The sequence below is a fragment of the Liolophura sinensis genome, chromosome 1 (genome assembly GCF_032854445.1).
Source record: "Liolophura sinensis isolate JHLJ2023 chromosome 1, CUHK_Ljap_v2, whole genome shotgun sequence".
In the NCBI taxonomy this organism is placed as follows: Eukaryota; Metazoa; Mollusca; class Polyplacophora; order Chitonida; family Chitonidae; genus Liolophura; species Liolophura sinensis.
In genome coordinates this window covers 21,032,082-21,135,234 of record NC_088295.1, presented here as the reverse complement: position 1 = coordinate 21,135,234, position 103,153 = coordinate 21,032,082, and the positions used below count along the sequence as shown (strand labels likewise).

The 103,153-nt window shown below is 38.7% G+C and overlaps 5 protein-coding genes across 11 annotated transcripts; 3 read left to right on the top strand and 2 right to left on the bottom strand.

Annotated features, from left to right (window-relative positions):
- The first annotated feature begins 6,626 nt into the window (after positions 1-6,626).
- Positions 6,627-29,408, top strand: LOC135462209 (protein transport protein Sec24A-like). 2 transcript variants are annotated; one of them, XM_064739617.1, is made up of 23 exons: positions 6,627-6,940; positions 8,418-9,098; positions 12,542-12,646; positions 14,375-14,467; positions 14,895-15,031; positions 15,295-15,954; positions 17,276-17,391; positions 17,720-17,822; positions 18,036-18,162; positions 18,524-18,633; positions 19,571-19,637; positions 21,093-21,257; positions 21,720-21,877; positions 23,085-23,186; positions 23,418-23,541; positions 23,968-24,126; positions 24,446-24,619; positions 24,873-24,983; positions 25,386-25,564; positions 25,803-25,940; positions 26,353-26,550; positions 26,757-26,860; positions 27,533-29,408. In XM_064739617.1, the coding sequence occupies exons 1-23, from the start codon at positions 6,841-6,843 to the stop codon at positions 27,645-27,647; spliced, it is 4,026 nt and encodes a 1,341-aa protein (XP_064595687.1). In that variant the 5' UTR covers positions 6,627-6,840; the 3' UTR covers positions 27,648-29,408. The 2 variants fall into 2 exon arrangements, with proteins under 2 accessions (XP_064595687.1, XP_064595688.1); XM_064739618.1 differs by lacking the exon at positions 12,542-12,646.
- A 464-nt stretch (positions 29,409-29,872) lies between these two features.
- On the bottom strand, positions 29,873-33,744 carry LOC135467681 (small ribosomal subunit protein uS3m-like). The gene is made up of 3 exons (XM_064745488.1): positions 33,687-33,744; positions 32,527-32,740; positions 29,873-30,424 (listed from the first exon to the last, which is right to left on the bottom strand). Exons 1-3 carry the CDS (start codon positions 33,732-33,734, stop codon positions 30,135-30,137), a joined length of 552 nt encoding a protein of 183 aa, XP_064601558.1. The 5' UTR covers positions 33,735-33,744; the 3' UTR covers positions 29,873-30,134.
- A 74-nt stretch (positions 33,745-33,818) lies between these two features.
- LOC135467667 (GTP-binding protein SAR1b-like) lies at positions 33,819-45,530 on the top strand. 2 transcript variants are annotated; one of them, XM_064745467.1, is made up of 7 exons: positions 33,819-33,908; positions 36,441-36,512; positions 38,258-38,377; positions 40,784-40,849; positions 41,040-41,143; positions 41,919-42,050; positions 42,673-45,530. In XM_064745467.1, the coding sequence occupies exons 2-7, from the start codon at positions 36,470-36,472 to the stop codon at positions 42,787-42,789; spliced, it is 582 nt and encodes a 193-aa protein (XP_064601537.1). In that variant the 5' UTR covers positions 33,819-33,908; positions 36,441-36,469; the 3' UTR covers positions 42,790-45,530. The 2 variants fall into 2 exon arrangements, with proteins under 2 accessions (XP_064601537.1, XP_064601545.1); XM_064745475.1 differs by lacking the exon at positions 38,258-38,377 and adding an exon at positions 39,728-39,847 and having other exon boundaries at positions 33,825-33,908.
- A 2,005-nt stretch (positions 45,531-47,535) lies between these two features.
- On the top strand, positions 47,536-51,808 carry LOC135461617 (GTP-binding protein SAR1-like). The gene is made up of 5 exons (XM_064738794.1): positions 47,536-47,636; positions 48,710-48,775; positions 49,399-49,502; positions 50,825-50,956; positions 51,681-51,808. The coding sequence occupies exons 1-5, from the start codon at positions 47,582-47,584 to the stop codon at positions 51,792-51,794; spliced, it is 471 nt and encodes a 156-aa protein (XP_064594864.1). The 5' UTR covers positions 47,536-47,581; the 3' UTR covers positions 51,795-51,808.
- A 3,998-nt stretch (positions 51,809-55,806) lies between these two features.
- Positions 55,807-91,544, bottom strand: LOC135481817 (GTP-binding protein Rhes-like). Of its 5 annotated transcripts, XM_064761541.1 has the most exons (4): positions 90,841-91,544; positions 73,995-74,075; positions 62,814-63,190; positions 55,807-57,612 (listed from the first exon to the last, which is right to left on the bottom strand). In XM_064761541.1, exons 3-4 carry the CDS (start codon positions 63,076-63,078, stop codon positions 57,065-57,067), a joined length of 813 nt encoding a protein of 270 aa, XP_064617611.1. In that variant the 5' UTR covers positions 63,079-63,190; positions 73,995-74,075; positions 90,841-91,544; the 3' UTR covers positions 55,807-57,064. The 5 variants fall into 5 exon arrangements, with proteins under 5 accessions (XP_064617611.1, XP_064617609.1, XP_064617610.1 ...); XM_064761539.1 differs by lacking the exon at positions 73,995-74,075 and having other exon boundaries at positions 62,814-64,072; XM_064761540.1 differs by lacking the exon at positions 73,995-74,075.
- Positions 91,545-103,153: the final 11,609 nt, after the last annotated feature.

Below are 103,153 nucleotides of genomic sequence, written 5' to 3'. Positions count from 1 at the left end.
GGACTTGGCAGGAACTTTACTCTTAATGTGACTGCCTAGGGTTCAACTCCCATTGTCCTCAGAGCATTGATTGGTTGGCAGGAACTTTACTGTCAATGTGACTGCCTATGTTGCCTTGCTCATTGTCCTCGAGACATTGACTGGTTGGCAGGAACTTCACTGTGAATGTGACTGTCTAGAATTCAACCCCCATTGTCATCAGGGTATTGGGTGATTGGGAGGAAGTTTACTGTGGTGGGAAGGCAACTGCCTATGGTTCATTTCCCATTGTCATTAGGGCATTGTCTGATTGGCGGGAAGTTTACTGTGACGTGAATGTGACTGCCTAGGGTTTCAACGACCATTGTTTTCAAGGTATTTGGCTGGTTGGGAGGAAGTTTACTGTGGTGTGTATGTGACTGCCTAGTGTTCAACTCCTATTGTCTACAAGGTATTGACTGGTTGGCCGGAACTTTACTGTGAATGTAACTACCTATGTTGCCACGCTCATTGTCCTCGGGACATTGTCTGATTTGCAGGAACTTTTCTGTGAATGTAACTGCCTAGGGTTCAACTCCCAACCTGATTGTCTTAGGGCAATGACTGGTCGTCAAGAAGTTTTATGTGAATGTAACTGCCTAGGGTTCAACTCCCATTGTCTTCAGGACATTACTGGTTGGCAGGATCTTTGCTGTGAATATGACAGCCTGGGGTTCATTGTCTTCAGGGCATTCACTGGTTGGCAGGATCTTTACTGTGAATATGACAACCTGAGGTTCATTGTTTTCAGTGGATTCATTGGTCGTCAGGAAGTTTACTGTGTAACTTCCAGGGTTCAACTCCCATTGTCTTCAGGACATTACTGGTTGACAAAAACTTTACTGTGAGTGTGACTGCCTGGTGTTCACTGTCTTGAGGGCATTGACTGGTTGTCAGGAAATTTACTGTGAATGTGACTGCCTAGAATTCAACCCGCATTGTCTTCAGGGTACTGGGTGATCGGGAGGAAGTTTACTGTGGTGGGAAGGCAACTGCCTATGGTTCATTTCCCATTGTCGTTAGGGCATCGACTGACTGGCGGGAAGTTTACTGTGACGTGAATGTGACTGCCTAGGATTTCAACGCCTATTTTCTTCAAGGTATTTGGCTGGTTGGGAGGAAGTTTACTGTGGTGTGAATGTGACTGCCTTGGGTTTCAAAGCCCATTGTCTTCAAGGTAGTGGCTGGTTGGGAGGAAGTTTGTGACTATGTGACTGCCTATGTTGCCACGCTCATTGTCCTCGAGACATTTACTGGTTGGCCGGAACTTTACTGTGAATGTGACTGCCTATGTTGCCACGCTCATTGTCCTCGAGACATTTACTGGTTGGCAGGAACTTTACTGTGAATGTGACTGCCTATGTTGCCACGCTCATTGTCCTCGAGACATTGACTGGTTGGCAGGAACTTTACTGTGAATGTGACTGCCTGTGTTGCCACGCTCATTGTCCTCGAGACATTTACTGGTTGGCAGGAACTTTACTGTGAATGTGACTACCTATGTTGCCACGCTCATTGTCCTCGAGACATTTACTGATTGGCAGGAACTTTACTGTGAATGTGACAGCGTTCCACATTTTTTGCCTTCAGGGCATTGGATAGTTGGTAGGAAGTTTGATGTGGATGTGTCTGCCTAGGGTACCACGCCCCTTGTCTTCAGCATTATATTTACGTGGTCGTATAAATATGATAGCACAGAAACAATTCTGATACATGAAAACAACCTTGTGATAGGATTTTAGTTGATGGAGACTCAAGTGATGTGAAACGTACATTAAAACGAGTGTAAAGGAGGATTGTGCAATATCATACGTATTATAACTCAACAAAGTCTTATATAAAAGTTAGGTGATACCACTGAATATTGTGTACAATATTTCATATTAACTGCAGGAAATTAGTCATTCGGTATTTCAAGCATAAAGTTGTGATATGAATTCAAAGAAAATGTGCATGCATGCTTCAATATGTGCTTGCATATGTTCCTTTGAAAGCTTTTTACAGCGCTAGCTGTAAGGATGAAAGGCCTACGTTCCCCGCACTTCTACGGCGCATGCAATATAACACTTGGGATCTCGGAGAACAGTTTCCGAGTGTTTCTTATTGTCTCTATTTGGCGCACATTTCACATGTACCGTGAATCCAGTGCATTCGGTGAATTCACGACAGGGTCTGTCAGCAGTCTGTGGATGGTCGTGGGTTTCCCCCGGATTGTGCCCGGTTTCATTCCACCATAATGCTGGCCGAATGAGTGAAATAGTCTTGAGTACGGCGAAAACACCAGTCAAATAAATAAATATTCAAGATCTTAATCAATCATTGGATAGGTCCATATCATGCTTTTTTTTTACTGTCTTGAGGTCAAGAAAAATGTTCCCCATAACCATGGTTATTGCGCATCTTATAATGACCTACGCAGGAGGAACACCGCGAAGTGACTTTTATGCACTTGACAACTTGACAATCGATCATTAACTTCTTTATGGAAGACAAACTAATTCTGTATTAATTCGACTGATCACAAGTGAATCGTTCATTGTTACTCAAGTCATGAACAGCAGACAAAAATTATGATCTGACAACAGTTGGCCGAATCAGAATAGAACTTTGAAAGAAAGTCAAAAAAGTGGATGCATAAACACTAAAAATAAGGTAAACATGGGAAGAGAGATTGCTAACAGCTGTAAGTGAAAAAAACTTTACATATTTTTTAGATTTTTTTTCACTGAATGAAATGCAGTCAGGGTTGAAAGATGGCTTTTATGGACCATATAAACCGGTAATTCATGCTAGCTACCGCTCCGGCCGTATGTGGGAAGACCTGGCAGCAACCTGGGTATGATCGTGGGTTACCCCTGGGCTCTGCCGGTTTCCTCCCACCATAATGCTGGCCACCGTCGTATAAGTGAAATATTCTTGAGTACGGCGTAAAACACCAATCAGTTAAATAAATAAGCAAATAAACCGGTAATAAAATGTATATTGTCTCATAACTATTTGTACACGTGTATATGTTCAGGAATAAATAAAAATCTTGTGGACCTTTCTCCTGTATAATGTAGACGAAGAGGCGAATCTAGCATTAAATTCTTGATTTTGCCATAGACAAAAGTTGACGTGACACTACATCACGGGATTCCCCTTGTTCATTGAGCTGTTTGAAATTCTCATCAGTATAACATGTATGTGTAATTCAGGGAAGTCACGTTTGGAATGTGAAGAGTCAGTATCGGATGGGTAAAGATCGTATTCACCATTGACAGACCTGAGCCAGTTCTCGTGTGAATGTGACCATATTAAAAAAGTTAATGAATTTAAATTTATTAAACTCCTTCTCGTTTACCATGCGGGCGGTAGATATTAATTACAGCTTTTTGAATAATGTATATGCAAAGGGTATGAAAGAAATATATTCTTCACTACATTTAAAAGTAACAGCATGACTGCCCAGATGGTACACTTATGTTTGTATTGGCCGCGGAATGGGTTTTGACCTGGCAGATCAAAGACGAAGGGACCACCTAGGCCCCCGAAACCCAGTATGCTCCTCAATCTCCGGAGGCACATTTGGCTAACTTTAGGCCAATGCGGCGAACAACCCAAAAGATCTTGTATCCAACTTTGGCCATGCATTAGTTATATGTTATCCATAAAAGACTTCTAACAAGGAAATCAACTCTGATTTTATCGATGAAGCTTTCAACTATATTTTCTGCATGGGACGGTTTTGAACTTCATTCTTCCTTTGCGCAGTGCATGTCTTAAAATTGGCCATCACTTGTAGTGTTTGTTGGCAGCGGACAATTGACCACCACTGGTAGCATTTGTTGGCAGCGGACAATTGACCATCACTTGTAGCATTTGTTGGCAGCGGACAATTGACCATCACTGGTAGCATTTGTTGGCAGCGGACAATAGACCATCACTTGTAGCACTTGTTGGCAGGGGACAATTGACCATCACTGGTAGCATTTGTTGGCAGCGGACAATTGACCATCACTGGTAGCATTTGTTGGCAGCGGACAATTGACCATCACTTGTAGCATTTGTTGGCAGGGGACAATTGACCATCACTGGTAGCATTTGTTGGTAGGGGACAATTGACCATCACTTGTAGCATTTGTTGGCAGCAGACAATTACCGAGCTCTGTGTTTCACATAAAGTTTGGCATTTTTCAAATGACACATTTTGCTCGATTGAATGATTCATCCGCCTTATATACGGTTATTTAAGAGTTGTTTTTGGTTCTTTTCTTATCAGAAAAACTTAAATGTTGACATTCAAAGTAATATTTTAAGGCCCTTATATGCCTTTATATTTTTTAAGATATCAAATTTCGGGTGAAATACTATAAAGGACATGACCAACGAATTTTAATTGGATTTAGGTTGGTTCTAGATCCTTATTCATAAACATAAGACTCGTGCACACTCAACTCAGTTTTAGTGTGATTTGGTCATAGATTCATCTGTTCTCACTGTTCATGCATAAGGCTGTTTGAGCAGACTGGATGAACATATATTACACGTGGAAAATTTGGTCAGTAACTTGACACAATAAACTAGGCACTAATAGACCGTATCCACGCACGTCGGAATTCTCAACTTTCTATAATACAATCCCTCACCAAGATTTAATCTAGCGCCGTAGTAAGTTGATTGTTCAGTTGTTTCAGGCCATCATTTCATATATATCAGACCTTACAAGGCATTTTTTCATTTCAGGTTGCATTGTTTATAGGGCTACTCGAACTTATGATTAATAACATCTATATGAAATTCGACAGAGCAATACATCAATAACATAAGGGTATCCCAATGAGTACTACTTTTGCTCGCATATTAGTAGACATTTATCTATTCACATATGAATACGATTACAAACAGAAGATGCTGCAAATAATTAAGAAAGCCTGCTCCTTTACATTCAGTAAACCTGGCGACCGTCCGGCAGTACATAATCCCGAAATAAACGAAACAGTGAAGGAAATATATGATAATTCTTATTATAAGGACACTACTGTTTACCAAGATGGAACATATTTACAAAATCATATTGTCGATTGTACCACAATTTCTAGGCCCTTTTCGTTTTTTTTTTTTTTTTTGGTAAATATAAAAATTTAGATGACTTAAATTTCCATATTGTTAAACTCCTATTTATGGGTGATATTATGACAAAAAGCCTTATGATGTATAGGCCTACATATTTGCCTAGCTGCATATGCTAGATTGCATTTGAACAGTGCGATTTCAACCTACGCCATAAAACACTGCTGACGAAACCATTCAAAGTTTGCTCAGTTTTGCAAGAGATATACAAGCTATTAATTACAACTTATAATCACATAACCTTACGGATATATTAACCCAATTTCAAGTTTAGGCGATAGACTATATACACATGCTTGTGTCCACACCTGTCATAATCGGACGTTACCATAGCAACCACATTGCTATTCACCTTTCAGTTTCTCCAGTGTTCGTAGTAGTTTGGTATGCAACTCCGGTGATTAAACATTTTGTAGATATATACACACAGGCACGACTCTGCAAGAGATACACGCCCACCTGTCCAAACTGTCATGGTGATCAGGTTGTCATTTTATTTTAGTAAAATCTAATGCAGATACATGCTTAATTCTGTGCTATATACTTTCGTAACTTAACTCAAGTTTGAGGTTTGGAGCTACAGGGTTAATATTTGATGAATGGGTACACATTTGTGAATTGATCTGTAACGATTTATTGGCTACAACGGTTATTTCCTTCAACTTAAACACTGGTTTTCCAAGGCCCGCATTGAGTTTACTATACAATTGATTTAATTACCGCTACTGAAATGTCTGTGCATAATTTGCCCTCGATTAGTGAAGATGTATCCAATTTAAAAAATCGCTATGAATATAAATAATTAGGCCTCCACGCTGAAAGTTCGATGACCTGTTTTAGTCACTTACACTGTGCTTGTGGTATAATTGGACCGTGCATGATCCCAGGTCTCCCGACTTTGAGGTGGAGGCTCGTATTATATGCCACCGAAGTCCATCTATTATAATTTGTCTCAGATGTCACAATATTGGACGTCTGCTTCGACACATGTATTTCCAGAATCATTTACTGAGAGCATATCTTAATGTAGGCCGAACACGATCGTATTTAAAAAAAAAAAAAGGAAACCCTCGAGTTGTAACAATATACATTCATTCATTCAATAATTTCGATCAAAGTCTTGTTTTCATTCAATTATGATAAAAAAAAACTGCATTGAATTTATTTCATCAATGAATGAAAACGATTAATAAATGTTGAAACCCTATAAAATCATGATGTTTTGATCGTTCACAAATACGTCAGGTAGGCGTACCTCTATCATTTAACCGTAAAGATGATAACGGTAACATTTTCGACGTGTCACAAAGGTCTTTTAGTTTTATATTAGCTTTGTGGTGTATTGGATTTTTTTTTTTTTTTTCATAGTTCAGCGTCAGAATGAACCACGCCAGTCACACTGCTGTTAAAAAGTAGGCCTTCTTTCACGTCTCACTGAGGGCTGATGGGAAATGCCACGTCGGAAGTTACTGCGCATGCATAAACGTGGACGACTTCCGGTGATGTTGTGCGCTTCCACGACGAAATCTTGAAATAATGTAGAGTAATCAGAGATGTACTTTATGTTTTCACATAGTTTATAGTAAATACAGGCTAGTTTGTCTGGGCGACGACAAAGCCGGACTGTATTTTGGTACGGTCGTTTTAATTTCGACCCTTCAGCATCTTGACACAACCATACGCGTTTGCTGTCATATCCAATACAAAAAGATGGCGTATCCGTCAGCTCAAAATAATTACCCCGGTTTCCAACCCCAAGGACCTCCAGTTCCCGGACAAAATATTTCCTCGGCAAACTCTGGAAGTCAAGGTAACAGCATACGTGAAATGATGAGGCATTTTGAAATCTGGATTACTGCTATAGATCGTTAATACATCATTCACATTTGTAAAAAGTCTTCGTAATTTTACACTACAGTGAGTTCTCTTTTGACAATATTCTTCATGTAGCAGCTACTGATAAAAGCAGATATGAAGCCATCTTTTTAAGTTCCTTTATGTCAATTTTGTGTTAACATACTATGTGATCTGTATTTAAAGTACAGTCTGACATTTTGTTGCATTGCTAACACAGCTCTAGTCAAAACTAGACTGGGTACCATAGGATGTATTACCGATATTGATAATTAGTGATATGTCTTCATTGTTATCTACTTTTTGACTGAAAAATCTACTGAGAACTGAGGAGTGCAGGGAAAGTCAACGCTTGCACATAGGAATATGTTTCTATAGGGCCTATGAGAGATACGAGTTCTTGAGAGTTCCACGTTGTGCGATTGCTCATATACCAGTAGATGGGGGCCATGTACCTCCATTGTTCTAATCCCAACTTCAGGTATATGCATGAGCACACCACGCGTAAGTCTCCAGAACTCGTATCTCATAGGCCCTATATAAACATTGTTCCATAGCAGGGTTCAAAATTACCATCGACACGTTGGACATATCTTGCAAACAAATGGTATTGTCCGGCAAATTTTATGTGCAACACAGACACGTCTCTGGTTGAATATTTGGTGATGAAAATTTGCACTAATGCACAATCTTGCTACTCTGATCAGTTTCTTAGACTGGTGTTCCTTTGGATTCATAGCAGTGCATTTTAGTCATAGGTCATCAGATTACTTCAAAACATCACTTTGTTGGAAAATCGTGTTTCCATAATCTGTACGACACTTCATGTACATGACTTTCTTTGTTACAAAAATACATTACTCTTCTCCTGTGGCTTTTGACTAAGTAAGGAGACAAGGCACATGTGGACATGAAGTCTAGGAATATTGTAGTCGTTGGCAGCGGAAGATTGATCACTCAGAATGGCCAGCCTTGTTCAAAAATATTCAATACAAAAAACATTCGAAACAAAACAAAACTCAATTTCAGTTGAAACAAAAACTCAGTTTCGCCTAGGAAATGTCGGTCGGTACGTGGAATAATGACTTCTATGAACCCCTGCATTGTCACCCCATTTCAGGGAAGATTAGAAATTGAACAGACCTTGAGTCGTTTACAGGCAGTCCAACAAAGAGATTATTGCACCACATGTGAGAATTACGACCGCAGTAATTGATTTACTCTTCATGCTTGTCAGTGGCTCCAAAAACTTCAGATACAAGTAACAGCTATGCAGCAGCATGGGTCAAGGCAATGATATACATGTAGCTGTTAAGATACCTAAATAGCTTAAATACTGAACCTTACAATCATTGTTTCTTCAGCTTTTGCCAAGCTTTTGATTAATAGCTTATTTTTTTTTGTTGAAAATCAAATTCTTTTCTTGATTGCAGGAAATGTGGGAATGATGGGTATTCCTCCTAAACCTGGTCCTGGTGTTAATCCACAGACTATGTATGCTCCCCCAAATGGCCAGGTAGGAGGGACATCAGTTATAGGCAGTGGTCCCCCTCTACGCACACAACATAACCACGGACATGGTCAAAATATGATGCAACCAGGGTCTTTACCACTGAACCATAATGGCTTTCCCCAACAGCAATATCCTTCAGGTGGGCAAAGTAATGTTAATAGCGCAAATGACAATCGTTTCAGCGGCCCACCAACATCTGCCCAAACTTTTCATGGTCCTAGAGCTGATGTTGGCCCACCTGTCGCAGGGCAAAACACTGGCCTACCAAATGGCCCTGCTTCAGTTAGGCCAGGACCTCCAGTGACATCACAGTATCCTGGGGTTCCTCCTCCCAGGCAAGGCCCACCTGCCCAAAGACCGATGTATCCACCCCCACCTTCACAAGCCTCTTTGCTTCATTCGGTCCAGGGTTTTCCTCAGCAACGTATGTCAGGTTCCCCTGCAACCAGTGTAGGAGGTCAATCACTTAGATTCCCTGGTCATCAACCAACGCCTGGTATTCAGCTTCCTCAAGCAGGGGAACCCCCTCCACAGATGGCCCCAGGCCCCAGACCAACATATACACCTTCAAGTACAGCAACATCCTCACTTCAAGATTCTGGTAAGGATGTGTTGTTCTCTAACTAATACATTAATTTGTTGCATGCAGCTCTATTGGCATGCTGTTGTATAGCTGACTGCTGTCTTTTGCAGACTTTGCTTTTACTCCACTAACTTTAAAGGAGAAGAAAATTTAAATGTCAATCAAATACCATTGAAAAGAGTATGCATTTCCTCGCAGGAACATGCCATGAAAAAATTCTAATATGTACCGCCAGGTGATAAATTATAAATAAAGTCTGCGTCAACATCTGCTGTGATGTTGATGATAAATTATGAAAAATGTCAGCGCCAAAATCTGTGGGCGACTCCATTTTGCCTAAGAACTAGTCCTGAAGTCTTTTGTGTTAGGAGGAGAATTGCCGTTGCAAACCGTTGAAGTGCATTTCATACATGTTCGGTGGAACTTTTCTTCCCATAAGGTAGCGAACAGTACAGTTCGTTTTCCGCTTGACGATAGGGAAGCTGGAATGTTGGACGTAGGTTCCGAGTTTACATAAACAATCCGACAGTTTTAACAACTCTCATTGGCTGAGAGGCAACACACCCCCAGCATAAATTACAGGGTGTTAAAGATGGAGGATGCGATGGACTCGGCGATTTATGCCAGCTTTGCTGTATTCAGGCTTTACGCGTATGGTGAGGAAAAATGGCAAAATTATGCAGCAGGCACCACCAGATAGAAGAAAATGTGCTCTTTTCAGCCAACAGCGTCATGTTTTTAAGTTTTCTTCTCCTTTAAAGTGTCTTTACCAGAGATCTTTGGCAAAAAATCCATATTTGGAAATCAAATCAAACTTTCTGTATTTAGCAAGAATAGCTAAAACCATTGCCTTTCAGTACATATCAAACTTACATCCGTACTGTTTATAGTGTTAAAATGTTTTTAAAGTTTGAAAAAGTTATAATGGGATACACATTACAAATTTTAGGAACTTTATCATTGATTTTGGATGGTAACATGAGCACAGATGAGGCTTTTATTTTGTGAAAGGTAATTATTTGGGCTATCTAAAATAATAGCAAAAATTTGATTGAATGTGCACTGGTGGATTTTTTTGTTGAAAATCTCTGGTATAGCCTCATAGTTTTTGAAAGCATGTAATATGCATTGATTGGTTGAAAGAAAAGGTGGAGGAATAGGGAGGGTCATAGATGTCCTCATAAAAGAGCTACATGTAAATTAATAGATATTGTAAATGACTAGTTTTCAGTTGATAGATTATTAATTTCAAACATACACGTACATATGTAAGCATATACACTTAGGCAAAATGTGTTACTGATATGCACTTTACAGGTACACAAATGCATTAGTCCATCTACATTAAGATGGACTTGGTTGTTATTTGAAAGTTCTGACATTCATTGCAAGTCCATTCCTATCTCTTGGAAAATATGGCATGGATTTCGATCTCTCACTTCCTTCTCAATAATGGCAGTGAAACCAAGTGTGGTTCTTAAATTTTCTGGCAACATCCTGAAAACTGTGATATTTACATTTCTGTATATAGACATAAATTATACAGTTATAAATTTAGTAATACTCAATAATACTCAGAAAAAAAGAACAAAAAAACCCATCAAAAAAGTAACAAGTTTTTTTTCAGTGCAGGCATTTGGATTCCTCACAGACCTTGCTGAGACCAGTTCAATCAAGTGGGCATTCGGAACTATGTAGCAAGCTTTTTGTTTGAGAGACTGATTGCAATAAATATCAGCATTTTCAGTTAACGCACAGACTCTATCTGAGTTAACTAACTAACACATCAACTGTACACATTAGTTGTCTGGAAACTCTCCTTACTCATGTACATACCTGCACACATTCATTTTTCATATCCATGTATGCATCTCTATGCATTCTTTGAATAGAGGGACTACTTTCAGTGTTTACATTCAAAGCACCCTCTAACGGAGAAAGCCCTGGACTAACATTGGTATTTGGTGAGACATAACTACAACAACAACATAAAATTGTAAAGAAAACACATTGAATCGAATGGTTTTCGTTGTAGCACACAAAGAAACGACAAGCATGTTTGGAAACGTGCAAATTATGTAACTTTCAGGACCAAAACTGCCCAAACTCTATGCATTAAGCACCGTTATCACCGCCACAGCATCGTGGCGGTATTTAAAAGCTGAGTGAAAATATGACTGACCTTCTTTGTGAAAATCCTTAACTTCATCCCCTGAGCAACCTTAACACAAGATTGTGCAGATAAATATTCACATGTTGATCAATCCTATACAGTCGATGAAATTTGCCGTTTCAATGAACGTGCCGTCTTTCGTTTTCCCATCTGTTGAATGTAATCAGGAAAAATAGCAAATATATCAGGTGCTGACACACAACTGTCGTACATCACTGTTCTAGAGCTAAAGTTTCAGTCCTGTCATCATCATGTACTTTAATCGCTCCTTTCAAACATGTTATTTTAAACCGTACTGTAGGTTGAAACTTTGCTAGGATAACCCACATCTCTCTCAGCTGGCGATAGAGCGTTAGGGGATTCACATGGTGTAGGGATTTGACCACATTTTGTGGTGGCCTTGTAATAGTCTAAGATCATAAATGTTCACTATATTCATCTGTTTGAAATAGTTTACAGTTAAAACCAATGAAATAGAATTCATTTTGTCGGCACAGGTTCTCTATATTTGTAATACATTGGTCTACTGATTGATGAAAAGCCGTGTGTGTTTTGACCACTTATTACTCAAAAATAAATGTGTATGATAAATAGTCTGATCACATCAAATTCGAGCTTGGCTGACATGACAGACCGATCTCAGATAACTCTAGCTGATACATCATCGTGGATCACGCTGTTCTGATAATCTGTGGATTAACTATAAATGACAGCATGATATATATGTAAATCATACAGCTCTTGCCTTATTATTGGACATTTATATTTGCTGGAATTTTTACTGGTAATGTTAAAATCTTAGAGCTTTTATCATTAGTAAAAAGAAGTATTGCAGTGTTATGAATTGTTAAACTGATGTGATGACTAATAAAATGGAGTGCAACGATTTAATTAGATTGGAGAGTAAGTTAGGAGCTGATGGGAGGTGGGTTCTGACAAAGTTGATTTGGAATTTATGAAAAGAACTCAGATTTCATGCAATTATTGTATCTATTATTGTATCTTGGTGGTGGTAACAAGCGATGGGATTAACTCAGTAAAAAAGTTTTTTTGTGTTTATAAACATATGTCATTATTCTTTGCTTTTTTGAGTAAATTTTCCCCTCCTGTTAACACCTATATATGTATACGTTCTTTTTTTCTGCATCGTGTGCATCATTCTGCATTTGCTATGGAACATTTGTGGCTGTCTTGATATCCATTTTAATGTACATGTATGGAGATATTTGTGGTTGCCAGCTGTGTTTGAGTAGTTTTGGTGTTCATTTGGCTGTTCCTTACACTATAGGTCGCCCCAATGAGCTGCCTGTGCCATTCCATGGCCAGGGTCAGTACTCACATCAGATAGGACAGACCATGAGGTTGATTGCACCACTGACCCCTAGCAACTCAGGTTTGACCAATGTTCCTTCTTATCTGGTACTCACCTCTAACCTCCATCTGCAACTGTCCCTTGTGTAGGAATAGTGGTGTCACGTTACGTGACCGCATTGATGCATGAAGTCTGCATATAGTTTTAACAGCTTTGTGAAATTTGTCATTTACATGTGTAATTTTATAATTTAGCATAGCTAACACCAAAATTTGGACAAGTTGTTGCATGTCTGTTAATGTACGATATTTAACATGTGGCTGCATTTGTTAAGTTTCACAGATTTCTTGTATATGGATAACTGATACATTGGCCATATATTTTCAGATATAAATGTACAAGCTGTCATCTTTGGTATAGTGCAAGTCATTCATAGAGTAAAGAAAAGTAGTAGATATGTATGAACGCTGTAGATCTATAATTATTATGGAGATTACTTGCCTTTCAGTTTCCACCATTGTGTACATGTCACATAGGAAATATGGCTGGTTAATTGGTCATTGCAGGTGGTTTACACCAAGCACACAGTTTCCTTCCATTCAAGAATCTCAGCAAAGTGTTAAATGCAGTCAAATAAATAAATAATACATATAATAAAACACTGTTTATTTTGACTGATACTAGATACATGTAGGTGTACTGTAACAAAATGATCTGTAGAAGACTTTGTCGCTAGCAAACAAAGTAAATGTTAGCAGTGTGAATACTAACATGGATACCGTGATATCATTGGTAATGTATAGTGTATTTTCTTTTGTCTTCATTTTGTTCTGTTAGCTGGCATTTAGTTGCAACACTTTTAGTGCATTGGCATGCCACTTTTAGTTCTGCTTGGTGTGTAGTAGCACCATGGTGCTGTACCGTCATGTCTGTATATGTAAGTCTGTACTCAGGTAAACTGCACACTGCTTCATTCATCTCTTTAAATATTTATGTATTGATCTGAAAAAAAAAAAAACCCTAAGATATCAAATATTCGTTGGACCTTATTTCATTGGCCATGTTAATCTCAGACTATGATCAGAATATTAAAAATGGAGAGATTGCATTTGATTTTGAATGAAGTTATCGTGTAAAATCTTGTTGACCACAGTCTGTCGTTTTACAGTACATAATCACATTCATTATGCAGTTGTAGTTCTAGTATTACGCTGCAGAAATCAAAAAGCATGTGCTGCTAGTTACAGTGAGAGGACCACCTAATAATGTCCATACACAACAACACCATGCAATTATAATAAAAATATTGCACTAGAAGATATGGTCATAGAAACGTAGACCTTTTCTCCGCGGTGAATGCAGGAGGGTGTACTGAGCCTTGGTAGAGATTGGTGTGTGTGTGTGCGCGTGCTTAAAAATGGATGCTTTTACCATGCTTTTGGTTAACTTGTAATCTATTAATCACCAATTAATAGTATTTTTTCATGTTTATTGATATGCATAGGGCATGTTTATCTCTGAATGCATACATGTAAGTTGAGTGAGTATGGATATATCTTGTTTATTAAAGTGGAATTATATTTAGTGCTGATGTAGTATAAACTTGGTCTGTTCCATCATCTTCTGGATTGTCTCAGTAGTGGACACCCTTCATTGTTTGTAGCCTTGCCTCTACCTTGATTATTAGCGTATGTAGACATGGCTGAAGTAAACCTAGCAAATAAATTTACTTACATTTGGAACTTTGTATTTAACCTGAAGTGTACATGTACGTTTAGTTTATTAAGATTATGGAACTTTCTCTATTAGAACCCACTTCACGGAAGTCGTCAAGAGCCCCTTCTCCAGTTACATCTCCTATATATGATGCTTTGGAAGGACAGTTTACACCCATTTCCCAAGGTATACCATGTATTATATGTATATCTTTGCATTCTGCTATATAGTTATTACAGGCCTCTATTTATTAAAACCATTTATTGAAAAGAGCAATGTTTCAGTGTACCTTGTAGATCAAAGAGCAGATTATTGGAGAGATTTTAACCGTATTGCTTGCATTTGGGTGCTGTGGAAAAGCACATTTTGAGAGGTTTGGTTGCGTTTAATTTGGTATGACTTCAGATATCATTTTGCTGGATATTTCTATTTATAAGGATGGTTTTAAACATTTTGTGTACCAGTTTATAAAGGGAATGTTTTAGTTTTTGGTGATTTTCTGGACTTTACCATGATGAATCTTTGAAATCAAATTTTGAAAGCTTCTGCAACCAAAGTTGTTCATTTTATCCATGGGGAAATATCATGAGTATCCTTAATTTGTTTATGATAGGTTCCACTCCTGGATATGGCACTCCACCCCCGGCAGGGAATGGTCCAGCCTCCGGCAGCCCAGGACCTCCTGGTCCAGGAGCACCCTCACAGGATTCTAAGAGTGGTATCACAGGCAGACGGGTCTATCCTCAAGCAGTAGGTCATCTGTTTATCAGTAAATGTGCAATTCTTTAAGATTCAATTGAACTTCAGCATCTTGTAGCCTCTTGATTACTCTTGTAATCTTTAGAGGAAATGAATCTGCAGTACATGTAACAGCCTGAGGATACCTTTTCATGTTCAGAGCTGTGGAAAGTTCAATAGATGAATGATGATACCAGAGAGATATCCATTTGGTTTCCCTTTTTGTGTTATTTTAGTTATAGCCTGATCATCGTCTGTTCTTTATTATCCTCTAGTCAAACCAGATGAACTATGCAGGGCAACAGCAATCGGTTGGCGCTCAACAGTTTGGAGGGTCTTTGAGTCAGCAGTTCAGTGGGCCACCAGGGCAACAAACAACTGGCCTGTTTCAGCAAAATGTGAGTGGTCCACATAGACAGCAGTTTGCAGGCCCACCTGGTCCTGGGCAACAAGTTGGAGGACCGCCAGGTCCTGGGCAACAGTTTGGAGGACCGCCCGTTTCTGGGCAACAGTTTGGAGGACCAGGACCTGGACAACAATTTGGAAGCCTACCTGCTTCTGGGCAACAATATGGAGGCCCACCTGGTCCTGGCAAACAAATTGTGGGCCCCTCTGGTACTGGTCAACAATTTGGCGTCCCATCCGGTCCTGGGCAACAATTTGGAGGCCCACCTGGGGCTGGGCAACAGTTTGGAGCCACTGCTAGACCACAATTTGATGGGCCTCCAAGTCAGTTTGGCCGTCAGCCTGGAGAGCAAATGGGAAGACAGTCTCTGGTGGGTCCACCAAGTGGCACCCAAGCTAGACCCCCTCATACTGGGTTTCAAGGAGGATTTCAACAGCCAGGTTTTTCACTACCACAGGTCGGCCAGCAAAATATCCAGCGGAATTACCCAGCAGGTCTAACATCTGGGTTTGGGCAGATGTCATTAGAGGTAATTCACGTCATCTTTGCATCCTTACATGCATTATTGTAGAAAATAATGTTGTTGACTTGCTTTATTTCCTAGAATCTTGTTGTACTTTTTGGTACAGTTATAAATGAGGGTTAGCTCCATATCCAGTGCAAACCTCATCACTATCCACTGGTTCTGCAATTATGGGATGAGGGATATGTGATGTTGTATGAAAATGACCATATAGAGCTGTTGGTTTTTAGCTCACCTCTACGAAGTAAGGTGAGATATTGTGAGAAAGTGTCGGTGTTGGTGTCTGGTTAAGCCTTTTTTTATTAGCTCTTGCATTCATGGATTAAAGGTTAAGCTCTTTTCTTTTCAGCTCCTTAGTCTAAGGTATGGGGTGTAAATGTACATACTCGGATGGAGAGTTAAGATTATTTTTTAGCTTCTGTATAACAGGCACACACACATGGATTGCATTTTTTTTACTGGAATCACCCTGTCTGCCCTTCTGTCTGTGTGTACACAATATTTTGTCCATGCGTCCCCTCCCAAACTAGTGCCCTGATTTGGATGAAACTTACCAGGCCACTAGTCTATAATCATTTTAATAATTATTTCCACAATTGCCCCAATTTTAAACGACTTATGTGTAATGGTGCTTTTCTATATATTCAAATTTTATCCGTGCTTTCTTAAAGCGCTGAACCTATTTTCATGAAACTTAGCATATATACATCTTCCCTATCATCTAGACTTGCATGCTTAAGTTCAATTACGACTGGGTAATTATTTTCAAAATTACTCTCGTTTAGGTACTCAGTGCAATACTGGATTTTCTTGTACACAGACTTTGTCTAGAGAACTCCTGCTTAAGTATTGCACCAATTTCCCTGACACTTTGTGTATATCTTTTTTATCCTCTGAACCTCTACATGCTTAATAATAATAACAGTCTGATTATTATTTCTATATTCATATTTAGCCCCATTCCGGTACAGAGCGTAATAATCATTTTCATGCATACAGCTAAATGAGCAAGCTAAAACACATTTCATTTTTGTAATGTTGTACTCAAAGTTCTATATTTCACACGGTTAATATATATATGTGAATCTGTGAATGGCTGAAAATAATGTCCCTGTATGACGATGTCATTCCATTTTGAACGTATTACCTGACTTGACTAGTTTTACGAACTGCTCAATCAGGCGGGCTACCGGTGTTCTCTAAATGCCTTGTTTTTGTTAACCCTTGTCATAATTGTATGTATTTGATTATGTTTAATATTAAATTAAACATGTAATTAAATTAACATGTGTACGTAACATGTTTATTTTTGTTGTTTAATTCTTAGGATCCTTCAAGGGCAGTTAATTTGCTCCAAGAAAGACAACTAATACTGCCAACAGGTCCAGAGACGCCCAAAGCAAATCTTCAGCACGATTTTAAGAAAGTTAATTGTAGTCCAGAGTAAGTTATTTGTCATGAGTTTTGTGTGTCTAAAGTTGTTAGTCATCCTGTGCCAGACAGAACTATAGGTTTTATCCTTGTCTGTCATTGATGTGATAACTTCATACATGTAATTGTCCACTATATTGAAACACAGTACAATGTTGCACTATTTTATATACCATTTATACCAGATGTTCAGAAATTCAGTTTTCCTGTCGCTTAATTACCAGGCTGTTCACAAGCTAATCTGTGCCTTTGTTAAGCCCAAGTGAGCAGTTTAATATTTTATATATGTGGTGTGTTTATCAGTAAGAGTTTGATTATGGTAACCATGTTTATTATACAGGGTCTTCCGCTGTACATTGACCTCCATTCCTCAAACATCATCTTTGTTAAACAAGGCCAGATTACCCTTGGGTATATTAATACACCCATTTAAAGACCTTTCCGTAAGTATATTCATATTGTGATGATAAATTTTTCATCAGATGGTGAAGTTGAAGATTATTTTTGTCCTAGATGTATCCAGGATATGACAGTATATGACGTGCGGGGTGGGGCACTTTTTGGTAATAGCAACAGCAAGCAGAATATAAGAATGTTTCAAGCTGGGGATTTATTAATATTGCATTATAGGTGATATTGTTGTTTTTATCCCACAGCAATTACCTGTGATCCAGTCATGCGTCATCGTCCGCTGTCGCTCATGCAGAACCTATATCAATCCTTTTGTATATTTTGTGGATACAAGGCGGTGGAAATGCAACCTGTGTTACAGAGTCAATGATTGTAAGTCGTGATTTATTGCATGAACATGAAGCATAAATTTTAATTAAGACATGTAAGGTGGCAGAATACCAAAATGAAACTGGACATGGACTAAATCTGATGGCAATTGTATATGTGAAAAATTCTTGTGGGTCGGGTTAAGCAGCAATCAAGGAAATCAATATGAATATTAGCAATCAATCTTCTAAAACTGCCATGGTTGATGAGAAGTTACAATATAGGTTCTCTCTGATGGAGTCAACATTTTTATCAATAGAGAACAGAGATTCAAATGTACATATTTCAGAGGGGTTTGGAGTTTTTCTTCTTGCTCTTTGCGTGAGCAATGCATTGCAGTCAAGTGACAAATTTTGTTTTTTAGTGCCAGATGAATTTTCATATGACCCAATAAGTAAAACACATGGTGAACCCCAGAGGAGGCCTGAGGTGCGCTCATCAACGATAGAGTTTATTGCCCCCTCGGAATATATGGTAGGTGTGATCCATCTTCCGGATATTGCAACATTTAGTTCCAGCCTTAATATCATTTTAGTAGATATCAGTATCATAGTATAGACTAGTGTAATTTTTTTTTTTTTTTTTATGTGCCCTCTTCTTGAAAATGTGCACATTTGTCTTGCACAAAAGTGACTTTAGTTTACCAAATGGTCACCCTAGCCGTCTAGTTCATATTTTCTGATGATAACTGACAGGAAATATTGTGGTAAGCCTAATGGTATGCTGCTGTTCAAGTCAGAAGTCTCTCCATTTAGCATAATAAGAGTTTCCTTTTGTCAACAAGGTTGTTAACAGTGTTGTCAACATTATGTTGCACATCTTGTCTTCTTTATTCATACACCTCACACACTTCTCGTCCATGGTTAGCATTTTTGCTTTGGTTATCCATTCTGAAAGATATTTTGACAAACAACATCTTCGACCCCTCTTATGCATTCATGCTTTTACTTTTACTTGTATAAATACCATTGTGTCAACTCAAACTACATACTTCACACATGTCATACACACAGAAACTCCTTACGATTGTAAATGGACTGACTTCTGCATAGATCCGCAGCATGAATCTGCATAAAGTGAAACTTCGTCTAGTGGAGTATGCTGTATGTAGGTTATGTTGCAATGATGACAGATTAGAAAAACTATGTAAGTCTGTGAGAGTCATGGAAAGGTCAAGAGATCTTTAAAGAAGTTGATGTCTTTCTGCACTGGTAGAGTTAAGAATGTTTGTCTAAGCTGCCTGTTGTGTTTCATTAGGATTTAAATTTCAATTCACACGGCTAAAAAAACTAAAGCCATAAAAGCAGTGTATTGGTTTCATTTTTAGAAAGTGTCTCACATGCATAAGATTTTCACAGTGTGCATTCTCCAGGACAGACAGAAAATATGGGGAAAATGTTTTTTGTTTCAGTTGAGACCCCCACAACCTGCAGTGTATCTATTTGTTTTTGATGTGTCTTTCAATGCAGTGGAAACAGGTAAAGAGGTTTAATATTTGAATGTTTATTGATGTGGCAGGGTAAGTATTTAATACTGATTATGGCAAAAACAAGAACATATAATTTTACAGCCAATACTTCGTTGAGAATCATCATTTAAACGTTAACTTTCATTGATAGTTTTCAGTCAATAAATTATTTTATCCCATGATTTGCCCCTGTCAGTGATATAACAACAGTAATGCAAATTTTCAATATTCCACACATTGTTTAAATAACCTGAGCCTTTGATTGATCACTTGAACTTTCATTGACAAGTTTATCCAATGAAAAAGTACTACTGCATACTGGACTACTTCTATTGTTCGTTGCCATGGGAAAAAATGCCAGGCTAGCAACCACTTACTACACCAAGACAACAGCTTCTGGCTACCAAACGGTTAAGTTTTTTTAATACTGAAAAGGCATAAAATTTATCCTTGTGAAATGTGAAAAATACCAAAGTTTGGTGAAAGGAAATGAAGTGCTCAACGTTGTGAGCCTAAACAAGGTACACACAAACACTGAACTCAGATTTAACTGTCAGCAACAGCAGCCTCAGTATCAGATTTCCGCGGAATTGAAAACTTACAAACTTACTGTACTACTTTGTAGAGCACCAAAGCGTTTATGAACTGGTCTATAACTGATGTAGCTCAAGATTTTTCTTAGATGTAGTCCATTCTATTTGTCACATCAAACAATTGGTCTCACTGTGACCCTTTTGTTCACATCTACCATCAAACGGAAAGTCCACAACAGAACCAAAATCCTTTCTTCCTTTAAAACATTGTAGACGCTGTTTGGTTCCAATTTCCAAGTTCCATAATGGTTAGTGAGACCAGCAAATAAGTTTTGAGGCGAAATGTTCACATTAAAAGCCTAAATTTGAATATTTCGTTCAGCATGATTTTCGAAATCACTGCTCTTTTCACTCTGCAAGTAATCATGTGACGTTATAGAGATATAACGTAGATTTAGGTTACATTTTTGTAGCCAAATATTTGGATAACCTGAGCAGTTATAAATGTTGATATATTTGAAAAAAGATCAAAGCTCGTTTTCTCATAGCACACTAATGGTCTATGTTATGTTTTATGTTCACAGAAATAACATATTTCATTAGTGTTTTCTAGAACTATATTTAGTTAAACGTGTGGTTTGGCTCCAACCATTTCATGTATAATAAGATCAGTACGCATCTTATTTACAAACTTGTCAAAACCAACAGTAGAATGTGGGATGAATAGAATATGCAATTTGTGACTTATTACATCAAATTTATTAAGCTTGTGATGTTACTGCTCGGAGCAAATGAAAATTACACCACTCATTGAACAAAATGATATAATGGGTCTGTCATTGTATATTAACCTCTACGTATTGCGTATATGTATGTTCATGCCTGTTTTGCACTACCTTGCAGTGATACGCTATGAAATCCATGTTTTACAGGTTATTTGAATGTGTTTTGTGAAACCTTATTGGATGAGTTAGACAAACTGCCAGGGGATGCCAGAACTCATATAGGCTTCATAGCCTTTGATAGAGCAGTGCACTTCTTTAATTTGGCAGAAGGATTGTCACAGCCACAGTTACTGACAGTTTCTGATGTAGACGGTAAGTAAATGTTATTTTTTTTACTCACAAGTTGAGATTTATGTACAGGGAATATTGGATTCAATGTTATTCTCGGATAATACTATAAATAATACTGCTTCTGTACACTGTATTTGTGTAAGATGTTGATGGCCATGAAGTATTTGTGCATATTAAATGTTTGTAAGGCCAAACTTCTGTCTTTGAACTTAAAAAAAACTTAAAATTAAAAACCACCAAGGAGACTTACCTGGTTTAAATCTGAGTGCACACTCAAATAGATCAATGTTGGTTTTGTTTCACCACTGCTTTTTGTGTTGGTTAGGTAGATAGCCGTAACAGTAAAACATCTAGGACTTGTAGTATCCTACAGATACATGTTGCCACCCATACATAAGAAAGCTAGCACGAATTAAAGGTGGTTTAGAGTACATTTTGCCAGCCTGTATTTTAGCTATTTTGATCTCTTTTTGTTTTTTTCAGATATCTTTTTACCTAGCCCAGACAATTTGCTGGTGAATGTACATGAAAGTAAAGAGCTCGTTATAGATCTTCTCAACCAGTTACCCACCCTGTTTGAAGACAATCAGGAAACAGGGAATGCTTTGGGAGCTGCACTTCAGGCTGCATATAAAATGATGGTTAGTATTTGATAGTTATTTTTTTTTTTGTCCAGTCTTGTGATTGTCACAGGGCAATCTGTGGTACTGCAAGCATCAATTATATACATGTACTAAGAATTATTTTACCTCAGAGAGTTATTCCTAATTTTCATTTCAAAATGCTTTCATTTTGATATCCCGCAGAATATGACGTACAACGATAACCAGTTCAAGCAAAACGATCACACTCACAATTAGCCTAAAAAAAACGGCTTGAACCCTACCTTATTTTTACTATCCACCAATTCCCTAAAATGCCCAAAATGTAATATGCCAAAGCCAGCGTTGGTTTCGAATCGGACAACTCAAATCAACGTCTTCCATGTTGGGAATTTTTTTCAACTTCGGGCCATGAAAATTTTATCCTACCCAACATTCTCTGAAGAATTGCATGCCCAACAGAATGTCGGTGGGATAAACTTCCAAACCTGGCAGACATTGATTTGAGTTGTCTGATTCAAAACCAATGCTGGCTTTGACATATTACATTTCGGGCATTTTAGGGAATTGGAGGATAGCAAAAATAAAGTAGGGTTGAAGCTAGTTTTTTTAGTGAAACTATCGGCGTGGAAGTGTTCATGACCGAAGCTGGGCGTTAGGTAGGAACGTCCAGCTTAGCTACAAGAGCTTATTGTGAGTGTGATCCTTTTGCTTGAGCCAGTTATCATTGTACATCAAATTTTGCGGAATATCAAGATGTATCCAATGATGACTTTGACAGATTACATTTCAGGTGTTTTAGGGAATGGGTGGATAGCAAAAATACGGTAGGGTTCGAGTTGTTTTTTTATTGAAATTGTCTGTGTCGAAGTGTATATGACTGAAGCTGGGCGTAACGGTAAGAACATCCAACTTAGCTTTGGGCTAACTCACAATATAATATTCCGCGTTCATGAAGCAATAGCCAGCAATGTTGAAGCAACAGCCAACACTCTTGTGCATGCATTCAACTAGTCAGAAATTAAATTTTTTTATCATGGTTTTTGTTTGGTATAATAAATCTAGTAATAAAACTCAACATCTCATGTTAAACTCACATTTGTTGAACATCACTTGTCTCGAATTGACATTTGAAATGTCTTGCAGCATGCACTATATGAATACTTGTATTTTCCCAGCCAAATGCCAATAACTTTTAGAGCTACATTGAAGGCTAAGACTGAGAAATTGTAACCTGTGTTTGTAGAGTGCAACAGGTGGACGAGTGACTGTAGTACAGACTTGTTTGCCTACAGCAGGACCTGGGGCACTGAGTGCCAGGGAGGACCCAAATCTGCGGAAGTCAAAAGTAAGCCATGTGCCAGCCATAATATGCATGAATGATATTAATTGTGACTGAATGTAGGGAGATGCGTCATGACCTCGATTACTGTTGATCAAATAATTTATGCTTAATGTCCACGCCGAAAAATGTATGTTTTTACTCATGAAGTTTTGTCTTGGATTGCTATTTTTGATGATTGTGCTCAGATTTTTTAGTTTTATGCATTGCTCATTTTGTGATACATTTGTTTTCAAGGATGTCCAAAATCTTGGACCAGCAACAGATTTTTACAAGAAGCTGGCTTTAGACTGCTCAGCCCAGCAGATAGCGGTTGACCTGTTTCTCTTGAATGGCCAGTATGCTGATGCATCCACATTAGGTACACTTATGACTTGTGATGATCACATGATTACATAATCCTAAATCTCATTCATAATCTTCACATTTCAGTAAATCTTTTCATAATTGATATATAGATATATATGTACATGCAGGTTGGAAATTATTTGGGTCTGGTAGCAACCTGTGAATAGTCGTGGGTTTCCCCCCGGGCTCTGCCCGCTTTCTGCTGTCGTAAATATTCTTGAGTATGGCGTAAAACACCAATCAAATAAATAAATAATTTGTACTTTTTAACACATCTAAATGATAATCAGTAATTATTTTGCTTTGAATGGATTTATCAATATCATTTTAAGTACATGCATTCATATTTCTTTGAAATACTATTCTCGTAATGTGTAATTTGTGATTTTTTCCGTATAGCTATACCTAGTAAATTTGATCTTGGTTGATTTGATTGTAGCTTGTATATCCAAGTACTCATCAGGTTGTGTTTACTCATACCCATCGTTCCATGCAATGAGAAATCCTCCTCAACGTGACCGTTTAGAGGCAGATCTGCGTCGGTATCTCACCCGCAAGATTGGTTTTGAAGCGGTTATGAGGATTCGATGTACCAAAGGTAGGCCAGTCATTGTCTGTTGTATAGCAGTACCTGATGTTTAGAGCTCTTGAGTCATTTAAACATTAAATTGCATTAAATATTACGCTGGTACCTCAGAAATCATGACAAATGTCAAATCATTACATGTGAATTACTAGTTCTGACATAACCTTTAATTACATTTACTTTCCTTTCCCTGAAAGATTGCCTGTCAAAAATGTCATTTTAGAGCCAAATATAGGTTGTAAAATATTACTTTTTTGAGGTGAGTGACTTAGTCATGGATAGAATGTTATGTCAAATACAGTTCTTCAATATTCCATTTTCTGTGTTTTAGGTCTCAGTATTCACACCTTCCATGGTAACTTCTTTGTGAGGTCAACTGACTTACTGTCCCTCCCCAACATTAACCCTGATGCTGGCTTTGGTATGCAAATGTCTATTGAAGACTCCCTCACAGATTCACCTACAGTCTGTTTCCAGGCTGCTCTTCTCTACACATCAAGTAAAGGTCAGCATTTGAAGTCATTTTCTGAAAAGATGATATTCTGGAAATGATTTGTTGTATCTGACAGTCTCGTTTTCAACATTTTGTGTTTACTTAATATTTGGAGGGGTCAATTGTAATTCCTTTTGGAAACTGAAAGGCTGTGTTCAGAGATTTGCATAGAGGAACATATTCATGGATATTTGGGGTTTTTTTTGTATGATAGTGCAATATTTCATTCTAGCATCCTTTTTCATGTTTGTAATCCTATAACTAGGTGAGCGTCGGATACGAGTGCACACCATGTGTTTGCCTGTGACTAACCAGTTGAATGAGGTGTTTGGTGGAGCAGACCAACAGACAATTGTGGGGCTCCTGGCAAAAATGGGTAATTATATTTCATCTAATGGTTCATGATTAATTTTGCTCTGCATGAATGTCAGGTGAATGACACTGGAAAAAACACATTTGCTGTGTGAAAAAATGATAGTTGACAAGATTCATCTAAGCCACCTCGACTTACTAATTTGTTCTCATCGTTTGTTGGGCCTTAATGATACAGGACACTTATGGCCATTTGTGCTGTCTAACATTTGTGGAAGATCACTTGTCTTCCACCAATATCATGTGTATATCTGCGCGGCCATATATAGGAAAGAAACTTACCAAAGAACGGTGATTTATCTTGGCATTCTCAACCGTAAAACTGACAGGCATGGTATATGTAAAAAATGCTGGAGTGTGGCATTAAACAACAGCTAATTAAATACTAAATCTGTGCTTATTTCAGCTGCAGACAGAACAGTCACATCGTCTTTAAATGATGCCCGTGAGGCTATGATCAATGCTGCCATGGATGCGCTGTCAGCCTATGGCAGTTCTCTGACTTCCTCTCAGAGGGCTGGAAACCTCATGATATCCTATTCTCTCAGACTTATCCCGTTGTATGTTCTGGCCATGTTGAAATGTGTGAGTATGTCCAAGAAATGAACTTTCATAATTCCATTGTACTCTTCTGCTACCTTTTTGACTGATAAGCTTAAAGCCATGTATTTTGATTCTACATTCCCTGGGATGTTGGTTGGCTACAGTTTTGATTTTGTCCACCTCAGATTGTAAACCTCAAATTACTCTTGAATGAAGAGCATAACATCTGTCAAGTAAAGTTCGTGATTCTTGATATTCGTCTGTGTTTGTTGTTGATCAGTTGGCGTTTCGAGTGGGATCACTGACGAAGCTGGATGACCGTGTATTAGCCCTAGAGCGCTGTAAGACCCTGCCACTGTATCGCCTCATGCAGATGATCTATCCAGACCTCTACCCAGTCCATGCTCTTACTGATGAGGTACATCTTGTCGGTTACTGGTAGCTATGATTTTGGATGAATTGCAAAGGCTATCAGTTAAGAAGTATGATTTTGCAATGTGTTTGTAGCAATGGTTATATGATCTTTGAAGTTTCTAGCCATGAAAGATTAAAAATGAATCTTTGGCTACTTTATCTTCACTCTAACTGGTTTGTTTTGTGCACTGAATGTACCATGAATCATGGCCCGGGGAACTATTGATTTCAGCTGGAAGTCTCCAGAGGATTGCCAGACTTTATAAGTTTTGTTATGGATTTAAATCCAGCTGCTTGCGACTTTACTGACCGCCACCACAGAAGTGAAATATTCTTGTCTGAAGTTAATTGTTGTAGAGAAAGGTAGGTTAAATATGTCATTTTTACCAGTAACACACTGTACACTTTTATTGTAGAATGGATTGAACTTGAAGGAAGGGGTGATAGCCCAGCCTCCACACCTGCAGCTGTCCTCTGCTAACCTGGACAAACATGGGGCATTCCTTATGGACACAGGGGATGATATGTACCTGCTAGTGGGCAGTGCCATCAGTGATCAGTTTTGCCAGCAGGTCTTTGACAAGCCAAATTTCATGTCTTTAGAAAATGGACTGGTAAGATGCCATAAATGTAATTCTTCTCGGAGCTTCGTAGCATAACTTGGTAGTAGCCTGTTGTAGGTTAGATTTCATGACAGGTTTTACTTACTCTCTTTGTACTTGGAGGGAAAATTGTGCCTTGGCTTGTAGCATTTCGTGCTTTTGTTGAGGCTGTTAGCTAATGTTATCTGTTGATACAAGATGTACTCTCCTGTCTTCAGAACATGCTCCCTGAACTGGAGAACCCCACATCAGAGAGACTGAGAAACTTCATCAATTATCTGATGGATCAGAGGCCGAATGGTGTTAATTTCACAGTCATTAGGTAAGGTCATTCTTCAGCTGCTGATGAAGTAAAGTGTTGTAGCATTTACATGTACCTTGCAAGACATGTACGTATATCCCTGAAATTTAATCATAATCAGCATTGATACCCTCATGGAATTATGGCATAAAGTGGGACAATTTGTGTTGACTTTCTGCTCTTAATAAACCATTTGATTGTATTTAAGGAACTGTAAACCTTTGTGATAATTGATTTGTTTGAGTGATGATTCCAGTTGAGAACAGTTTATTTTATAACATTTCATTCCAATATTAAGTATATGTTTATAAAGCATATATACTTTTAGGTTAACATTTTTGTATTAGAGCTTAAAGTTCGTATAATTATTATCTGTCAAGGTCCATCTTCTGTTGTATATATTTATTTTAATTGAACTTAAAAAGTCATTTATTTATTTACTTTTTTTGATTGCTGTTTAATGCCATACTCAAGAATATTTCACTTACACAACGGCTGCCGGCATTATGGTGGGCGGAAACCGAGCAGAGCCCGGGGGAAAACCCACGACCATCCACAGGTTGCTGCAGACCTTCACTTATGGCCGGAGAGGAAGCCAGCATGAGCTGGACTTGAAGTGGCGCTAACCAACTGAGCCACGGAGGCCCCTAAAAAGTCATTTAAACCTAACAGTATGCTCGCCCTGTGTTACAGAGACGACAGTAAAGAAAGAGGGTTATTTTTCCAGCACATGGTGGAGGATCGTTCAGAATCAACAATGTCCTACTACGAGTTTCTACAGTATTTGCAGAAACAACTGAAGGGATAAGACAAATTGTAGTAGTATTTGTCTGTAATGTAATTCAGATCTCTAATTAATACATACATGTGCAGTGTCACTGTGTGTATTTTATTAGTTTGTAATTTAAACACTTACTGGGGTAGTATTACTTGTACCAGAGAATTAGTCATTCTTTGTTAGCGCTTGTATAAATTTGTGTATGATTTACTTGCTTATTAAAGTGGCTTGTCAGAGGGATCTGATATCAAACAATCCTTGGTACTTTTTGTGCCTTATTGCCCATGTGTGACCATTTATTATAATCTACATAAATATATATGTAAATAACATGAGAAAGGCTCAATGATAATTAGATAACATGCATGATAATTACATATAAGGCATAGATATTGGGCATATCATTTCACCACATTTGAATGAGGTTATTAACCATGTGATTGCCAAAAGGATAAACTCTTTATCTAGGTCATACAGCTTGATACAAGGATTACTGATTTGGAGTGTAAGTGTGCAGCTTAGCCATGCTGATCATATTTACACTGCACAACATCTGGTCAGTTGTAAATGGTGACAGTTTTACATACCAAGATTTTTGTTCTTTAGATCTGTTGTATTGAAAAAAAATGTTCATTTGATTCTTTTTCATGTGGTTCATGCCAGTGTAATTTTGTCACAACTGGCATACTGAGTTACTTCATGTGTGATTGTTATATAAGTGTAGACTCAGATGTTTTCATGTATTATGGATATGTTGTCTTTGATAAGCAATGGCGATTTAGTCGGTTGACTTCAATGGATAGATTTGTGATGAAAAGTGCTGACTAAAGATTTTTTTTCCATTCTAGGCTATATGCAAATAATTTGGTAAAATATGGCCGTTATAACATGCTGAATGTAGAAGCCCATTGAGATCCTGAAAATCAGGATTTAGTATGTATGTGTGTTAGTGTAGTGCAGTTTTATCCCCATTTGACACGTCTTGACGGGTTTGATATCGCTTCTGTAGTGGTTTCATATAGTGAAGAGAAATGTATAGAAAAAGCCATTTTGTTTTGTAGCCTGTGTTTGCGATAAGTTTCACTATTTTACCCAGAAGATATCTGGAATTATTTTATGTGTGTACACAGAAAGAGAAAGCCACTATGGATTGAGCACTTTCCCAAATCCAGTGGCTTTCTTAGATCGCCTTGGACAAATATGCAGCGCTCCAAACAAACATTACCACTGGTGTTGTAATGTTCCCTTGTTTTATGAGTGTTCAGTGTAAATTCTGTATGTTGTCCCTAATGTATTTAATCTTATAAATGAAGGTGCATAGGTGTTTTATCTGTAAATACATGTATTGATGTCCAGAAGCCATTCTGATATATAATACAGAGTTTTAATATCAAACAGTTGTCAGGTGTATGAAAATATGATTTGTAACAAGAGAAATGTTTGTGATAATGTTGATCTGCCTTTATTGGAATTTCCAGTGAAGGATCAGTGGTTCTCTTCCCCTACATTTATTTATGAGGGATCCTGACTAGACTAGAATAGGGTCTGGACGAGAATTGCATTGCTATTCATCCAGTGAAAAGGATGAATATTGATCTTACTAACACCCATTTCCACCAGTGCACAAGTGTTTTCTATATTTATCCTTAAGTACTGACTGGGAAATGTGTTGTTCATGTAGAATTGTACAGGATGTCATTGCTCCTTTGATTGGCTAAATATACATGTACAATGAAAAATTAAACTTATTTTAAAACCCACAAATCATGAAATAAAATACAAAATACTTAATGCATTTTTTGTGTTTTTTCTTCGTATACTTACAAATTCAGGAGCTATGGAACCCAGTTTAGGCTTATCGGCTAAGTCAGCTGATAGTTCTCTTAGAACAGGAAGCGAGTACTTTAGGGTTGCATCTCTTTTAGGGTGTGCGTTTTAGGAAAGATACTTCCAATTCTTACTACAAATCACAAGTTGTACCAGCATTTGTGCATTTGAGTCAGTACATTTACATCAATATTTCTATTATTGTATGTATTTATTTATTTTATTGGTGTTTTACGCCGTACTCAAGAATATTTCACGTATTCGATGGCAGCCAGCATTACAGTGGGAGGAAACAGGGCAGATAGGGCAGTATATAACCACTAACCCTCCCCCTCCTGTTCAAACTAGGAAATAATCTTCTGAAACTGTTTTACTTCAATTGGGATTACGTCATTGAAACCTGCAATTTCCAGTCGGTCGTCAAGGAGACCAGAACTTTGATTGAAACCCTAATTTAAATAGAATCCAGATCATCTGATGATGAACCTGTGTGTCAAATACAAAATCCTTATCTAAAGCAGTTCAACTTCTATTGAAATCACCAGTGTGATATAGGCTTATTAACTGCTATGAGTGATACATCTAACAGCAACAATGACATGGCATGAAGCTCTTTATTTCAAGATTAAAAATATGCACATACAACAAAAACTGGTACTTTCGGAAGGAAAATAGTAAGGCTACACACGGTTACCAATATTTAAATATCACATCCTCTTTGTTTTTCACAGTCTGTATTTCAAGCTTGACTGGACATTTTAGAAGCTGTGCTAGCATTTCTTCTGTGTAACCCCACAAGAAGTACATTTTCCTTGCAGCGATGCCTTGGTGCACAAGTCCAGCTAAAATCACTAGGTTATGCTGTCTTTTAATTATGACTTCAGACAGGAAAAGTTTATGCCATGTGCCTGTTACAAACTTCCTTATAAAAATGTCCTCCACCACTGTGTCCTTTTGTCTTCCCTCTTCATGTAGAGTAGCTGAGGAATAAGAGAAAAACAATTTGTCGTTTTCATAATTCATGAGAAAAATGTTTGCTTGTATATTTTTTAACATCACAGGTGTTAACTATCAGGGTTAAATGAACATAATTCACCTTAAATTTAAGTGACAAAGAAAGAAGTAGGCCCAAGCAGGTTTTATCTGGTCATCTTACACAAGGAGATATCAAAATTCAGAACGATGATCTGTGGAAATCTGACATCTGGCCTGGTGTGCAGAGGCATCTGGTCATCTTTCATAAGGAGATATCAAAATTCAGAACAATGATCTGTGGAAATCTGACATCTGGCCTGGTGTGCAGAGGCATCTGGTCATCTTACATAAGGAGATATCAAAATTCAGAACGATGATATGTGGAAATCTGACATCTGGCCTGGTGTGCAGAGGCATCTGGTCATCTTACATAAGGAGATATCAAAATTCAGAACGATGATATGTGGAAATCTGACATCTGGCCTGGTGTGCAGAGGCATCTGGTCATCTTACATAAGGAGATATCAAAATTCAGAACAATGATCTGTGGAAATCTGACATCTGGCCTGGTGTGCAGAGGCATCTGGTCATCTTACATAAGGAGATATCAAAATTGAGAACGATGATCTGTGGAAATCTGACATCTGGCCTGGTGTGCAGAGGCATCTGGTCATCTTACATAAGGAGATATCAAAATTGAGAACGATGATCTGTGGAAATCTGACATCTGGCCTGGTGTGCAGAGGCATCTGGTCATCTTACATAAGGAAATATCAAAATTCAGAACAATGATCTGTGGAAATCTGACATCTGGCCTGGTGTGCAGAGGCATCTGGTCATCTTACATAAGGAGATATCAAAATTCAGAACAATGATCAGTGGAAATCTGACATCTGGCCTGGTGTGCAGAGGCATCTGGTCATCTTACATAAGGAGATATCAAAATTCAGAACGATGATCTGTGGAAATCTGACATCTGGCCTGGTGTGCAGAGGCATCTGGTCATCTTACATAAGGAGATATCAAAATTCAGAACAATGATCTGTGGAAATCTGACATCTGGCCTGGTGTGCAGAGGCATCTGGTCATCTTACATAAGGAGATATCAAAATTCAGAACGATGATCTGTGGAAATCTGACATCTGGCCTGGTGTGCAGAGGCATCTGGTCATCTTACATAAGGAGATATCAAAATTCAGAACAATGATCAGTGGAAATCTGACATCTGGCCTGGTGTGCAGAGGCATCTGGTCATCTTACATAAGGAGATATCAAAATTGAGAACGATGATCTGTGGAAATCTGACATCTGGCCTGGTGTGCAGAGGCATCTGGTCTTCTTACATAAGGAGATATCAAAATTGAGAACGATGATCTGTGGAAATCTGACATCTGGCCTGGTGTGCAGAGGCATCTGGTCATCTTACATAAGGAGATATCAAAATTGAGAACGATGATCTGTGGAAATCTGACATCTGGCCTGGTGTGCAGAGGCCTTGGACGAGTCAATCGTCAATGTTTGACTGAGCAGACCAGCAAATTCCAAAAATCTAACTAGCTTGACCAAAATCAACTAATAATTGGGAAAGATATAGTGGGCTTTAACAAGCTAACCATTTTGAATGAATGACTTCATCACAATTGAGTGAGTGAGTGCTTGGGGTTTAACGTCGTACTCATCATCACAATTGAAAGCAACTGTGTGGGACATCTGTTTGACCTTTTTGCAACAATACTGATCATGATTGTTGATATGCATGTCCTTGAGTGACATTAAAAAAAATTGGTTGAATACAACGCCATTATGACATCACATTATCTTCATGCATATCTGACTTACATGTATATTTAAGCCTAGGTCTACAGCATGCAAATCTACTTTATTAATACAAAGTGACCATATGTAAGTTCTCTGGTATAGCCTGTTTAACAAGAAAAGTACCCAACTAGAGGTCAAAGGTCATCTACAAACATTACTTCCTGTAGTTGATATTAAAGCTAAGCAAATATAACCAATTTTGTCTTTCTCTGCTTATGAAAAGTTTAATTTTTGAATAGGGACAAAATTTAGCACTCAACACTAAGACGACTGATGCTTGGATCCTTACAGGTATTCCAGGAATTCCATGATTTGGTGACCCCTATCTTATATGGGGGTTGGGACTGTTCGTATGTCATGGGTAGGGTTTTGTTGATTGTTGTTTTTGGTTGACCTGCACGGCGATTTTTCATCAGAACTCCAGTGGTACTGAATTCCCGTATCCCAGCACAACCTTTTGTAAGTGCTATTGGTATGCGTGAAATTATCATCTTCTTGACTAGCTGAAGGTACAGAAAATCACATGACAGTTAAGAAAAAGCAAATCAAATGTAGAATCAATATGATATTTGACAGCCCTGCCACCCTCCACATACCACAGTATGTATTTATTTATTTCATTGTGTAACACTGCGCGCAAGCCTCAAGAATGTTTCTCTTAAACACTGATGGTCAGTGAGTTTCAAGAGAGACAGAAACTCGAGTGCCTGATATAAACCACCAATCTTTATCTGAATCTGAAGTTACAAACTTTCCCACACCATACTTGGGACAGGCAAGTCGTCTTCAATGAACTTCAGACTGCGCTAACAGCCTAACAGCATTAATTTAGTATTAGACATATTTATATATATATATATATATATATATATATACACACATGTTCATACATATGTGTTGTGTGATAAACACATCCTACAAATGATCCTTCAATAACGCTATTGCAACTAGGCACAAATCATAAGCAATCAACGGAAATGTACATTCAGGCACCGTGTTTTGACTATTTTGCATCCAGTTTTTATTTTTGAAAACCCATTCAGATATTTAAAAAATACACGCTTTTTTGCTGGGGTAATTGCAATCACTCACATATGTTCTTCATATGTGAATGGTATCTATTCGCTTCCTCCACTGGACTCTACAAGGATTCTAGTGAAAATTCTGGACATAACCCTGTCAGTAATAATCATAAGCACACCGACAGTCCTACAGTACAGACCGTACACAGTACATACGTACTTGTAAAAGGGCTATTTTTAGAGCAGCGGCATTTTTTGTCAGCTTTCTCTCAGTTGAGTTATTACATTTTTCTATTCTCTACGCATGTTTTCTAATTTACACAAATACATGTTAAAAATAAACATCAAGAATAACTGACAGCGATAACCCACGCCTCCTTAGTGTTATCTCTCCATAAACCACGCTCGAAGTTAAAGAGGAAAGTACCTGACAATGATTGCTGCACGTCATACCGCTTGTGAGCTTCCCGCTCATGTAACAGCTAATTCAATTGGTCAGTTTCGAGACGCCTGCGAATCAGAGTGTTTATACTAACCAGACTTCGGAACCACATCATCCGGTTACTCGAAGCTGCCATTTTGATTCGTACGACGTGGTTGTTCGAGGCAAGGAGGGCCCAAACACCATTCCTGTGGGACATTTTCAGAGGTATTCTCTAAAACCAAGCTATATTCCATTGTGGATTGTTGTTCTGTGCTATTTGTTTTCTTTGTGTGTTGTTATTTGTTCTCTTTGAGAGATGAAAGTCCTTATTTTTGAACCTTGCTACTGCTACGTCATTCTGTTTAGTGTAGACAAATCACTGTAAGCTGGCCCATATTCCAGATTTTTGGAATCTGTCACTGTCGTCATTTTCTGTGTTTCTTTGACTCTTATGTGTAAACATGAATGGGACGCTGGAAACATGGACTCCTAAGTTCATGCATTCGAAGGTGGCTTTTATGGGTTTTATGTAGGTTTTAGTGCTTCACCTTGCAACTGTCACATTATGATCAGTGATGCATTTCTACATTCATAGCCGGTGTAACGCTCTTTCATAAACCTGATTGTAAGCTTTACAACAAAATATTTAAATCCTTTCGGTACCTAGATTGAAGTCCTACCAATTCTTCCTTTGTTGGAACATGTAGTGTAGATGGTGTATGGTCCATACACTCAAAGGCTCATGCAGTAAACACAAAAGAAACACTAGCCTATACACACCTTGACTTCCATGGCTGAACTAGGGAACCATTCCTTAGAAAGTAAACTGTCAAAATGTAGTGTAAAGCAACAGCTGTTTGCAGAATTTTGCAGAAACAAAGGGGTATAATCTAAATAGAAAAATCAATTGAGGGTCCATGGCTTAAAGGAGAAGAAAATGTAAATATCAAACAAATACCATTGAAAAGAGTATGCAATTCCTCGCAGGTGCATGTCTTAAAAAAATTCTAACGTACCTCAAGCTGATAAATTATACATAAAGTCAGCGCCAAAATCTGTTGTGGGCGACTCCGTTTTGCCTAAGAACTAGACCTGAAGTCTTCTGTGTTAGGAGATGAATTGCCATTGGAAACCGCTGAAGTGCAGTTCGTACATTTCCGGTAGAACTCTTCTTCCCAGAAGGTAGCGAACAGTACAGTTCATTTTCCGGGAATGTTGGATGTAGGTTCTGAGATGTACACGAACAAGCCGGCAGTTTTAATGACTCTCATTGGCCGAGAGGCAATACACCCCCAGCATAAATTACAGGGTGTCAAAGATTGAGTATGCGATGCGATTTATGCCAGCTTGCCGTTTTCAGGCTTTACGTGTATGGCCAGGAAAAATTGCAAAATTATGCAGCAGGCACCACCAGATAGAAAGAAATGTGCTCTTTTCAGCCTATAGTGTCATTTTTTTTAAGTTTTCTTCTCCTTTAATTCAAAAAAAAAATACAATAATCTCCATTACACTTATAGTAAAATGAAGACTAACACCGGTAGGAATATTTGACCCCTAGAATAGACAAGATCGGGTAAGACAGCTCTTCTAAATGCCCAGTTTCATTCTACTTTTACATATCTCTATTACTGTAATAATGCATATGAAAGCGAGTCACATGAAATTCTGTATCTTGATGCACGGGTAAAGACTTTCAATTTGGGATTGGCCGGAAGTGTCATAAGCTTTGATTCTGACATTCGATGATGCGGGGAAAGGATCTGTAAGACCTACTGATAGTGAGGGGCAAGTAAGGTTAGGTTGACAGCTGGAGACGTCCACATGAAATGGCAGCCACATTTAAAAGATTCTTGGATCCCCATTATGTTCATTTAAATGCTCTTTGCATCTCCATGGATTGAAGTCCCACCTCTATTTTGCCAGTGTTGAAATTATCTATCATTAAGATAGATTTTGAGAGATTCTAATCGCAAATATTGAGTGGTATGGGCTCTCCAGTGTTTTCATAAAATGTTTGTTCTTCACCAGATATTTGTTTGAGGTTCTGATTTTATTTTCTTTCCTTTGTATTTGTGCTCATTCACACGCATATAAATATGTGTGCAGGTACCTGTATCACAACCTGCTCTTAATATGTGTATGTATCTCAACACCTAAAGCATGTTACAGGTAAAGACCTCTCTATGCATAAATATACTTCCATTCATTTTTTTGGATTTTTGTGAAGAGTTAAACACGTTCAAATGTTTGAATTCTAAGGTGGGCTTTATGGACTATACTATCAGAGTTTAGGAACTCTGACATCATAGGAAGTTTTTCCAACTTATGTCATGACACAGACAGTCTTTTTATTACTCTTTTTACCTATCAGTAAAGAATACTGAAATAGTGCTTCCAAAAACTCTTTCCTTCTGGTGAACATCAGGGGGAAAAAGGTGATGTGACGTCAGACTTCATAGATACTATCAATATGGCTCATAAAGCCCACCATAGTGTTCAAATATTTGAATGCCTTCCAACATGCTTAAAAAAATCTGGAAAAAAAAAGTATTTTTATGCATGGTTTTCAGTTGTCTATATAATGATCCTTACTTCTGAATATATGTATATATATATATTTTTTTTGGCTTTTCTTTACTTTAAACTCATTAATATTCATCCAGCAGAAACCCCATTTTTGGGAAGTGAATCTCACTGAAAGAAATAAACGTTTTTCATTTGAACACATCTTTGCATAATTATGTTTGTTTATTACAGGCACAATCAAGTTACAGGTAGCATACAGAATGTTTATTCTTGACTGGTTTGCAGGCATTTTAAATTACTTAGGTGAGTATATTTTAAAGTAACCATGCCGTTTTACATCTTGTTGCTTATGGTCAGTGAAAGATGTTTATTCAGAACCTTTATCAATAAAAGCTGAGGTAATTATGTACAAAAAGGATATAATTCAGGTGCTAATAAGGGGTTCATAGAAGACATTTTTCTACTTACTGACCACCACTGTCTGGGTGAAATTCAGTTTTTGTTTCAACTGAAATTGAATTTTTTTTTGTTTTTTTTTTTGTTTCGACTGACTGTTCGAGGTACTAAAATTGAATATGTATTTCAGGATACCAGCACGGTGAAGTGCGCAATACAGAAAGCTTACAACCAAGAGCATCAGTCTAGATTGACTGAAACTCACAAAATGAGCAATTAGTTTTGACATCACATTTAAAAGGTATTCAACAGTAATGAATCAGGACAGAATGGTTCTGCATTAATGGCTTATGGAATCTGTGGTTGTCACTCTCACTCTGTAAAAGGACATGTCAAAAATGATCTTTAAAAAAAAAAACATTTGAGAGAATCAAAAATTACGCAACACCTTACATGTATACTAGTCTGAATAGTGCATCCAGATGAATGTTCTGTGCATCACCTAAATTTTACTGAAATATTATCCTTGCTTGTTAAAATAAACAAAGATTTCAGTCAACGAAAGCAGTTCCAAACGAAGCCTGATTTGACTTATTGACCGTGTACTGATCACATGAAATTTACCATGAAAATCAGCCACCAGTAATAAGAAGATGAAGAAACCCACAGATACTGTCGTACCCCGTGCAGTATTAACTATGGTGATCTTTTGATAGAGAGTCTACATATTTAGAGAGATAAAGTAACTGCTACTTTATGTTACAATGAATTGTCACTTTTTCCACAACAAGTACCGTTTGATCTCAACGGCCTGAAGTGAAGCCTGTCTGGCACACATCTCCATGTTTAGTCTTTGAACAAAAACATGCTTTTATAGCGAATTGATGTCACTGGTAAATGTTCTTATCTGGCAAGAAAGGTTTTAATTTCTCTGCCACAAGCCATTTATCAAACTCCCGAAAACGAATCCTGGAGGTAAAGTGTATGTTTGCCTCGAAAGGAGCTGAAGATATCCTCAGTGGGCCAGGAAAACCAGTGCGCTCATATGCAGTCACTCACGCTGGGTTTATGTAACAGAACTATCGGAAGTCGAAGTAGGTCAGATAATTTGTGAAACCCATTTGGTAGAGACCAAAGAAGCGTACTCTGTCATGTTTGATTTCATATGCCCTTCCCCTTACAAAAATTGCTTTTTAAAATTTAATCAACGCAGAGGGTCATGAAGATTTCTGTTAAAAGGAGATAACTAGTAACGTAAATAGGTTACTTCGCAGTCTTTGGGTATGTTCAGATTGAATTTATGTAAAATTTTGAAAATTTTTTTGTAAAAACAACCTCAGACTGAATAAATATAACCAGTTACTGAGTTTTTTATTCAGTCGACGAACCAAATACAGGCTCATCCAGATGAACTCTATGGACCAAATGACCTTGCAACTTTCACTCTTCAACCACAGTGTACATGTAGTTAAAGTTCCATGTTCTAGGACTAAAGTCCTATTTAATCCAGCGAACATCACTGTGTACGACTGGCTCTTGAACCCCTATTTTAGATTTCTCTGTTAAAATTTGCCTAAAAGCAAAATAAAGAGATGTTCTTCATTAAAACTTTTAACAACTATTCAAACTTGTAACATGAATTAATTTGAAAGGTTTGTACAGAAAATCTGGAAAGCTAATATTTCTGGGTTTGGACAATGCGGGAAAAACTACCCTATTGAGCGTTCTTAAAGAAGGTCATATGGTCCAGCCAGTGCCAACATTACACCCCAGTAAGTTGTATGAATGGCTGCAGACCTCAACAGCATGGCTGCCTGGTACATGTACATCCATAATCTCATTTATGCATGGTCTGATTTGACTACATTACATTGGTTTATTCATAACCAACCCAGTGCATTGTTGTTCCTGGGTACACAGTGTAACAATGTTAATATGAGAGCACTAAAACAGTTACATGTACAGTTAAGTAAATCTGGTTAATGTGGAATTTATTTAATGCAAACCTACATGAGGTGTGAACAGTCACCTGTATACTTGCCTAAGTAACTGCAGAGTTATTCATAGCTGTAACATTACATTGAGCTTATCATTTGGTTAGTCTGTGTTAGACATCTGTACAGTTGTGTAAATCTGCTGAAATGGATAACCATCATGGATTCAGAGTGACTACACCTTCTTATTTGCGTGCCATTTTGAGTCCCCATAATTTGGGCTAAAATTATTAAATTGTTGAAATATATCTGATAATAGGCCGAATATGATGCTTAATAGCAAGGCTATTTATTTAACAATAATGAAGATCACACATTTTCATCCCATCTTAAATTGGGCATTTTTTGACCTGTGCCTTTATGTGGGCACCCGTTATTGGTAAGAAAAATTGCCTACATGTGACCCTAGGCTTATTCAGAAATTTTGTGGTTTGTAATCATGTTATTCATTATTTTATTTGAATCCTTGCGCTCATCAGTATGTGGAAATGGTTGGTAATACCATTCAAGTGCTATATGTATATATAGGCACTGCAATATCACAATTATTGTTGGATTATGGTTTGATCAAGAAACACATATACAAAAGGGTGAAATACAGTACTACAGTGTACATGTATATATAGTCTGATTCCTGCTGTGGTAAATCAAGAAATTTTGACAGTGCTGAAGTTTTGAGTTGTGATGTTACAACACTGTAGAGACATCCTTTTTTGCCATGAGGTCGCTTTACGAGACATTCTGTCAAGTGAATGGCGGATATGTACAAAATATAATATTAACTATAATGGATGAAGTTCATTACTTGAAATTGTTGTAGCGGATTTTCAAGGTAAGTCATGTCATTAAAGTCGGGTTTTGTGGATAATTTTCATTATTTGACATACCCACCCATGTTAAATTGCAGTGATTTGCCTGGCCATGCTAAAAGTGAAGGTGACATCTCAATGACACATAGCTATTAATATCCGAGTAAACAAGTAAATCTCAGAAAATGTGCATGTCACACATTATTAGCGAGGTGGTCTTACCCATGCTTGTATCACAGTGTATTATCAGACACTAATATATCTGCTTTGTGATGCTGCATGGTGTGATGCTGGTTGTCATGTGTTTTTGTCATTTTAGGTCTGTATAAAAAGTCTGGCAAACTGGTTTTCCTGGGATTAGATAATGCTGGGAAGACAACTCTTCTTCATATGCTCAAGGATGACAGAATGGCACAGCATGTTCCCACATTACATCCAAGTAAGCCCCTCACTTGTTAACAAGATTTTACCTCATTCCAGTAACAACAAACAGAACAGTGTCATTCCCAGTTGTTTCAGTTTTTAGCATAGTTATTTCTCTGACATTAGATCTATTTTACAGTACAGCCAGTGTCACAATTACAGTATTGGGTACTGATTTATTTTCTCATGCCTGAATTTACAGGAAATCCCCTGAATCATTTTGACTGCCATGGCAGTGGCATGTATCACTCAAGCCAGTATTAAGACCTGTTGATTGATAATACCAGAGTTGTCTGGGTACTGCACGGTTGTATATTGTTGCCATTAGGACAATGAATGCAAGTTCATCAACTAACACAGCATGCCCATGAAGCCAAGAATGATATCATAGGCTATACTGCTATTCTGTTGATCCATTTTGTAGTGTTCCATTGAGAATGTTCGCTAATGTAAGCATAAGAAATGCCTGTGAAGTATATGACTGGTATTGAAAAGTTCTGCTGTTACTTAGCTAATAAAGTGTTTTATATGTACTTGTACAGTTGTGAAAAGTTGAAGCTTTTCTTTACTGTTGATGATAGTGTTGGCTGTATAAGTATGAGCATCGTTTGTAGGGTTGTATTGAAAAAGTTTGGAAATTTATATTTGCTATAAAAATAGAAGACTTATCTAAATCATTTTCAGCAGAACTGAATTACCGATGTGTTCACTGTGAACTGGTTAATATGTGATAAGTTTGTGCAGATTTGATGGCTTCATATTTCCTGGTGCAAACTGCAGTTAGGTAGATGTACGTGTAAATGATTTCTGTATGGAGTAAAGTATTCAGCTTTGTATGGTTTACATAGGCTTTATGTTTACACACAGGCTGATCAAACCCAGTCCACCAGCTGACTCACACTGAACATATGTTACATTTTGTAAATATTTGATGTTTGTACTTGTGTTTTAGCCTCTGAGGATTTGTCAATGGGTGGTATGAGGTTTACAACCTTTGACTTGGGAGGTCATCAGCAAGGTAATGTTTCAAGGTCATGGCAGTTATCAATAACTTATAATAATAAGTTTCGGAGAATGGAGAAAGCATTGTACTAAAAGTGGCCGAAATACATTTTTTTAGTCAAACTGTGAATGCCAAGTAAATAGAACTTTAGTATGCATTAACATTTAAGTTTTTAATGAATGTGAATGTTGTTTTTATGTTTCAGCCCGAAGAGTTTGGAAAGATTACTTTCCCGCTGTAGATGGAATAGTTTTCCTGGTTGATGCTTTTGACAGAGAAAGATTTCAGGAGGCAAAGGCAGAATTAGATGTAAATCTCTTTATTATTGGAAAGCCCCGTGTTATTCTCCTATGTACATGTATTATGATGGGGCTAGTTGGTTGATTGGTTAACAGGGATCGGAATTATTCATGGTGGATTCAGTCTCGCTAAAGTCAGATGTAAAAGCCGCTGTTAGTCCATTCAAAATCCTGCTTCCTCAGGTTGGAAAGTGATTTATTTATTTATTTGATTGCTGATTCTACATCGTACTCAAGAGTATATCACTTGTATGAGGGTGCTCAGCATTATGGTGGCAAGTTGCTGGCAGATCTTCTCATGTTTGTTGGAAGGGAAGCCAGCGTGAACTGGAATTTAAATTACAGCGACCGCATCAGTCATAGGCTTCGGGTCATCCTGCTGCACTAGCACCCAAACCGCTGGACCCTGGAGGCCCAAGTTTGAAAGTTAAGTCAGTTCTATTGTTTATCTGTGTCTGCTGAAGTGTCATTGGACAAGCTGAAAGCAGATCTGGTTTTGTAACAAGTCAGATGTGACTGTCAGATGTTTAAGTGAGATGTTTGTGTGAAGAGTTTTCATCTTAGTCATATCCACCATGGTCCACAGTCTTTAGGTCATGCCATTGTTTGATATAGGCCAATATACATGATATATGTGAGCTGAGGTGGTCAGGCATAGAAAGAATGAGGGTTATTGTATACAGTTTTGGGGGATGAATTTATTAATTCCTTGATGCAGCTACTTGTAGCTATGATTGATGACCTTGTATTTAGTAACACTGTACATTTATCACTGTTTTTCACAGAGTTTACTGACAGATGAACAAGTAGCCAATGCCCCCATACTGGTTCTAGGAAATAAGATAGACAAACCAGGAGCAGCAAGTGAAGATGAAATTAGGTACACGTTTGGTTTACAAGGACAGACCACAGGAAAGGTAAGATAGGATATAAAGGGGCTTTTTCATAATGTATTTTTCGTGTGGGACATTTAGGCTACATTCCTTGAAAGGAGTCCAGCTAAAACAATAAAGATATGGTTATGAATCTGAAAAGTGTTGTTTTACAGTATGATAAGTATGATGATGTGACTGGGTTGAGTGTCAGGTGTGGTGCCTTTGGCATGATATTTTGTGGCGGCAGCACTTTGGAGGCATGGACTCTCCCTGGCTCAAGAATACACAATATATGTATACATAAGAATCCTCGTCCCACTAAGACTGAAAAATTGTGAAGTACATGTATGATGTAAAACTGAAGAGTAAAACTGGTAAGCTAGTTCATTATTACCCAAATCAATATTCCTCACTTTCTGTGTAAGTGTGGGCATATTAGTCAGGTTATTGGATATCCATATTATTTTGTTATTACACAAAACCCCTCCCCAGAGCAAAGCGACTTTCCCTTGTCCCAAAGATTGCACATTACAGATAGGCTACGCTCTCCTAGTCCACATTATAAACTTTGTTTTGAGATTCAGTTAACATGATCTTGGTTTAATGTTCCGTCTGCACAAAGGGAAGGTAAAGTTAAAAGTATTAATGTCGTTTGTTCTTACAGGGTACAGTGTCTCGGTCAGAGCTCCCCGGTAGACCTATGGAACTGTTCATGTGTAGTGTGTTAAAACGTCAGGGCTATGGTGAGGGGTTCCGCTGGATGGCTCAGTACATCAATTGAGGATGGTGACTCCTAGGAAGCAATGGAATGATGAGGTTGAAAATTATTTGCAAATTGTGCAGCGTGAACTTGCACAGGACAATATGTGACTCCATGACCTTCGTGAACTTCAAGTACAATAAATCAGAAAGGTCCAGATCACATCTTCGTAAAGTGAACTACTGGAGTCTTGCGTCTGTTCCATTGCCACAAAAAGGATATTTTTTGTACTATAACCATGAGATTTGTTGTGGTTCTCATAGTGTTCCTGGTATCACATCATAAGTAATAACCTCTGACCTTCATTTCACGTGATTATAGATTTCGATGTCAACTGATACACAATGCCTCTCTGCAGAGAACATTTAATTGGCCCTACTTTTGGACACTATAGGTTAAAGCATTTTTGTTTGTTATTCAGCATCATTCATGCAATTGTTTTATGGAATTCATATATATATTGTTTGAATCACCCATGAAGGAAGTTTGCATTTATGAAACACCATGTAGAGATAAATACACACTTTCCCTCCAAGAATCAGTTGAAAGTTCTTACATTATAGCTCCAAGCAGGTATATTTTTGTGAAGCGTATGGCACACAGATGGTTTTTTTTTGTTGTTGTTGTTGTCAATGTCAGTTATTTTAAATATGTAGGGCTTTTAAGGCAGATTTTCTATCCTTGTTAGAACAGGCCTTTAAAGTCTTTTCTGGATCAACACACTTGGGGCTGGAATGACCAACTACTGAAAACCAAATTGGTCTTCCTAAGTGTAGCTAAAAGGAATCATTTTTTCATGGGACAGCTACGGTTAAGAATGTGTGTTTCATATAGCTTTTCACCCAAAAGAATGTGAATGTGGTCAAACACAGTGATCAAAAATCAAACATTTATGTGTCACCTTACTGCTTGAAGCTAATAATGAGTTTTTGTTTTACCTACCACCAGCAAGGTATATAGCACAACACACTGGGTCATTGACTTAACAGTGTATAATTCTGTGGTGTCGGACAATACTGAGAGAAAATAAATGTCAAGGGAATAAGAAAACTTGCTTCTAGAAATGGGAAATTATTTGACAACTGTTCAATCTAGGTACAATGTGACTTGATCATATTACATGTATCAGTCTTATATCCATCCTGGGTCGTGGATGCTTTTGTGTTGCATTCATGTTTGAACAACAGTTCCATCTGTAAGGAATGCAAAATTGCGAATCCAATGTAATGTTCAAATGTTTTAATTGTCTTCTCTGATGGCCATTGAATTGTTGAGGTATACAAGTACTCTTCCTATTGCCTTGTGTTGTATGTAATTTTAAGTGTGAGGGGGCAGAATGGGCGTGGTTGTTTTATTATTGCGTATACTGGACATACTAGACAATTGGGTATGCAGTGTTGGTCTTGAGTTGAATGCCCCAAAAGTTATGTTGGGCTGTTTGTCTGGCTTCAGTGTTAAGGTGTGAAAAAGTTGCAACATTTTAGCTATAGCTTTGGTAACAGTAATATGCAATTTCATAATGTATAATACATTAAACTGGAAGAACTTTGGCAGGTGTCACGTGATGTGAGTTCAATCTGTGTCACACCTTTGTACAAATGAAGCTCATTGTGTGCTTACCATTTTGTGATCTTCTGTCTGAAAATCTTTCACATCCTGACTTCTAAGCTCATCTGGCAGTAGATAAAGGTTACCATTGATTATGTAAATGTTTATAAGTTAGGGTGAACTATTTCTCCATGGCCTTCCCTGTATCTGGACATGGGATAGACTATATATCTAATCCTCAATGAGAAATGTGTAGTAGTTGTAATAATGCAGAGAATGAATTTGTGTGTGGTGAGTAAATGGAAGTGATAACTGAGTATACAGTCTCCATTAAGCCAAGAGATAACCTTTGAATTTTTGTACTCCTCTTGCACTCTGCCCTTTGTAGGCTTGGAGAAAGCATTTCCCTACATAGCAGTACAGAGTTATAAATTTTATTTAATAGTATATTGTTTGCAGTTGTTACACAAGGAAGTACTCATAATAGTTCAGCCATATTTAGGACATGGAGCAGGTTAGCCACAGGTTCCACACAGGAACTTGACCTGAGCCAAAATTAAAGCCCTCATTAGTAGGCCTATGCTTAAGTTGTCGTCTAAAAGCCCAAATTGGGAAGAAGTAGCTCGGCATTAATTTGGTGTTTGGTGGGGCTAACTCCTGTCCAAAAGCAAACATTAAAATGGCACTTGTTTTTGGTAAAAATAAAATTCAAAAAGGTAATTTGGAAGCTGATCCAGGCAGCTGGTGAAAAATTGGTTTCAGGTAACCACCACAATAGCGACCAACCACAGCTTACACAAAGCCTATATTATGACTTTAGTGGTTGCTGTGGCATGAAAGTCCGAGAGAGGTTCTTGAAACTTTTAACAGTGATGGGTGCATAGCATCAGTTTGAAGGATGTGGTTTGTTAAACGGGATTAATTTAAACACACAAACCCTAGAAACGAAACTTCCAATACTCCACTTTGTACACACAATGTAAATGTAAGAACAGCTCTTTATTGTTATCGAGGCCCTGTTTCAGAATTAGGACAGGAGTATTTATTAATTGTACATACGTTCTAAGGAGTCCGTTCTCTGGAGGTAAAGGTTGTTGGCTGGTACAGACGTGTCCGTGGTGGTTGTGGTACCGTGCCCCTGCAATTCAGGAGCATGGGGGTATGAAATCAAACATTACCTCGCGTTAACATCAATAAACTTGCGTTTAAATCCTACCCTGTTTAGTTTTGTGTACTGTTTTACTTTAGGGAAAGCTGTATGTTGCTTTTATCATCCTGTAAGAATATTCGGTATGTATGAAAGGCTCTTACATCACATATGATGTTCGGGCAGTATATATACTGTGGAAAACAAAAGGCTTGACTTACCATTTCTGTCCACTCCGTTCACATTTTGAGAAGGATAAAGCCTACTGGCAACTAAGAACTGAAATGATGAATTAGCGTTAAATATACTAACTCCATATCTAATATTTCTGACATTCATTCGGTCGGTAGACCGACAAGGTAGAAGTCAGAAAGTTAAATAAGGAGGGGAAACCATTTAGCTCAATGAATTAACATTGTGGAGAGTTCAAGTCAGGCTCCCAACTTAACAGAATAAGTCTTTTAATAGGCCTACACTGTCATGACATTCCGGATTTGCACTTGTCAGCACTGACTGGCACATGTACCGATGTGATTGGCACGTCTGATAGAATGACGTGTATGAAAGGCGTCGCGAGAAAGACTAGTGCGCATACATTGTCGGAATGTTTTTGTTCCTTCTGTACGTACGCCTGTAAGTGTATGTCATTTGCCTATGCCAGTCTAAAATAGCCTTATAGCTTATTCCCATTTTGGAAGTTATTGTTCATCTTCAGCTGAAGGGGAACTGAAACCTATATCTGTATCATTCACTCAAAGGAGATGAATACCAACATATAAAGGGAAACAACTCATGTCAGACTTAGTTGTGAACACTGACGTGGAATTGAACACGTTCATGTTTGTTGTGCAGAGAAGAATGACATGAAGTTACAACTTGTTTCTCTGGTATATGTAATGCGGAATGGGTATAAAACTCACCGTCACGTTACATTGATACACACAAAACCCGTTAACATAAGCCGTCTGAAGATGCACGCAATGTTGGGGTTTCTTTTCGGATGGATTCAAGGTGTACTGGATTATTTTGGTAAGATACTAAAATAGCTCACGAATTCATTTAGTCGCATTAAGTCAATCCAACACTTGCTAAGGCAGTGTGTGTGGTTATGTGTTAAAAGTGATGCGTTAACCTTAAAACGTGTTCATGTAAAAAATGCGCTTGAGAGCGCCTTTGAATTATAGAACTGAACAGTAAGAGAGAGGAACTTAACTCCATGGAGTCGTGGTCACGTAGTCAGTATGATGCTGACTTGGTCGCTATGAACTAGCACAGCAGTAAATGTTCTTATATAATGGTGATTTGAAAGGATCACGCTATCGCTGACCCATTCGACTCCTTGTACTCTCGCCCAGTTTTATACGCTTCGCATCTGTAGGTTTATTATATGTAGGTCTACGTACCCAATTTCCTCAAGACTACCTGTCAAAATCAAAATATATTTCGGTGCAAAAAGGCTTTAAACAAAAAAGTAGCTTGTTCCACGAAATTAAAGGAAAATGTTTAATAATTTGTGCTTGTCAGAATCTCCCTATGCAATTCAGGTAGATGAATAAACGTTGGTCATAGTCCCATGATGGGGATAGTATATATTGTAGACTTAAGCACTATTTGTGCAGTATCTCCAGAACCGTTGATTTATTCAAATTTGGTGTGAATATCAATGACAAGAACCTTATAGAAAGAGCTAATCAGCTTAGTGGAATGCTTTTGTTAGTATTTTCACATTGTAGGAGACCTTGTTGTAAAACCTAGTCCGTGTTTTAAAAAAATTTCCAGATCTGCTGAACTGAATTTAATGAACTATTATAGTTTTAACATAGGTTTTAAGAACTGATCACTTTTTGGAAGATGCCTGTTCCTCTGCATTGGTGGGCTATATGACATGTTTTTATTGGTTCAAAAGCCTTTCCTATATGTATATGTATGTTTACCTCATTTAAAACTTTTAAATTAGAACCCCTAAAACCCTAATCATCATACATGCTATGAATCGTGGAATATGTCATCCGTCTATGTATTCTATAAACGTTTTATCTTTATACGTACACATTTTAGCCGGCAAGGAGAGCCAGGGTTGTATTTCTGGGTCTGGCGAATGCTGGAAAATCTACCTTGATGGACTTACTGCGATACGGAAAACTCAAGCAACACCAACCCACATTTCAAACAAGTAAGAGATGTTAATTGTAATATCAATCAGTATCTATATATTTTCGGTGTGCTCTAGAACTACAGATGGTCCCTCGCTGGTTAAACAGCTGTCTATAGGTTACCATTACAACTTGAGCAGTGAGGTCGAATGATACGCTCTTGCTGACAACCAGACCTGATCTGACAGTCTAGACCTGACCGCCGTTATGTGGGATGAAACACTCTTGAGTATATACGGCATAAAACACTTGTCAGATGAACAAATAAGCAGGTTCCGGCTGGCTTACAACCGAAATGGTATTGCCCGGAGCAAGTCATTACGATAGTGAAGACACTAAATTAAAAGGAATCTTGTGAATAAGATAGTATGAAGTTACAATTAAATGTCGCTGATCTCCAAAGACCGTTTTATCGGCAGTCTGACTGCCAGTATCCTCAGCGAACAGAATTAGGACAGAGGTCGTGTTTCAGGTAGACAAACCAGGAGTTCATCGCTAGTAATCACGACGTTTGACAACGAGCGCTTGATGACGCTTGTATGCACACGTGGGAGAGATCGTCAGTAGCTTGCCAAATTTACATCGGGCACTCCGTTTTCCACTACTCATAATACTTACCTTGATTGGAAAATTAAGGAGTATGGCGTTGTAAATAACCACAATCAAATAATTAAAAGAAGTAAATAAATAGCCTTTTTCAGTCACCGGTTTTCGTGAAGAGGAGTGGGCAAGGGGTTGACTGTAGTTTAACCGACCAGGAACACTGTTTTTTGTTGCCATTTCTGCAAGATACGCACAGCACGACGTTTCGCTCAGGGGCTTGTTTTACGAAGCAGTCGAAAATTGTGCCTGGTTTATTTTCCATGACAACTTTTAGTGAAGAGATACGCCACCATTGTAATGGTGATGATGCATCAGACACCCAGGCAACACTGCACAAGTGTGTTGCTGTTGAATTGACTCTGAAATTAGACAAGAACCTATATAAACCCATAAAAGATTCGTTCTTTAGTCGAAAACTTATGGATTGACATGTATGACAAAATATCGCTCACAATACTACATAGATTCATTTTTATGTGACATTGTATAGGATCTACAGCTATGAAGTTTGGTGACGTGACATTCACAGTTTACGACCTAGGAGGTCATGTTCAAGGTAAGCCTACTCTTTTACAGCTGTTATCGTCATCCACCTATATTTTACGTCGGTAAAGTTTATATTTATATGATATCCAGTTTTCAAGTTGTTGTGATATCTTTTATCAATAATGATACTAGGTCTTTCATTTTTAGTCAAAGTTGCCTTTGTTTGTTATTATTGTTATGGCTAAGTACACATTACATTAAACTGCAGACCGCTGGCTTCTTCTTTGTCTATGTAGTTTATGCAGATGTATCTTTAAAACTATTCGTCTGGAAGGCTAATGCGTTTGAAACAAACACATTGATTTTATTACCTTGGGGATAAGGAAAACATCACCTGTATTAGCACGTAAATTTAGCTTCTACTATTTAATAACGCTTCTGGTGAGCCTTGGTAGGTTCTTGTTATACAAATCTATTGACGCAATGTCAAGAAATGTATGATCCGATTTTAGACAAGATAGTCACAGTTTATTACATACTGTTTGCTACAGGAAGCTATATGTGCGCATATCCTCGTACAGTGGTGGGCAAGAAAGATCGATAGGAAGATTTGCTTTAAATCTGGAGCTGACCAGCTCGAGGAAATTGTCTAGCAAACGACTGATGCAATTTTTCGGATTTTTTTTTCCACAGCCCGGAGAGTATGGCGAGATTATTTTCCGGCTGTGGACGCCGTGGTTTTTGTCATTGACGCTGCTGAGCGGGAAGCCTTCGAGGAGTCTAGTCAGGAACTACATGTGCGTCATTTAACGTATACGTTTCGAATGCCATAACGTATTCATGATGCTGTACATAAGTATGCGTTGCTGTATTTTGTTTACGGTTGCACAAATGCAATGGCATATCATTAGTCTGCCTCGTATATTGTTCTTCGTGGAAAACAATTTTATGTACACGAACATCAATTTCAGAAGCCAATGCAATGTTTCACACTGCACGAACTTTGCTGCAAATGTAATTCTGAAGAAATACCTGAGTTACAGGATATAGCCTGTGATATATGAGAACATTGGTTGTTTAGATTGATCTGAACCTAAATCACGCTTTGCCTAAAATGTGTTTTGTGGTGTTGAACTGACATATGTGTAGAAGAGTAGAATTTATATTAACTGCATAACTTTAATGGTAAACTCGAATTATGAATGGGCTATAGCAACTGAAATCGGTTAATCAGTAGCTCTGCAATGTTATTGAACGATAATGCATAGATTAAGTTAAACGTTTAAACATTATGACTTGTACATGCTACTTGTGTATGGATCATGAAATCTAAAATTAAAGAAATTATAAGAAATTTAGGAAATACCGTACTTTTGACAGTCAATATTTAATGAAGACTGGTTGAATACAATAGGCATTTTCGTTTCTGTAAATTTGAATCTTTTAATAATGTGCATTTTGTTAAATGAGGATGTTCATTATTTATACTTACTTACTTGGTGTTTAACGTCGTCTTATGAAGATATTTGTCTCCAATATGACGGCGGTCAGCATTATGGGTTATGGAGAGGGGAGTGCCGGGCGTATAGTCATCGCCATTCGTCAGGTACCTAGCAAACCTTCCCCTTCAAAGTCAGAACCCAAAGCAGTCGTCGAGAGTTGGAGGTGAACACGCGACATCAGGTCGTGGATTACAGATGTGTTAAATTGTGCACCAGATAACCCATTAATTATTAGGTCACACCAGGTCAACACACAAAGTCTACTTTTAGATCTTCTGAAAATTATTTTTATGTAAAACGACAACACAATACAACTTCACATGGGACATCTGTCTTGTGTAGTCAGTTGTGACGAAGACGTGTGTGAATAAAAATAATGCCAAATTTTAAATAAGACCGTTTTATCTAACAGTGACAACTTCGGTTATATATATTATATTATTGTCTGATAGCTCTGAACAATGATATCCACATCCAGCGCGATTCTCAGTCGTGATGGGTTGCATGTTTATTTCTTATATACATCCTAATATAGTCGGTCTGCGGGCCTCTGAATGCCATTGTCCCGGAGATTGTTCTCTAGTACAGGGAATCTCTCACTTTGATCTCATCTACAGCGAATCCTTTCGGATGAAGACATTAGCGAAGTTCCTGTTCTCATCCTAGGCAATAAGATTGATCGAGCCGACGCCGCCAGTTACCAAGAGCTGATAGATTCATTCCGACTGTGCATGGTACTCACAGGCAAGGTACGAGAACTTCATGCAATCCAACTGATAAGAACACCAGGTGATGAAATATGAATGAACAGTCAGTGATATAATGTTATTGATGTTGTTAACTGATAAATATATACTTCGCGCAGAACAGTATATACCCCATACTGGTATGTGTTATAATGTTCCAAAAGATTTATTTATTTATTTGTTTGATTGGTTTTTTACGCCATACTCAAGAATATTTCACTTAAACGACGGCGATCAGCATTATGGTGGGTGGACAGCCATCCACAGGTTGCTGACAGACCTTCCCATGTACGACCGGAGAGATTAGCCATATTGGCCATACACTGTATTGTATTGGCCATACACTGTATTGTATTGGCCATACAGCTACAGGTAAACATACATCAATCTGTATAGAACTGCTTACTCCACTTGAGTGATCCCGATTCACCCGTTTCCTCCACCAGATCTATCCTGACTGGTCAGCTCACCCCGCTTCCGTTAGCATGATAGGTCAATTTGCTGATATTGAGTTATCTTGATTTGTTACTTCACTTACTTTGATACTCCATTTGAGCTTTCCCAATATTTTGTTTAACTAGAGTTGTCCACCCCGCTTTAACTAAATCTGTTAAATCCCTATAAGATTAAAAGAGTAACAACAAAGGTCACCAGAACTTGCCGTCGGTGGTATTTCTGTTATTTTGAGTGTTGATCAGCACACACCTCTTGTATTCTTCTGTTGCAGGATGGCAAGCCACGTGAAAGCCTACCTAGTCGTCCTGCAGAACTCTTCATGACGTCACTGGTGGGAAAACAGGGATATGGCGAAGCCTTCCGATGGCTCAGTAGATATATCTGATACGTGATTCACGGATTTGAATAACATGGAATATCAGTATACATGTACGTGAGAACTGGTTCAGCATGTCATATATATGAAGATTCCAGTGAGTCCGTCCACTATTACTATATTTGATATTTGACAGACTTGATTACACAAAGATACCATGTTGTTGATTTAACAGTTTGTCCATGCTCTGTGCCATGGCCAAGGTAAAACATGACGTTTACGTCATCATGTGGTTGGTTAGGTGTCACTGACGGCCCATGACGTTTCAACAGTTACCTGAAGTCTCCAATCGCTTTGATTTACTAATCTATGAAAATAGAGCGATATCTTTCTTCACAGTGATGACACTAGACTACAAAACTCTGCTCTTGTAACATTCCCAACGTTTCTTTCTTAGTCTAAGACCATGTTCTACTCATACAGAAGTTGCCGGATTTATGGACGGCGGTCATGAAACGTTATAAGATGGGCGTGAACATATGCCAAACAAAGCGATATAAAGCGATCTCGATTCCTCGGTTAGCTGTATTCGACCACACCCCGTTGGTCAAGAGTTCATGGTCGGTATAGTTAGAATGTGTCATAAAACTACTTGATCAGCAAGTCTACTATACTTGCAATGTATTTAACGTCTTACGTTTGGTCTTAGACCAAAGTTTTATGAAAATGGGCATCAAGAATCAACCAATGAAAGGGTACTTTGAGGTTACAAAAGGTTATGGTATTTTATATGTTACTACTAAATCAAACGTGTATTTAATGTAGGGAAAATAAAGATTTAAATCCTGATGATTTGATAACACAAGTTTTGGCTGCTTTCTCTCGGCTGCATTCCAAGAACAAACACATGGACTACATGTATATGCCTATATGTAAATCTATACGATAAGCCAGAAAGCCCCACCCCTCCATATTTCTGGTCTATATAACCCTACGCTTTTCTAGTGAAAGCAATCTGGTATTTCAGCGATCTGGTAGCAAAGTAGACAGAGAGGGTATTTCTGAGGTGGTGAAAAACCAATTCCAATTCACCGAAATTAGGTTTAGTATTATAAGTGAATCTGGCGAGCTTAATGGCCTCCCTCTTTATTAAAAGTCTGGCATTTACCTTGCCTATAGACTGAATAAATGTCAGAAATATAAAATATGGCAAATAAGTAGTACATTTAACGTTGTTGAATTATATTAGAAATTTGCCCTCGCCCGAATCAGAGGAACATTTCATCCACTACGTCACACAGTACATTTGTCTTCACGCCATAAATGTAGGTCCTAAAAATCTACATTGAAACCTAATGTTTTGCAGCCGATAGTCACAGATCCGTTGGACCTACCATTCAAGTCAGTACCACTAGTCGGTGTGGCTCAGTACCACTAGATACGTCGGTGCATAGTTGGATCAGTTGACGAGGCTCAATCTTGTGGCTAATACCATAATCCTGCAGTTGCACTGCAAAATAAACAGATCTTTTTTAAACCCACGGGTTCTAGTTATATATTATGATGAGGTATGACTTAACACAGGGTTTATAACATTAATTACGAAGGTGGTTTACATGGTACGAATCCCAGCTGGACATGATTGGCTATATGTATCTGTTCATTTTGATATATATTGAACATTTTCATGGAAATCTGTGGTAAAAAGCAGAATATCTGACTATCTTTCATCATTGGCTCTGTGAAGAACTACTGACCAGAATTAAGTCTGTGCGCCGTTTTAAGGATGTATCTGATTTGATGAGGGAATCTGATCATTCAGTGAAGCTATACATGATGCTAGAGTTTTTGATAGCCCTCTTATTTGGGAGCGGGTGTTTTATTTTAAATATTTTTAGTAAAACGTTATTATTTTCCTGTTAATGTTGAAAGCCGGCGAACCGCTATTCGTTCTTCCTGAACCGCCAAATCGAGGCCTTGAGGGCAGGGAATTGTGAGCGTCAATGTTCACGGACATTTCATCTTGAGTACAGAAATAAATTCAGACATACATGTAAAGACCACTACTACTAAGACCGGCTAAGACCCACTGTAAAATAGCATGGCGTAGACGGCAACATTTTGATGCTACATTTACTATAACGTTAATCTAATCGATAGTTGTGACGCCTCTTATTCAGATGGGAAAGATCTGACACTTTAAGCTCGATGTACTAAGCACTTCTGGTATACCAAACATTTCCATATTTCATTTAATACGGAGTTCATCACAAAAAGTGGCATTCTATCTAATTTAGTTTTCTGGTTGGTAATGTAAGGCATAGTTCAGACAAGCCTTCTGGATTTTTATTGCAAGGCTCACACACAGGTCTACCTGCAGCGTAATGACCAGGTCGTGATTACGGTAGGCGTTGTATTAAAACTCTAAGGTTTCGTGCCTTGATGATATTAGTGAATCCTGTACAATGCCTCGTGCGAGAGATCTTCCGTCCGGGTTCCTTGGCGTCATTAGGCTACCGTTTCCTAGGGATGTAACACTTCCCCACCAAGTAGCCCATGTCTCAAACGTAATCTGAGTTGCCTTGAAACTGAAATGAATCTTGAAGAAACGGATATTAATCTTGAAATTGAAATCTTCTATTAATACGTTCGCGTGGCGAGTTTGTGTGCAACAACTTTCTTTGAAGCAGTCCTGATATACTCATTCAGTGTTGAGGCATTCCATACCTTTAGCCTGTATAGTTTATTTAGGTGGCTGAAATTCCCGGTTGGTGCAGTAATTTCTGTGATGCTTTCCCTTAGTGAAGTTTCCAATGTAAAGCAGCCCGTTTTTGATTGGTTATTTTCTCAGCCTTGGTACAAATGGCCAGTATAAACGCAATAGGACATTAATGTTTTAAGAATTGGAATGCTTACTTTACATTTTAAAATTTCTTTAAATTAACTTTTAAGACAGTCGTCATTTGAAACCCATTGTCCAATGTTGACTACCATCTATCTATACACAGGGCCTTTATATATACATGCTCATTAACTGGCGGATATATATATATATATATATATATATATATATATATATATATATATATATATATATATATATATATATATATATATGATCTAGTAAAGAGATTCGGTATTTCGGGCAATGATCTCAACTATTTATATGAACCACATATTTGTTTATTATTTCCATTCTGACTTTCTCCGCGTTTTATATTAGCCTTGTTAGTTTAAGTTTCTGCCATCTTGCTCTAAGGCAACGCAGTAACGGTTTCGCGTTCGTGGAACTGGATCTTCTAGAATGTCACGTTATTTCTATTTACAGCATAAAACCGGAATGCCCCTGAGCAGCCTGTTCTCAAACATTCACATTACCGCCAACATATATCAGATTCGGGTTGAAGACATATACGGTTTACCAAACAACTAATGCTCCGCCCCTCTGGAGGTAACGACTGGTGTATCGACTGAACTGGTGATTTGTGTCCTTGGATCAACCATAAAAACAATTTCTTCTGTAGCTGACATCGAGTAATGCGCCCAGTTATAGTGTCTTAATTGATATTTAAGCTGTAATGAGTTGAGCTGTACCCATCTTACAAGGCACTTTGTAATAAAAACGCACTTTGTAATTGTAATTTACAAAACAAGCTCATCAAGTTCTTATTAACTGCAGCCTTAAGAGAACATATTTGGTTCAAAAAGACATCTGCAATTTTCATTCAAAAATGACCATGCCTAAAGTGGTAGATAGAATGACTGAAACTATGACAAAAACTCCCTTCAAATATGAATTTTTTACACATTATTATAAATTTCGTTCCAAGTGTCAAGTGATATAATTATGTATATTGCAGTGGAATATTATAATTGGAATATATAATTATAAAACTATAAAGTACATGTATTACTATAAATGTATAATTATAAATATTCAAAAAGTGTAAACGATCTAAGTGAAAGCTGAATGCTTATATAAATTAGGCTTTATAGATATTTTTTACAATTTACTTTATTCCACGTTTTGCAGTATGCTAAAACAATAATTATTGCGCCTAATAGCCACTATGTTGTTGTGAATATGCAGAAACCAAACAGGACTAACCAGATGCAATAATGGTGGGTGATAACAAATTGTAAGCATATAAAATACATTTGTTATAAATTGCGTTATTGCACATATCGCAATTTGTAACAGATATATTACTGAGCTTATTAGTATTCTCAACCATTTTGTCTGACAGTTTAGATAAACGTATTTTTGTTGCAAAGTAAATTTAGTAGCAAAACAAATCCGGAAAAAATGGGATCAGTTGTGCCGTAATGTGAAATCTGTAATGGGTACTAAAGTAACGAGGGACGATCTGCACTGCACTTCGACTAGGCTGATATGTACAGACCTGTAGGCACATACCCTAAAGAGAATTTAGCGTGTGCTACTCCTACTATGTATAATAAATAAATGAAAACAGTGACCAATATTTTGTGCAATTACTAGCACAAGACAAGACATTTGTAAAGGTTCATATGTTGTTCCTGTATATTATAATAACCCATGTATAAAATTACAAGAATAACAACACACCCAGTGAACGATTTGCTGACATCACGAAGAAGATCACTGACATGTCTCATAATCAAAGATACAAATCGATTTCACAATGTACAAATACATAGCAATTACACTCTTCATGCCAGTCTGGTTTCAGTTTTTTATGTTCAACAAAATCAAGAATATCAGATCTTCTAAGCCACAGAGAGGAATGGAAATTCCACTTCTCCTGTCTCCAAGTGCTTCATTCAAGACTGTTGAAAGCACCTTCTTTCGCAAGATGACAATTTTTTCGGTTACTTAGCATTTCAACAATAACCCTCAGTACGATGAACAGCGTTATGTAGAAATAACATCCCAGTGTTCGACTGGACAAGCATTATCCTGAGGTTTTTGAGATGCCTGAATCATATGATATAATAATGACCATATAGTGCCAAATGTATATACAAACTTATGACAGCTTTCTTCCATGAATCCAAATAAAACAACCAAAGGTCAATTCGCTTGTTATTATCACACTGTCCATTTGGACGTTACGAGCGAAAATAATCCATGCTCTTTGGTAAGGACACCAGATGGTTGTGGTGGGATAGGTGGTCCCGCCAATGTAAAACAATGTTAACCACCAGTGACGAGGTATTCGTGAGAAGTTAGATCATCGCTCGTTGTCATTTCATATGAACCTGCATCAAATTCATGCTCATTATGTTTATATTTCAAACAACCATGTCTACATGATCTATGTCATGAAGCACTTATACACTTATTCAGACAGACGACGTCACTGGATAGCACATTTGGTATCTCTGGTCTCATCTGGGGATGATTTAGTCCGTCCTGTCCGTGTCTGAGCGACCAGCAGGTCCGTACGTATACTCGGTCGACGCACGTTAGGTGCCACTGTACCACAGGCGTCACTTGCCTTCCGGCGGATTGACACACCGCGCAGGCCCGATCCAGAAGTTGATCCTCCGACATACTGAGGGTGTACTTTTCTGTGTAACGACGGACTCATCTCAGCCGGTAAACTAGAAATGTTAAATAATCGAAGAAAAACATCTTCTATATTAATATTTTTTTTTGCTGATGTTTCTATAATGCAACAATTGGTTTGTCCTTCGGTTAGCTTTTCAACCTCTGACGGATCGATGACCCTGTCTTTTTCTCTGTCACATTTATTGCCGACTATCACCATGGGAGGTGTTGTCGTCCTTCGGGGTTTGTCTCTCAGGCACTGACCTTTGCACTCAATAATTTGATCACGCAGGCGCACCACCTCCTCGAAGGATTCCCGACTGGCAATGCTGTAAACGAGTATGAATAGATCACCTGTAAAGACAAAATAACGAACACTATGGGTTACCAAAGAGAGTTTTCCATCAGTATTGTTCATATATACGCTCCAGGAATAAAACATATTACGTGGAAACCTTTATGGAGTGTTTCATTTGCCCACAACATGGTTTCTATCAAACCAACGGAGTCGTATCTAGGCAACAAACAGTGCTACATGTTTTACTGAAGGTGCACCAGGCGTGGGTAAGCGTCGCTAATAGCACACAGGTATGATTAATTCAAGATAAAAGCTCAAGCACGCAACACTGGAGCAGACCCAAAGATGTGATTAAAACTACGGCTAAGATTTTAAAGGACTATGTTTGAAGTTGAAAGAACGGAAAATCTCTTGGCTCTTAAATATCAGCGAAAGGCACTTCCATCAAGTTTTTGAATTTATAGTTAAATTATCCTCGCCTGGGTGATATAATCGCGAAGAGATGTCTTAAATCACAGCTAAATCCACGACGCTCCAGCCAAAAGAAGCTAACATCAATAATGTAAACAGAAGGTGATACGCAACAGAATGAAAAAGAAAATCCAACAAATAACAGCTTGTCTTGCACTTACGAAGAGAATTTCATTATGATGGAATCTGGAGCAAAACGCTCCCCCCAAGTGGCAGGTTGTGGATAAAAAAAATAGGCACTGAAGACAAGAAGAAGTGTTCCGACAAAAGGGTCTAGATTTTGCTGAACATATCATTAGAATCTTGTCAGCTATATCGGCACGATCGGTCATATTAGTCTTAAGGGCTAGACCCAACGGATTCCATTTCTGAGGCAGTAATATTTGCGGTTTTGCGGAAAGGAATTACGGAATTACATCTGTTACCCAAAACTGTCCACGTGGAGAGAACTCTGTGCTCATCGTGCGAGATAAAGCCTTATGTCTGACATGATAAAGAACTGGATGCATCCTCACGGAGATTGACTTCACTATCATCTGTTTTTGCTATATACATCCATATTCCGCAAACCCATATCTCGCTATAGCCGAAAGTGAAAAGCTGTATCCTATCAAGCCATTCTGTATAAAACAAAGCGCTAAGCTATGTGGGATCCTTATTGCAATTTGAGGACTGTCATGAATATTTAAAATAAAACCCTGCTGCAAAGATAACAAACGGCTGGTTATCGTAGTTTATACTAATGCAAGACTAGGTTTTTCACTTCTCTGGTTGTTACCATTATTTTAACCATTTAATTAATTGGTAGCGACGCCATAATCAACACATGCACATGCGTGCCGCCTACTCTGTTAATATTCGTCGTAGGAAAATGGACATGATATAGGGTGATTTGACCCCGTGTAGAGTAGTCATTGTGAATAAGCGAAGGACACATTCAAAATGGTCGATGTGGAAATTTCACTATTCACAAAACAGAATAACCAGATAAAAGAAATGAGGCTTTTATGAGTCGCGTAAAGCACAATGATTCGAAATAGTAACTTAATTGATAACATCTGCCAATGCACATGGATTTGGTATAGGCCAAATTGGATATGCTGATTTATTATTACGGAGTTTTACGCCGAACGTTTCATTTTTACAACTGTGACTATGATTATGTTACAAGGAAGTCGGGTAAAGCCCGGGGGAAACCCACGGTTTCGAGATGAAACAATACAAATGTCTTTTTTTGGACACAAACATTAAAATGTTTTAATAATATGACAGACCTACAACGCGAACTGTTTCACCGGATGACATGTGGTAAATGGTTTCTTAAAAGCGTGACCAAATGAAAAGAAAGTTGTCCCTGGAAGCTAAGAGCAAAACCATGAAATGAAAATTGAAGGTGGACAATACCAGGTTTCATAAACTCCAAAAAGTTAAATATGTTCAAGATACGTCGAAGTGAACGTTAATAACTGATTATGACTGTAGTGACTGTTTAAGCTGCGATTAACGAGGAGGTAAGCAGAGGCTAAAATTAAATGAGCCAAATTTACACGCTTATCAGTTAACGGGTAAAGGAAGGATGTCCCTTTTAGGGATAGCTTACAAGAATCAATAACGTTTTATACATCATTAGCAGTTATCAAGAATACGACGTACAGAGCTAAATATGAAATAGAAACAACAGCAGAACATGAAGATAATTTATTCTTTGGATATTCTAACCCGGGTCTGGGACTCATAGTTAGGAACAGTTCTTTGTCGTATTTTGCCATAGTGCCATTACAGAAGTAAACTGGATCTCGTCTCTAAAGCCAACGTTGCAAAATTTACAGAATTTGTGGATCCGATTCCACAAAGCCAAATTTGACTTAAGTCAAAATTTGAAATATGAACTTATTTTCCAGATTTGTAAATTAAAACTTTGACCACTTCATCAATATTATCTTAAGTCTAATGTGTCAAAATTTTAACCCCCAAATCAAAAACTAGGCATTGTGACAACGTTTAATATTTTGGCTTAAGTCAAAAATATCTTTGAGGAATCGAACCCTGTACCTTTCTGAAGATATTTTACCATCGATCTGTTTCTTTCACAAAGTATAGTGATTTTATACTCATTACTGAACAGAAGCATCTCCTACCTAATTTTGCTACAAACAGTATGAGTATATCTGTTGGTTGAAACTTTTTGATAAATGAATGCATTACTTAGTCCAATATTTCCACTTTTTTTGATCGTTAGCACATGAAACGACTTTCTTGTGAGACATAATCTCCTAGATGTAATCTTCTAGTTCCAATAGTTAATAGCACTAAACGTAGCTTTAAATTGTATGAAGTCAACTTCAAACACTTCCCTGAAGTCTTAGTCAACGTTACTGGTTGACGATCTGTTTTTTGGACGCAATGAGAGAATCACCAGAGACTGCCAATGCCCGTCAGTTTGCAGACTACATGGTTGAAACGTGGTTAGAAGGACCTCTCCCTAAAGAAATGTGGAGTCATTTTGAGACCAAGGGGCCTAGGACGACAAACCACCAAGAAGGATGGCACTAAAAGCTGACACGAATGACCCACAAAACCCATCTGAATATCATCGAATTCAATAACACCATAAAATAGGAACAGGCGGCCAATCAGGTTAGTTACAGGGCGGTGCTGCTCCCCCATTTAAGGGAAAGAAATACAGACGGATGGAGGACACATACAACCAACTGAAGGAAGAATTTCTTGGTGGCACACGGCATACCCTGATGGAGTATGTCGACTAGGTGTCCAGGATGCTGTCCTTCTGATTTTTAATAAAATAATTATATTAAAGTCTGATCTGTTCGAAATTCTGTTAGGACTATATTATAATGCCTAAGTCTGAGAAAAATAAATATACAATTTTTGTCAATATCTGAGTTTTGTCATGCACGACTGATCCCAGAGGTGACTTGCCACCTAAGGTGTCAATCCTAATACCTTGGCCCTCCATTCCACTTATGCCTACATTTCGTTTCGAATTTTCTACTCTAATATTTCAAATAAAGTATTATTCCACTTATTATTTCCAGTGTTACATGTATAGTTCTAGTTGTAGAGCTGTCAAAAGACATCTTGCAATTAGATGGGAAATCGTCCCCCGGTGATGCACAAGTGTGATATACGTTGTTAGCATGTAGACAACAGGAAAAACCTTTGAATCCGAAGTACTATTACTAACCAAGATTGCTATGGAAAAAGGGAGTGCTGTGATTGATACATTTTGTTTATCCGAAGACAAAAGTAAGATCAAAAGCAGATTTCACACACACCTCAACTTCGACCAATGAAAATCTGTACTCATTTGTCAAGGTATTATGTTCATACACAATGTTCATCAGCTAACATGGATTACGACAATTTTCACTCGTATTAGAAAACCAGTGTCTTTCGACATAGGTGAGAAAGCCACTGGCAAAAGCGCACACGGTAAAGTTTTCAACAATCAATGAACTGCTTTTCTTATGTCACTGTGACCTCTCACGTACATAGCTAGGCTGTATGATTGATCTGACAAACTGTCAGCAACATGAAGGATGCTGCCAAGATCTGTAGTATAGACAGAGACAAGAGAGGTGCGAACAGCGGTCAACCGCAAACCGTAAGTACCGTCAGCATTACAGCCACAAGGATCACAAGGGTGGAACCCCATGCAGTATGTGTCAATATGTAGGTAAATAGTGAGTCTACTGTATACTAGGGTTGTGGACAGGCTGTAAAACGCTCTTCAAACTGGATTAGGCACAATTAGAGCAGTCAATCATTTTTCTTGAATGTTAAGACGAAAGACTTGTTAATATACAACAGAATAGCTTTACTGCATAATTCGCGTGTTAAAGATTAGTTAGGATGCATGGTTGGAGATCACAGGCCAGTTGGCTATCGTCAAATGGCATTGATGGGAGCAATTTAAATTGGAAATGAAATGGCTGATGGACGTTTCTCTGGTGTTTCCAGTATTTGTGGAGTGGAAACTCACAGGACCAGACTACATAATATGTCTCGAGAGCACAGTTTACACGACCCGGAACCCAGTTAGATGGAACGCTCGACCGCACCAAAGTTTAGAATTACTGTCTCCCCATAAAACACGCTTATCTCCACTGAGGAGTCGCGACCGACGTCCATGTACCAATCTAACATCCATGTTAAACTAGGTCTTATTTTGGAAATAGCTTTTACGCTGTATCTGTCCGAACTAACCTCAAATCCCGAACGGTGGCATTCTATTCTAAGCCCTAACCCATCACGGATTTAATGGATATTTTAGGACAGCTAAAAGCGAAATGCTTGATAACTATTTGGGTTATCTTAAAGACTTTATAACATAGACTAACAATGTATAAATCTGCAGAGAAACAAATCTGTACAATGCCGGCTAACTGTACATAGGTTTGTCTGGTACCCGTCGACCGAGGACGACCGGCATCACTGTTACAGAATTTGATATATGGCTGTCATCTGGAATAACACCAGATAAATGTGCGGTACTACCATCGGGGCATAAACCATAAATTTCTCGAATAATGGAATGGTGGTAATCTATGCATATTCCACTGAAAGTGACAGGTTGCGGTTTATACATTTTAAGAAAAAGTACTAATGCATTTGATATGAAATAGAAACAATACTGTGAAAGACACACTCAACCATTAGCTAGACTTCCACAAACTTGTCACATCATTATGCTTGAGTTAAGTCTTTTGTTCAGATGCTCAGATGTTTTAAAATGCAATAGAAAACGATCCGATGTGAGACTTACCTGTGAGTAATGATAGCCTTCGCATGGCCGGAAATGGATGGTTGCCGGAAGTGTCGAGGATGTCCAAACGGTAAGGCTCTCCTTTAATACGGTAAATCTTCCGGTGGAAATCTTCAATCGTTGGGGTGTAGTTGTCGTCAAACTTGTTGTTAAGAAAGCGTGAGACGATGGAGGTTTTACCCACTTTGGCGGAGCCTAGGATGACTAGTCTGTGGCAGTTCTGTGGAGGGGCTGAATCACCTTGTTCCACCAGCGCCATCTTCATGGTACCCTGGGTTCCCGATGACCAACACGAACACTGTGACTCTCCCGAGGGCCGAGGTTTACGGCTAGCACCACTTTCCTTGTCAATAGAACAGTACAGGTTCCACGACCCACTGCAAAATGGAAAGTAACCCCATTGCATTTTGTTACTTTTTAGACGCAACTTTAAGAACATACATCCCAAGCTGGTGTTAAGGAAAACCAGCTTCAAATTTAATGAAACCCATATGAGTTTTGTGTTGGTATGTTCCAGTTGCTTTGTCAGAACTGATGACAGTTCAACTTTGCTGGCGGCAGTATAATTGTGCTGTAGGACGGGTAAGTGGCATTGAGATGGTCCGGCACCCAACAGATTGGTAGTGATACCCCCAGTAGACTCTGGCGCCACCGCACGTCTTGAAGGTCACACAAGACTGTCACCAACATTTCTAAAGCTTTCCGGTTTTATCAGAGGCATTATTTGAGAGAGAAAAAAAAGCACACAATCGAATGTGACTCCCAGCACAACTAGATGGTGTGAAAACGCAATAAACCGATTGCGATTATAACGTCCCGTTAATCAAGAAGCCTCCAGATGATAAACGTACGCAAGATGGCACTATAAATACAATCACGGCTGTAGCGAAGCATGCTCTGGTCGGACTCGGGGTCTGGTTACCAACATTGATCTGCAGAGTTAGTATCTTATCTCGAACCTTCTCTTGTCCAACCGACCTCAGGCGACGTTGCGGCTAATCAAACTGCCACTGACAAAAGTACTGTTTTGTTAGACATGACACAAAAACTGACCGGTAGGCACAGCTTGAAGAGGCGTGAGCTGGCATCGGAACTGAGATGTGATTTGTTGAGTCGTCTGAATACAGCCATAGACAGAGATGGGAGACCTTAATTACCTCTAATCCCACAGAGACGTGTGGTCAACCGGCACAACACGCGCTCTCCCCGCAATATTCTGGTCGTCTTTTCTATCATGTCAGTCTGTCAGCTATATCGGCCTGTAAATCGTTGAGGTAAGCTTGTATATTAGACTATACTATTTTCCGTATTTTTTGCCGTGTAGCTTCGGAAATACAATACACATTTTAACGGATAATTACTCTTAGTGTGTTGTAAGTTTGCAAAGGATAACAACTTTTTACTCAGTGTCATAAATTAAAATAATGATAGCAATATTATTTCGCGTGATGATTCTGTCGCACGTCGGGTCATCAACATAATCTATGGCGCCCCAACTCTTCGGTTCACATGCCTGAAGCTACATTACAATGGCTGGTGTGAGTTTCAGCCAACAGTACACAATTCAATGCATACGAATGAAAATAGACATGGTGATTTAGTTCTTGTGAAATCTCGCAGCAGTTACTGCACGTAGATGGACAATTTATTTGGGATTTTGTAGGTGTAGTGCAAGACCGACAAACAAGACAAAAATCTGGTAGACTTTGTCACTCAGCTTACAGTGCGCAGGAAAATCAAGTGAGATAGAGAAATAAGAAGTTTAGGGGACAGAGAGAAATCGTGTCCTTAAGAGTAAACTAGGTTAGTGTGCTTTCTTTGAGTTCACAGGAGCTAGTGCTGCCACGAAGTATTTTTTTTTTTTTTTTTTTTTTTGCAGTGTAAAAGCGTTCTCATTATTTGTATCTGTGGAGACGAGCATTTTTATATTCACTAATATCACGACCAAACAGGCTCATCTCTCCCTTTATATCATCGTGGGGCCAAAAATCATATTTAAAAAAGAAGTACGAATAGTAGCTGTGGTTTGTAGTCTTAATCTTGTTTCTAAAGGCGAGAGGTCATCTATGGACAAAGATTCCGGACAGTTACATTTCGTGAGTGAACAGGGTCAATATCTCAAATCATAAATATGTCAGATTGTGCTGATTTATCCCGTCTTGTATATGCACAGGGGAACTGAGGGCTATTACCGGCGATGAACATACACTGGTCACGTTGCGTGGAGCCTGATGTGTTTGTTTAAACTGGTGATAGTGAGGCAGACAACACAATAACAACAATTCGGTTTTGTAGAAAATTATGATTGGATTTGTCAGTGCCACCCGGATCTTCATATAGTGGACACATTATTCCTTTATTATGTAGCCCGTGGATTTTCGCGGAGTCGACGCGGATCATAAATCATTTCCTAGAAACAAATGATCCCATGTAAAACCACACAGGCACATGAGTAGGATGCATGGCTGTCAACAATACGGCCAGGCATGAACATAGATTCAGATCGTGTTTGGCCCAATCGGCTGTGAACAGAACGGACATAAACGATTGCAAAGCGGACAATGCAAGAATAAGAAATAAAAAAAAATGTCATCATAAAGAAAATATCAAGAAAAGGTGAAAAGGAACACTAAAACAAAACTGTTTTAATTTAATTCAGTTGTCAAAACAGCACGTTGGCGCAGTAATGTTCTGCTGTAAAAATGACTGCCATAAAGACTGGACGGTTTCCGAGCTAACTGAGTAATCACATATGATTTCTACAAATAAAATATCAACCAAACAACCGGATGGTCCTGAACGAAAAAGTACTTTCCGGAACCCCCATAATTTTACGCTTTAGGAGAAAAATAAGCCTTTGCACTACTTGTGAAGTGCATATGGAAACTAATTGACAGCTGAGTCTGCCTCGGAGGGATTCTCTTTCACTGCTGCAGCCTTGATACATTTACTCCCACTGACATACCACGATCAGACCAGTCCATCTTTCAAACACCGAACCCTGGAGCATGGTTCTGCAGGCAGGCACAAGACAGTTAAGATAACACTCCGCGCATACAACTTCCTAGCGGAATCCCTGACATATTAAATAGTGCAGATGGCCGGTTTCCATGGTACACTAAGTATAGCTGTTAAAGTTCCAAACATTTACTGTTGACCCTGCCATATGAAAAATGTACAAAATGTAAGTAATCCCTCAAAATATTTGAAAAATATTTTTTCAGGGTTTCAATTATAAATGTTATTAATATGCAATCTAGTATTAAACTGCGATCATACTATCCTCGATCTATCACGTTTAAATTAGATATGGTCTCAGCGGGTACGGCCCTAAAATGGATTCGGTGGGAAAACAGAATGGGTCAGATAAGGATCATTATGTACAGTGAGACGGAGACAACGCTTGCAACTAGATCATGCTGTACTTGGAAAAGCGTCTTCGAAGCTGGATTAAGTTAAGAAATCAAGATATGAATAATTTCGAATCCGTTATCTATAAGGGAAGTTGCGCGTTGTCGATTGCAGTCATTATCGTTTTAAACTGATGAAAAAAATACTGCTAATAATACAGCTGTTGTGTACACATTTATTGAGAAAATTTTGACATTCCGTAAACCGTACTGTTAACGCCGCCCATGAGTTCTTTAAGATCTTGGCGCAAGACATGGCGCCTCCTACTTTGCATCTGGTATATAGTATATAAATAGACATGTGCCAGTCGAGTTGGAACAATAGCCTCAGTGGCGTGGTTTTGTGTTAATTCCTGGGGCAAAGCCTAGCTGAGCACTTGTCTGCATCGTGTCCAATACCTGAACATATCTTTAGCATGTAAATTTCACACTATTAATGGACACTATCAAAAGTGGTTTTGTAAATAATTTTAACACCGCGTAAATATTTCTGTTCTTTCTCCACGCAATTGATTTGACGTTTCGTAACGTTGTGGTAAATCTACGCGTGAAGTCCGACATTCGTATACCACATATACCCTGAAGGGACGTTCTAAGTCGATAATCGCAAGACCTATTTCCAAACGACTTAAAACACTAGTTCTTAAAGGAATATGTAAGATATACTATTTAAGTAGCATTGAAGCTTGTAACATTAAGAAAAAGCAATTTTCAACGAAGTAGGGAATACAGTCGATATTTTAAGAATGACATCCAGTTCAATTTAAAACACCGTGACGTAGTAGTCGTATGGCGTAAGTAAGAGATCAGTCACTTACAGTTCGGCACTGTTCCGTTTATGCCCGTCTACTGTCACATTGTCTTCAATTGTTAACTCATCCATTAGATCGGCACTGCTCGGAGTCCTTAGAGGCGTGGGTTTAAAACATTATATTTGCACAGACAGCGGCAAATATCACCCTTTATCAGGCAGAGACTTCGTTAGATAATGGTTATCTGCGGTGTCATTAGTCTCGAAGGTTGACTGCCGGCTGTGAAGCAACGTCCAGATGTAGAGAGTGGCTTGGGAAAAGTCAACAGTAACCCTAGAGACGTGGCGTGGTAAAGCATCCCTCTGGTCTGTTGAGCTTGCCCAGTGGCAGATCAGCACAGAAACCACAGAGCTTAGCCACAACAAAACATACTACTGTTTGTTCATATGAGAGCTATTGTTACCATGGGTCAATGTAATAACTAGCTGCCCAGCTGTCTCTTACCTGCTTGGCAGAACAGGCCTTTATTCATAATATCAGGGAGCATTCATCAGGGAGTGTCGGGAATGGCCTCTCAGCAAGGAACCACCAGATCAGTCAGATGTCCATACGCGACACGCGCTTCCTTCTCCTGCCAAGGCGGTAATGGACGTAAACGGAGACGCCAGGCAGACATTGTATCCCTCTATACCAGTGTACAACATTCTGTTTGTCATGGTTAGACTTCAGCTCAAATGCAACGTTAATTAAAAATGCATCAAACAATTAGCAACCTTCTTCACACTCAATCATACTCAAACTTTCTGGGCTTTCACAAAGCGGTGTACGTCATTTTTATCGTACATTTTTATTACCGTACTATTGTCCTATATGTGCGATTATCGTACCTGTGCGAAATTTTTGTGAAAGTGGACCCTAGCCACGTGTCTGCAATGGTTTCAATACATGCTTCAGTGTAAACAATTCTCACTGTGAGTTGAAATTTAATCACTGAAACACTCCAAACATAAAGGCCTTTTAAGTTTTATGTTCTATAGTTAAACATAAGTACTACTGATGTTCGTTTTTCATAAACAATAATAGTAATAGACAGAAATAAAGTAGAAATGTTAGGATCAAAGCAAGATAGATTTGACAAATAGCGCAGAAATGGAATGTTACCTATGAATCACTTTAACTTCACATCTTCATAGGTCTATAATTTTGTTTCTTCTTTGGTACATCATCGCAATTTAACGAAACACATCAGCATTTCTTATTTCCAGACTTGCATTCCATAAAGATAAATATGTAACTGATCTTAACGTCTGACACTTGGATATGATTCGTAAATCATGATGGGGCGTTCGATAGTCCCAAGACCCGTTTCCGAGTATTTCCATTTTTGGAATATAAATATAAGTAACTTATGCAGTTGCGCTTTTGGTTGATTCTGTTTATAGAAGCATCATGTCGATGTAATAAACTTATATGCTTATACAACCCTTGGCCCAGGGTTAAATGGAATTAGATAGCTATGATAAATATGAAACGGATCGCCAAATGTCCTGAACAACAGTGCTGCACCCACATTAGAATTTAAGAAAATTAAAGGAAAAGCATTTAATGGCGTATCCTTGACACACTAGTTTTTAAATTAAAGACTAGTGACGTACTAGACTGAAATCATCACAGTTTACACAGAATTAAACAAATGCTTCAAGACATATATAAAATATGAATATGCAGAATGTCCAGAATCTCTGGAACTCTGCTTCGTAACTGTGTCTAATTGGGCTTATTCCAGGGTTAGAGTCGTGCATATTTTACATAACAACAATAATAATATGATCCAAATAAGGATAATTTACAATTCACAATTGAAATTATCCCTTTTGTCGTGGAGGTGGCATGAGAGGAGACGTTGCAAATCCTTGTACACAAATAGGTCCATAGGAGACAAAGGAAGTTCTTTTCTATGCATTTAATCTGGAATTCATTATTTTGACCTGTGCGAACACAAGCGATTTGTGGATGCCATACACATAGTGGTTTAAGTAGACAGTACTATCCTTACCCATCTGTTCCGTACCCAGAAAGTGTAAATATCACATCAGGATAATATCCTTACTTAAACCACTTTCTATATGACAGATATGCTTGGATAAGAAAGATCATTCTAGTGCCATACATAATCGCTGTAGAGTCTCCTGTTTCTGTGAGAGAACTGTCAAACCAGACATTTAGCCCTAAACCAAAATGGACGTTTCGGGTTTTCATCATCTCAAACCTGACCATGGTCATGGTGTCGTAATTTTCTAAGAAAACCATAGAAAACTAGACACTCATTAACTGCCGTCTCTTATGTGATGAAGATAGGTTATGAAAATGACTCGGCACAAAATCAGTGGACTTGATGAATGCCCTGTGTATTAACCATGTTCCAACGTAAATGCTGTCAGAGTATTTCCATCAGCAGTTGTCTCCCTTATCAATCCGCTTTCGAACGACAAATGATCCGGTTTGGCATTTCCGAAAAGGAACGACGCCGCAAACTATAGTTAGATAGGTCAATAGATGCTGTAAAAGAAAATACTACAGTGTTAACAGTTTAACCAGAACACTGGTAACAGTGTGATAGTTGGCAAATGCTTACACGTATATATCTGACACTTGTCACTCCACCTCATGCAGTTAGGGCTTTATTCTAACGGTTCATGTAAATGCTGTAATCGTAGCAACTTAGACAGCCCCTCGCACCATAACTTAACCAGAAGTAGGTACATGCAGTGATGATAACTCTAACTTATCAGTCGTCACTGGTTTGAAATTTCTCAAGATGCTGTAATGTCATTAGGTTTAACACTAACGGGGAAACACAGAAAAAAGACCAGATTTCAAGGATGTTCAGGCCACCAGCACAATGCTGTTTTAAGCTGGTATGTAATATAATAGATTATACAGCATGGACAATAAATCCAGAGTAGCGACAACAGTGATAGTGGGAAAATGGTCACACATAACCGGTGAAATTTAGCATATTGTCATTTCAACTTATAGGCTATAGCCAGGGTTTCATTCTAATTGTTCGTGCAAAAGCTTAAATAGTACTAACTTAAACGCCACCACCACACGATATACTGTCATAGAGAAACAGAAGACACCAATTTTGTCCAACATACCGAGAGGTGTCTAATGTTTCTCGCCAACAGTTACGAGCCAACAGAATTTAGATCACACTGTGATCAATTAGTTAGCTCAAATACGTGACCTCTTCTGAAAACAGGGCTTCTGGTTTACGTATAGTCAGTTACAAGAAAGGTTAAGTTCTAATATAGCAGTGTTTATACTATGACAAAATGCTAAACATGTTAGTAAAAGCGTTCCTGTTGGAAACTGATACTATGAAAAGCCCAAATGATGTTTCACCATTTACCGTGTAACATGTGGAAGTGTCTAATAACAATATCACCTTTCTCATTTAGAGATATATTAACCACACAATATTTTTCATTTATGCAGTACAAACAGAGAATTTCAAAATTAACAGTGAGTTACAAAAAGCCAAAAGGATTTCTCAACTTACAGAACACTGGTATAATCTCTCCACATCGTGACAATAAATGAAGTCATACAGATTGCTGGCGGAACAGCACCTGTGACTTAATTTATTCCAGTATGAACGGGAACATCTCATATTACAGAGAAATTTGGCCCGACAAAGCCCGAATCGATTGAAGCTGCACGATTTTGAAGTTTACAGCAGGATTGAAGCTTGGAAGGCCTTATTCTGCCACAGCTCGTTATCTTTCGGTCAGCCTGGCAGACGCCCGCAGGCCGGTTTTGGTAGTGTGACATTCCGTCAGTATTCAAGACAGCAGAGAAAACTCTCAGTATCACAATGACCATCCGGTAGTCAGAAAATCACCGCTCTCATTAACAGCGGCAGAGGAATACTTTGTCAAAGTGAGTCTTACCAGGGGAGCGTTGTAGAGGAGGAATTAGCTAGCACAACTGTGACATTTATAGAAGACTTACAATTCAGACTGCACGCTGACAAATTTGCATCAGAGTTTCATCGATAATCATTATTAAATATCTGACGAATGTCAAGACAATAGCAAATGCGATCAGACAATCCTGGCTGACATTATTGCAGAATCTGTATGCAGCTTGGCAACAAGCAGACATGGTTATACCGTATAACAAAAAGTCAGGACAACCTAGGATGATCAGGTCTAAATCTTGCATGATTATCTAGTCAGAAAACTGTGTAATGTGCGGGTAACCGATTCACTTCACAGTGCAATGTAACCATGTCACCAAACATCAGAACTGTAACAAAGTGGCTGTAACGACATGGCATGTAGACGAAATGCAGAAATCAGTAATGTCCTTTCTCATGTATTCACTGAAGTAATGGTATAACCTCAATGTTGTATGAGACCCCATCCCGTGCATTCGCTTTTCCTAATGATTTACAGCCTCGTTTTAGAGTTATTGTAAACAACAGAACAAATATGCATGTAAGCATGTGGATTCAATAAGCAAATCAATATAAGTAATTGGAAACCACTTATCTTCCATCAGTATGGTGTGCCTACCTGTGTACGTCATGCGTGTTAAAGTTCATCAGTATAACTTGCCAAAGGTCGGTGGTTTGCACTCCGGTTTCTTCAACCCCATAAAAATGACAGCCATCGTTTGCTAGCATATGAGCAATTCTGAAGTCTTGCTTTAAAATGATGCGCCCGTTCACAGTTTACCACAAAAGGTAAGCGACGCGCGATGAATGATGCCATCGTGCAATAATCTGTATACTGTACAGTAGGCAACTGTATTTCTAGACAGCCTTTAGTTCAGGAAGAGATTTCTTGCCTCAGATAGTATTTATTTATTTATTTGATTGGTGTTTTACGCCGTACTGAAGAATATTTCACTTATACGACGGCGGCCAGCATTATGGTGGGTGGAAATCGGGCAGAGCCTGGGGGAAACCCACGACCATCCGCAGGTTGATGACAGACCTTCCCACTTACGGCCGGAGAGGAAGCAAGCATGAGCTGGACTTGAACTCACAGCGATCGCATTGGTGAGAGGCTCCTGGGTCATTATTCTGAGCTAGCGCGCTAACCAACTGAGTCACGGAGGCCCCCCCTCTTGCCTAAGATAGACAGCTATAATCGGTAACTGAGTGGTTAGTGCATTCACAATAAAGAAATGTTACTTGCACCTCTACATGTATTTTTACTAAGGTATTTGGGAACAAAAAACATTCTAATTAGTAAATTCAAAATAAAACAAATTGACACAGTTTGTGCAAAGGACGTGGATTACCTCTCTACGAGCTACATTCAGTGACTTCACCAGTGCGGTCATAGGGTGGAATAAATATGTGTTGTACATCCTTAAACATCAATCAAATAAGTAACTAAGCACATGGAATTGTAATATTTTGTGTGGTTTAGGTTCTGCTTACTGTTACATTTTTGTTGTTTTATAAATAGTATTGTTCGATTCAAGACTTTATATCGTCTGGTTACTTTCCTCCTTATTTAGCCATAAATATCAATCAAATATTACCTTTTCGGTAGATAAATATTATGACTCAGGTATATCATTAAAGCATACGGAGTGGTTTAAGCCTTGGGTTCCTCCGCGTAGCCTCGTTGATTTGAGAGGTGTTCCTTCAGTGCGATATTGGTCATTGCTATGTATTCGCGTGGCTATGTACCAAATTGGAATGAGAAATTCGTTCCGTGCTTAAAGATTATCAGTTGACGAAATCGTAGAAAATCTCTGACGTTTGGCAAGCACCAGAGGAAGTTGTCCCTCACTTTTGATGCAGAAATTTTCAGCAGCAGTACAGCTAAATGTATATATCATATTGGCGTAAGACAAAATAGCCAACGAACTTCATATAAGACATTAATTGCCGTCAATACCTTAAAGACAGTAAGAGAGGTGCAGATCTCTAGGGATCCTGTCTGTCGATGTCTTCTTGCCTGCGAAATCAGTTTGATTGGTAGTATGCCCACACATCAAATGCATAACTTAATCGGTATATCTTGATATTTTCATTATATATATATACAGAATATCGAATAAACCAGAGAATCGACGACAAGGCATATGTAACATATTTTCAGCAAGATGGTAAACTTTGCATTTCTCCAAACTGAGACCACTGACACGCATTATATTTAGAAGAGGGTGGGGAAGGAGGTAGGTGGAAACACTTCATATTTCAAACACCACGAGTGCTTATGGAAATACAAGATCGGGGACAGCATCCTATCTTGCATGTATACGTATGTCAAAATATTTTCAATGATTTATGTGCATCTTTTTTTAACTAACCTGTAAAAACCAGTTCAAATATTTTATGCTTAAAGTGGAACGACAGTTATCTGCATGGTCACACTTGCAATTTATCAAACACAAACGACCACTTATGAAAACGGCAAACAGAGATTTGAGCGGTTAATTTGCTAGGGGTTATTCATCGCTTACTGGACAAGAGTCTACTAAAGTTGTTAACGTACAGAACTTAAAAAGCGATCTATTCAAATGGGAGATTTCATGGAAAAGCACTTGCGGGATTTACATGGTGTGATACAGAGCCCGTCTCAAAATAGAAAGCAATCAGAATCCTATCGAGGAATTGCAAGCTTGTAAGCCGTTTGGCTCTTTCACACAAGATTGTTGTATCATCAGCAAGGCGTACACGGGACGTTGTGCAGATCTTTTGGATACTGTCAGGCCTAGGGGTAGAATGCAAGGATTCTTTCATGAATAAATTCGTTAGATCAAAATGTAAAACACAGATGATGAACATTATTAGGGTTTGAAGTAGAGGTAATATTTGGCAGTGATTCTGTTCATGGCTTCAGTTAAGTTTTCTTTCCGATTAGAAAATGTTTTGTTTAAGCTGTCTCAGTTAGAGTGCAGACGGTTCTTTGTGGGATGAGCCTGACTGGTAAAGTACGCTATCGGTACACCAACTCTTTAGGAGAAGCGAGGATAAATTTCAAACGCACCTGTGCTGTTATATGTCAATATTTCCAAAGCTCTACTTAAAACTGCTTGACTCATCCTGAAGGCTTTGATGTTGGTCTCATCTACAATTAGAAAAGAGAAGGACACTTATCAAAAAGTTTGTGTTGTAGTACATGTATACTGCAGCACTCGTTTTGAGCTTGCCTCGTGCAGAGAACCGCACCCATTGGGGGCCAAATGGGAAACACCTGCTTCTTACCTTTCTACAATGTCTACAACATGGCATATGTCAATAATCTCCGGGAAGACGTACATCTCAACAACAACCATTAGTTCTTGAGAAAAGAGTAGACTGAGAACATCTGTTATCCGCAGCGATGACTTCCATTAAGGACTTCCCGGCAGATCGATAGAAAACTTGATCCGTATTGATTATGCCTTGTGAAATTTGCACCGCAGGCAGATCCAGGCCTGTTCAACAGGTCTCTCCGCCCCGTGAACGCAGCAAATTAGCACTAGCTGGGAAAGTCCCTCGCTGGTACACGGTAGACCTGTGTTGTTGTGGTGACACTGTATAATTCACACACCGCTGAATGGGCGTCTGGTTGTAATTGGGCTTGCCCGCCAGATACATATCCTGCAGTGAAATCCCTCTGTAATAGCCACGCTCTACTGAATGTTTGCCAGGGTGTGTTCATCTCTCAAGCCAGAGTGGTGGACAACAACTATACTGCAGAATACTGGAGAATACTACACAAAGTATTCTGAGTAAAACATAGCTACACTCGAAGAATTAATATGTTAATTTTAACAGAAAATCTGTTGTCTGAGCGATGCTAGAATGTGTTCTGTTAATATAACATAATATTCTGTTATATTCAACATAATATCCTGTACATTTAATATAACTTTTATGTTGAATTCATAGAATGTGTGTGTTATACTTAACCGAACAATCTGATAAAATAGCAGAATAAATTCTAGCATCACTTAGAGAGCAGACTTTCTTTTAAAATTAACAGATTAACAGAACTTTTGAGCGTAGACTAAAGGAAAAGTCAAGAAATAATACCCTCAGTTATTTATGAAGAGGGGTGACAACATACTTAAAGGCTAACAGACATTGTTTTCTGACGTGCTTGGTAACTGTGTTAATAAATTTTTAACAAGGCCTTCCCACGAGACTTAGGGGTGTGCCATGTCACAGCAAAAAGATACACGATGTCCCGCCATTCGTACTCCACGCACATGTGGCTAAAAGGCAAAACAGGGTTCGGGTAAGGTCAGCGGAAAAAGACGCATACATATATGCATTTGGTCTAATGTCTTTTCTTTTAAGTTACCTTTTGCCGTGTGAGGCACGGCAAAAAAAGACCAGTGTGTAACGAATCTCTCCGTCCTTACTTGGAAAAGCATTATTACTAGTGAATTTCTAATGGAAAACATATACTATTATTTCACAATGGAGGATTCTACAAATGGGCCTCACCCAGGAGCATTATAAATCTCTAAAATACTTTCATAGCCACACTTAACACACCAACGCAGCTTGTCTATGCTGGGATACTTAGTGAAAGTCAATCCCTTGTAGGGTAAATAATTTATGTGAGATTCCAACAGTCGATCACTAGACATAGATTATCGAGACCGAGAAAGAGGAGGCGCCTGCTTATGAGATATATATCCTCAAACTCCAACCACCATTTGCCACAGCCTTGGTTTCTCAGCCAATGGATATCAATCATAGATACAGACCATGTCTATAGATAGCAGCTTTACAAACCTAGCAACAGACCCCGTCCAATTCGGATGCCAAATTACACAATTAATGCAAACAAAGAGTTGGATAGATCACATTTGTCTTCGTAAGTCTGAATCGATATTTCTTTATCCTCTGTCCTACAGGTTTACGCGTCGTTTTTGGGTGCATGAGTATAAGACAAATGTGCAACCTGGTATTTCTTCACTTGTGCGGCCCGAAAATGTAATAATTTAGTTTTTCAGTAATGATGTGTTAACTGAATATGTAACCATGGATTCTGCTAAACATTTGCTAGAAAATTCTGTTGGAATTGCAAGTTCGTACGTGCCTTTGACAGACAGAAACTGTTAGGCATATTCATGACTTTATGACGGAATATTTTCTTAAGCAAATGATATCGGCCTGTATCTAGCTTCACCCAAGGTTTACGGTAGACACGGGTGTTCAATAACGTTTCTAAACATTTATTATGTTTGGCCACAGTCTTGATAATTGGTGAATCCGTTAACATAACCCTTTACAATAGCAATTACATGTACACCTAGGTGTTGGTTGACAAGTAAGCATCTCAGCCCATAGCGCAAATTAATTAATTACATGTCAGCAGAAAATGAATGGAGGCTCATCAACAGAATAGGTGTCGACTAACATGCATTAATTAACGGTGTCTTTCGTCACAATCTAACCGGTGTTCTTGGATAGTTAATGAAGTTCATAGATGTGTGTGGATGAAGAACTTAATGAGCTCGTTCTGGTGATAGATAAGCTCTTGGCACCTGGACGCAGTCTGTGAGAACGAGCCTAGTAAATCCCCACGAATAGGGCAAAATCATGTTTGAAGACAGAGATGGGTCGTGAAGGTGCCGATTATCAACTGCATTCCATTTCTCGCTAAGCATCAGTTAATAAGAAACTGTATCTGTATTTTGACGTGAAGTAATCGCTGTCACTAGCCATCTAGTTTGTTCGAGATGACGCTTGGCTTGTGCTGTTTTTGAGGATAGCAGAAAGAAACAAATAAACGACCAATCAGTTGCACGGTAGTTTGATTTCAAATTTTAAATCATTGAGAATTTGACTTAACCTTTTACGGGTGCTCATCGCATGGGAAAATAAAATAGTCATGCAAAGTGTTAACTTAGGGTCGTCGTCGCAAGGAAGACCATTGGATTGATCCTGTTTTAGGATATAATGTGTAATCCAACACTGTGGATTCTATTAACAGGTACCGCCAAGGATTTCAGATTTCAAAGATTGGTCTCCCCTTAAATGTAAGTCTGTATTAATAAGACCCTTGGCTAATCACCGTTATCGGAACAGAACGTAAGATAACAGCATTTGGGAGTTGATAAATATTCTGTTTCGCTGCGCGTAATTCGTAAGTGCAAACGTTCTTAGCACAGTCACGAGTTTTAAATGCATTTCAAATCCACATATGTTTCAACCAATTTTTTACGCTATGTACAGTGCTGTTTTGTCAATATCACAGCAACAATGTCGGTTTTTGCATAGTTTGCACATTTCTTTAACATCATGTGTTTTCATTGACGTACGGCTACCCTTCACTACAAGCATGATTCACAGAAAGATGGTATCATTACTCACTGATCTGTCCTAAACACACGACAAAGTGACATGGCAGTAGAAAAGACAGTAAGCTGAACAACTCCTAGACACTGGTCCAGACATAGGTAATGGATCTAACTGATTTATAAATAATAGTTATTGACGGAACATGGGCAGGAGCTGACAATGGCAGTACATATATTTAGTAAATGATGAGTACACATGAATCACACATCTTACCATTTCCTCTTACGTACTCGGCGTCCACTTATGCTTACGAAAATTTCTGAATAGTGGATCTTCTCTGAGGAACACATGATCCTGTGCAAATAACACTTTTCATGCATGGAATTCCCAGAGACGGTGAAATTTTATTAAAGTTCGCATCTTTCAGTGCTTGGCTATGATATGACTACGGAATGTACCACCGGCCGACTGTACGTATGTTAACCTTACCCTGTTGTCTCTAGAAATCTTGTCCAGGCTGATATAACACCCGAGCGAGCAGCAGGGATTTGCCCTTGTAATTAGCAATTGTTGTAATTCTTATATATCCACAATAAATGTGCTGAGGAAAATACAGTAGTGCCCGATACTAACGATTTCTGACGCCCTAGTGGTCTTTTCTCTGTGACCAGAAAGTCAGAAGCCAAACCCTCGGACTCCTCCCCAGTATACAGGCAGGTATTCTGAACTATAGGTCTGTAAGTGTTCGTTTAATATTTAGGGTCTGGCTGTCGCTGTAGCACATACTGTGAAAAAATTCAAATCACCCCACAAAATGTCCTTAACCACTATACAATGACAAGTCTCAATAAATCCCCATTCTGTTGGCTAGGCGAGGTTCTCCACGTTTTATGGCGATTCTCAATCTAGCTCAATCAGATTAAAGGCGGACATCCGCAGCGGCTAGATATATGTGTCGTTATTCTCCTTCACACTGGTCTGTCCAACCAACTTCCTAAAGGTCTACACACGATAAACTTTCCTATATTCTTGGTTCGTGATTTAACAGATTAAGGCGACAGCCGGGTTAGTTCCTCATCGGGGGAAGCCTAGAGGGATTCGAGGAAACGAGTGTTCATGTTACGAGAATACCAGGCAGTATAACAGGGCGGAGATCTAGGGCATACAGGCTGTAGGACAGATTAAAATATAAAGCCACGTGAGATTGTGTGTACGTGGCACTAGGCAGTACCATAAAGCCCTTTCACCACAGTCAGATGTACTCATTGACACGCTTGGAAGCTTCCCCTAATTTCACAAGTAAATGAATGCTGTCTTGTGTTTCCGTTATCCCTTCACCACAAGTGAATTGAAATCGTTGGCAAAAGGCTCAGTTTGTGCAAGAGTTCACTACATGTTGAAAGTAATTCCAGCCTAAATGGTAACGTTGAAAGTATGCGAAAGTTTTGTTTGTTATAGAATGACATCTGTGTTTTATTTATAACATTGAAACCCGCAATGCCGATTAATAGTTAATGGATACCAGAGAATACAATATATCAATCTACATTAAAATTTTACGGTTACGGTGCTATAATAGCTATAACACAGGTCACCCTAGATATGAGTGCCATTTTCGTACATAGAAGTGCATGTCAAGATTCCCTGCTTCCACTGTCCTCGGGGCGTTGATGGTAAGAAGCCATGGAGGGTGCTCTCTTCTTTGCTCTCCCCTTCAGTGGCCTAATGGTTAGAGCGTCCGCCTCGAAGTGGGGAGACCCGGGATCAAATCGTTCGGGCCATACCAAAGACTTTCAAAGTGGCACTTTAAAAGTGGAGCAAGGGAACAGGACTGGTTGGCCCGGTGTAATGTGATTGGGTGTCTTCGACATGATACTTCAGAGGCTGCAGCACTTTCGGGGCATGGACTCGCCTTACCACAAGAAGACACAGTATATGTATACACACCGAATGACTCCTTGTCGACATATGACTGAAAATTGTTAAGTGCCACGTTAAACCCGAAGCATTCATTCATTCATCTATTCTTCTTTGCTCTAACATGAAGTTTGTTGGAGGCCGCTTGCTTCCCACCAATTTGACCTGTCACATGTTTTGCCAAAGGTGTGGTGGTTTATTCTTGGCACTCCGGCATCTCAAAAGCGAAAAGAATGTCAGTGTGGTGTTAAAGAAAAAGACAACATAAAAATAAAGTGGGCATTACGAGACAGTCCACTGAAAATTGGCCCTAAAAATTTTTTTTTTCGATTTTTTTCTCACTGATTTTAATGTAGTCAAATGTTTGATGGGCCTCATGAATCATACTGCCAGTGCCAAGGGAATCACTTTTTTTTATAGTTATCTGCAACCAATTTGAAAATATTATTGAACAGAATGACAACAAATAATATAACCTGATATTTGGAATAGAAGTGTAAACAGACGGCCATAAACATTTTTCTGACGCGACTGGTAACTCTGTAAATCAACTTTTAGTCAGGAATTCTTAACAGGCCATGGGATGCACCATGTTTGACCAAGCGGAAACAAGATGTCGTGTCACATGTACATGTAAGTAAAAGTCAAAACACTGTTCGGGTGACGTAAGCGGAAACAGCTGCATCCTCCGGTTATTGAAATAATTCGCCATCGATTCATTAAAACTGATAATATGGCCGCGGTTTCTATTGTCTCAATGTGCCGGATGTTGCTTGCATGTACCTTGAACTGCGATATCTGGGTGGTGAAAGATCACAAATCACAAGTTATGCTTTTTACACTTCCTGTGGGATATGCCTGATGCATATATACAGTTGTCTTTTCTTTTAAATAATCATTTACTTGGGGGTAATAGGGGCTATTCCATCATCAAAAACTGTGCTTAGAGTAAAAAAAATTGTCAGAGTATCTAAACACTAGTCATACAGTTCAAATATCAAGCCATAAAATTCCAACATTTGATTGCATTTAATTCTCTTTAAAAAGACTAAAGAGTACTTTTGCGCATAGTTTTTACCTGTCCATTTGATTAGCCTTACACTTCAACTATCATAGCCTTTCCATAGTTGTCGTGACAGACAACTATAGTATTGTCGTTTCAGTGGTTGACAGATCGCACCTAAGCCACAGTAGAGGCAAAGATGTACAGTGTCCTCCAGCAGTGTTTCACCCAATCTCCGACTTCTCTGAATAGGGTTTTCAGATAAAACATGCAGTGGATGGTCATCAGTAAAGAATATGTGTACCACCTATCTCGAAAAGTAAAACAACATCCAAAACACTATTTAATATGTTCAATGAACAACTGACAACATATAGCGTCATCCAAATTGCTTTCGGTGAGAAGTTTTCCTTATAATTCTTTTAAATGCGACACGTTTAATCATGACTCAGCAACTGACTACAGACATGCGTGGATTACGGATGTCTTGGCTTGGTCGTTCGACGCAGCTGCTGTTGGCTACTTAACCGACTATATTTGTTTCAATTTCAATACATGAAACCGCTTTACCTTTGTCATATATGGGTTTTTAATGCTCTTCTCTGCCACTTTTATAAAGCACGATTGCTCATTAGATTCCTGGAAGTGAGACAGACCGGTAGATCAATATTCGTACGCTGCACAAGACTGTGAATTCCCTGATATACAGCAGTCAATATCAGCAGGACCATTTCCTCTTTAGATTCAAATTCATTCTTGATATAAAGAGGTTATTTCCTTTTAAACCGTGACTGGAATCGCATCACACAGGTCATGAGGGAAAATATGAAATAGAGAAAAAGTAAGAACATCAAATGGAAAGTCGATATTTGTCGGATGACAGTAAGTGATGTGAGTGCAGCACGATAGGAAATCATGACTACCACAGTTATTGATGCGTTTTTCTAACGTTGCCCTTGCCCGGACACTAGAAAAGGCTCACTAGCCAACACCACACTTTTGATCGTGGCAAGTTACTTTAGATACTTTACAGGTATGTGTGACTTTTCGATCAGAAACATCGAATACTAATCGAGGTCAATCGCCGGTCAAAGGGTTTGCTGAATCTCGTACATGCTGAACGTCAGCTGAGTTCTGTGTTTGTGGATGTAGAGTATCTTGTCATGAATGGCAACTTACAATTTAAACATGTGTTCGTGAATTTAGAATATATTATACTGAGCCAGAACTTATAACGTAGATCTATGTCTGTGCATGGGTAAGTGTTCTATACATGTACAGAAAAATGACTGTGTCTTATGGCGATAATGTATAGAAGTTCTATTAAGCAGAGATATTCCAATTAATGTGTTGGGTCAACCCTACAACATGAGTAAAACTGCATGCAAGAAATAAATGATCCTCACATGATCAATACGGAGTATTCTATATTCCACAGCTAATGCTCATATGTTAGAAGCTTTTTATATCTATTATGAACAATTATTTTATTTATACTTGACCTATATTTCCACTTGATGGACAGTGGCCAAGTTAAAGGGCGGGAGGAAATCGTGCATATAGTGGTAATATAGTGAGAGTTCAAGAAAAAGAGAATACTAGTAATCACTGAGCATTACTATATCGGTATCGAAAACTTTTGCGCTTAAAACACGGATCAACATAAACACCATCAAATTTCAGACTTTGAAAAGCCATAGAAGCAGCCAGTGGGTCAGCGGGTTATCACTGTGCAATGGGCAGAAATTTCCAATTCTCTGAGAAAATTTATATCTTACTCAAAATATGAAACATTTACCATGAGCTATTCAATATAAAAATTTCCGGTTATAATAAAGATTCTATCCTATGACAAAAATCTCTGAATAAAGTAAAACTGACGGTGATCGCCTGTGGATTGGTTTATTGCATGGCTTCTGGCTAAACGTCTAACCAAAGTATGTACAGTTCCGTCGAAATCGGTGGAAATCGAACTACATGAATTTCAGTGATACAACGCTGTATGGCAACTGCCGACCTGACCATATATTACCAATATCTCCAGGAAGACAAATGTGATGGCTTGGAAAAAAAAACGACGGGAACTCCGCCAGAGACCGGAATCATTTCTTCTCCACAGTTTGTCCTGTTAAGTGCACTTAATGGCAAAATTCCAAACAATAAGTCGTCTTCTAGCGTTTATTCCTTATTCCTGTAATAGTATGAGGTTGGTTATTTTTAATAGGGAATTAAGTATACAAGCACTCTACACCTCATAAAGACAAACCGTCACATGTTTACCAAATAGATAAAAAAAAATTTTAAAAATCTAAAATTTAAAAATCAGGGAAAAATAAATGTGGTTGGCTATCTTTTCTGAAATACTTTACTTTCTTCTGTAACAGTGCATCACATCTCTTGACCTCAAAGTAATACATACGTCTTGAAGCGTTTCGTAAATTATTTTCGCACATAGCATTAGGATGAAAAAATGAATTTTAACATTTAACATTGTTAATTTCTATGTTAATAGGTGAAAAGACAGTAAATCAATCAACATGCATTGTCCCTAATCAGACTGATATCATTTAGTAAATTATCAAACTTTATCGAAACGATAAAGATTGGATAAGTTCCAGTATATATATGCAGGGTAAACCAGTAGAAAATAAAGGAATGATGGGAAGATTTCATTGTGTAAATTGTCTTATTTTAGACAACCTTTAACAAACAAATATCTATTGGTAGTGCAAATCCTATCGGATGAAATCGCACAAAATCTTCATCATTTTAAAATACATTGTGTAATAGGACGAAGACGAAGGGAAATAAATCTTATAACTGTGATTATATTGCCCTGAAAAATAATGATGCACCAAATAGTCTACATTTCTCTCATTAACACAAGACAAACCACGAAACAGGCTATGACGTTTCACTTATCCGTAAACGTCCCCCAAAGGTGCATATAAATCTCACCGTCAAGCGATGGTGTGTTCTCGGGAGTTGTTTACAGTGATATTCCTGAAGCAAATGTGAAGTGTTTTCACCAGCCCGCTTCCTGGTTTACTAGGCATGTGGATATGGGAGTAGAATTTAATAATCTCAGTTTTATACCAATTACTCTCGATCAAGAACGCTCTGATTTGTGTATGTCTAATACTCTGCCTGATTATAGGCATCAACATGACCAGCCAGTGTGCCTTTATACAGACTAGCCGCCCAATCAGACTTAAATCACATTTTGCACGCCTCTGCTGTGAGATCTGCTTTCCACGCACGCATTTGTCTTCACCCAACTAGCACTGCTTAATTGTGATCGCAGTCTTGGGTTTGGTCAATTTATTTCCACCGCTTTTATTCGGAAGTCTTAAATCCTCGTAACTTGTCATGTTACAAAACTTGCAATGTCACAAATCTTGACAAAAAATAACAACAAAAAACACACACACACACACAAAAACACACACTAGGGTGACAGAATTAATAGCAAAAATGTCAACTACAATGGACTGAACAATTTGCTGAGTTATCAAACGACACAAATCCATCCCACTCAATCTGATTTGCATAGGTCCAAAGTTCACCATCGTAGTCTCGCAACGTTCAAACGCAAGCTGTGATGACTTCTGTTTGGCTAGGAATTTTGCTGGATTAAAAACGGTTATGTTATTTCATCCATTAAAATTCACTACATTTGTATGGCACTTAAATAAAGTGGGATATGTCCTCCATAGGGGGTCAGTAAACGTATCAACGAAATTACTCGATGAATTGCAAATATCAACTTTGAGCCTTGGGAACAATGTTCAGGATCTCTGAAAGTGGAGTTTTCTTACCTGCAAGATTCCGTTATAGGATGAACCTTTCTGATCCGGACTGTCTGTGCAAGCTGTGATTCTGTTGTTTACCAAGAAACAGACAAGCTGAGGTCCAGGCTATAGAGCCCCATCACACAACACTGTCTAACCAGGGCCAACAATGTTCGATCAGCATCAGTACCCAGGCCATGTGAGGGAGCGATAGATTTACGCTCATTGGTCAGATCTCTACTCAACCAACACTAAAATACTCACATTTCACCCTGTCCTGAAATCAAGCTAATCGAGCTGAAACTCAAAGGAACGCAAACGTTTATAATTCCCACTCCTATATAGTGGATAGATCCGTGCATTTAGCTGTGGTAATGTTCAATAAAGGATCAATACATAGGAGCGCTAATAATCCCAATGTTATACGAATCACCTTATCCTAGACTGTATAGACCCTTGCTTGAGTTTCCAAACGAGGTAAATTGTACACGGCCATGGAATAACTACACGGCTTTAAAAGCGAAGTGATTAACTTCAGTCAATGGCTGAAACCGTCAACAATAGAGAGGTACCCCCCATAGAAAGGACCGGGGATATTGGAAATTCCAGTATGAACACCATAATGAAGTCTCCAAGAAGAGGCAATTGCCAAAGTTATCATTTATATGCACACTATTTAAACTCTTTACAGGTGCCTGGGTGAATCAGTTGTAATGATAAATGACTGCAGCTGGGATATACTACATAGAACATTATGTGTTAAAGCTGAGCGTCCCGAATTGTTGGTGATTATATATACTTCGTTCTCAGCGATGCTGTTACACCATTTCGTAGTGCACATGAGCTCTTTCACGGTAAGTTGCTTTAATAACTTCTGGTGGTATACAGTAAACGTACTTCGGGATAGCGTGTCGATCAATCCAATGTACCTCACGGTTCCTACAAAGACTCAACTAGCAATAACAGAACTCTTATCAACTCTTTCCTTATTGGAGTTTCTCTCGAAACGAGATATAACAGGTGATTGCCCACAGATAATGGTAGCTGCTTACGCTAGGGTGAACAAATGGTAGATCTCAACTTACAGTGAACATAAAGTCTGCAACTATATATATTTAGAAACAATTATATATGATACATTTATCACAGAAAAATATGTAAAAATACTATGAAGTTTTGAAAACAGAGATGAAGTTAGGCACTGGAGATATGGCACTGACGGAGAATTCACTCCAAACAGCCATGTAGTAGAAGCCCTTATGAAATTGGCCAATCACTAATGCTGAAATGCTCACGTGACAGTTGGCTGTCACGTCGAAAAAACCTATGAGTTCTCCAGTGTGTTTTTTTTTTCCTAAACTGATGCATTTAGGACCACACACTTATGAGCACGGAACTGAGAATGGCTGCCCGCGTCACAATGCATGGGGCTTGTTGGGCAGGATACTGCATTAACTTCTCAGTGTGAGCTGGTAAAAAAATACCCAGGGAGAGTCATTGCTTGAAGAAAAATATTGTGACTTTGCATTTTTTTCTTAAGCAAAGTCAGGTTTATTACGAAAATATCTTTCCAAAATCTGAATGAAAGAGTCTGTTATCAGTCAGAAGGTCCTGCTATGTTGGTAAATTCCTTGAAGTCGGTACAATCAGCTAGGGGAAATGTTTACACCCATGCAGGACGAGCAGGACCGCTAAAACATCACGCTTGTGCACATGAATACCCCTGACCGAGCGCCAAACTAAAAAAAACGTCGGCCCTTTGAACATGGAACAGAGTTGATACTCTGGGTATCAGGCGTTTGAGTTGGTATTTTCTCATTGTCACATTGTTTAATATTGATGGTATGGGAGAGCTCCTAGGTTTTGTGACATCACCCTAGATAGCTATAACATGGCAAAATGGCGTCACAAAATGAGTGGCTAGTTACTGATGACTGTTTACTATTTATTTTGTTCATAAGCAGTGGAGAATTTTAAAATATTTTAGAACATTTCTGGAATGCTACTTTATTAATTAATTCAGCTTTAGTGGTTGACCTTATGTTCACTTTAACCTAAGAAAAGGTTCTGGAACCAAAATACATGTCTACATCTCCAAATGTCTACAAGTTCCTAATCTGCTTTAAAGACTGAAGATATACCTTTATTCCTTCGAAGCTCAGGGGATCACAAGTAAATATGCGTCAGTGATAACAAATAAGCAAGCCAGCAGATCAGTACATACCGACCAGACGACAGGGTGAGATAAAAGTACGAAAGTGCAGGGGAAATGTAGGGAAGGAAAAGCCAAAAGAAAGAAAAATCAATGGACGAGAAGAATGACGTGGTGTCTTATGGTATATGCAATTTATTACTAGTTCCGCTTCCCGTGTGTACAGGCTTAATTTTAAACGCTCGTGAAAGGTGATAGCCACTTAGGCCACAAAGAAATATATATTTATAATATGTTCATCGAGGATTCAAAATTTTGGACAAGTATCAGCAGCGGAAACAGTAAGTAAAGGCCATAATGCCCTACTCTGGTCTTGAGATGGCGATGGCACGAAGTGATGGCACATCGCCATGTGGATGCTAGCATCGTGCCATCGCTTAGATGGGAAAAGAAATTTAAGAAATTTAAGAAAGAAAAGATGGAAAGAATTCAACAGTTTAATATGATGTGTTAATACCTGTCACCGACAGTGGCTGAAGGGGAATGAACACCGTAACACCGTACACCAGCGTCCTCCACACCAGGAGACGCGGTGACACGTTTATTTGACACAGATGTATCGCGTAACACAATCGCCATAGATTTACGCTCTACATTGCGAACATATAATAGAAAGTCATGTAGCTGGAAAGAGGAACCAAATCACGTACAAGCAATTTAGAAAACAAGCTTCACCGATCATATCAAATCGCTGAAACCTTGCCCGACAAAAACTTATACAAGTTTAACGTATACATAGCACGACATGATATATATCAGTAGAGGTGAATCAAGGCGAGATGTAGAACAAACTCATCGCGCTGATTCAATAGTCAGACACGAGGTTAGTTAACCATGAAGGAACTAGGAGCGTTTCATTTGGGACTGGTATTCCTTTGCTCTCGCGCTGATGATTGTGACCGGGAAATCCACAAGGAGAGAATGCATATGCCTCTGGCTTGGTGTGCTCGAGCAACCAGCTTTTGTGAGGGTGGCCCATCATTGCAGCTGCCTGTCTAGCTCCAACCGGGCACACCAGGTCCAGATTTATAATTGCTTCATCGCAGACTAATAACAATGCTGGTCATTGCAAGCACTGGAAACTGCAAGGTCGTAAGTTCACCAGATGTATACACGCAAAGACCACAGCAAAACGTGGCGATTCCACGATTTCCGAAGACTGACACATGCCAGCATGTTATAATATACAATGTACACTTGGGTTATTGTCATCATAATCACCATACAAACACTGTTTTCATATCAGACTGGATTTAAGTCGCGTATCTAGGCAGTTAATGGCATGTCATAACTCAGAGTTAATTTATTGAAAAATGCAGATGAACAGTATACATTTCTTTATTTTAAGTTTTGAAAATGTGTACCAAAACAGACTCACTGATGCCGCATTTTATCAATATCATTTGCCAGTTGAATTAATATGAGTATTCGATGATCAAAATTTATTTCAAATTCCAGACAGAGACCTGTGAAATATCTGGTCGCATTGACATGTTTTGTAGTATGTTTAAGGTCTGATAGAGAGTGAATACCAAATCGTAATTGGTGTTCGCCTTCAGTCACAATACGTCGATGTACCTAAAAGTTGGGAAATCCCCAAAATTGATAGGCTTAAAGCATTGTAACGCACTGAATGTCATTAAACAGATTCCATACATACACCATGGGTTCTGGCCACGGCTGGGTACATGACAGCGGTATTAAAAAGTCGTGAAAGTCCCCCAAGAGTTCTCGTCTGAGGTGGTTCCTGTATACACCTCCCAACAACTCAATAAATTCTTCACACTTAACATCCGTCTTACTTATTAATGCGGAGACGGATGTTTGGCGGTCCACAGTCATTAGAGGGGGTCTTGGCCACTATTCATCCCCGATCAATTCCAATCCAGTTCTTGTCGGGTTAAAGGATACCTATATACCGCTAAATAATAAGATTGTACGTATATAAGTCGGACAGTCTATTAGTGAAGACTATAGTCACTAACATACCTGGCTATCTCGTGAGCTGTAACCCTCTGTTAACGGAGGGCTTCAGCAAGTCACTAGGAATATATATGTAGCTTTGTATGGCGTACAATTATATAAGAAATAAAATAGCGTTTTATTGAAAACAAAACCACAGTTCATCTTCATAAATTGATAAGTATTTAGTGGTTTTATTATATCGTATTATTATATTATATTCGCCCAAAGGTATGGTCACCTTCGTGAATGCTTTATCGATTGAGCGCAGCTATTTCTGTTGCCAGGTAGTAGTTTTTTTAAACAACTATAAAGCCATATCATTTACATTTGTGCATTGGCAATGTTATCAGGATAAACAGTGTCATCATGCGGAGATGGTCAACTCATATGATTTATTAGAGTCCCTACCATAAGAATAATGCTGCCTTCATGAAGGATATCAGGTCTTGCTGCAATTGGTTCCTATGATGTCTTTTATATATCTTGTCAAGTTATTGTCATGGAATCCTTCTAGCAGCAAGAAAATCAATTCCTAGTTACGTCGTCGATCATTAAAGCCACACAAAACCTCAGTGTCATGACTAAGGTAAGACTGAGTAAACGTCTCCGTACATAGCAAAATGTCGGTGATCCCACGTAAGACACGGGCTATGGTGGGGAGGGTTAGCATAACGAGGTAACATTTCATCAGTAGCAGCATTTAGCACGGCCAAAGCAGAGAAATCAATGCTCTTAGCAAACAAATGAGCGCAGGAGAATTGATAACACCGGAAGTAGCTTCGCTTACATTAAACTCAACAATGAAAAGAAACCCTGCCGCAAAATCCACACACCCAGAATATGGTTAGCTGAATTCCTTTTCATCCCTCCAGCTATATTTATTAGAGTCAAAACACACTGATATCATTGCAGTTCAGGCATTCATCTATCTTATAGTGGCAAAATAGTGGTATATTCATCTGCCTAGGCTCCTCTATTACCGCTGGCTATACACCGTTTTTATGTGTCACGATTAAAGCCCTGCCACGACCAGGGGACTTGTTTTAATGAGCCTATCCAAAAACAGACCAGTTTTTACACACTCAATTATTTAACACCAAGAAACATTTGGTGAGGAAAGAGCATTGTGGCGCTCAACCCGAGGCTTTCTCTAAAGCCTCTATCTTTTGACCGCGTAAACGTACGTGCCGTCAATTCAACCCTTCTTACCAATGACGAAATCCACGAGACATCAACTGGACAAATTCGTTTGATATGTTTTTCAAAATAAAGAAAAGAAAAGGAAAGTCGATAACACAATGTTTATCTTCAACGCCTGTACGTTACAATGCATTCTGGTCTCTGGTCTCATTCTGGTTAATGGCTGCTCATCTTGATCATACAGTGCTTGCTTCCTTATGATCGTCATTACTGGGCTGTTCGCCTGTTTATGGTGATTTGAAAACTTGTTCAGACATGCACATGCATATATGATATGTCAAGACTATTGCATCTTGTAAATCCAAAGCTACAGCTACTAGGTCAAGAGATTATCTTACGCTGCTACAGGCAGACTAACCATGAATATGAGCTGATCATATATATGTTGGGTAAGTTTCGAATCAGTGATGTTCTTAGCCAGGGATGTCACCATATCGCATTTGGCTCATAAAACTATGAAAAGGTTTCAAGACAATTGTTAATACGGATTAAGTATGGGAGCATATTGATTTCTCACATCTGAATTCAGTTTATCAAAACCTGACGATACACGAGAACCTTTTTGTTAACACACTCTGTTTTTATGCAGTTTGCACACAGATGAATGCAAACCACGCGAAGGATGAATCAGCCATTATTATGCCTTTAGCAGCTTGACGCGTCACTAAGTAGAAAGTGAAAATGCTTTCTTTGTAGATGACAGCCGCGGGAAGATTACTGTCGCTTGCTGAAAAATTAATAGACATGGGAGAGACGGAGTTTACCAACACATTATGACTGACACCCGCACATCAAAAGCTGCTTCTATGGTTTTTATGAACAAAAACTTCGCCTCACATTCCTTAAGTGTGGAATCCTAGTGTACAAATCGACGGTAATAATAGATCAGCCATTCAGTCTCGTCTCATCTTGCAGGCTGTTAAAACTAGATTTCCTCTCTCTCACACCATTATGGATTAATCGAATGCTTCAATCCGTGCGATTGGAGAGCAGGATGCCGGGCATTATTTTTCCTCTGCTGAAGAAAATTATCTGCCTGAGATATTCCAATTCTGTTAAGATCTTGTATCAATGTCAGAATACATATAATTTGTCCTAGAAAGACCCGATTTATCATGAAAACCGTTCATTTAAAGAACTGAGGTTAATACACTTAGCAATGAATGAGCTTACAATAAATGCAGCCGCTAAAACTCAAATATTTACGCGAAAGTGGGACAGGACTTCTACAGCTCATATACAGATAAGTAAACCGATCTCGAGAAATTACTGACGGTTGTAATTTTCTCTTGCTCACTAACCAACAGAAAGTACAATCACCCATTGATAAATATTAGGTATGAATGTACATAGACACTGGATCGACTTGTTTTTCTTCAAAAGACCGAAGTATTTGCCACAGTACCAAAATCCCTTCATACAAAAAGACGAAAAGTACCAATGAAACAATTACCACAGAGCTAGAGGTCTGAGTATTAAATGATACACATGACAAAGAACGTACCTTTCTGGTTGACAAGCTCAAATTTATCAAGGTCCGAGATTGTGGAATTTCGCAGTAGGTGAGATAAAGAAAAGCCTTAGGCACATCCATCTACAAGACAGTGTCTTATCGAATTGGACTAACTTAGTCTAATCGTGATGCGAGAGCGCACTTCAATCAGCCTTTATAGACGAGCGTTCAGTCAGTACTAAGTTCAACAGCTTCATTGCAGGCCCGTTCCTGGTGGGATAGTGGCTGGAGGGGAGCGAACCAACGGCTCGCATACAGACAGATCGATTCTTTGGCCCCGATCAATAGCTCTTCCAACCTTCCTCACCGTCAAAGATAGATATGTGAAACATGTTATACAATGCTTGCTCAAAACATAATTGAAGGCATAAAGTCAATGGACGACTCTAATTATCCTTAACGTCTTAATTTCCAGCTGGCCAGATTTGTGCAAACAATCCATTGGTGCCACTTAATAGGTTCATTTTGCGAACATAACCAGACGATCAGAAAAGACACCATCCTTTCGCGATGGAGTAGATGTTATACATGGGGACAGAAACATGAGTGCTCTGTGTTCGCTGCACTAACGTCGCCAGGGATTTTGCACCGCCGATGTGCTTCGGATCGCCGATGGTCATACATAGAACTGCCGTCTGTTTATCCGCAGGCTTTGTGTGGTAAGCTCAGCAAGCCCCACCCCGACACTAATTTCCAGATCCGCTTTCATTTTGGAAACTGAGTGCAGTCTGTATAACTATTAAACTGCTAGGACGAGCTGGAACAGCTGTGAAGGGTTATTAGGTAGCCGAGGCTCACAAGCCCCAATCTAACCTCTACCATATCAGATCAGTCTGTAGTTCATCAATAATACACCTTCAAAACCAGACCCAGCAGTGTTGTTCTTAGGCTTATTAGAAACAGTCTTTTCGTTTTTTCGAAGTAATAAAGGATTGTTCTGTATGGTTGAATTATGGTTTTATGTCGACGCATGTGTGGTACATTATTTTGGTACATTTACTAATTGTGAAAGCTGGTGCACTGGTGCATAGTATTTCGGGAGGACAAAGTTGTCATCGATCTGTTCATGGCTGAATAGGAGGCAAATGGAATTGTTTGTTGGCAGACTACTAGCAGGAACCGGATTGCAGAAATCGCTGACACAGGGTCTTGACCAGGTCTTGGTAACATTAGCTGAAGACTTGATCCTTCCACAGCAGCAGTTCAGAGTCCGTCTTGTGCCCAGAATGTGTTTACATTGCGAACAGTATAAGCACGCCTGATTGAGGCGTCAAAATTATCAGCTAAAGCTGCTCTGGTATCAGCGTCCAACTGTTGCCATGCTCAGTTGATAACGACCTATAGCTGTAGGCTTACTTAAGATAACTTTTCACCCCACGGCAATGTGCTAATCTTATAACACCACCTGTAACCTTCAAAATGGTAGACAGTAATTAAACAAGGAAGTGTACAAACAACAATACTAAGAGACGTCAGCTGATATACCAAACCTGTCTTCAGTACGGCAGGTGATGCAGCTTCACGCTGCAAAAAAGCCTTGTGTACGCATGCGTCAAGCAGACTGTCGGTCAGGAGTTATTTGTAGGGAGTAGCAACAGGTTCTAGCATTATACGGCTCTTTTCGTCAAGTTGATTAAGGACAAGTGTGGTTTTGTCACAGTGTGTTCCATTTTAACTACTGTAAAGTTTACATTACATGCTTAATGTCTTACTTAGTGTGAGTTCAAGTCCAGCTCTTGCTGGCTTCCTCTAAATGTACGTGGGAAGGTCTGCCTGAAACCTGTGGATGGTTTTCGGGGTTTTCTTTTGGGCTCTCCCCGGAAAGCTTAGAGTGCAATCTCTGCGCAGCTCTGTAACCATACATAACCCAGTGACTTGTGAACTGATAAAATCTGAAGTAGCATCACTGTGGGTGGTATTTCTCCATACTTCACAGCCACTCATTTGGTATTATATCGCGGGTTGTGTCCTATATCCCACGGCTACGGGTTCTCTAAGAAGACAGAACACTCTAACGCCGTGTACATGATGAATAGCTCCTTCTGACCCTTTGAAGCCCCTTGCCAGTCTACACGGTCAGTTATTATGGCGTATAATTCAATACAGCGAGGTTGGAGATACAAATTAACATACGTGTAATGGGTCTGAGGCTGTAATATAGCGGCCGTGTGGCTAGTAAGCTAGCTGGGACTGTAAGCCATGAGAGTTAGAGCTGATCGTGTGATTTTGAATAAGAAATCTGACCCAGAGGGAAAGACCTGTACCGCGAAACAGGAGGCAATAAAGAGATAACATACTGGTATATTCCTTTCCAAGCCCATGCTCTCTTGACAGCATTTTGGGAGAATTGCCACAACTTGGCCAATGAAATTCGTCTCAACAAATTCAACAAACGCAAGAACGGTACAAGTGGTCTTAAGGCGACATCGTTTGTTCCAAAGATTTCTAAACAGTCAGCATCGACGTACACTGCATAAGAGCAAAGTCTATGGAATACGTCGAATGAATGAAGGACAAAACAGATAAAAATATATATATAACCTGCACAATGTTCAGGAAGGCATGCGGCGTCTTTCGACGTGTTGTACATATACTACAGATGAAGGGTCAGTGTACCGATAACTGTTCCTTTTTATTGTACTGAAAATGACATGCTAATTAATATCAGGTCTGTGCCACATGAAAAATGACCTGGTTGCCTACAAAACGAACGCCCTGTAAAGAATGTCACCCGAAGGAGTGGATATAGGCTGGGAAAATGTCAAACATGGGATCTCCTCTTGTCTACTGCTGTCTGACAAGATAACAAAGACGGTAGAGATTTATGTGGGTAAAACCACCAGATGGTGGCAATTTATTGCATGTAGCTCTGTCTATGTCAGAAGAACGACTAAACCTATGTTGAAGTAAGTTATAACAACGTTATAGTGTCTCTAAAATCGTGTTGCAGAAAAATTTAGCACCACGCACGTGTGATCGCCATTTGAAACCTTTGGTAAACACTTGCTCCTGTCCAGTTAAATAACGCATGTAAACCTGAATGTATATATAAAATATATATAAAATTTATAGTATATATATAAAAAAAACATTTCTGTAACACTGGTTACCGGCTCTGAAACATTGAAGATTACATCAACGTGCACTGGCAATGATCCACTAGATTTACTGGTACAGATAAACCCCACGCCATTTGAGAAGAGTAAAAACATTACAATATTTGTGAAAACTAACAGCTGTAGGCGAGATGTGTTCCTATCCAAGCAATAAACTATGGCAATTTAACAGCGTTATTGGATAACGATGAACACGTGCAATTATAGGATAACTACATAATGTTTTGACATCGCTGAGCTACAACGGGAAAATTGGTTAAAACTGGAAAGAGAACCATCTCTTGTATGGGCTGTTCTCTGGCTAGCTGCCCAAACTTCAAACGATGGCATGTTCGTAAATACCAGGCCAAGTACCAATTACACAACAAAGTATGGGCGATTACAGTTAATTCTCAGATAAATGGCAGTAAAGAAATGACGGCCATTACATATAACGGGGACTGGTAAATTATATGCTGATCCTCCGAAGTTCGTTTGATGCACCATCGTTACAAGAATACTGTGCTATCTAAACACGCCATGTATTAGTCACTGTCAACCTCTGTGTTGTCAGATGGGCAAACTCGCAATTCTTAATCTAAAATGAAGGTTATTTTTCACAGAAATATTTCACCTTGTTATGTCACCTTGAAGGAGGCGATCCAACACGACAGTTGCGTGCCGTGCAGCTCTTTGTTGTCAATAAGCACAACATTTCACGGAAGGCAGCGAGAATGATGTCAAGCCATTAACAGGGCTAGGCCCTTGATTGTTTCATTATATTCCAAAGGATCTTCATGTCAGCTTCTTTGATTTAAGGGTGCAACAGTAAAAGCTGAGAATGGCTGTCGTATTTATTTATTTATATCATTCTGGTTTAACGCCCTGTTCAATAATATTCTAGTTGTCGTAATGTAACGCTCCTCGAACACAAAATCGAGGACGAAAACCAAGCACGAAAACTCTCAAAAACAACATTCGCTACCTGTCGTTCATATTCAAGCTGAAAACAATGGGAAGCAAAGTGTTCAGAACGCAATTCAATACCTATGCCAAATTCCCAAAGACCATCTTTATTAATGAAAATAACATCACAATCACGTTTAACGGAAGATAACTGGAAATAGAAGTTGTCAACGGTTACCAACAATCGTCGAAAAGTTATACTTATGTGGGCTATTTCCAATGCATCAATTCCAGTACGTAGTCCACAACACTTCATCTTTAATCTTTGAGAGCTCGATGTATGGTGGTAAAACTTGGTGGTAATACCTCGACTTTACGCAACAATCATCGATTAGTACACTTTTTAGCATATACAACTAGGTGATATATGTATACACCTTAGACAGAGTTTTACTGGGATATCGCCATTCATAAATGGATTGTGAACAATACCGAAAATGAACTCACTTCTCTTGTAATACACAGATTGGACGCGAGCGGAAGCCCTGATTGTACTTAAAAATATAGAAATCCTGCTGATATGCAATCTGGGGAATAGTTAGTCTCCTTAAATTCCAGTGAATGGTATGGGAATTGTGACTTCATTGCGTCTTTCACATAGATATTAAAGATGTACCGCCATTGTCGTGAAATTACGATTGATAAAAATAAAGGAGCGGGCTTAAGGAAGTTGACAATTTTTCCAAATTCCAAAATCCATATTTTGCTTACTTGTTTCTAAATAATAATAATAATAATAATTACGAACTTTACATAGAATTTCGGGCATATAACATCCAAGAAATCTTATAGATGTAGACATACTGAATCTAAGCTTACCTGGTTGAACTCCTCCTATGATGCTAGTCTCCAGAAATTCCAGACAGTGCAATGCAGCTGTGTTACAAAGAGGAAGTTCGCAATGCGCCTACGTTCCAAAGCAGAAAAGCCGATATGACACCAAATGAAATAACTGTGGAGCAAATCAAAGCAGTCGTGCAATACAAGCGCTGGGTCGTTTCAAGGTTTTAATTTTTACCGATCATCCACGTTACGTGAGTAAACGAAATAACGATTTCCCGTTGAGGTCTTCAGTTCTAAATTGCACGAAGACTTTTAATTTCCGAATGTTGGGGCTGCGTGTCAGTCTTTACGTAATTAAAGTTCACCATGCAGCTAATTCCAGTAGAGATTCTGGTCAGAGATTTCAACAGCTTTCAGGCGATATATCAATGTCCTTTGCGTTCTGATGATTTTGGAGCGTTTTTAAGCAGGTTACAACATGAAAACTATTAGGGGCGACTTTTAAAAACAGTCGAAGAGTATGAGCCTGGCAGCCTGCTGACAGAGTTTACTTGGATAGTGGTTTGGTTCTGACGTATACTGAATTATTTGAAGCAATAAACCTTGCCGGCTGTGTCAGACCGGAAGTACAGAATGTGTAAAGCACTGGGGAATTCTCTACACCGCACCTCCAAGCTTGTCTTGTATTAGACCGTCTACCATGCTTCACTCGCTAAGCCTCTGTTTACACCCGTAGCCTAGCGATACTGTATCCACTTGTGCAGACAAGACTACTAAAATCATTATTTCCGTTTAAGAGATGCCTGTATATCGCAGGCCACAGATGAGCAATGACGAGGTATGTTGCCTTCTTGAAGCCAATGCGCGGTCACCAGATGGCAGGTCGATTTAATACATCAAAAGCTCATCATACACAAGAGAGTTTGTGCCAGGGATCAAAGACTGGCTACTTTCTAATTCTGAGACGATCACTACGGAAATTTGTCTTCCTTGTCTTGCAAAGTAATATATTTTTACCTGTATTTTAAAAGAACAAAGACTGTGATACAACGTAAATGTCAAATAGCACACAGTACCTCAGAAATCTGTCATGTGCACTGCGCACAAAAAACTTTGAAAAAACCTTTAGTTCTTTTTGATTATATTTTATCCATTCGTGACGTTTAAGACAGATACATCTGCGTCTAAATTTGGGTGTGGGCATTTGAGAAATTTCACAAAGCATTATGTGTAATAAAAGAAACTCGAAATATCTTTATCTTTGATTAGTGTGCCCGGTTACATTGCTACTTTCATTCATAAGTGCCCTAATACGCTTTCGTCTATAAGAATATTGGAGGGGTATGGCGACATCATATATAAATACTCATTCGTATTTGAAAACCTCATAACAGTAAAACCAAGTGAAAGGATGCTCAATAATGTCGACGAGAGGTGCGAATACAAGATGACACAAAAATAAAAGTTAAAAAATATGTAGAGGAAAACTAAAAACATCTAGTCTCTATGTGAAGGCTGTGTGGCAATGAGAAACATGGTTCCACTCGCACGTAACTGCTATGTATATCAATGCTCACAATAAATGATCCTGTACTGTTGGATTCTGCGATTGAGGTTGAAGTCGATATACCATGTACAAACGACCACCAAAGTGTCATGCATGCGCCGGTTTAATGAGACTAGATGATAACAATGATGATATGGCATGGAGAAGTATACTGAGCCAGACCTGCAATGGGGGCGTAAAACATTGATGTATACAGTTGTGCGTTGCAAGGTGTCACCGGTTTGCTTTTTTACCCATTTTCTTTTGCGGTGTTTGTAAACAGCAGAGTAACTGTGTGGGTTACTAATGTATAGGTTGTTAATTTAACGGTACCGCGTTCATACTGAAACATGACTCAAAATCTGACATTTTTCCAAACAAATGCATTACAAGTAACTAAGTGCAACTTTGGTCAGCGGAAACAAGAGTACATGGAATAATCAGAACAATAAATACCTGGATTTCTTCTAGACCATTCCTGATCTTAATCAAACGTGATACATTAATATGTGACACCTGATGCGTCGCCGCTACATGATAACAAGGCAATTGTTGCAGATTGAGACTGATCATGTGGGCCTTCCCGGAATTATTTTAAAACTTAATAAAACGCTACGACAGCCACCACTAAGGAAACAACCTTTTTCTTCATATAACATTGATTTATTAGGTTTATTTGCTATTTAACACAACACCACGAATTTTGCTCAGACAGAGCAGCTCAAGAAAGCTCGATAAAGCCATGCACATGAAAGCTAGAATAAGAAAGTGAACACGCTTATATATGACCTGTTGTCTTTGCTTTTTTCACCTACTATGTAAGCCTGAATCTCACAACGCCTGGTCGTTGTTTTCTGTTAACACCAATCCTATTCACATTTTCTCAGAAGTTACTTTGAATGTCTAAGATGAGTGCCCAAGCCAGCATTTCATCTTGGTCATTTCTAATCTCAACAGAGATTGCTTCCGAGAAAGCTTGCATATATTCAGTGCCATATTTCCAACTGATTTCTCATACAGAATTTATAGCGGAGCAGCATTCAAAAAAGAATGGGCCATAGGATGCACATTGATCGGAAGCAAATCTTTCTCTACTCTGGGGAATTTTATATCTCCTACTTGTCCAGCATTCATACAAACCATCTGAAGAAGGCTGAAGAAGGCTCAAGGGATTTTATAGTGCCGAATGTGTCCATCCGGAGTACTTGGGAAAAAAGGAGGGCAACGCTTTCAAATATTTATTTGATGGATTAATTTCGTAATAAAATTGTGGTACTCTGACTCAAATGTTCCAATTTTCATACCTCTACCATAAGAGATTACTTATTACGTAGCCTTTTTTCTTACGTGTTGGTGTATGCTGTTCTACGGAATGCTCTGTGTGCCGAAGGTCTGAAACAACGCTTTGTTTAGGCTTAATATCAATAGAAAAGATTTGTGACAGTGTTAACTTGATTCATCTTATCTTACAGATTCTGATCCATATAAGCTAAAAAGGACAATGTAAAGTTTTGAAATTTATATGCATGGAATATCCCACCTGATAATAAAATGATGATCTTGATGATATTTAATGTTCCGAAACCATTGCCTCAGAAAGCGTATTAAAAGACACTTGTTGAAATTTTTTTTTTTATAAGATTTCTTTTCCAGAATAATGAGAAATTTATAAATATTAAAGTATTTGGTCCATGCAAATTATTTAGAGGAATTGGTTGAATTCATTAAATAAATTAAGATCGACTTAAACAGGATTTTATTACTTATTTGAGCCATTTGTGATAAATTTATAACCGGCTTGTAATATTCTGTATCAGTTTCTATTAGAAGCATTAAAAGCATTATTCAGACAATAATTCATCCCCCTCCTCGCCCAAAACTTAAGTAATCGTGACCTACAAATAATAAAAGAAATCATTTTAATCAATAAAATCTCTACTTTTCTCTAAATCACTTTGTCGAGTTTGGCAGCCCAGTAAGGTAACATGTTTATAAAGTTGTATGCATCGTATCTGCGATTCTAGCCAGTACAGTCTGGAGTCCATCAGTGGCCAGAAGAGAACCGTGTCATTGGTCTTGCAGATAACACCGTGTTGTATTACTTACTATTGTTATTAAGTATTATTTAAAAAATCAGTCTCAATCTGACCTCGACGTTCCACTTGTTTTTTTTTTTAATGATTTTGACCTCATAGGAGGAAATTTGTTCTTGGCGTCGAAAACAAGCTTATGTATTTAAACATTCTGAATTAGAAAAAGTATTCCAACGGCATTAGAAAATGTTATGGAAGTACAATACATCGATGAGGAGCAATTTCAGTAGAGAGTATACCACTGGTTTCACAAATAGCTGATTATAGGCCAGGAAACATACTGTAGTAAACTGAACTTCACTCGGGTAAATCCTCACAGATTACCTGAGTAGGACAATCGAAAGGTGGAGATGCATGGGGGTCTTTGTCAGAAAGCCTTTGCTTGATTTACCTGTTGTATTAACGACACAGTTTATCAATTCCAACAATGTTCATGCAACACTGAAAATTATTTGTTTACCCGCCTAAGTTACCAGTAACCTTTTTACCTCAATTCGATAAGGTGTCCACCCACCATAATGCTGGCTGCCGTCGTATAAGTGAAATATTCTTGAGTACGGCGTAAAACACCAATCAAATCAATTCGATAAGGATAAATGCGTCACGTTTCCTGCATGACATATACGACTTTAGATTGCCTTCGCCTTTACATTCTCCTTACTTGTTTGGTTGAAAGGTTTGGAATTACAGGCGTTTAGATTTATAGTCTGTGACATTTCTTAAAAAAGCCGTGTATCACAATGTGTGTTTGTGAGATACTGGTCTAGTCCCCTAAATATAGAGCGAGGCCATGAAAAACAGGTAATTTTCCGTAAGGGATGGATGTCATTGACATATAATAGTGGCGGTGATCGTCCATTTGTCACGAGACAGGTCAGCTTCTCATTTCGCCCAGAGAAAAGCTGACTAAAGGGTTTAGGCTGTTAATTTAGGATCAGCCCGACGACGTCGTACACAAGTTACACACGGAAAAGAATCATTGCATGCTTTACTTGCAGTCAAAAACATCAGTGACTGATTTGTTACTTTAATTCGCTGTTTTGTAAGGCCTGCATCGTACCATCCTTCCATCGCCCGATGATGACACGAAGCGATGGGACGATGATGCGAAGCGATGGCACGATAGCACGAAGCCCTGACACGATGCTAGCATCATACCATGCTTCGCATCATCGTGCTATCATCCTTAAGGCAAGTGACGTGGTGCATTATGGTACATACATTTTATTACTATAGTCTGTTTCTTTTAGCCACTCACCTGTATTAAGCAATTTGTAAAATCAGTTTTACTCGCTACCAAAATTGCCTTAATGGAGTTTTGACGGAGGGTGACACCAGATACCTAAACTGACATACCTGACATTATGTGCACGTTTTAGTATAATATAGCCTTCACAAATGAACTTTATTCTATCTCTTGTAGTATATGATCTCTCACGACAGTATGGTTTTAGAGCTGGATGTTAGGAAGTTTTGTAATAAAAAAAACAACAATCTAGTCTGTTTGCTAAAACAGTTGTGTAAGCTGTGTTACTGCGTGGAGTTTTTTCCAACCGCATGTTGGTGCTCCCATTGTAAAACAAATTACTCTCCACGCCCATTGTCCAACATGCCACTGTTTTCTTTATAGAATTACGACCTCACCCGGGGCAATGAGTTCTCGCCGTCGAAACCATGATAATGCAGTTTAACATTATGAATTAGAAAAAATGTTCTAACTTCATTTTATGTGCAAGAATATGAACTTGTAACATGAACTTGTAGAACTTGAGTTGTTACGTGTCACTGACTAAAGGCAATTTTGGTATCTAGTATGACTGATTTTACAGACAGCTGAATATAGGCAACTGGCTAAAAGAAACAGACTACAGCTTCGCTTCCTGCGTGTACACGCTTAAACATAAACGCTCGACAAATTCATGGGTATGAATAAAAAATTTTGGACGAGTATCAGTAGTGGAAAATGAAAATAAAGACCACAATGCCCTGCTCCGGTCACGTGAATATTCTTAGGTGGGCGATGGCACGAAGCGATTGTAAGATGGCACTAAGCGATGGTCGAACCGTCGTACCACCGTACCATAGCTTTGTGCCATCGTGGCATCAAGTCGTGCCATCGCGTCATCGCTTCACAACATTGCCGGGTCGTGGAACGATGGTATGATGATGGCCTTGTCCGGCTTCCATAATTACCTTTTCACCTTCTGCCTGTATATCTACAACATTCTCTGGTATAATGTTGATTCACTGTAGAAAGCTGTAGACAATGTTTTCGTTGAGTTAATTACTTGCAAAAGCCCACATAACATCAAGCTGAGTGAGACATCCATGTGGATGGAAATTTTATTTTTCGTCTTGACTTTGCCGATGTTAAAAATGCTAGTGTTTAAAGAATCCAATTAGATGATTTTCGGAATTAATATTTTCTTGTACTAATATTTCGGACTACTTTCTTTTGAAACCTAAGTGATTTTTGAGACTGGGGCTCCCTAGAGTTTTTCACGTCATGCTCTAGTCAGAAGAATGGTTAGCTTCGTTAAATGCTTTCCACGGATCAACTGACAACATACAAAAGCGAATAGAATACAAGTTGTTATGATCTGATAATATTAAATATAAACAGCTCTCAAATCTCATCTTGGGTTAAGCTGACTTTTTAACAAATCTTTAGCAAATGTTCAAACCTTGGCGAAGGGAGTTTGCATGCCAGAGTGGCGCAATGACCCAGGAGCCTCTCACCCACGCTGTCGCCGTAAGTTCAAGTCCAGCTTACGCTGGCTTCCTCTCCTGCTGTACACGGGAAGGTCTGTCGGGAACCTGAGGATGGTCGTGGGTTTCCCTCTGGCCCTACCCGGTTTCTTCCCACCATAATGCTGGCCGCCGTCGTATGCGAAATATTCTTGAGTATGGTGTAAAACTCCTATCAAATAAATAATCATAAACAGATTTACATAAATATACTAAAAGTTTTACCGCAGCAGGTTGTATCAAAGCTCTGGCGGGATTTAGTGTCAGCTGAATTCAGTTTGCCTGAACCCCGAAATGAAGCGTTGCCTTGAAACACCAAAGCAGACGAACCATCACGAAATTTATATAACCATCTTATATAACAATTGATATATCTACAACTTTATGTACCACTTCGGCAAACATCAAAGGAAGTTCCCGCGGACTAGAAGATTGGCTGTGCTGACTGAAAGACGGGCAGTTAGACCAGGCTTAAGAGATGAAATCGACATACATGATCATATAGCCTGCATACAATGAAATTTACGAGGAAATCCAATAAATCTACAGTTACAAAGCTATTCTTCGTTCTAAAGGCAGATAAAGTAAGAATAAATGTCGCCCCAGTTCCCAAGAATGCATTATGTTTGACACCTTTCGTCGGACAGAAAGACTGGTTAAATATTGATTAGCAGTTCATTTCATGCCAATGACGAGCAATTTATTTCAAATGATATCGTGAACTAATTACGAACATTGTCCTGTTGTCGAATTGAAGGGAATGATTAGCATGTATTGCGGATATTGGACAATAATGACCATTAAACGACCTCGAGCTGTGTAAACAATAGACCTTCCGCATCTTTAGCGGGAGAGCACAGACAAAGCCGTGTGGTAGAAGAATGGAAATCAGGTCACAGGAAATGTGAGATCCTGGTACACTGAGTACGTACAAGGCCGTTCACCTATATTCTCATCAGAAGGCATTACGCCTGATTATGTGTAGGGAAAGAGTCTCCCTGTTTCACCTGTTTGCGATTACCTTCTTTGAATAGACAGTTTGAGGAAGCATGGTATTAAAGTGCTAACCTGCA

What these genes read in the sequence shown, in the direction of transcription:
- LOC135481817 (XM_064761538.1), bottom strand. Translation starts at nt 67,106, where the DNA reads ATGGATGAGTTAACAATTGAAGACAATGTGACAGTAGACGGGCATAAA. An exon ending in AAACGGAACAGTGCCGAACT is followed by an intron (nt 63,191 to 67,041) that starts GTAAGTGACTGA and finishes TCCATTTTGCAG; the next exon opens with TGGGTCGTGGAACCTGTACT. An exon ending in AAGGCTATCATTACTCACAG is followed by an intron (nt 57,613 to 62,813) that starts GTAAGTCTCACA and finishes TTGTCTTTACAG; the next exon opens with GTGATCTATTCATACTCGTT.
- LOC135461617 (XM_064738794.1), top strand. Translation starts at nt 47,582, where the DNA reads ATGGACTTACTGCGATACGGAAAACTCAAGCAACACCAACCCACATTT. An exon ending in CCTAGGAGGTCATGTTCAAG is followed by an intron (nt 48,776 to 49,398) that starts GTAAGCCTACTC and finishes TTTTTTCCACAG; the next exon opens with CCCGGAGAGTATGGCGAGAT. An exon ending in AGTCTAGTCAGGAACTACAT is followed by an intron (nt 49,503 to 50,824) that starts GTGCGTCATTTA and finishes TCTCATCTACAG; the next exon opens with CGAATCCTTTCGGATGAAGA.
- LOC135467681 (XM_064745488.1), bottom strand. Translation starts at nt 33,734, where the DNA reads ATGAGCGGGAAGCTCACAAGCGGTATGACGTGCAGCAATCATTGTCAG. An exon ending in CGTGCAGCAATCATTGTCAG is followed by an intron (nt 32,741 to 33,686) that starts GTACTTTCCTCT and finishes CTGTACCTTCAG; the next exon opens with CTAGTCAAGAAGATGATAAT. An exon ending in ATGGAATTCCTGGAATACCT is followed by an intron (nt 30,425 to 32,526) that starts GTAAGGATCCAA and finishes CTTATTCCTCAG; the next exon opens with CTACTCTACATGAAGAGGGA.
- LOC135462209 (XM_064739617.1), top strand. Translation starts at nt 6,841, where the DNA reads ATGGCGTATCCGTCAGCTCAAAATAATTACCCCGGTTTCCAACCCCAA. An exon ending in TTTCAATGCAGTGGAAACAG is followed by an intron (nt 19,638 to 21,092) that starts GTAAAGAGGTTT and finishes CATGTTTTACAG; the next exon opens with GTTATTTGAATGTGTTTTGT. An exon ending in AGGCTGCATATAAAATGATG is followed by an intron (nt 21,878 to 23,084) that starts GTTAGTATTTGA and finishes CTGTGTTTGTAG; the next exon opens with AGTGCAACAGGTGGACGAGT.
- LOC135467667 (XM_064745467.1), top strand. Translation starts at nt 36,470, where the DNA reads ATGTTTATTCTTGACTGGTTTGCAGGCATTTTAAATTACTTAG. An exon ending in AGTGCCAACATTACACCCCA is followed by an intron (nt 38,378 to 40,783) that starts GTAAGTTGTATG and finishes CTTGTGTTTTAG; the next exon opens with CCTCTGAGGATTTGTCAATG. An exon ending in AAGGACAGACCACAGGAAAG is followed by an intron (nt 42,051 to 42,672) that starts GTAAGATAGGAT and finishes TTGTTCTTACAG; the next exon opens with GGTACAGTGTCTCGGTCAGA.